We start from the raw sequence: 144,179 nt of genomic DNA on the forward strand, positions 1-144,179 counted from the left end.
TCCATTCATCCATTAATGAGCACTTAGAATGCTTCCAAGTCTTGGCTATTGTGAATAATGCAGAATTGAACATAGGAGTGAATATATACTGTTGAATTAGTGTTTTTGTATTCTTTGGATAAATACCCACAAGTGGAATAGCTAGATCAAAGGTAGTTATATTTTTAGTTTCTAAAAGAATCTCCGTCGGATATTCCATAATGGCTGCACCAATTTGCGTTCCTACCAGTGGTGTATGAGGGTTCTCTTTTCTCCACATCCCCTCCAAAACTTGTTATTATTTGTCTTTCTAGTAATAGCCTTTCTGATGGGCATCAGGTGATATCTAATTGTGGTTTTGATTTGCATTACCTTAATAATTAGTGATGTTGAACATCTATTCATGTGCCTGTTGGCTGTCTATATATCTCCTTTGGAAAAACGTCTGTTCCTATCATCTGTGCATTGATTTTACTGAAGTCATAATAGTTTATATAAGGTTGTGAAATTTCAGTTGTAGATTATTATTTTCAGTCATTGTATATATATGCCCTTTTACCACTTATGCCCACCCTGTGATCCCCTTCTTGACTGCTAACCACTAATCTTTTCTCTTTGTTGATGTGTCTGTTTATCATCCACACATGAGTGAAATCACAGTGTTTGTCTTTCTTCTTCTGGCTTATTTTGCTTTACATAATACTGTCAAGATTCATCCATGTTGTTGCAAATGGGAAAATTTTGTCCTTTTTATGACTGAGTAGCATTCCATTGTATATATATACATATACCACGTCTTCTTTATCCCTTTGTCAGTTGGCAGAAAGTTTGGTTGCTTCCACATCTTGGCTATTGTGAATAATGCCACAATGAACTTAGGGGTGCATATGTCTCCTTGGATTGTTGATTTCAAGCTTTTTGGATAAATACCCAGTAGTGGGATACCTGAGTCATATGATGTTTCTATTTTTTAATTTTTTGAGAAATCTCCATACTCTTTTCTATAGTGGCTGCACCAGTTTGCATTCCCACCAGCAGTGTCTGAGAGTTCCCTTTTCTCCACATCCTCTCCAACATTTGTTATATTTTGTCTTTTTAATTATAGCCATTCCAACAGGCATAAAGTGCTATTTCACTATAGTTTTGATTTACATTTCCTTAATGATTAGTGATATTGAACATCTTTGCCTGTGGCTGTTGGCCATCTTTATACCTCCTTTGGAGAAACGTCTCTTCATGTCCTCTGCTCATTTTTTGATTGGGTTGTTTGGCTTTTTTTGGTTGAGTTGTTTGGGTTCTCTACATATTTTGGAGATTAATCCCTTATTGGATATATAATTTACAAATATTTTCTCCCAGTTTGTGGGTTGCCTTTTCATTTTCTTCCTGGTTTCCTTTGCTTTGCAGAAGCTCTTTAGTTTGATGAAGTTCTATTTGTTTATTTTTTCTTTTGTTTCCCTTGCCTGAGTAGACATTGTATTTGAAAAGATGTTTATAATGCCAAAGAGTGGACTTCCTACATTTTCTTCTAGGAGTTTAATGCTTTCACATCTTACCTTCAAGTCTTTAATCCGGTTGAGTTAATTTTTGTGTATGGTGAAAGATAATGGCCTACTTTCATTCTTTTGCATGTGGCTGTCCAGTTTTTGCAAGAGCATTCATTGAAAAAACTTTCCTTTGTTCATTGTATGTTCTTTGCTCCTTTATCAAAGAATAGCTGTCTGTAGATATCTCGGTACATTTCTAGGCTTTCAGGATTGTTCCATTGGTTTCTGTGACTGTTTCTGTAACAGTACCATTCTGTTTTCATTACTATATCTTTGTAGTATACTTTGAAGTCAAGGATCGTGATGCCTCCAGCTTTGTTCTTTTGTCTCGATAGCTTTAGCTATTTGGGGTATTTTGCTGTCTGTATGAATTTTAGGATTCTTTGTTCTATTTCCTTGAAGAATGTCATTGGGATTCTTATTGGGATTGCATTGAATCTGTAGATTGCTTTTGGCAGTATGGTCATTTTAACCATGTTTATCATTCTAATCCATGTGCATGGAATATCATTCCATTTCTTTATGTCATCCTCAATTTACTTCAATAATGTCTTATCATTTTCATTGTATAGGCCTTTCACCTAATTACTCTTGAAAAAAACCTCAAGTACTATGTTGAATAAGAATGGTGAGCATGGACACTCTTGTCTTGTTCCTGTTCTCAGAGGGATGGCTTTCAGTTTTTCCATGTTGAGTATGATGTTGACTGTGGGTTTCTCATATATGGCCTTTATTATGTTGAAGCACTTTCTTTAAATAACCATTTTATTGAGAGTTTTGATCATAAATGGATGTTGGATCTTATAAAATGCTTGCTCTGCATCTTTTGAGGTGATCATGTGGTTTTTATTCCCCATTTTGTTAATGTGATGTATCACGTTGATTGATCTGTGGATGTTGAACCATCTCTGTGTCCCTGGTATAAATCCCACTTGATCATGCTGTATGATCCTTCTTATGTATTGCTGTATTTGGTTTGCAAATATTTTGTTGAGGATTTATGCATTTATTTTCATCAGTGATATTGGCCTGTAATTTTCCTTCTTTGTGTTGTCCTTTTCTGGCTTTGGGATCAGGGTGATGTTGGCCTTATAGAATGAGTTAGGAAGAATTCCATCTTCTTCAATTTTTTGGAAAAGTTGTAGAAAGATTTCTATGAAATCTTTGAATATTTGGTAGAATTTTCATAAGAAGTCATCTGGTCCTGGACTTTTATATTTTGTATTTATATAATATTTTATATTTTAGGTTTTTGATGACTGTTTCAATCTCTTTTCTTGTGTTTGGTCTATTCAGATTCTGTATTTCTCCACGATTCAGTTTTAGGAGGTTGTATGAGTCTAGGAATTTATCCATTTCTTCTAGATTGTCCAATTTTTGGCATAGTTTTTCATAGCTTTCTCTAATAATCTTTTGTATTTCTGGGGTATCCATTGTAACTTCTCCTCTTTCCTTTCCAATTATATTTATTGGAGATTTCTCTCTTTTTTTGTTAGAGAGTCTGGCTAAGGGCTTGTCAATTTTGTTTATCTTCTCAGAGAACCAGCTCTTAGGTTCATTGATTATTTCCACTGGTTTTTTTTTTTTTTTTTTTTTGGTTTCGAGTTCACTTGTTTCTGCTCTGATTTTTATTATTTCCCTCTGGCTGCTGACTTTGGGCTTTTTTATTATTCTTTTTCTAGTTCTCTTGGGTGTAGTTTAAGATTACTTATTTGGGATTTTTCTTTTTCGTTATTGTGGGCATATAGTGCTATGAATTTCCCTCTTAGGACTGCTTTTTCTGCTTCCCATATGATTTGGTATGGTATATTTTCATTTTCATTTGTCTCCAGGTATTTTTTGGATTTCTTTGTTAATTTCTTCATTGATCCATTGGTTATTCAGTAGCCTGTTGTTTAGTCTCCACATACCTGTCATTTCGCAGCTTTTCCTTGTGGTTGATGTCTAATTTTGTAACATTGTGGTTGGAAAAGATGCTTGATATGATTTAAATCTTCTTAAATTTATTGAGGCTTTGCTTGTTTCCCAACATATGGTCTAGATTTGAGAATGTCCCATGGGTACTTGAGAAGAATGTGTATTCTATTGCTTTCAGATGGAGAACCCTTTGCATATTTATTAAGTCCGTGTGGTCTAGGTTTTCATTTATTTCCACTATTTCCTGGTTGACTTTCTGTCTGGATGACCTATCCATTGATGTAAATGGGGGTTGAGCTCCCCTACTATTATTGTGTTGCTCTGAATTTCTCCTTTTAGGTCTGTTAATAGTTGCTTTATGTACTTTGGTGCTCCTGTGTTAGGTGCATATATATTTATAAGTGTTAAGTCCTCTTGGTGGAGTGCCCCTTTTATCATAATATACTGTCCCTCTTTGTCTCTCATTTCCTTCTTTATATTGGAGTCTACTTTGTCTGACATAAGTATAGCAACACCTGCTTTCTTTTGTTTGCCATTATCTTGGAGTACCATTTTCCATTCCTTCACTCTGAGCCTGTGTTTGTCTCAGAGCTGAGATGTGTTTCATGGAGGCAGCATACTATTGCATCTTGTTTTTCAATCCATCCAGCCACTGTGTCTTTTGATTAGAGAATATAATCCATTTGCATTTAGAGTGATTATTGATATATGAGGGTTTAATATTGCCACTTTATCACTTGTTTTCCAGTTGTTCTGTATTTCCTTTGTTTCTCATCCCATGTATTTCCAACAGCCAGTTCAATTTGGTGTTTCTCTATGATGGTTTCCTCAATTTTCTCTTTATTTATCATTTGTGTCTCTGTTCTAATTTTTTGTTTAGTGATTACCATAATATGTCTATAAAAGATCTCATAGATGAGAACGTCCATTTTCTGATAGTCTCTTATGTCCATAGTCTAACCAAATTTATCCCTTTCCTCTTCCCTGTCCAAGATATTGTTATCACAACTTATTTTGTGATGTGAATTTGTGGTTATTTTGTCATAATTCTATTTTTTGATGTGAGTTTCTGGTTAAAATGAGGTGATTATAGTTATTCTTCATGTTTTCTTTCCCTTCATATTTAATGTTATAATTAAATGTTAACCTGTTCTGATAGAGGGCTGCAATTTTCTGATTTTGTCTGTCTATTTATCTCCTTACTCAAGGCTTTATAAACTCTTTCTTTTTTTTCAGGTATTAACCACTTCTGCATCAATTATGGTAAGGAGAGTCTTGTGTCAATGAAGTCTCTCAGCTTTTGTTTATCTGGGAAAGTTTTTATTTCTCCATCATATCAGAAGTATATTTTCACTGGATAGAGTATTCTTGGCTGAAAGTTTTTGTCTTTCAAAATTTTGAATATATCATTCCACTCCCTCCTAGCTTGTGAGGTTTCTGCTGACAAATCTGCTCAAAGTGTGATAGGGGTTCCTGTGTAGATTATTTTCTCCTGCCTTTCCTCCTTAATATTTTTCTTCATCATTGACTTTTGCCAGTTTTACTAACATATCCCTTGGAGAAGGTCTTTATACCTTTATGTAGTTAGGAGTTTTATCAGCTTTATTTACGTGTAATTACAGCTCCTGTCCCATGTTTGGAAAGTTCTCAACTATTATTTCTTTGAACAAGCTCTCTGCTTCTTTCTCCCCCTGGAACATCCATAATACTTATGTTGCATTTCTTAATCGAGTCAGATATTTCTCAGAGAATTTCTTCATTTATTTTTAGACTTCATTCTCTCTCCTCCTCCATCTGCAGCATTTCTATATTTCTGTCTTCTAAATTACTGATACTGTCTTCCATAATCTCAGGTCTATTTTGTAAGGACTCTATATATTCCTCTATCTCATTCATGCTGTTTTTCATCTCCAACATATCTGATTTTTTTTTTTTATAGTTTCAATTTCTTTAGTGAAGAATTCCCTCTGTTCATTACTTCTTTTCCTGAGATCCCTGACATTGCTTAGCTGCCTTGATGTGATGCCTTTCCATATGTTGGGAGACAATTTGGAGACTGTAAGTGTTCCTGTTATCCCCTCAGTGTCACTCACCGGCCACCACAAGGTCCTGTGACCTAGATCTCTACCACTCAGAGAGGGAGAGGAAATATCCTTACCACCTTCCACTGCCTCCCGGGTGGGTCTAGCACGCCCACCTTCAGACGTATGGCTGCATGGATTGCTCAGATATCTATTGTTCTATGTCAATGGCCTCTGTTGGTTTATGAATGTTATTTTCATTATATCTTAGCAAGGAGAGACTAAGGGAAGAGCTCACTCCACCATCACACTTACGTCATTTCCACTGTCCGCTTTTTGATGAATTGTTTGTTTTTTGGTTGTTGAGTTGTATGAGTTCTTTATATGTTTTGGATAATAATGTCTTATCAGATATATGATTTGCAAATATCTTTTTCCAACTGGTAGTTTGTCTTTTCATTTGCTGATGGTTTCCTTTGCTATGAAAACCTTTTTAGTTTGATGTAGTCCTTTTTAAAATTTTTTCTCTGGTTTCCCTTGCCTGTGGAGACATGATATTCAAAAACATACTGCTAAGACTGATGTCAAGGAGTGTATTGCCTATGTTTTCATCCAGCAGTTTTATGGTTTTACGTCTTATATTCAAGTTTTTAATCCATTTTGGGTTGATTTTTGAGTATGATGTAAGATAATGGTTTATAAATTTTTTTCTGTGGCTGTTCAGTTGACCCAAAGTCATTTTTTGAAGAGACTTTCCTTTCTCCATTGTATTTTCTTGGTTCCATTGTCAAAAATTAGCTTTGTGATAGCCAGTGCTATGCTGTTTTGATTGCTATAGCTTTATACTATACTTTGAAATCAGGGACAGCTCCAGCTTTGCTCTTTTTTTCTCAGGATTCCTTTGGCTATTTGGAGTCTACAGTTGTTCCATGTAAATTTTAATACTCTTTGTTCTATATCCATGAAAAAAAGTCATTGGCTTTCTGATTGAGATTGAATTGAATCTGTAGATTGCTTTAGGTAATATGGACATTTTAACTATATTAATTCTTCCAATCCATAAACGTGGAATGGCTTTCCATTTCTTTATGTCTTCTTCAATTTCTTTCAAAATTGTCATATAGTTTTCAGAGCACGTCTTTCACCTCCTTAATTCAATTTATTCCTAAATATTTTATTCTTTTTTTGCAGTTTTAATAGGGTTCTATTCTTGAATTCTCTATCTGCTAGTTAATTGTTAGTGTATAGAAATTTGACTGATTTTTGTATGTTGATATTTTTCCCTGCAACTATACTGTACTTGTTAACTTTCTAATAGTTTTTTGGTGGATTCTGTAGGCTTTTCTGTAAATAGAATCATATCATCTGCAAATAGTGACAGTTTTACTTCTTTCTTTCCAACTTGGATAAATTTGATTTCTTTTTCTTGCCTAATTGCTCAGCTATGACTTCCAGTACTACATTGAATAAAAGCAGTGAGAGTGGGCATCTATGTCTTGTTCCTGTCCTTAAAGGAATAGCTTTCAATTTTTCACTCAAGCCTGATGTTGGCTGTGGGTTTGCTGTACACAACCTTTATTATGTTGAGGGACTTTCATTCTATATCCATTTTATTGAGAGTTTTTATCATAAATGGATGTTGAATCTTGTCAAATGATTTATCTGCATCTATTGAGATGATCATATGATTTTTATTCTTCATTTTGTTAATGGGATACATCACATTGATTGATTTGTAGATGTTGAACCATCTCACTTGATCATGGTGTATGATCCTTCTAATGTATTGTTGTGTTTTATTTGGTAATATTTTGTTGAGGATTTTTGAACCTATATTCATCAGCTAATTGGCCTGTAATTTTCCTTTTTTGTATTGTCTTTTTCTGTTCTTATCATGAGGTAATGTTAGTATCTCAAATGAGTTAGGAAATATCTCATTCTCTTCAATTTTTAGGAAGAGTTTGAGAAAGATAGATATTAAATTTTCTTTGAATGTTTGGTAGAATTCACCAGAGAAGCCATATGGACTTAGATTTTGTTTTTTGGGCAGGCTTTTTATTTTGATTCAATCGCTTTACTTGTTATTGATTTATTTATATTGTCTATTTCCTGATTAGGTTTCAGGAGGTTGTATGATTCTAAGAATTTATCCATTTCTTCTAGGTTATCTAATGGATTGTGTAAGCTTTACTTTGTATTCTCCTATATCCCTTTGTATTTCTATGGTATCCATTGACATTTTTCCTCTTTCATTTCTGATTTTATTTAAGTCTTCTCTTTTCTTCTTAGTCAGTCTAGCTAAGGACTTGTCAATTTTATTTATCTTTGCAAAGAAACAGCTGTTAGTTTCATTGATCTTTTTTACTGCCTCTTTAGTACCTATTTCATTCATTTCTGAACTTATTTTTATTATTTATTTCCTTTGCTAGTTCTTTTTTTTTTTTTTTTTTGAGGAAGATTAGCCCTGAGCTAGCTACTGCCAGTCCTCCTCTTTTTTGCTGAGGAAGCCTGGCCCTGAGCTAACATTGTGCCCATCTTCCTCTACTTTATACGTGGGATACCTACCACAGCATGGTTTGCCAATCAGTGCCATGTCCACACCCGGGATACGAACCAGTGAACCCTGGGCCACCAAGAAGCAGAATGTGTGAACTTAACCACTGCACCACTGGGCCGGACCCTTTTTAGTCCTTTTATGTGTATTACTAGACTGTTTATTTGAGATTTTTCTTGGTTCTTAGGGTAGGCCTGTGTTGCTATATACTTCCCTCTTAATATGGCTTTTGCTGCATCCCATACGTTTTGGTATTCTGTGTTTTCGTTTTCATTTCACTCAACATATTTCTTGATTTCTCCTTTCATTTCTTCACTGATCCAATTGTTAAGTGGCATATTGTGTAGGCTCCTATCTGTGACTTTTCCAGCTTTATTCTTGGAGGTTTTTTCTATTTTCATACCATTGTGTTAGAAAAAGATGCTTGGTACGTTTTCAATCTTCTTAGATTTCATGAGACTTGTTTTATTTTCCCAAGATACAGTCTATCTTTGAGAGTGTTCCATGTGCCTTTGAGAAGAATGTATATTCTGCTGCGTTTTGGATGAAGTAGTCTAAAACATCTTTTAAGTCTATCTGGTCTAGTGTTTCATTTAAGGCCAATGTTTCGTTCTTGACTCTGTCTGGATGAAGTACCCATTCATGTTAGCGAGGTATTAAAATCCCTAATATTATTGTGTTGCTGTCAATTTCCACCTTTATGTCTGTTAATAGTTGCTTTATATACTTTGGTGAGCCCATGTAAAGTGCATACAAATTAATAAATATGTCTTCTTGGTGGAATGCCCCTTTTATCATTATATAATGTCTGTCTCTGTCTCTTGTTACCATTTTTGGCTTGAAGTCTATTTTGTCTCATACAATTATGGCTACACTCACTTTCCTTTGGTTTCCATTTGCTTGGAGTATCTTCATCCATCCCTTCACTCTGAGCCTATGTTTCTCTTTAAACCTCAGATATACCTCCCGGAGGTAGCATACTTTTCAGTCTTCTTTCTTAATCCATTCAGCCGCTCTGTGCCTTTTGATTGATGAATTCAATTCATTTACACTTACAGTGATTATTGATATATGAGGGCTTAATACTGCCATTTTATCTTTTGTTTTCTTGTTCTATATTTCCGTTGCTTTTTTCCCTTTGTGTTTCTGTCTAAAATTTCAGTTTTCTGTGGTGTATTTCTCACTTTCCTCTTTTCTTGTGTTTTGTGATCTGCTTTGAGGTTTTTTTTTTTTTCTGGTTACTGCAAGTTTTGTAGAAAAGAGCTAATAAATGATATAGTCCTTTGCTTGCCCATAGCATCGTATCTCCATTTGCCTATTCAGATTCCATCCTTTTCTTCTTCCCCTAGAATATCTTGGTTGTTACAAATTATCTTTTTCTGTGTTGTGTTTGTTACCAAATTGAAGTGGTTATAGCTATTTTTGATGCTTTCTTTCCCTTTAGCCTTTATGCAATAATTGTTTACTAACCTATTCTGATATAGAGTTGTCATTTTCTGATTATGTCTACTTGTCACCTTACTCAAAGCTTTGTAAATATTTGCCTTTCTGTTTTAGGTAGGAGCGCTCTTTTCAACATTTCTTGTATGACAGGTCTAGTGGTGGTGAGCCCCCTTGGCTTTTGTTTGTCTGGAAAACTTCCTATTCTCCTTCATAGGTGAAAGATAACGTTGCTGGATGAAGTATTCTTATCTGATGGTTTTTGCATTTCAATATTTTGAATATACCTTTCCACTTTCCCCTAGCCTTTGGAGTTTCTACTGAGAAATTTGCTAATTGCCTAATGTGGATTTCTCTGTTAGTTATTTTCTTCTTTCTAGCCACCTTCAGTATTCTTCCTTTGTCATTAACTTTTGACTTTTTAAATATAATATGCCTCAGAGAATGTCTTTTTGTGTTGATGTAATTAGGTCTTCTATTAGCTTCATGAATTTGTACATCCAGTGTTTTCCCCAGCTTTGGGAAGTTCTCAGCTACTATTTCTTTAAATAAGCTCTCTTCCTTTTTTCCTCTCTTCTCCTTCTGGGATACTCATTATCTTTATGTTGCTTTTTCTAATTGAGTTGGCTATTTTTGCTAGAATTTTTCCTTTTTTAATAAAAGTTTTATGTCTCTTTCCTCTTCCACCTGAATTATTTCTAGTTTTCTATCTTTCAGCTCACTAATTATCTCTTCTATATGGTCTGCCCTGTTTCCAATGCTTTCTACTTTATCTTTCTTCTCACTTAATGTACTTCAGCACCACATTGTTTTTATGTTTTGATATGTTTGGTGAAGTACTTTTTCTATTCATTAACTTTATTCCTGAGCTCACTGAACTGTTTTTATGAGTTTTCTCGTAACTCACTGAGTTCCTTCATGGTAACTATTTTGAATTCTCTGTCACTTAGATCACAATCTTCCATGGCATTAAGTTTGGTTCCTAGAGAGTTGTAATTTCCTTTTTGTGCTATTATATTACTGTAGTTCCTCATGGTGCTTGGTGAGTTGTTTCTCTGTTGGTGCATTTGTGGTAACCAACACTTTTTTATTTGAATAAGGCTATATTTACTTTTAATCTGGTTGCATTTGTGTGCTTGTGCTTTTCACCATCCACTATCTCTGCCACAGGCATCATCAGTGCCTTCCTTATGATGTTACTGCCACCAAGGTTGCTGGTGCCTTGCTGCTTACAAAGTGGCTACAGTCATGGGTGTTGCAACTGGGGTCACCATGCTTGAGTGCCTCTGCTACTTTCAGAGTTGCCTGGGTCTTGTATTCCCCTACTGCATTGGTTGGGGACAGGGAAGTTGATGCTGGAGATGGCATCACTAGCACTCTGCCATGTTTGTGTTTGTGGGGTCTCCAGGTTCTGCTGCTATGTGTGCATGGACTGAAGTTTGGGTGCCTCTGCAGCTGGTGGGGCTGTGGCTGTGGTATCCACTATTGCTGTGACCTGGCCCTCTGAGCACTCTCCATTGGCTCAGCTGCTGCTCCCACATTTGCCACTGGCACTGCTGCTCCTATGTTATCTGGGGGTGCTGACAATGCCACTGTGGGTGGTACTGGATTCATTGGTGTCACCACCACTGCTGGGTGCTGTGGTCCTGTATGTTGCCCCTGCTGCTGGAAGGGCCTGTGTCAGATGCACTGCCATTAGGGAAGTGGGAGTGGCCTGGATCACAGGCACCTCTGCATATCCTGAAGGCTTAGGTCAAGGGCACAACTTGCAACTGCTGGGGGAGCGGGAGGGGTTGAACCATGAGTACCTCAACAAAGGACACTAGCACCACCACCACTGCCAGGGATATCCACTTCTCAGTTGTAGGCACAGCTGCTGGAAGGACTGTTGTCAGAGGTGCCACTTGGGAAGGGGAACTGGCTAGGTCTCAGCCACCTCTGCATTTCCTGAAGCTTCAGGTGATGGTTGCCACCCAACACTGCTGTGGAGGAGGAGACGCTGTGCCATGAGTGTCACTGTTTCTCTGGCAGCCTCTGGTCTCAGGCACAGGTGTGTTCTTCATAACCTCTGGTCAAGGGCAACACCACCGCTGCTGGGAGTATCCACATCATGGATGCAGCCCCTGTTGCTAGAAGGGCTGCTCTTGGAGGTGCTGCTGTGGGGGAAGGGAAAGGGAGTTGTGTCACAGGTATCATCATGGTTCCCAGAGTCTCCAGTCATGGCTTGCAGTAATTCCTGGTTCCAGGGATTCTCAGTAATTCCAGAGCATCAGCTGCCAGGGTTCTTAGGGCCTCCATTCATGGGTGTTACCTCAGATCCTGGAACCTCTGATGTCAGGAGTTGCTGCCACTGTTCCCCTGGTTCCAATGCTTCCAGGAGCTCCAGTCCACTCCACTTCACATGTACAGATAAATGGATTTCTCAGGTGTCTTAGTGTGCTGTTCAGAGAGCCCTTTATTGGTCAATGGATGTTCTACTGGTTGTAACTTACAGGGGAGAGACGAAGGGAACAACTCACTTCACTAGGATGGTGGCCCATGGAAACATTTTAACACTATTAGAAAAACTGTGTTAAAACTAAAATGATGCATTGAAATGAAATTGCACCAATTTTTCTGAAAATTATTAAATCCATTAATGATTGAAGATTGAGTGTTATAAACTTGGAGGAATTGTAGTGTTAGCGTATACAGTAATTTTATGAACTAAATTACTTTTATGTAATGACATATTCATCTATTAAAAGGGGATAGAGTGCATCGTTATTTACAAGTGTGATATCCTCTTGTTTGGTTGTTCCCTTTATCATTATGTAGTTCCCTACTTTGTCTCTTGTTACAGTTTTTGTGTTTTAAAGTCTGATTTGTCTGATATAAGTATTACTACTCCAGATTTCTTTTTATTGTCATTTACATGGAGTATCTACTTCCATCTCTTTATTTTCAGTTTGTGAATGTCTTTAGGTCTGAAGTATGTCTCTTATATAAGGCATATAGATAGGTCTTGTTTTTTGTCTAATCAGCCACCCTATGTCTTTTGATTGGAGAATTCAGTCCATTGAAATTTAAAGTAGCTATCAATAAGTATGTACTTATTGCCATTTTGTTACTCTTTTCCTGGGTGTGTTGTAGTTCTTCTCTGTTCCTTTCTTCTGTTTCTCTCTTCCCTTGTGGTTTGATGGTTTTCTTTAGTATTAGGTTTGGGTTCCTTTCTCTTAATTTGTTATGTATTTATTATAGGTTTCTGGTTTGTGATTATCATGAGGTTCATGTACAATAAGCTTCATATATAGCAATCTATATTAAGTTGATGGTCTCTTAAGTTTGACCTCTTACTCAAAGCTCTACTCTTTTACTCCCCTCCTCCCACATGTTATGTTCTCGATGTCACATTTAACCTCTTTTTTGTGCATGTGTATTCATTACGCTTTTATCATGGAGATAGATAATTTTAGTGCTTTTGTCTCTTGACCTTCATATTAGCTTCTGATACCTTCACTTTGTATTTTCCTTTACTAGTGATTTTACTGTTGGGTGGTTTTTTTTTTTTTAATAAGAAAAGTACTTATTTCTTTCTGTGGTATTTTCTTTTCCACTTAAGTAATTCCCTTCAGTATTTCTTGTAGAGCTTGTTTGTTGGTGATAAAATCCTATAGTTTGCTTATCTGGGAAGCTTTTTCCCTCTCCTTCCAATCTAAATGATAACCATTCCAGGTACAGTATTCTTGCTGCAGATTTTTTTTCCTTTCAGCACTTTAAATATTTTGGTCCACTCCAATCAAGCCTTGAAGATCTGCAGAGAAGTTAGCTGATAGCCTTATGGGGTTTCTTTTGTATGTAACTTGGTGCCTTTTCTTGCAGCTTTCAGAATTCTTTATCTTTAATACTTGACATTTTACTTATATGTGTGTTAGTGTGGCCTCTTTGGGTACATCTTGTTTGCTACTCTCTGTGCTTCCTGTACCTAGACGTCTGTTTCCTTCCTTGGGTTAGGAAAGTTTTCAGCTACTATTTCTTCAAACAGATGATCTGCCCTTTTGTCTCTCTCTTCTCCTTCTTGAATGTCAATAATATGGATGTTAATGTGCTTGATTTGTCCCAGAGGTCCCTTAGACTGTCCTCATTCTTTTTAATTCTTTTTTCTTTTATCTGTTCAGCTTGAATGATTGCCTCTAGTCTTTTGTCCAGCTCACTGATCCATTCTTCTGTACCATCTACTCTGCTATTGATTCCCTTTAGTGAATTTTCCGTTTCCATTATTGTATTCTTCAGTTCTGATTGGCTCTTTTTTATATTTTCCCCTTCTTTGTTGAAGTTCTCACTCAATTCATCCATTCTTCTCCCAAGATCAATGAGTATCCATATGACTATTAGTTTCCATTCCTTATCAGGTAGATTGTTTATCTCTGTTTTGTGTAGTTCTTTTTCTGAGGATTTGCCCTGTTCCCTTATTTGGAACATATTTCTTTGTATTCACATTTTACCTATTTGTCTGTGCTTATTTCTCTGTATTTGGTAGACCAGCTATGTCTCCTGATCTTGGAGAAGTGATCTTATTTAAGAAAGACCTTATGAGACTCAGCAATGTGATTCACTCTCATCACCCGTTCCAAGTGTTCTAGGAGTGTCCCCTGTGTGGGCTAGGTGTGTCTTTCTGTTGTGCACAGGGAGGCTAGACTGTACCCCTGACTCACTGGCTATAAGGCTCAGCTGTGTGTGGCTGCTATAGTGTGTTCATTCACTTTATCTGGAATGGAGAGCCCTGGAAAAATTGACTGCAGAGTCTAATAGCACACACCTGTTGTAGTTTTTCTAAGTGTGTAGGTCCCCAGAATGGCTGATTGCTAGGCTTATGGGTTTCAAATTTCTGTAGGCCTCTGGCTTACAAGGCTGTTGTCAGCTCTCTCATCAGTGAAGCTGGATGGGCCAGCCCCAATTTGGCAATTACTTCAAGTGTTGGAAGGTGGGGCCCATACCCCATGTGGCTGTTTGAGCAGCATAAGTCTGCCACAACTGACAAGCCCCACTACCTGCAAACCCATGCACCCCGTAAATGCAGTCCTGCCAACAGCAAGCCCTTGGGAAAATTGTGGGCCCACATAGGTGGGGTGTGTGGGATCTCTGCAGAGGAGTGAGTGGGTCCACTTCAGTGGAGCTTGCTGTTGCCTGAGACAGACCCTAGGGTGGGATGTCTGCCTTGGCTGAGCTGGATTAAATCAGTGCTCTAGTTTTTGGGACTGACCACTTCACTAACAGGCCAGGGGAAAGAGTTTAATGGTGTCTGCCAGCATCTGTGTCAGCACTCCTGTACTAGGTCACAATGCTGGCTGCCACCAATGTCTCAGTCCCTGGAGAGGTAGTCCCTTCCTGGGGAGATCTCCCCTCTTGCTGAGATGCACACAAAGCCTATCAAGTGACTCTCTTTTCACCAAAGGACTGTGCACCTTTCTTTCTGGTGATTTTAGGTTGCTTTCTGAAATGCATGAGTTTGTGCATGGGTCCTTAAGAGTAGGCTTTTTCTTTCCCTTAGGTGGAAATGTGGTTTTTTTCTCTCCAGAAAGTAATTTCTGCCTCTTACACCTCAGTCAGCACTGTCCCTTGTTGTGGGAGTTCTTTTTATTCAGCTTTAAATTCTCTGTCAGGAAATTGTTCCAAGGATTGTTGTAAAGTTATTGTGTCCATAGGATGAAGTGACTTCAAAGTCATCCTTCCCTGCCATCTTTCAAGTCTAACTGTATTTTAATAAGAATATTTGTTGTAAATGACAAAAGCTTAAGTCTGACTATGTAAGGGGGAAACAATGGTAATTTTTGAAAACTCTACTTAATAAAAATGGGGAAAACAGAAAAAGTCGACTTTTAAACAAGTTAAATGACACATGAACATAAAAAGAAATAAGACATTAAATTTAAATGATCTAGTCTCAAATGGAATCTTATCAAACAGAATTCTTTTAGTCATTCCTAATCTTGTAAAAAGAAAAGAGGGAATCTTTATCTATCATTCCTAAGGAAATTAAAAATGAAAATACCATGTGATCTAGCAATCTCACTTCTGGGTATATATCCAAAGGAAATGATACCATTAACTTGAAGAGATATTGGTACTCCCATGTTCACTGCAGCATTATTCACAACAACCAAGGTATGGAAACAACCTAAGTGTCTATCAATGGATAAAGAAAATTTCGTATATATACAATGGATTATTATCAGCTATGAGAAAGAAGAAATTCTGTCATTGTGACAAGGATGAACCTGGAGGGCATTGTGCAATGTGAGATGCTAGACAGAGAAAGCCAAATAATGCATGCATGATTTATATGTTGAAAAAATAAAGAATCAAATTCATAGAAACAGAGTGGAAAAATGGTTGCTGGTGCTGAGGAGTGGAGAAAATAGGGAGAGGTTCGTAAAAGCATACAAACTTTCAGTTATTAGATGAATAAGGTCTGAAGATATAGTGTATAACATGGTGACTATACTCAATAACACACTACTGTTTATAAATAAAATTTACCAAGATAGTAGAACTTGAATATTCTCATCTCAAGAAAAGTTAAAAAATAAGGCACTGATTTTTTTCTTTACTTTTTAAAAATTTTTTTAAGAAAGATTAGCCCTGTGCTAATCTGCAGCCAATCCTCCTCTTTTTGCTGAGGAAGACTGTCCCTCAGCTAATATCCGTGCCCTTCTTCCTCTAATTTATATGTGGGATGCCTGCCACAGCATGGCCTGATGAGCAGTGCCATCTCTGTCCTTTGGGATCCAAACTGGCGAACCCCAGGTTGCCAAAGTGGAATGTGCACCACCATGTTGGCCCATGATTTTTTTTTAATCCAATTGATATGCAATCTTACTGAATACAAAAGCTCCACTTGAAAAGTTCCATGTTTTATCTCATTCTTAAGTGCAACTTTTAAAAACTCTGTGAACAACGCCGTTATTTTTGTATTGTGAGAAATATAATTGAGGTCAGAAAATTATGTGATGAGAGTATAGAGGCTTAAAAACCTGAAATTCATCAACACAAAAGAAAACAAGTTTCCTCAAGTGAATGATGTGCTTGTTCATTAGAAAAGAGGTTAGCAAAACTTTCCTATTTTGACAAAAAAATGTTGACATTTAAAGTTATAAGCTTGACTCTCATGACATAACCTTTTAATTTTCTAAATTAATAAAATGAAGAAATGTGATTGTAGAATCAGGGATGTTATTTCCATTACATCATCGGAAAGAGAAATAATAATCTGACTGATACTATTTTTTAACCAATTGTCTTAGCTGTGTAATTAGTCTAGAATGAATTATTTAGGAAGCATTCACTAAAAAGAAAATTGTGTAGTCTCAGGTGTCATGTCTACTCATTGCATATCTTAGACATTCTCTTCCTATTTATTTTTTCTCTCCTCTGCCTTTTCAATATGTCTCTAACCTGTCAGGATAAGTAAATGCTATAGGATAATGTAAAAACGGCCTTGCAATCTCTGAAGCATAAATAGGCAAACAATCACCATTTAGTCTGGTCTCTCTGATGGTGTGAGTTCAAAAGCAACTTTTAAACAAATCTTATCATTGACAGGAGATGACCCTTATGAGGAAACTATGAAAAGAGTAGATGAGCAGCTTAAGCAGGTAGTAAAATAAACATATTGTAAACTATATAAATTATAAATCTAAGCCTTAAAAAAATGAGGTATATTACAAGTAAAATTTGTCTCTATTTCAAATTAAAATTTTGACCCTTTCTAAACTGAGATTTACTCAGGTTATGTAAATCACAGTCTGGTTAGGAAAATTCATATTATATTCTTTCATGTTAACCATAGAACAATTGGATAATCTCTATGCCGGTGAGATCCTGTAATTTTACATCGTTAGATCCTTATGTTGTGGATTTTCTCACCCATTTATGGGAGAAATTCTAGTTGACTTGTCTCTATTACTATTCATCTCTTGCTATACTCATATGTTTTCTGTGTCATTTGAACTCTATTATCCTCAGTCTTGTTGACCCCTAAAACAATGAAAGAGTTTTCTTTGAAGAAAGAACAAAAATACAATGTTAACGAAATTCAGAAATTTCTATCATACAAAATGTGATATATGTGTATATGTATATGAGGTAACCATTCCAAAAAAATTACTAATACTACCTATGAAAACCAAATACTTTATTTGTTTTTGGGTCGTTATATCTTAAAAGTGTTAAGGATATTTAATTAGAAATGCCATGGAGAGATGAATCCTAAGTGAACTCCTGCTATTTTATTTTAGCCCAGGACTTCTTTCTCTCCAGTTCTTCTGGAAACTTCACATCACTCTGACAACCTTTCACATGCACGTGATTAGAATCAAGCTTTCACAAGTACCAAATCAAATATCACTTCCAGTTACAATGACACTCAGATAAAATATTTCAAACATCGACCTGCTATTTTTAGTCATTTTTTGTTTTTCACAATTTACCCAATAGTGTCACACTACCCCTTCCCCACTGCCAAATTCATGCCCCTCTAAGGCCTGTGAATGTGACCTTATTTGGAAATAGATTCTTCACAGATGTAATCAAGTTAAGATGAGGTCATATTGGAGTAGGGCAGGCCCTTAATTAATCCATCTGATGTCCTACAAGAAGAGGGAAATTTGGACAAGGAGAAAGAGACACTGGGAGAAGACCATGTGACAACAGAGGCAGAGACTGGAATAATACATCTATAAGTCAAGGAGTACCAAGGACTGCTGGCTAACCTAAAACCAAAAGAAAGACATGAAATAAAGTCTTCAAAGTGAACATAGCCCTGTTGACACCTTGATTTCGGACGTCTAGCCTCCAGAACCATGATAGAAGAATTATTTGTTGTTTTAATCCTAAGAAAGTTAAAACATATAATATGTTATGTGAAATGAAGGAGAGTAACCTCAACTAATTTGGAGTCAGGAAGACCTGAAGGGGCAGCTCTCAAACCCTATTATATGGGCCTGCCCCATGGTACATCTGTTAAGTTCACATGTTCAGCTCTGGAGGTCCGGGGTTCACCAGTTCAGATCCTGGTTGAGGACCTATGCACCGCTTGTCAAGCCATGCTGTGGCAGGCATCCCACATATAAAGTAGAGGAAGAAGGGCACAGATATTAGCTCAGGGCCAGTCTACCTCAGCAAAAAGAGGAGGATTGGTGGCAGATGTTAGCCTGGGGCCAATCTCCTCAAAAAGACTTTTAAAAAGTCCTATTATACATGTTAATTGCTCCAAACAGGAAGAGGCCTGCTTGCATCTCTGACAAGAAGTACAACCACTTTACTACTGAAGGAAGATTTCTCTCCCCTTGGAAACAGCCCAGCCAATGAGAAAAGCTGCAGCTCAGTCAATGAGAGTCATTACCACCCTAAACTGTTACTTTCACCCAGTAGACTTTCCCTCAGATCAACCCCTCCCTAATATCCCTTTTTCTGTATAAAAGCAAGCTTCTGCTTTTGTTATCTGTGTTTTCTTATGATTCCCATAGCATGCACATTCTGAAATGCAATTCTTTTGTCTAGTCCCAAATAAACTTGTTTTGAGGGTAAAATAACATGTGTATTTGCTTTTTAAGTTGGCATTTAGAAGATGATAAGTGTTACATTAAAACACCTTTGAAAAGAGTAAGAGGAATTGGGAGTGCTGTCTATGACAGGAAGTGCCATTCACGTGGGAGTCATTGAGGAGGTAATAATAGGACAAAGACATTAAGTAGGTGAGGCAACTAGCAATGCAGATGAGTAGAGAAGAACATTTCTTGTAGAGCAAATAACTAATGAATCTTGCTGTTGAAGAAGCATGGTGGACATATCTGAGGATCAGCAAGGAGGCTGATATGCTTAGAGCAGTGTGAGTGAGGGGAATAGTTTTACAGCATGAATTCCTAACAGAGGTGGTGTCACTGACAACGGGACAAAAATTGATTCTTGAAGGTAGTGAAAAAATCCTTAATTTAACGTATAAAGCACAGATATACATAAAGTACATAAAGGGATGTGTAGTATATCTGTTGTTTTGAATTTTTATGGGGATTGGTTAAAAAAACATGTTAGCAAAGTCTTCTTAGTGGGTTGAGGTTAGGGGCGATAATGAAAAACAAAATGGAGAAACACTGTACTAGAGTTTAAGATGCAAGACGTAACAAGCTCAGATCATCCAGGCTTTTGTAAGGCTTTCGCTTCTTCTTGGAGAAGCATGGAGAGCCATTCTTAGCTTTAAATAGATAAGTAACATGATCTGACTATATTTTAATAGTCTTTTTGGCCACAGAAATGAATAGAGAGTAATGTCGGAAATAGAAAGACTCAAAATACTTCAAGCAAGAGATGATGGTGGCAAACAGAAGTGATGAGAAGTCACTGGATTTTGCCATATTTTGAAGTTAGTGTTAGGAGGACTCATGTAAATTGTGGCTTGAGAAAGAAGGAGAGAAGTCAAGGATGAACTATGTTTCTTGTTTTGAGAAAGTAGAAATATTGTAATTCCATTAAATGAATTGGTAAAGATTATACACTAACTAGATGCAGGGTAGAGAGATCAGGAGCTTGTTTTTGGGTTAGACATGTCGAGTGTGAATTATCTAATAAACATCTGAGTAAAGATGTTGAATAGGGACTCAGATATCTAAGTATTGATTTACATGGTGAGAATTGGGCTGGAAAATATAAAACTGTGCTTTTCAGCTTATATGTGGCGCTTAAAACCAAGGGATTGATAATATCACCAAGGAAATTAATGTAGATTTAAAAGAACGAAACCTGGACCGAATCCGGTGGCACTCAGAGGTTAAGATGTAAAAGTGAAGAGGTTAAATCAGCAAATAAGACTGAAAGGCAAAGCAATGAGATAGGAATAAAAATCCTAAGAAAATACATTGCTCTGGGTGCCAAGTGAAGAAAAGGATTCCACAAGGCACAAGCAATCTACTGTGTCTAATGCTGAGTCTAATTCAAATAAGATGAGAATTTATTATTGGGTTTACAAAATAGGGAATAGTTTCAGTGTGCTATTGGGACAAAAATGCAATGTGATAGACTTAAAAGAAAATAAAAAGAGAAGAATCAGAAATAGTTACTATGATGAACCCAGATGTTTTTTAATTGTATGTTTTCTGATTGCAATGAATTGTGGTTCTTGAATCTGAGTATCATATGTGTTATCAATCCCGAATACAATCGTTGTGGTCTGTTGTAATATTATTTTTCTTCATTTTTCATATCCTAGCACTTTGGAAATCTTATCCTTTACTTCATAATATCTTTTATAGTTTCTATCTCCTTTTCTCTTTTCTCAAATTGTTTTTTCAATTCACTAACTTTCTCCCTAAATGTTTCTATTCTTGTTTATTAATCACACTACAGATTTTTCATTTAAAAGGTTTGTTTTCATTTTAGAATTCTTATTGGTAACTTTTCCAAATTTCTGTGGCTTCTCCCTATCACTCAACCATCAGATGCAAACTTCAGTTTTGGTATATCCATTTCTATTTGTCTATTCATATCGATAATTAGTACTTTAAATATGAGCAATGTTTTTCTATCATGAAATGGTATGTCTATTAATTTGTTAACTAATTTAGACAATATACAAAGAAGTTTAGAAGTATTGAAATTATAGGAGGAAGCTTGAAGCTGGACAGGGTATGTGGATATCTTATATTGCGACTTCTGAGATTTCCATACCTCCTACAGGTGGTCGTACATTGTGATATGCTACTCCTCACCACACTTAGCATAAAATCTGGTATCTCCTATGCCAAAAACCACATTCTAAAATGCTTTTCTCTCAGAGCCAAAATAACAGGGAAAAATCTATTGATTTTTAATTTTTCAAGGTTCAAAGAGGCCACATAGCCTAGATCATCTTTAAAGCAAATAAAATAATTTAATTAATGTCTTTAATTTCTTGATCTGACAATGGTCTCAAGCATCCAAATATTTTTATTACTTGTTACCTTTAAGCTGATCTTGTATCTCTCATTTCCGTTTTATTTGTTATATTTTCCCTTTAAAAGGTTCAACTGAAAGTTTAATTTTTAATTTAATTTTGATGGGTAATTTAATTTGATTTATTCTAGTTTAACTTAATTTTCTGTGAATCCCATTGCATTTGTTTTATCATGTCAAATAATTTCACAAAATTCTTTTCTGTTTTCATTTGATATTGTTTTCGAGTTCTAGTAAGAAGAATTGGTTATTTTGGGGCGACTGGCCCAGTTTTACAGTGGGTAAGTTCACAAGCTCTGCTTTTGCAGCCTGGGGTTCACAGATTCAGATCCTGGGTATGGACCTACACACTTCTCATCAACTCATGCTGTGGTGGGGTCATATATACATAATGGAAGAAGGTTGACACGGATGTTAGCTCAGGGACCATCTTCCTCAAGCAAAAAGAGGAAGATTGACAACAGATGTTACTCCAGCACCAATCTTCCTCACACATACAAACGATTGGTTATTTTTAACTATTTTTTCTTATGATTTCAATGGATTTGCCACAGGAAGTGAAATAGCCATATGTGCTAAATCTGTTCATCTTGATCTAATAATATATTTAAACAGAAAAAATTTAATTAATTTATTTTTATGCTGATATTTAAATAGCCAAAAAGTGCCTGTATTATAATGTTCTCCCAGCATATCTATGCCATTGTCTCTAAAAAGCATATGGAGGTCCTTTGTGATATATATACATACATATGTATAGGGAATACTCTAGTAAAGTAAAAATGACTGCATAGAAAGCTATTGAGAAGTTCAATTACGGAAACATAGTTGTCTTTGCCAGGAATCAAAAGAAAATAGAAAGCAAATAAAGCACCCCAAACCTTTATATCCATCAAGATAGGTGAGGTTATCCTGCAGTAACAATGCCAAAATATTGGAGGTTTGCAAAAACAAAACTTTATATCTGCAGCAAGAGAGTTTTACTTTTACTTATGCTGTAGAACCCCTCACCCACATCACCCTCACTCTCGGAAAAAGTTTTATGAAGCAGCCTCTGTATGGAACATTGCGGGTCTTTGTGTCAGAGAGAAAAAAGCTACAGAGAGCCATGAACTAACTCTTAGTGTTTCATCTCAGAAGTGTGCAATTTGAATTCAACAGGGTGAAGCTATATAACCCTTTCACCAGGAACATCAATAATCCACAGCCATTAAATTGAATATAACAGTTACAAATTCAGCTAGCCTGATTAAATTGAATAGGCAAATGGAATAAATAAATCTCTAGAAGAATATAAAAAAGTAAAAAAAATATATTTTATATATATATAAACATCTAAGAAATATACTAAATATATAATAAATATATACATTTACAAATATATATATTTACAAATAATACATGTACACACATATAACATCTCTGAAATAATTGCTAATGAAGACTAGAAAATTCAGAAGCTCTGAAAAGACAGTATCAGGAAGACACAGGGGAGTTTCCATTTCTCTTGAAACAGATCACATTTTTCTGTTTTTTATATGTTCAGTTACTTTAAACGTTGAACTTCTTGCAAGGATCTGGATTCAGTTACATTTTTCTGAAGAGTGCTGATGTTATTTTTTAGGAGGCAATTAAATTAGCTGGACTAGTCTTGAAAATTATCTCTTGGCTGGCAGCTCAAATCTCATTTGAATTCTCTAATTTATCCTTAGGTTCAGTCTTTTTCACTCAAGGATTGTTTTGGTGTCAAACAGGATTTGGGGCAGAGGTAATACACCAAATTTTTTCTTCCCACTCTCTGCCTATCTCCTTTCTGGGATTCCATATTATTTTCCAGTGGCTGTCGCTGTCTTCAATTCTATCCTCCGTTTTTTTAGATAGGAAAGACTGCAAGGTTTTGTTGGAATTTTAGCCAAACTAAATGCAGTTGAATTTGGTCTGCCTTCAGGCTAAAAGTGGTAAAAACAGGTAACTCTCTGTGACATTTCCTTTGTCCAAGTCTGAACTGTTTTCCCAAATTCTTTGCCTCCCACCCGCCACAATCTTCAGGCTGATGTTTGTATGTGTGTGTGCGTGTTTGTGTGTATGTGCTTTGTTCAGACTTTATACATGTTATCAGTAGTAGAGTTCAGCAGGATCTTATTTAGCCCTATCAGAAGCAGAAGACAAATTCTTTTAGAATCAACTGTCTTTTTACCTTAATTTGAAAGAGATCTTTAATTGTTTTACCTCTGGGAACATCACGATCTCTACCGTGCTTATTAAACTTTGAAGTTCCTCTCTGTTCCTGGCATTTATTTATGTGTACATATTTATGCATTTTACTATTGTAGTACCTTTATGTTGTTATTGAATTTTTTTCTAGAATCTCTACCAGGGAATATTGGATAACATTGACATATATAATTTGGAACAGAAGGTGAAATAGAGCAGAAAAATATAAACTTGGCATACAGAAAGACATTAGGCTCACTTAACTAGTGCATGGTTTTTATCCAACTCAGAGCCTTTGGGAGGCGAAAACCTAAATTTTTCATGTTGCCATAGGAGGAGCCACAGAAAACAATGGTTGTAATTTAGGGGGGAGACTCACAAAATTAGAGCAGAATGACACTTATTAAATGATAATGTTATTTTTCCCATAACTTTACACCCATTAATGACCAGAAAATAGAATTCTTAGATTAGTAAATTTGGAACAGAAGATTGGACATACACAATCCAATCCTTCCTTCATTCTCTTTGGAACTGGCTGCCGGCAAAGAACACACATTTTGTTCTGCTCCAACATATAGTAAATTTTAAAAAGGCACCATCTTTCCTTGACATTAGTACTGGAATGATACTATTTAACTCTGGAGTCCAGAATAGCTAGCCTGTTATTTTCCACATTGAAGATAGTACATTCTCACAAAGTTAGACACAAAAAAAATGACCACTGTCCCCTTCATATCGCTGACATTTATGTGACTTGTGGTATTCTAAATTCACCTTTGTTTAGCATCCCCCTAATATTGTTCCATATATGTACATGTATATCAGGTGGTTTTGGAAGGTATGACCTAAACTCTCTCTACCAAGTAATTCCCATTGCTTATTACATACAGATACAAAAGTTTAGGCACCTTTTTTATGCCTTTCACTTGGTCTCAAATCTAGGAAGCATTAAAGGCTGTCTTGCCAAAACTTGACAATTCCTTTTAAAATTTCTCCAATTCAAAAAAAGACAGCTTTTCCATATGCATAAAAAGAACACATTGAGGAGGAGGCTGGGGTTCTTGACCAATAAGAAAAAGAACCGCAATTGAAACTTGATTTCAATAATGAGAATACATGTCCAGTAAAAAATTACTCTTGTTAATGTTTACATATGACATGTATTAAATTTGTTAAAAGTCTACACTAAAATAAAAATATGTTTGATATATATAATTGAATTGGTTGAATGAGATGTATTTTTGATGCCTGGCTAAAACCTGATTATGGGAACAATAGAGATTCTCATAGGTGAGAGAAGGAAGACAAAGTTTTAGAACTTGGATCCTCTTGGAAATCAGACTTCATTGAATAGTTAAGGAAGAAAATGTGGAAAGATCACATATAGCAAACACTTAATAGGGTTAGGCTTTATTTTAAGGCTCTTTAAGCATTACATTATTTATTCCTAAGAACAGCCCTATTTGGTGGCTACAATTATGGTCATCAAGTCACGGGTAACGGAAATGAAGCACGAAGTTTTTAAGTAAAAAGAACTGGTATTTAGTGAACACTTATGTGTCCGGAGGCATTTTTCAAGTGCTTTTCAAATGTTCTTCAAGTAACATTATAAATAAGAAATTATTTCTATCTTATTTCACAAGAGAAGAAACTGAGCCAGAACGTTTATGTAACGAAGTCACAGGGCTAATAGGGTGCATGTAGAATTTACACTCAAGTGATCTGGTTTCGTTGCCCATGTCCTAATCTTTACACCATATTGCTTACTCCCCATTTGTACATGGATCAAGGACCTTGGTGAAAGCATCTATATGATGATCTTTACCACTATACAAAACTACTTGACCAGAATTTTTGGCAGAGAGGAAACAAAAATCTAAATGGGAAGTCAAAAAAGTACTAATTTTTTTTCTATTTTTCAATATTTTTATTTTAGGAATAAACTTGTCTCATGAAATATAATGAGACAAATATTCCTATGGCTATTATGGTAGATTAGCTTATTTATCAGTGAATCTATATTTCCTCCTTCTGACTGCAATAGAAGTGTATACTTTACAGATAATTAATAAGTTGGCCATGTGACTTCTTTTGACAATGTAATGTGAATGGGAAGGGACAGATTATGAGTTCTGAGCCCAAGTATTAAGCAGCACATTTCTGCTTGCCCCTGTGAGAGCTGCTAATCTCTGCTACATAAGGTCATGTAACAAGTAACCCACTGTTTTGAGGATAAAATATAGAAAGAAGATCTGAGCTGAATGTGTGATTTAAAGCCAAACCCATATATGCCCAGCCTACACGAAATGAAACCCAGCCAAACCACAAATGGGTGAATGAGAAATAAATGCTTATTTTTAAATGTCAACGCCAGCTTGGGTTTTTGTAACACAACTTTAGCATTTAGTTACATCTACCACTTACATACTACATGAAATTAATTTTTAATATTCATGTATTTTCTCTACATGAATACAAAGAATAAATGTAGAGAATATAAAGAACATATACATAATCAAAGAGATAAATGTGTATGATGTATTAATTTATTTTCTAAATAGTAATGTGTAAGCTTTCTCCCTCTTATAAATTAATTATGGTGGAAATATTTTTGAGTTTTTGACAACTTACAAAAGTTTATCTCGAATTCTGTCAATAACCAGTTGCTTGACCCATACAAAGATTTTTATCAAGTTATTTAATGTTTTCTTGATTAACATTTTATGTTTTCCATCAAAGTATTTTCTAATCATGATAATAAAGAGTGACAGAAGGGGAGAGATATAAAATTTAGTAAAACAAGATGTGTCCTAAAATATCTGAAATCCAGTAGAGGAAAAGAACAGACATGTAAAAAATAACAAAGGACACTGTTTATTACCCCATGAAAATGCCAACCTCCACCAAAATTAAATCTAACCATTGATCATGCTGCACTAAAACAAATTCAAAAGACACAGGTTGGTTTCATTCCTTGAGGAAGTGGGGCACACCCAAATGACTCTTGTACAACAACCTTGTGGTTATTGCATATACCTTTGACTGCCAGTTAACAATTTATTACTCTCACCTCCAAATCTATCCTTCAAACCCTGTTCTGAGATAATGTAGCTAGATCCTATAAACTTTTCTCCCTTGTCAGCTCGCATGATGTTAAGTTGTGTAGTAAAAGGCACTGGACAGGCACTGCAGGACAAAGGCTCTTCTTCCTGGTTTCATGGTGTTCTCTCTTCTTTGGCTACTATGTGGCTGTGGTAGTCACTCTCCAGAAAGTTTGTGGGTCCATTCCTATTTATAGTTCCCTGTGCTCTACCCTCTGCCTGCTAACACTGGCAGGGAGGTCTTCCTGGTTGCCAGTCACAGCCTGAGATCCATCCTCACCAATTTCAGCCTACCGACTGAGGAATCAATCTGTCCCAGGGCAATCCAGTGAACATGTCTGCCATGAAGTTGTCTGCAGCCACACTGTCTTCAATGATATCCAAAACCCATCCTTAAGGAGTAGACCTGGCTACAAAGTAGATTCCTTCCTTGGGGGCTCTCCTTTAACCCTAAGGTATTCTTTGTAATTTTCTATTATCCCCTCTTCCTAGGCTATCCTCTAGAAACAGTTAATAATGTTTTACATCAGGCCTCCCCTAGTTTCCGTCTCTTGAGTTGACTCTGACTTATACACTTTACCATTCCAGGCTCTTGAATTCTCATTTTGAACAATTTCAAGGTCTAGGACAAATGAATTAATTTGAAAATATGAGTGGAATTACTCACCTCATTGAGACTTAGGAGTAACAGTTCTTGATTTTAGGTTTTGTCATTTATATATGATTATTTTAGTAAATAGTAAAAGTTTAAGAAATGTATAATATGTACCTGGGTATATATTTAAAAATAATATAAATAAAGATTTAAAAATAATTCTACAACAAGAGTGAAGCCCCAGGCAAACTATGGACTTAAGGTGATTATGATACATCAATGTGGATTCATCCTTGGTAACAAATATACCATTCTGGTGAGTGATGTTGAGAATAGGGGAGGCTGTGCATGTTCAGGGACAAGGGGCATATGGGAAATCTCTGTACATTTCTCTTGATTTTGTTGTGAACTTAACGCTACTCTAAAAAACAATATGTTAAAAAAATTCTAAGAAAACAATTGTATGCTTTTCAAGAAACTACAAATATATTCTTTACAGATGGTGACAGTAACATTACACCAAATTTAGTTAAGCTAAAGTGCCTGGTGCTTACAAACATATATTTTTGTTTCTAAACAAGATGCAGGAGAAAGTTTGCTTTCTGGAAAATCCAAGAACGCACAATTCTTATCCCTCCCTGAAGATACTGGGAACCTGAAATACACAGATATCATTTATCTTAGTAAAATATAACTATATTTTGATGAATAAATATTATATTTAGACTAATAGTTATATATCTAATTCTGAATATTTCCCATGTATTTTTTCTATGGAAAAGTTTAAAGAACTGTTTTTATATAATTCTTCATATATTGCTTCCTTTTTCTTTCTAAGATTAATCCCTTTAAGGAATAAAATATAAAATTTCTCAAGAAACTTACAGTTTGGAAGAGATAGTTGAGCCATTTGGCCACACCCATGCATTATTACTGGTGCTGTGACAGAGTCCAATCCATGAAAAAACATAGAAGGAGTTCAGAAAATTCTATAGAAAAGAAATTTTATTAGAATTCAAATAAATTTTTATACTAATTTAAATTTGGTAATAACAAACAAAGTTATTTATTTTTTTACTTTAGAGAGTCTCTCAATTTACAATATGTTACATATTGGACAATTAGGTAAATGTATTAGTATGACTAAGTAAAGAGGACAAACTGACAATGACACAATTTCAAGGCTCTGAGAACTGATCAAAGACTAACAATAATTTGTGAAGTGGAAAAAAATAGAGCAAATTTGTAGTCTTCTGGTCTAGTACTGCTCCAATGTCTACCCTCATCCACACCCCATCTCACTGAGCAAAAGAATTGTAGTATTTACAATTTGAGGAAGGCTGCAAAAACAATGCTGTAGTTGCCAAAGGTGTAGATTTGATTAGGAGAGAAGAATGGGTCACTAAACAGTCCACTACTTTTTCATTTCAAAGTGCTGAATTTTCTAGGTAACTAATGAAGAAAATATGTACTTTTTCTAGTTCAAGGTTATGGTGTCCTTTGTGTCAAGCATAGTGCCAACCATAAATATAATGGCAAGGTACTAAAAATGAACGTACAATAGAAGAGATGACGTTAGGTCTACACATCCTTGACTGATGGAAAAAAACATGCAGATCTATAGAAGAGACCAAGATGATCCTCGTAACAAGTAAAAACCAAAGTAGATGTGAGAACTAATTACAAAGTTATAAGCATTCCCCAAAACACACACACACACACACACACACACACACACAGACAAATGGTAGACAGTGGAAGCCCTACTGACTTGCAATATTTGAATACAACCGTTTACAAGAATTACTGGTTGACAACTAAGCAATGCAATCACAAGGGTAATTCCTAGGAAGTCAAGCTAAAAAATAAACAATAAGAATTTGAAAAAACTGGGCAGAACTATCACAGGCACACTTCAGAGGAAAAGATTCTGGAGAAAAGTTTATGCATGTTCTAAAAGGTAATAAATCTAAGAAACATGAAATGGAATCCATGTTTACCACACTATATTATAAAGTGTCTACTTAAAAAAGAAGAAAACTTGCAAAGAAACTGGAAAATGTCTTCCATATTCAGGGAAAAAGTCAGACAATAGAATCTTTTACCAAGATTAAATGTTAGATGTATTAGAAAAATATTAATTATTATAGACATACGCAAATTATAAAGTAAACTATGTTCAAATAACCTAATGAAAATATGATGGTAGTGACAAAACAAGTAGAAAATATCAATAGAGAAATAAAAATTTTATAAAACAATTGATTAGAAATTTTGTGTTGACAAACATATTACGTGAAATGAAAAATTCATCAAATTGAATCTACAGAAAATTTGAGACGCAGAAGAAAGAAGTGATGAAATTGAGGATGGAATAATAGAAATTATTTTTCCAAGAGGAAAAAAAGAGAAAAATTAACACAGCTCAGAGACCTTTGAGACAGTATCAAGAAAACCAAGATAGGCATAAATATAGTTTGAGAAGAAGAGAGACAGCAAGGGACAGCAAAAAAATTTTAAGCCACAATGAATGAACAACTTCTTAATTTATATTTCAAAAATATTGATAGACCCAAGGAGTCCAGCAAATACTAACATGTTGAACACATTGAAATCCATATCTGAAAACATCATAACAAATGAGTGAAGAACACTTGAAGACAAAGACAAAGAAATAATCTTGATGGAATAGATAGGATTATTAGGTGACTTGAGTCAGTGCGAAAATCAGGGAATGGGTGAGATGTCTCCCACCTCCAGCAACACTTAGACCACATTATGTTCACATTTGTCATGGATGCTATTCCAGTATGGAGGGGGATGACATTAGCAAAATGGAAGAATAAGAAGCCTCAGTCTCTTGTTCCCCCATGAAAACAGTTTAACAATATTTTCAGAAATAAACCCACGTATATTTGGTCTAATGATTTTTGGCAAGGATGTCAAGACCATTTCATGGGAAAAGGACAATGTCCTCCACAGACATGTTGGGAAAACTGGCTCTTCACATTCAAAGAATGATTTTGGATACTTACATTACACCACATACAAAAGTTAACTCAAAAAGTATTAAAGACCTAACATAAGACCTAAAACACCTAGAAAAAACCATAGAGGGAGAGTTAATGACATTGGATTTGGCAGTGATTTCTTCAAAATGACACCAAAAGTACAGGCAACAAAAGCAAAAACAGACAAACGGTACTACATCAAACTAAAATATTTTGTGCATTAAATGGCACAAGGTACAGAATAAGAGAAAATATCTGCAACTCATATCTGATAAGGGGTAAATATCCAAAATATATAAAAAAAAAAAAACCTCCTACAATTCAACAGCAACAATAAAGAACAAGTAACCTAATTTAAAAATGGGCAAAGGAATTGAATAAACACCTTTCCCAGGAAGATATCCAATGGCCAACAAGCATATGAAACGATGCTCAATATCTCTAATTATTAAAGAAATGCAAATCGAGACCTCAATGAGATATCACCTCTAACCCATTAGAAAGGCTACTATCAAAAAAAAAATAACAAGTGTTGGAAAGGATGTGGAGAAAAAAACAACTCTTGTACACTGTTGGTGGGAATGTAAATTGGCCATCCGTTATGGAAAACAGTATGGAGGTTCCTCAAAAAATGAATAACAGAATTACTACATGAATCAACAATCCCACTGATATATGTGGAAATAGATCCAAAAGAATTGAAAAAAAGATCTTGAAGAGATATTTATACATCTATGTTCGTAGCAGTCAAGAATGTTCGATGTTCAAGATAGCCAAGTGGTAAAAGCAACCCAAATGTCCATTGGTGGATGAATGGAAAAGAAAATGTGGTATATACAAACAATATGACATTATTCAGTCTTAAAAAGGAAGGAAATCCTGTCACATGCTACAACATGGATGAAACTCACTCAATATGCTAAGGGAAATAAGCCAGTCACAAAAAAGTGCATGATTCCACTTACATTAGGTTTCTAAAGTAGGGAAACTCATAAAATCAGAAAGTAGAATGGCAATTGCCAAAGGTTGCATGTTTAGGGGGATGAGGGAATTTATTGGCTATAGAGTTTCAATTTTGGAAGTTGAAAAATTTCTAGATATCTGTTGCATGACAATGCAAATATAGTCAACACTGATAAATTGTACACTTGATCTCTTTGTAGTGTATACAGATGTAGAATTATAAGGTTGTACATCTGAAACTTACATAATAAAAGAAAGATTCTCCTAATTTAAAAAAATGGTTAAGATGTATGATATAGTTAAAATGTCACAGATAATTTGTAAAATATTGTATGATTCCACTCTATGACATTCTGGAAAATGAAAAACTGTTGTAAATTTTATGCTATGTGTTTTTGAAATCAGCAAGGGGGACAAACTACCCATTACATATGGGAAAATAACAACATGATTAATAGATGAGTTCTCCTCAGAAACAATGAAGGACAGAAGGCAATGAATGACATATTCAAAGAAGTGAAAGTAGTGGAAAAAAAAACAACAAAACTCTGTCAAACAAAAATTCTAAATTCAGCAAAACAGTCCTGCAAAAAAGGTGCACTAAGGATCTTACAACATACATGGAAACAGAGAGAATTTCTTATTAGCAGAACTGTCTTCCCAAAATATTCTTCAGCTAAAAAGTAAAAGATACTAGATGGTAACTCATATCCACAAGAAGGAATGAAGATCAGCACAAATGGTAAATATGTAGGGAAATAAGAGTTTGTGTGTGTGTGTATGTGTGTTTTCTTCTCTTAATTTCTTCAAAAAATAAGGTTATTTAAGCAATAATTATAACACTGTATGGTTGGGTACTTATCATATATGGATACAACCTTGTATGGTAAGTAGGCACCTAGCGGGAGGAAAGAAAACTGTACTTTTTTAACATTTATTCATTTCTCTGGTGCAAAGACACCTAGAATGGTCATTTCAAGTTACCAGTGTGAAATCATAAATGCAGTGCTGGAAAGGATGTGCATAATTGGTGTTCACCATCCAGTGCTACCTGGCTTCAGTACATGGTTAGAAGTAATATTAAGACCACAAAGGAGCGGGGAAGGAAATGGAGCTATGTTGGTGCTAAGTTGCTGTATTTTACTGGAATTAGTCAGAATTAACTTGAAGTAGATCAGCTAAAGATATATTTGTAATACCCTCAGCAATTACTAAGAAGATAACTTAAAAAATATAGCCAAACTATCAATAGAGGGATTAAAATGGCACGCTAAAATAATGTGTGTTTAACACACAAGATGTCAGGAAAGGTGGAAGAAAAGAAGAAGAGACACAGATATAGAACACATAGTGAAACAGCAGTCTTAAATCCAACTATACCAATAGGTATATTAAATGTGAATGAATAAACATGGCAATCAAAAGATAGATGTTGTCATATTGAATAAAAAAGTAAGATTCATCTGTACGCCCTCTATAGCAACCACACTTCAGAGTCAAACACACAAATAGACAAAAGTAAAAAGATGGAAAAAGATATACCCTATAAACAAAACACATAAGTGAGCAGAAGTAGCTAATCTAATATCAAAGTAGCTGTTAAAACAAGAAATATTATTAGAAATAAAAAGAAACATTTCAGGGGCCAGCCCCGTGGCGAAGTGGTTAAGTTCGCGCGCTCTGCTTCAGTGGACCAGGGTTTCGCTGGTTCGGATCCTGGGCGGGGACATGGCATAGCTTGTGAGGCAACTCTCAGGCGGGATCCCACATGCCTCAACTAGAAGGACCCACAACTAAAAAATATACAACTAGGTACTGGCAGGATTTGGGGAGGAAAAGGAGGGGGGAAAAAGAATATTGGAACAGTTGTTAGCTCAGGTGTCAACCTTTGAAAAAAAAAAAAGAATCATTTCAAAATGTTAAAACCATCAGTATAAGAGGAACATAAAACAATGAAAACATATATTCACCTAACCAGAGAATCCTCAAAAAAATGAAATGGAAACTATTGAGTCAAAAGGAAAAATAAACAATTCAATAATTATTGTTGGAGATTTAAAAGCTCTTCCTTCAGTAGCTGATAGAACAGCCAATCAGGAAACCAGAAAGACTACAAAACCACTAGGAACCAGCTTGATATAGCTGGCATATATAGAAAGTATTCTAGTTCATACATAAGTATCAATAATTTAAAAGGATTGTAACAATTCAAGGATATTCTCTGAAGACAAAGCAATAAATTGGAAATCAGAAAAGATATATGGGGAATTCTCAAACATTTGCAAAGAAATACACTTCAGGAAAACGTATAGTTCAAAGATGAAATCAAAAGTGAAATGAGAAAATACCTTATAATAAATGATAATAAAATGAGAATATACAGAAAATTTACAGTGGAACTAAATTATTAATTTAGAGGTAATTCATAGCGTTGTCTCACATTTAAAAGGGAGAATGTTGTAAATGAGTTATCTGAGCTGCTTTCCTCTCAAGCTTAAAAGAAGAATCAACTAAAGTTGTAGAAATAAGAAATAATAAACATATATTTAGTTGAAAGTTTATGCTGAAATCTGTCCAGCAGAATAACTCTTGGTAACCCCAAATGGAACGGTATCCAAACATTCCATGAGAATCAGCAATAGAATGGATAAATACATCGTAGTATCATTAGACAATGCAACACCAAGAAGGTGTGGACCATTTCCAACTTCACCCAACAATATGGATGAATCTCACAATTTAGCTTCACCTGAAATAGCCCAAAGTAAAGAATATATATTTTGTGATTCCATTTATATAAGGTACTTTTTAATGAAGAAAAGAACATGAGATGGTCATTTTGTAGTGCAAGTAAATTTCAATTTCTCATTCCGGGTGATGGTTACACTTGATGAAAATTCAGTAAGCTGTAGGGAGATAGTATGTGCATCCTCCTGTATGTATATTATACCCCAATAAAATTATCATAAGACAATATTATGAAAATATGCAAATACATTTTGAAATGGACACAAAGTGGAAGAAATTCTAACAAATACAACTTGTGAAAACTAAAACAAAAAGCAACAAAAATACAGGAATTTTCTTATAACTTCTATTAGAAACTTATCTGTAATTCAAAAACTTCCCACACTCAGTCATAGACCATATTGATGCTGATGTAAGCGATACATGTAAAGAAAAATATAATGCCAATCTTACAAAATCTCTTGTAGGGTAGAGGAAAGAGAAAACACCTGCAGCAAGATGAAGGAGGCTAATAAAATGTATGCGTATTTTTGATGATAATACACACAAAAAAGAAATTACATGTCATTGGCAATCATAAAGTGATGTAAGGATTTCAGCAATATATAAAATTAATAGACTATGACACAAGGAGATTTATTGAAGCAATAGCATGTTGGATTTACATTTGAAATTCCATAAAATTAACCCATCACATTAACAGAGTAAAAAAGAAAAATGATGTCATCACTTTGATACAGAACATATTGATGAGATTAACAGTCATTCTTGCTTTACAAAAAAGGCAAAGTAATCTTTAAAAAAATAGGAATAAAAAGGAAAAATCCATGCAAAGACCTAGAAGAGACCATAACTTTGAAAAAGGAGAACTGATATCAACTAGTACAAATTTACCATTAAAAAAACAATGCTTAGAGTAAGGAATTGGCATAAAAACAGATGACTAGATCTTGAAAACTGTTAGAAAGTACAAAACTATACCCACACGTATATGGAATGCATATTTCAACAAAAATGCAAACTCATTAAGTGGAGAAAGTATAATGTTTTCAATAAATGTTGCAGAAAAGATTGGCTATCAATATGCAATGTAATAACAATAATTTTATCCATACCTCACACTATATGCAAAAATAAGCTCAAAATTGGTCACAAACCAAGGTGTAAGCTATAAAACCTCAAGATGTATTAGAAAAATCTACATGACCTTGGCTTAGGCAGAGATTTCTTAGATACAACACTAAAACTGTGATCCAGAAAATAACAAATTAATGAACAGTACCACATAAAATTAGAAAACGTTTGCTGTTTCAAGAGAAAAAAAGACAAATCATTGACTTGGAGAAAATATTTGCCAATTATACATACGATCAAAGAGTAATTTCCTGGAGGTAAAAGAACTCTCAAAACAAAAAACAAAAAATATGCAAAATATTTCGATGGATAGTTCACCAAAAAAAAAAAAAATACAGATGGCAAATGAGTACATGAAAAGATGGTCAATATTATTAGTTTTAGGAAAATTCAAACAAAACTACTACAGATCGGACCTCCTGTTCTGGGAAGATGGAGCGGATGTACTTTTCAGTGGTAGCACTTTTACTGTATAATACGTCTGGAAAGAAGGAGTGGATGATACTTTTCGCTATTCCTTCCACTAAACACAGCTAAAAACACTGGACACTGTATGTAAGACAAACATGAGAAGAGTCTGAAAAGTGATGAGAAAGCTGACGGAAACGGGACTTGAGACCTGAGGAGTGATATTACAGTGAGCGAACTGGGAATTTCTTTTGATCTCGTATATCCCAGGCTGGATGCTGGAGAAACAGGCAAACTAGAACTCCAATGGGTAGGGACAAAAACCCCAAGAAAAGTCTCTTCTCTCCAAAGGACCAGGAAAGGGGCAGGCTAGAGAAACAGGAAGCTTTTAGACTCTTAACTGCCTTATTCCAACCAAAACACATAGAAAAATTTGGTGAAAATATCACTCAGGAATGAAGGGGAAATCAAGACATTCTCAGATAAAGAGAAACTCAGAAAATGTGTCATCATCCAGGCCCAGTCTAAAAGAATAGATAAAAGAAATCGTCTAAGCAGAAATTAAATGGATCTTCAGGAAGGAAGAGAGAACAAAAGAAAGAATAAAAATATCATTAGATACAATAGACTTTCCTTCTCCTCTTGTGTTTTCTAAATTGATAGTTGAAGTAAAATTATCAGTTGAAGAAATATTGAACATTCTTCCATTTAATTCTCGATATACGTAAATGAAATATATAGGACGATTATAAATATACATAGTAAATCGACATAAAGGAAAGTAAACCTTCTCCATTTCACTCAAACTGCTGTAGACTACGACAGACTGTATAGACTGTGATAAAATATATATTATCATCAATACAAAGATAATATAGAGTACATATTATCCATATAAAGCAGACTAGAGCACATATGTGTATATATGTTTATAAACATAGGAAAGATATTTATGAAAAGAAAGATCATCTTTGCTATAAATTATGCTCTATCAATTAGGTAATGATGTAAAGAAGTATAAACTTCACTTCCATCTCATCTTCACATGCATCACAAATACAGCATCACAAAAAATAAATTCCCAATGGATTATAGACCCAAATGTAAAAGTTAAGAAATAATGAGAAAAGATAAAACCTAGAGAGTAATATAGAAGATTATATTCACAAACTTGGACTAATTTCTGAACGGGGTCCAAAATAATCACTAACACCAAAAAAGAAAAATTGGACTCTGATCACATTAATAAATTCTGGTCATTAAAAGACTCCAATATGAGAGTAAAACTCAAAGTCACAAAGTCAAAAAAATTTATTTGCATCTCATAAACTCAAAAAGGAGCACATATCCAAAATATAACAAGAACTCCTAGGAAGGTAATTGACAGACATCGTGTAAGAGAAATGGTGGACAAGGCAAGGACAAGACAAGACACATGAACAGGCACTTCCCATTACTGCAAAAGAGATGTCTTAATGGTTAAGAGCCCAGAAAAATATGTTCAATCCACTAGGAATCAGTAAAATGTCTACTAATGTCATAATGATACTGTAATATAACAATCAGAACTTTAAAATTTCTGAGAGTACTAAGTTTTGGATCAAGAGACTATAGGATAAAATATGTATTTACACAAAACTAGGAAAATGTTGGGACAATTTAATCAATTTGACATACACATATATTTATGAACCTGCAATTTTATTCTGATGCATAGAGGATACTATATTATAATTATACAAAGTGCAATTATAATAATATAATAGTATTTGTAAATTATCATATTTTTATAAATATAATCATGTTATATTAATATAATTTATTACATGACATATTTATATATAATATATAAATTATTTAATACATCATGTGGAAAAAGATATACACAAGAGTTTTCATAAAAAATTATCCATAATACCCGTTTTAAAAAGTAACTAAATTTTTACTCAGTAGCATAGATTAAAAAATGTCAAATCCATACAATACATAGCTGAAATTAACAAACTACAGGTAAACGCAAAAGTATGGATGAATTCCAAAAATATAAGGTAGGAGTGAAGAAGACACAAGAATGCATACTGAATCTTCCATTTATATAAATCTCAAAAACATGCAGTGATACTTTATAATGTTGAAAAACAGAACAGTGGTTAAGTGAGGAGGTAGCAGAAGTGTTGAGAGTTCACCCAGGGGCGGGCTGCCTGGGGCTGGAAACTTCTATTTCATGACCTGAATTGTAATTACGTAGGTCTTTTCAGTTTGTGATCAACTTGCACAATCATGATATGTTTAGCTTCCTTGATGCATGGTATAACTAAAGAGTAAAGTTAATTTAGGAAAAAAAGCATTTATAGAAACATGGTTTTCTATGAAAAGCAAGAAGTGGAAACTATCAAATGTGCATTAGTGACATAAAAATATAAATAAAATATAAAGTTAAACAATGGAATAACAGCAGGCTTTAAAATAAAACTCTACAGATAGGTAAAAAAACATGGCTGAATTCTACAATATAAGATTGACTGAAATAAGCTTTTAATAAAATATTAGAAACAACTTAAAATCTTACCATTTCTTCTTCATTATCTATATAAAGCAGGTTAGAGTTCTTAGAAGCACACGCCATCAAGCTCTCATTCCATGCTTTTCTTTCAATACTAATGTAATAGCAATTGTTGGAATATGTTAACCACTCATTTGGACAATGACCACAACGATATTCTGAAGAAAGATTATGTATTGTTATTCAAAGCAATTGAATTTTTGAATTCTAAAAAATGAAAATTATGTACTTGCATAGGTGTAAACATATATGTACATAACATATCTATACATCCTCCCACGTTGGTACACATAAAGAAAACAAAACACACTTACATACACACTTACAGAGAAGGGCCAGTCTCTCATCCCCTAATTTATGTGCCACTAATTTAGAATGCAAGCACACAAAGAAAAGTATCCACTCTGCACATGTCCTGCAAGTCAGCAAATGGAAGTATTTTAGATTAGTAAAATTATTTATCTCTTATCAGTAGGAAATTTGAGCCAATCCACAACAATGGGTATGGTGATTTTAAATGAAATTTCTTCATATTGTTGCATAAGAAGGAATACTCTCCTCTAATCATTATTTATGAACATTACTCAATTTTAATTCATTTCCACAAAAAAAATCTATTATCATTTTTTCTTAGCTTAAGATAGACATAAAATGTAAACTATACTAATATTAGAACTTTGAAAATCAGTATATACCTGTCTGGTTCCTTGTTATCGGGGTTGAATTGTTTTGCTCCAGAATTACAGTAGCTATAAAAATTAAAATAATGCATATAAAAATTAATATCTAAATAAATCATAGCTTCTTACTTTAAAATTTGGTGTATTGTTTAGAATTAGAATAATCTAATTTTAGAAGATGTTACCAAAGCATTAATAAAGTAATGAAGACCAAGGGAAAAATATCTCCAAAGCCTAAAGGACCAAGCCTTACCATCTCTTATAGTGTTTGGTTTAATCAATCTTCAAGAACTAATTTGTTATTTCTCAATAAGGTCTTTCAGTCTCCTCAAGTATGTCTTTGAGTTATGAAATCAGAATACATACATACGCAAGACTTTCTATATTCATTCTGTTATTTATAATTTGACAAATTCAGAATAACCATTCCACATTTACTCTAAAACCATACATTAAAATGAGAGTTCTAATCCATAATATTATGAAATGTTTGGAGGCACTGACGATCATTAAAGTAAAAAGTTCCCTTATAATCTTTCAAAAATGTACTTACAGGTAATAACAGCTATCGTTACCACTGTGGATAACAAGACAAAGCAGATGATTCCCAGGATCCCAGCAACGAGCTTCCCCGGTGGTGATGGTAAATCTGCAGAGAGAAAAATGAAAACACTGAGAAAGGAGAGATGGAGACTACATACAAGGGAACTCACATGCACAGGAATCATACATATAAACTCGGACCCCAAACTCACATCTACCATTGTAATCTCTCTCTCAGAATATTCCATGGCATTTTCTGTAAACATAATGCTCCGTGAGCTGTTAGTCAAAAACTAGAAATTTTGACAATGCCTGAATGAAATTAGTCCTCGGATGTCGTATTAGAATGCCATATTCCAACTTCAAGCTCTGATCCTCACATATAAAAATTAGGTGAGCTTATTCCCTTTTCCCACACTTCTGCACCCAGCTGCCCATCCTAGAGCAGTTATACTGTGTGTCTGTTAGATGTTTTACCTTTGCAGTGGTCGTTCTTGTCATCCCCTAGAAGATCCCGAGAGGCATCTTGAAAGTTTAATTCCGCATAAGTTATTTCCTGTTCAGTTACTGAAATGGAGCTTTTAGTGCCCTTAGGCTTCATTTGCTGTCTCCTTGAGTCCTTCACCATATTCAATTCTGCGTAGTTTTCTCTTTGGTTATTCATCTCTACAGCTGAGTAATGTCAGAGACAGTGTTCTGTGAAAGCTGCACTTAAGTGGTTAATAAATGGTGTGTATCATAAGATCCCTAGTATACCTAAAGGGGTGGAGTGTGAGATGAGTAATAGTACTCATTTTGCAGATGAACAATGTAAAAGTGTGGTTCTAATTTCCTTAGAACTTTAAACATGTGTTTCATGATAGTAGAAGTGGTTTTCAAAATAATATTATATGTTTGACACAATGCTATTGGTTGGAGAAATGTAAAGCAATAAATTAGTAAGGAATATAGAAGTTCATGAATAATAACATCCTTGTAACTTAAAGTCAGACTCCATAGAAACATTTTAATACTATTAGAATATTGGGTTAAAATTAAAATGCCGTATTAAGAAAAGAATGATGCTCCAATCATTATGACAATTTTTAAATCCATTCATGGTTAAAAATTGAGTGTTAATAAGTTGGTGGAATAGTAGTGTTAGCATATATAGTAATTTCCTGCACTAAAATTTAGTGACTTACATTTATTTATTAAAGAGGATGAGATACTATCACATCATCTTTTATTTTGAATGATTGTGCAGATGTGAAAAGTCATTAAAATTATAAGGAAACATTTTATATGTTGAAAAATGTTAGATGACACACTAAATCTATTCAAAACCTAAACAATATTGAAAACAAAAAAATTAAATATTTATTTGACATTAGAAATGGCCTATTGATTCAATGGCAAAGATGCAAAATCATAAAATGATAAATAAAAGTGTAGATCATTTATGGAAGAGCACTGTTGCTTCAAAATTCCAGAAAGATCCCATGGCTGTTAAAGTCAGTGAGAGTAGTTTAGTTGTGCAAACAGTTGTGATAAATCAGGTAATGTAATTTGATAATTCAGTCAATGAGCTCTGCAATCAGTGAGATCTGGAATTAATTCTGGTTTTAAAATTTGCAATGTACGACCTTTAAAAAGTTACTTAGTGTCTAACAACCTGGTTTACTAATCTAAAATGAGAATAAAAATATCTAATATATAATGCATGTAAAACACATATTACTCAATCTGGCTTTTATAAGATCTCAATAATATGCTTATTATTTTAATTATTATTTTAACATAATTGCTATGTTATTGTTTCTGAACTATAACAATGAGACCATGTAACATAATTCATGAGAGAGGAGTCGCTTTATCAGTGTGGTGTATCTTTTTTGAACTATTTTGTGTAACTTAAAAAAAATTTTGATTGTTTATAGTTAACTTTTAACCACCATTTTACAGAAGGTAACTCATCCTGATTTTGATTAAAAATAAAACTGCTTTTATTTAATCTAAGTACGTATACGAGGAATTATGTTTGACCTTCATGATTTGATGAATTCATTCTAAGAATCTTTTTTTAAAGGCTAGGCTAATTAAAAATAATATCTATTTATATCTATTTTGATTATAAAATCCAAAATTAAGTATTTATTGTCATGATGCTTATAAGATTTCACTTTTAGTTGTGTTGATTTACAAACCCAATTATGCATGTGTGTATGCATTTAACTAATCCTTCAAAGGCAGGAATTTGAATATTTTAAGAAATCCTCCTACATATTTTTTATTTTATTCTTCTTTTTACCCTGCATTATTCAAATAAAGATACCAATATTTTTTCTGATTTGATTGTATACTCACTGTACCTCAGTTGCATCATATCTGGCATTTGTAATCTCCCACTAAACGAGCTGGCTAGTAGAGAGACAGGAGAGTAGCCACACATACCTTCTGTTAGCCAGAAAGTGGTGCATCCTGTAGGGGGAGGCCAGGTTACTCCTGTAAACAAACAATATCTGCGGTCTTCACAGACTGCGGTCTTCACACACTGCCTGGTGAAGATGCAGAGTGAATCCATAGTAGAAAAAGTAGATTTCTCATCAATGTGTCACTTAAAGTTTGAACAGGAAATTCTTACACCTGGGCTGTTTTGAAGACAGTTCATGTCCTCGCACACCTTCAGAATACAGGAAACTTTGAGCTTGTAGTGAGTCATTCAGTTTGTACATTAGTAAGTGCCTCTGAGACATTGTTTTCATATTCTAAAAGATATCAGGGGAGAGATACTTGATCACCTCATGCTGTTAATTTGCTTCCATCTCAATCACAAAGACTGAAAACCCAGGTCTTGTTGAGAGTATCTTAGATGTTTAAATTTTACTTTCAGACAAGTTGCTAAAATGTGGCATTGCATACTCCTTTTCCTTATACCCTTGTTATGTCATTTCTATTATCATGGAAAAATTTCTTAAATCATAATCCCATTAACACTGTATATTTAATGATATTTGTCACTAATTATTCTGAAGAATTACTGTATGTTCAACCTTATTGTAACTGTTGCAAAGACATTGGTTCCCAAATGTATCTTCTCCAATTCTCTGCCCTAGTTCTTAAACTACCTACATTCAATTTTATTATTTTAAATACGTTATTTAGATTTCCCCTGATGAAAATAATTGTCTCTGGGAAGGATAAAACATTAAAAATATGGAAAAATATCACCATGCCAGAGATTGAGATATTAAATAACTACTCACTATATTATTCATTGATACATCCTACAATCATAACTAATTGTCTGTATTTTAATAAGAATATTTGTAGTAAATGACAAAAGTCTAGCCATGTAAGGGGAAGACAAAGATAATTTTTTAAAATTTCACGTAACCAAAAAATGAGAGGACCAAAAAGCAGACTTTTAAAATACAAGTTAAATGACATAAGCATCAAAAGAAATAAAACGTTAAATATAAATGATCTTGTTGGTATCAAATGGAATTCTTTTCATCATTCTTCACCTTGTATCAAGAAAAGGGAGAATGTTTGCCTATCATTTATATGGAAATCCACTTTCAATACAGTCACTAGGAGATTGAGTTCAGACAATCTCAAACTAACTTTTTAAAATCTAGAAAAATGGAATTAAATCCATAGTTATGTCCTAGTAATCTGGACTAATATTTGAGCCTTCTATAAAAATGGCTAATGATGGCTGGCTATCTGTGTATTTCTATCATATTTTATTATTTTTTCATAAACTAAATTGATAATCTCTCCTTTTCTATTAGCCACATTACAGAATTGTAACAAAGTATTCATTAATGATATCAAACAACGTAAAGTTCACTAATGTTACCTTTTTAAATTTGAGGTACTTATATCTACTATTCCTATAGTCATACACTTTGCTATTTTAGACTAAATAACGTTATATATAAAAGTATGTAGGTATACACAAAAGTAGAAGTATGTGTTCACTTCCTGGCATTTAACTTCAATGAAATTTATGTTCAGACAATATAAAGCCACAATAAAAATTACTCAAAATAATAAGATCAATTATAATGTACTTTTTATGATATAAATCTATATATATATATCATATACAATGAATATATAAATATATAAATATATATCATATATGATACATATATATAGTGACTAATTCTAATAATGGCTATACCTAGTGACCTAAGAGAGATGGATAAATTGGAAGTCAATAACAAGTGAAAATGTCCTTTTATATGATGGCAAATTCATTTTCAAGAAAATTGTTTTTTTTAATTATTATTATTATTTTTTTTGCTGAGGAAGATTAGCACCAACCTAAGATCTCTTGAGAATCTTCTTTTTTGCTAGAGGAAGATTAGCCCTGAGATAACTTATGTGTCGATCTTCCTCCACTTTGTATGTGGGTCACTGCCACAGCAGGGCTGACGAGTGGTGTCGGTCTGCACCCAGGATCTGAACCCAGGAACCTGGGCTGCCAAAGCAGAGTGCGCCAAACTTAACTACTACATCACAGGCCTGCCACAAGAGAAAATTTTTAAGCGAGAAATTAATTACTAAGGGACTGTAACTAAAGGAAATATTTAAGGATCCTCTAAATACGATCCTTTCTCTTATTCAAAGTGAAAACTTAGATATGCGGAAAGAAAGAAGAGCTGAAGAAAACGAATTATGTTGATATATCGAAATATGTATTTGTATTAGAATTCAAGGGGGCACACATTGCATAAGCAGAAAACAAAAGTAGAGGGCAGTTAGATCGTTTTGCTGTTTGAGAAGGGGTAAAAGTACTAATTTGGTAGACTTTAATGAGTAAAGAATGTAAGCTGAAAAATGTAGGGCACAAATAAAAGAATATCTAAAGCATTTAAATTAATAAATACTAAAAGAGGAAAGTGAAAACAAAATTAATTGTGAAAGATAAAACAAAGAAAAAGTAGAGTTTGAAGAAATAGTAGTGTTCACCCTAAATTAAAAAACTACATTATACTTAACAGTTAATTGCTTCTACATATTTGCACAAATAAATCAATAATATTATATTACATAATAATTTTATAATTCTATTTAATAAAAATAGAATAATATTCAATTTAAATTCCAAGAGTGTTTACATTTAAAATGTTTGTCTTGATGAGACACTCTTTTAACATAAGCATAAAGAAAGATGAAAGTAAAAGGTGAAAAAATACATGGCGCAACACAAACCAGTAGAGAACTGCTATAGTTAATGCACTGTCACAATGGAAGGCAAGAACCATTGTCAGAAATGATGACACATGTTTCATAAGGATAGATTGACTATCCAAACCATTAGTGATGTGTTTTAAATCCACATGTTCCTAATAATATAAGTTCAACATAGATTTCAAGAAATTGGGAAGTGAAAAGTCATGAATGGAGCTTTAAATCATTTTCTCTCACTGTTTATCAAACAGGTATACCAGTAAGGTAATAAAGATTTAAACCAGATAATTAACCACTATATATATGCACACACACGCACACACATTATACTAATATAGAATACACATATATTTAACTTCACATGGCAATTTTCCAAAAATACACTGTATACTCATATTTCTAAGCACTTTAATATAAAATAAACAGAACTGTGGTGTCATGGGAGGAGCTGCTAGCCAACTTTGGCACGTGTGCACTTGAAATGTGGGTATTCACATTTAATTTTTAATTCATTAAAAATAAATAAAATTTTAAGATCAGTTTCTTAGTCACACTAGCTATGTTTAAACAGAGATGGAACATTACCAGCTTCACAGAAAATTCTCTAACTAGAGTTACCCAAAAATAGATGTCAATAACCAAAACTGAAAACTCCTAACATACAGTTTGAAATTCAGTAACATTTTTCTAAATAACATATGAGCCAAATAATTAATCACAATAAATGTTTACAATTTTTATATGAATTACAGAGAGATCCGTCTTGTGAAATATTGATTGCCTTAACTGCTTATCTTACAAAAAAAGAAAAAAGAAAGGCAGAAATGAGAACATGCATCACAAGAAACTAAAAACAGGAAAGCTAAAATTAGAGGAAATTAAGTCCAAATGAAGTACAAGGAAGAAAACAATAAATAGTGACAAATTACCACGGGGAACCCTAGTGGCCTAGTGGTTAAGTTTGGCGCACTCTGCTTCAGTGGCCCAGGTTCGGTTGGTTCCCAGGCGTGGACATACACCACTCTGTGAGTGGCCATGATGTGCTGGGGGCCCATGTACTAAAACATAGAGGAAGATCATCACAGATGTTAGCTCAGGGTGATTCCTCTTCAGCAAAAGAAAAAAACTATCAAGACACAACAAAATTACAATAGAGAGGATCAACAAGGCCAAAGTTATTCTCATTGCAAACACTTAATAAAATTGATAAAAGACCGTTGAAGAAAAAAGTAGATAAAACATAAATCTTTTATATCTAGATTAAACATGAGAGTATCATTATAACATTAAACACATAATAAAACCATATAATAAATACATTTTAATATCTGTATGAAATAGAAAATACCTAGAAAATGGAAATTATTCATTGCCCTACAACAAACAGAAGCCTGAGTAAAACTAACATGCATTAAAGAAATTGGATTCCTTATATAAACCTTTTTACAAAAATATCTACAAGCTCAGATGGTATCAGTAGTGAATAATAACACTTGAAAATATAACAGTACTCTTACACAAAGTCTTCCACGTAACAGAAAAAGAGAAATGCTTCCCAAAATAGCCTTAACAACAAAATCTGTCAAGTATGTAGCTATAAATGAAAATTCAGTCTAATCCCTTTGGGAACATGAATGAAGAAAAATATGTTAATGTAAATATAACATAAGCACTGATTTTTATAAAAAAGACAATAAAGAATGATCATTGTGGTTTTATTTCTCTTTCTGTGTCTTATGGGTTTGCCTATTCTTGATATTTCATATAAGTGGACTCATAAAACATGCGAGCTTTTAAAAGGTCTGAATGCCACAAATATAATGTTGAGTAAAAAAAGCCAGACACAATATAAAGATGCTTGTACTTTTTGTTATGAATATTATATTCCAATCATTGCTTTTGAAAAAATTTTCATTAATAAAACAAATAATATAATTAATTTTAAGGCTTATGCAATCATAATATTATTTCCATTTCATGAAATTGAAAGTTATCCAACAGAATCCAAACTCAGGTGTTTCCATTATAAAGCTTATGCTTGCAATTATATATAATTGGAGATCCACAACTTTCTGCTTTGAGGCCAGATGAGTATAGGAAAGCACAGTTATGTTTACCAGATGATGATTCTGTTATGCTGTAATGGAAAAATGCATAATTCAGTTGTTATATGGTATGGAGACAATCCATAAAACAATAACATTTTCTGGGTAACTATAATAAAAGTATATTTTGAAAATGGATAATGACATTTTTCATATGACATTTAGTAAGAATTGATTATTAGGAAAACTGAGGAATCCATTTTTTAACATTTATATCAACATTTCATTAATTTTCAACATCTTTCTTCATATCTATAATTCAACTTAAACAAATGTATTACTATTATTGTTCTGAATTTTTCTTTTTTATATTTTCTTCTTCTATATAGCATTATTAAAAACAACTTACTTCATTTTGAAAGTTGAGCCATTTATTGACATCCACGCATGATCACTGCTGTTACGAAAGACTCCAATCCATGATAGAAGTGATAGGGAATTCAGAAATTTCTACCCCAAAATAAAGAACTTTTACTTAAATAATCACTAAAAAAGCTTTTATTATTTGTTAACCTGCAAATAGTTTATTCTTTCATAGGATCTTTAATTTTCAGAATGAAATGAGAGTGTTAGATTTTAATCAAATGCCAAAGATATAAGTTGAAAAGGATTTTTCATTTTGCCAAAAACTTTCGTCATTGTAGTTTTGTTTAAAATTAACACTGAAACACTTATAATTAGTAATTTCATTTTCTTCTTATGATAATAAGGAAAGTTCCAATTCATGTAATTTAATAGATACAAATGTTGACAAAAGTAACATAGCAAGGCTTTAAATAAGTTTCCAGATACTGTGATATTAATTTCTTCAAATATTGTGATTATATCAATGTTTTTTCTACTATATTTCTCAATTAGAAGAAAGTTGTTGGATTACCATTGGGGAAATAAATGACATAAAAGCCTAAAATTTGGTTTTCTGGGCTCCACATAATTCTGAGCCTCAAATCGATCTGTTTCTATATTTATACAATCTTATTGTCCAGACAAGGTGTCATAGGCTAATTTCTCCTGGCTACTCCCTGCTGAGTACAACTATAAATTCAGGAACTACTGGAAAACAAAATTAAAGAAGAAATCTGAAAGATGAAAAGAGAAAGACAAAATGGATTGAGACCTTGGGATTCAGGAACAACAGAGTGATAGGACATCTTATATCCCGCATCCAACAGAAGGAAGTGACCTAGGCCACTGCTTCCCAGCAGCCAACCCAGCAATAGGAAGCCGTTCCTCCACTGTGTTGAAACAAATCCTGTCCAGCAACACCAGCTAAGCCTTAGAAGGGTGATGGATCAGGAAACCCGCTAATAACCAGAAGCCAGAGGAAGTGCTTCTCTTCCCCCACCAAGAGACACCAGGGTGTGTGTGAGAGTGCAGAGGGGTGGAGGTGGGACCAGCAAAGGTAGTAAAGTACTCATGCTGGGAAGTCTTTTTATCCCTGTGGGCATGAGACTCATGTCCCCAGCCAGGGACATTGGATAGAACGGATTTCAAAATTTTGCATTCACATAATTCAGCAATGAAAACTAACAAACTACAGATAAATGCAATAATATGGATGAATTGCAAAAATATCATAGGAGAGTGAAAAGAGAGGAGGAAAAATGCACATTGTGTGATACGATTAACATGAAGTTGAACTAATCGAGGAGATTCTGTGATCGCAAAAGTCAGGGCAGCCGTTAAATAAGGAAAAATGAGAAGTGCTAAGAGTGCACCCCGAGGTGGGGCTGCTGAGGGCTGGAAACTTCTATTTTGAGATTTCATTTGTTATAACATGATTATATTCACCTGTGATCAATCTGTGCAATCATGATATGTTTAATTTCATTGGTGGATGGTAAAATTAAAAGGCAAAATTTATTTTAGAAAAAAACATTTATAGAAACCTGGTTTTCTATGAACAGTAAGAACTGGAAATTATCAAATGTACATTAGTAATAAAATATAAACAAAATATCATAAGGTCGAACAAAGGAGTATTGCAGAATTTAAATTAACCTACAATATGTACAAAAATATGGATGAATTCTGCAAATATAATATTGACTGAAATAAGCCTTTAATAAAGTATATGAAACATTTAAAATCTTACCATTTCTTCTTCATTGTCTATATAAAGCAGATTAGAGTTCCTGGAAGCACAGGCCATCAAACTCTCATTCCACGCTTTTTTTTCACTACCAATGTAATAGCAATTGTTGGAATATGTGATCCACTTCTTCGGATAATGACGACAATTACATGCTGAAGAAATATTATGAATTGTTATGCAAAATAATTTGAATTTTAAAAATGAAAGCTAACTTACATTCTGCATAGGTAGAAACATATATGTACATAGCATATCTATGCACCCTCACAGGCTTGTACATATAAAACAAAGCACACTCATACACACACTTACAGACATGGTCAGCCTCTCATGCTCTAATTTATAAGCTCACATAAAACAAACACACAAACAAAAATATCCACTCTATAAATGCCTTGAAATTCAATGAATGAAACCACTTTTTTAGAATATTAAAATTATTTATCTCTTATCAATAGAAAATTTGAGTCAATTGGCAACAATGTGTATGATGATTTTAAATGAATACATCTTCATATTGTGGCATAAGAAGGAATACTCTCCTATAATAACTTTTTATGAACATTTATTACCTTATTTTGTAATTCACTTTCCCCCCAAAAATCTATGATTTTTAACCAGTGTAAGACAGAGACAAAATAAAAACTATAGTAATATCAGAACTTTGAAAATCATTATATACCTTTCTGGTTCTTTGCTATCAGGGATGAATCGTTCTGCTCCAGGATTACAGTAGCTAGAAATATTAAAGTAATCATCATAAAAATTAATAGTGATCTAAATAAATCATAATTTTAGTTTCTTTCTTTGAAATTTGTTTTATAATTTAGAATTAGAATAATCTGGAAAAATATAATTACACCAAAAAATAATAAAGTAATAAAGATCGAGGGAAAAATATTTCAAAAGCTTTCAGGACCAACTTCACCATCTTTTACAATATTTGGTTTAACTAATCACAAAAATTAAATTATATTTCTCAGTAAGATCGTTCAGTCTCCTAAAACACGTCTTTGAGGTGTGAAGTCAAAATATAAGCATATATATGCATGTATAGTACTCTCTAAAATCATTCTGTTATTTATAATTTGACGAATTCAGCATAATCTTTCCACATTCAGTCTAAATTCATTCATTAAAATACGAATTCTATCCCTCAATATTGTGAAATGTATAGAGTCATTGACCATCATTAAGGTGAAAGTTCCCTTACAATCTTTCAAAAATTTACTTACAGGGAACGAAGAGCATCATTTTTACTACAATATACATCAAGATAAAGCAGATGACTCCCAGGATCAGAGCAATGAGCTTCTCCGGAGGTGATGGCAAATCTGCAGGGAGACAAATAGAAACACTGAGGAAGGAAAGATGCAGATAATTCTTCATACAGTTTACATACAAATGCTAAGGGAATCAGATATTTATACTTGGAACCCAAACCCATATCTACCATTGTAATCTCTCTCTCAGAATATATTCTATTGCATTTTCAGTGAATATAAGGCTCTACAAGTTGTTGGTCAAACACTACAAATTTTAACAATGCCTAAATAAAATTAGTTCTCAGATTTTATATTAGAATACCATATTCCAATTTCAGTCTCTGATCCTCACAAATGAAAAATATTATTTTCTACTCTTTCCTCACACCTCTGTGCCCCAGCTGCACACCCTAGAACAGTTATATTGTATGTCTACTAAATGTTTTACTTTGCAGCAGTCGTTCTTATCATTCCATTGGAGATACTGAGAAGCATTTCCAATGTTTAACTCCACATCAGTGATTTCCTGTTCAGTTACTGAAATGGAGCTTAGTGGCCTTACCTTTCATTTGACATCTTCTTGGGTCCTTAACAGAATTCAGTTCTTCGTAGTCTTCTCTTTGGTCATTCATCTCTGCTGCTGAGTAATGACAGGGACTTTGTTCTATGATAACTGATCTTAAGTAGTTAATCAATGGTGTATATAATGACAAGATTGATAGTATAGTTAAATGGGTGGAGTGTGAAGTGAGTAATAGTACTCATTTGCATTTGAACAATGTAAAAGTCTAGTTTCCTTAGAGCTCTATTTATTCACTTTCATTGAGATATAATTGACATCCAACATAATATTAATTTCAGGTGACTTAAAGCTTTAAATAAGTGTTTTATGATAGAATAGTTTTTAAACGATATTCTATGTTTCACACAATGTTATTGGTTGGAGCAATGAAAAGCAATCAGTTAGTGTGGAATAAAGAAGATGATGGATAATAATGTCCTTATTAATTTAAAGTCAGATTCTACGGACACAATTTAACACTATTGGAATAACTGTTAAAATTAAAATGCCATGTTGGAAGAAAAATGATGCAGCAATTTTTATGACAATTTTTAATTCATTAATGGTTAAAGATTGTGTTCTAAAGTTGAGGAAATAATGGTATTAGCATACACAGTAATTTCCTGCACTAAATTAATTTTATTTAGTGACTTACATTTATTTATTGAAAGGGGATGAGGCGTTACCAATTAAACTTTATTTTGAATGACCATGGAGTTCTGAGAAAATATTAAAATTTCAAAGATATATTTTATAAAGTTTACATTTATAAATTTTAGTCTCCAAAATTGCCCAAAACCTTGTAAATATTAAGAATAAAACAACATATTTTTTAAATATACACATGTAATTGGCAATTGATTTAATGACTAAGATATGAAACTATAAAAGATCGATAAAAGTGTAGATGATTTATGGAAGCACACTGTTGGTGCAAGCTTCCAGAAGGATCTTATGGCTGTGAAATCAGAGGGTAGCTTCAATTGTGTAAGCAATTGTGATTAATCAGAGAATTTAATTTAATAATTCAGACAAGGGGCTCGTTAGTCAGTAAGATCTGGAATCAATTCTGGTTTGGAAACTTACAACATGTGACCTATAAAAAGTTACTTAGTTTCTAGCAACTTCATTTACTAACCTAAAATGGGAACAAAAATATATACGATGTAATGCATGCAAAACACTTAATACTCAATCTGGCCTTTATAAGCTCTCAATAACATGCTAGTTATTTTAATTATTATTTTAACACAGTTGTCTATTATTTGTGAACCTTATCAGTTAGACAGTCTAACTTAATTCTTTAGACAGGATTCTCTTTATCAGTGTGGTATACCTTTTTCTGCAATGTTTTGTTCAAACATTTGATAGTTTACACTTAAGTTTAAATTAGCATACTATGGAAATTAGCTCACTGTGATTTTTACTAAAAGTCAAACTACTGTATTTAATCTAAGTATATGTACCGATGGGTTACATTTCACCTTCACGATTGGATGAATGCATTTTAAGAATCTATTTTTAAAGCCTGGGCTAAATATAAAAAAATGTATAAAATAATATCTATACTGATTACAAAATCCAAAATTAACTGTTCAGTGTCATGATCCTTAGGAGATTTCACTTTAAATTAATTGATTTACAAATCCAAATATGCATGTGTATACACACTTGACTAATCATTCACAGGCAAGAATTTCGATATTTAAGAAATCCTCCAACTTATTTCATGTTTTTATGTTTGTTTTTTATCCTTAATTATTCAAATAAAGACACTAATATTCTTTTTGATTTGATTATATATGAACTTTTGCATCATCTCTAGCATTGGTAATCCCCCACTAATTGAGTTGAGCTAGTAGAGAGACAGGAGAGTAGCATCACATACCTTCTGTTGCCCAGAGAGTCGTGTATCCTCTAGTCTAGGGGGGCCGGGTTACTCTTGTAACAAACGATATCTGCGGACTTCACGGACTGCTCTGAGAAGGCTCAAAGTGAAGCAATAGCAGAAAAAGTAGATTTCTCATCAGTGTGTCACTTCAAGTTTGAACAGGAAATTCTTACACGTGGGCTATTTTGAAGACAGTTTATCACCTCACCCACCATCAGAATACCGGAGACTTTGAGTTTGTAATGTGTCATTTAGTTTATACATTGGCCAGTGCCTCTGAGAAATTGTTTCCCTATTCTAAAAGATATCAGGGAGACATACTTGACCGCTTCATGCTGTTAACTTGCTTCCTCTCAATCACAAACACTAAAAACTTCGGTTTTGTTGAGAGTATCTTAGAAGTTTAAGTTCTACTTTTAGACAAGGTTGCTAAATTTTGAGATTTCACACTTCTTTTCCTCATACTTTCATATGTCATTTCTATTATAGTGGAAAAAATTCTAAAATCATAATCCCATAAACAATAGATATTTAGTAAAATTTGTCATTAATTATTCTGAAGAATGACTCCATTTTCAACTTATGGTAACTCTCACGATGATCAAGTCCCAATTTTTTTTCTCAATTCTTCTGCCTTTGTTCTTAAAATTCCTGCATTCAATTTTATTACTCATAAATAAATTATTTAGATGTCTCCTGATAAAAATAAATGTCTCTGGGAAAGAAAAAAACATTAAACAATATTGAACTAAGTCACCATGCCAGAGATTGATTTATGAAATTACTATTCATTATATTGTTCATTGACTCATCCTCCATTTGTAACTAATTCTCTATGTTTTAATAGGAATTTTTGTTGTAAACGACAAAAGCCCAAGTCTAACTATGTAGGGGGAAAACAAAGGTAATTTTTGAAAATTTCAGTACCTAAAAAATGGTGATAGCATAAAAAGTAGACTTTTAAAACACAAGTTAAATGACATATGAACATCAAAAGAAATAATTTATTAAATTTAAATGATCTAGTTTGTATAAAATGGAATTATTTTTTATCATTCTTCATTTTGTGTCGAGAACAACGGAAATGTTTAGCTATCATTCCTCAGGAAATTAAACAGTGTTAGAGCATGCACGCTCAACAAGCTGATATCACTGACAAGGGGACAAAAATGGGTTCTGGAGGACAGTGAAAAAAATCTTATTCATTTTATATATAAAGCACAAATATACATAAAGTACATAAAGAGAGGTGTAGTATATTTTTGGTTTTGAATTTTCATGGGGCAGGCTAAGAAAATATGGCTGTAATGGCTCCTTAGTGGGTTGAGGACAATAATGAAAAAAAAGGTTGAAAATATGGTACTAGATGATAAGATGCAAGAGGTAAAAGGGCTCAGATCAACCAGGCTTTTTAAGACTTTAGCTAGGTTTGAACAGATGAATAACATGATCTGATTATATTTTAATAGTGTCAATTTGGCTGCTGAAGTGAAATACAGAATAAGGTCAGAAATAGGGAGACCCTTAAAATAATCCAAGCAAGAGATGATGGTGGCTTAGACCACTGTAAAGAGTGGAAGTGGTGAGAAGTGACTGGATTCTGGCCTATTTTGAAGTTAGTGTTAATAGGACTGTAACATAGAATGTGGTCTGAGAAAGAAGGACAGAAGTCAAGGATGAAGCATGACTTTTGCTTTGACCAACAGGAAGCATTTTGTTTCCATTAAATGAGTTGGGAAAGATTATACATGAGGTAGATGTGGGGCAGAGTGGTCAGACGTTTGTTTTCTGATTGGACATGTCAAGCATGATTTATCTATTAAACATACAGCTGAAGCTGTTGCATAGGAACTCAGATATCTAAGTCCTGAGTTAAATTTTGAGATTTGGTCTGGAAAGTATAAAATTGGGGTTTTCAGCATATACGTGGTGCTTGAAACTAAGGGACTGATAATATCACCAAGGAAATTCGATGTGAAAAAGAGGAAGTCCAAGGACTGAGCCTTGTGGCACTCAGAGATAAAGAGGGAAAGGTGAATTCAGCAAACAAGACAGAAAGATATAGCAAGGAGACAGAAATAAAAACCAAGAATATGTATTGCCTTGGGTGCCAAGTGAAGAAAAGATTTCCATGAGGCCTGAGTGAACCACTGTGTCTAATGCTGCTGCTACCTTGAGTAAGATGAGAATTTATTAATGGATTTACAAAGTAGGGAATAGTTTGAGTGTTACTAGGGCAAACATCCAATGTGATTGGTTTAAAAAAAAAACAGGAGAAGAATTTGAAATAGTTTTACCATGATGAGCCAGATGTTTATTAAATGTATGTTTTCTGATGATGATGAATTGTTCTTCTTGTATCTGAGTATCATATGTGTCATCAATCCTGAGTATAATCAGTTCTGGTCTCTTCTAATATTACTTGTCCTCATTTCCCTATCTTTCCATCCCGGAAAATTTATCCTTCATGTCTTAGTATCTTTTCTAGTTTCTACAGTTTCTCTTTTCTTCAATTGTTCTTTCAACTCAATTACTTTCTCCCTAAAGGTTTCTAATCTGGTTCTTCAATCAATCCACTGACATTTCATCCAAATAATTTTGTTTTAATTTCTAGAATTCCTATTTGTGACTTTTCCAAATTTTTCTGGCTTCCTCCCATCACACAAATCTCAGGCACTAACTTCTTTTTTAATGTGTTCCTTTCTATCTCTTATATTTTATTGATTTTAATATATATAATTTATAATCTATATTCCAGAATTACATCATTTGATATCTCTTTTTTTATTGCATGACTTGAAATTTTGAATTGTGGCTTTCAAATTCTACACAAATTCTACGTGGATTGAGAATGTCTCTAGACATTTTCTATTTACACTTTTTTCTATATACCTTAATTTTATTTTATATGTATAGTTGTATGTTTATATTTTGCCCTCAATCATCACAAAATATCAATCTTCCTGATGGTTTTAAGGAGATTCCTCATCCGTCAAACCTTGCTTATATTTTTATTTCTTATTTCTCTACTTGTTTTTTATGCTGAGTATCTCTGAAGGGGAGGCAAGTTCAGATTTAAACTCTTCAATCATTACATGCTGCTTTTTCTACTTGCTGTTTTATACCAAAGTAGTAGCTGTTGAGATGAAGAGACATTTAACTATACACACAAAAGCCATCATTTTCCCAATATCATTTCAGGAAGTATCACTACTTCTGTTGGAAAGTCTTGTCTTGGATCAATTAATTTCTTGTTTAGACTTATTCCCCTGTTCTTTTGGTTGGGGATTTTCTCCTCACAAGTTTGGTGATTCTTACTTGTCTGTTCATATTGATAACTGGGACTTTAAATTTGAGCAGTGTTTTTCCTATCATGAAATAGTATTTCTATTAATTTGTTAACTAATTATTCAGATATGCAAAGAAGCTTACCTCTGGCAATAATTCAAATTGTGGGAAGAACCTTGCCGCTGGACAGGGTATGTAGATATCTTATATTCTGACTTCTGGGATTTCCATACCTCCTGCAGGTAGTCATAACTGGTGGTATGCTACTATCTTAACTACACTTAGCGTAAAATCTGGTATCTCCTATGCCAAAAATCAAACTCTACAGTGCCTTTCTCTCAGAGTCATAATAACAGGGAAAATTCTACTGCTTTTTATTTTTCACAGCTCAACAAAAAGCCACGTAGCCTTGATCATCTTTAAGTAAAATTAAAAAATTTAAGGAAGGTCTTTAATTTCTTGCTCTGACAATGGTCCTAAAAATCCAACTACTATTATTATCTGCTACCTTTAAGCTGATCTTGTATCTCTTATTTATGTTTTATTTGCTGTACTTGCCATTGAATGATTTAATTTATAATTTAATTTGATTTACTTTTAAACAATTTAAATTTTGTGAATCCCATTGCATTTGTTTTATCATGTCAAGTAATTTTGAAAAAACATTTTTGTATTTATTTTATACTTTGTATTTATTTTAAGAGTTGATTATTTTATAAATATTTTTTCCTGTGGTTTCAGTGAATTTACCACTAGAAGTAAAATAGCCACAAAGGCTAAATCTGTTCATCTTCTATTTGTTTTTAAAGATTGGCACCTGAGCTAACATCTGTTGCCAATCATTTGGTTTTTCTCTCTCCCTAAAACCCTCCAGTACATAGTTGTATATTTAAATTGTGGCTCCTTCTAGTTGTGGTGTGTGGGACGCCACCTCAGTGTCTCTTGATGAGCGGTGCCATGTCCACCCCCAGGATCTGAAATAATGAAACCCCAGGCCGCCCAGGTGGAGCATGCAAACTTAACCACTCAGCCACAGGGCCAGCCCCTAAATCTGTTCATCTTGATCCTGTAAAGGAATAATATTTTAAAATTAAAATAATATTTGCTACTTTATTTTTTATACTTATATTCAAATAGCCAAAAACTGCCAGTATTATAATATTCTCTTAGCATAGCTATGCCTTTGTCTCTAAAAAGCAGATAGAGGTTCTGTGTGAAAAGGTACATGTGAATATATATATATACATCTATATAAATTGAGGGTACCAGAGTAAAGTAAATACACTGCATGGAAAGTTATTGAGAAAGCCAACTAAGGAAACACAGTTCTGTCTTGCCAGGAATCGAAAGGAAATAAGAAGCAAATACAGCATTCAAAACCATTATATCATTCGACATAGGTGAGATTTTCCTGCAATAACAATCCCAAAATACTGGAGGCTTCCATCAACAAATATTTATATCTGCAGCAAGAGTGCTTTATTTCTTACTTATGCCATAGGACCCCTCACCCACATCACCCTCACTCCTGGACCAAGTTTTATGGAGAAGCCTGTGTATGGAATATTGCTGGTCCTCGAGTCAGAGAAAAAAAAGCTACGAAAACCATGAACTTCCTCTTAGTATTTCAGCTCAGAAATGTTCAACTTGAGATCCGCAGAGTGAAGATATATAATCCTCTCACCAGGCACATCAATACACCACAGCCATTAAGTTGAACTTAATGGTTACAGATTCAGCCAGCCTGATTAAATTGACTAGGCACGTGGAATAAATAAAACACTAGAAGTATATAACAATAGTGAAAAAACACATATATAAATATCTCAGAAATAAATATATATAAAAATAATAATATTAATAAATAATTTTATTTACATGTGTGTATATACATATACCTCAGAAATAAATGCAAGGACTAGACAATTCAAAAACTGTGAAAAGAGAATATCAGGAAGACATGGAGGAGTTGTAATGTCAAATCATGTCTCTAGTCTTATTATAAGCATTGGTATTGGTCTCAGTTTAGGAATATGATGAGACGACTTTTCCAGTTACAACAATTGTGAAAGAGGTATGAATATCTTTCTTAGGACACGCATTTCTTATGCCTAAATATTTCGAAATCCAAAAGTAATCATAACAGCGAGTCAGATAAGAATGAAATTGCCAATTCAGAGAAAATGTAGAAGTTATGTCACCAGAAATGACCCACACTCAATACACTATCAGAGTTCCAGACACATAGAGATGAAAGGGAGAAAGAAAATTCATGGATTTTGAATGTACAGGTAAAGTACTTCGAGTAACACCGGTTAAGTTAAGTTGTAAACTTTTTGCATTTCTAACTTTGCAATATAAACAACATATCTAAGAGAAGATAATCTTAGAAGTTTATTTCTGATATATAGGCATACTGTCGAATTTAACTGTATCACGAAGAATTCTCCCAACATGCATGAGCTCATATATCAAGTAAAGTGGACTATCAGCATTTAAAAAAAGCAGTCACTCAGAAAACATCAAGTCAGGATATTTTCCTTCGTTCAGATATCAAGTCTGCCGTTATATTTGCCCCAGTGATCGCTAGGCTCCGAGAAAATAATTTTGCCTATGATAAACTGTAAGGGCGGGGAATTCTGTTTTATTATGAAGATGAGGATGATGATATGGATGAGAGACTGTTGTTTGTCTCTTGTTGTTGTGGTTGTTATTCTTTTGGTGAAGAAGATTCACTCTGAGCTAAGATCTGTTGCGAATTTTCCTTTTTTTTTTTTTTTTTTGTTCAAGGAGGATGAGCCCTGACCTAACATCTGAGCGCATCTTCCTCTGCTTTGTATGTGGATGCCTCCATAGCATGGCTGATGAGCGGAGCTGTCCACACCTGGGATCTGAACCCATGAACCCAGGCCACCAAACTGGAGTGTGCGGAACTTTAACCACTCAGCCACGGTGCCAGCTCACAGACTAAAGTTTTAATAATTCTTTATGTGCTAATACATATTGGGAGATTTAAAGATAGGTGACATGAGATTTTTTAAGTCCATTTTTTTGTGGTCTGGAAAACACTACATCCACTTCAGAGGAGGCAACCTAAATTGAATTTGCCAAAGGAATACTAACTTAATCCAGGCAACGCAATCTTTATGGTGAAGAATAAATAGAATAAGAATCTGGCACAGATGAATTTTTTCCTTAATTACTCTTGGTCTTTTATATCATATAAGTGTTAATTCCAAAATTAAATACTTTTGGCTTTATAATTGGTTTCATCTTTGTGCCCTCTGTTCCTGCCTTCTTTGGGATTGCTTGAATACTTTTTAGAATTCCATTTCAATTAATATATTGGCTTCCAGACTATTCCTGTTTGCATTATAATTTTTATGGTTGTTCAAAAGATTACAGTATATACTCTTAACTTTTCACAGTCTGTGGAAACCTAGTTAATTTCATAGAACTTAAGAAATTTTGTATCATGCAGCTCTATTGACTCCTCAATCTGTTATGATATAGTTGTTATACCTATTGCATGTTACATTACATATTATTCTCTGGTTGCTTTCAATATTTTCCCTTTCTCTATTTCAGAAGTTTAGTTATTAGGTACCCCTTCATGATTTAGTTTTTTTTTTTTTTTTGAGTTCATCATAGTTTACATCAATGTGAGATTTCAGTTGTACAGTATTTCTTGACTGTCATCATATAAGTGCTCTCCTTCACCCTCTGTGGCTAATCCCCACCTCCCTTCCCCTGGTAACCACTGAACTGTTTTCTTTGTCCGTGGGTTTGTTCATATTCCACATATGAGTAAAATCTTCTGGTGTTTGTCTTTCTAAGTCTGGCTTTTTTCACTTAGCATAATTCCCTTCAGGTCATTCGATGTTGTCGCAAATGGGATGAATTTGTCTTTTTTATGGCTGAGTAGTGTTCCAATGTATATATTCCTCATCTTCTTTATCAAATCACCAGTGGATGGGCACTTGGATTGTTTCCATGTCTTGGCTATTGTGAACAGTGCTACAATGAACATAGGGGTGCATGTGTTACCATTTGGATTGTTGATTTCAAATTATTTGGGTAGATACCAAGTAGTGGGATAGCTGGGTGTATGGTGGTTCTATTTTTAGTTTTTTTAGAAATCTCCATACTGTTTTCCATAGTGCCTGCACCAGTTTGCATTCCTGCCAGCAGTGTATGAGTGTTCCTCTGTCTCCACAGTCTCTCTAACATTTGGTCTTTTTGGTCTTAGTGATTATAGCCATTTCAACAGGTGTAAGGTGGTATCTTAGTGTAGATATTTTTAAAGATTTGCACCTGACCAACAACTCTTGCCAATATTCTTTTATTTCCTGCTTTCTCTCCCCAAATCCCCACAGTACATAGTTTTATATTTTAGTTGTGAGTCTGTCTAGTTGTGACACATGGGATGCCATCTCAGTGTGGCCTGATGAGCTGTGCCATGTCCTCACCCAGGATCCGAACGAGCCAAACCCTGGGCAGCCGAAGTGGAGTGTGTGGACTTAACCACTGGGCCACAGGGCCAGCCCCTCTTAGTGTGGTTTTGATTTGTATTTCCCTGATGAGTAGTGATGTTGAACATCCTTTCATGTGTTTATTGGCCATCTGTATATCTTCTTTGGAAAAAATGTCTGTTCATATCCTCTGCCCAGTTTTTCATCAGGCTGTTTGTTTCTTTATCGTTCAGTGTATGAGTTCCTTATATATAATGGAGATTAACCCATTTTCAGATATATAATTTGCAAACATTTTCTCCCAATTAATGGGTTATTTCTTTGTTTTGATTATAGTTTCTTTTGCCTTCCAGAAGCTCTTTAGTCTGATGAACTGCCACTTGTTCATTTTTTCTTTTGTTTCCCTTGTCTTAGAATACATGGTATTCAAAAAGATCCTTTTTAGTTCGATCTCAAAGAGTGCACTAGCTATATTATCTTCCAGGATTTTTATGGTTTCAGGACATATCTTCAAGTCATTGATCCATTTTGAGTTTATTTTTGTGTATGGCATGAGATAGTGGTCTACCTTCATTCATTTGCATGTGGCTATCCAGTATTCCCAACACCATTTATTGAAGAGACTATCTTTTCTCCATTGTATGTTCTTGGACCTTTGTCAAAGATTAGCTGTCTGGAGATGTGTGGTTTTATTTCTGGGCTTTCAGTTCTGTTCCATTCATCTGTCTGCCTGTTTTTGTACCAGTTCCATGCCATTTTAATCACTATGGCTTTGTAGTACATTTTGAAGTCAGGGATTGTGATGCCTCCAGCTTTGTTCTTTTTTCTCACGATTGCCTTAGCCACTTGGGGTCATTGGTTGCCCCATGTGAATTTTAGGATTCTTTGTTCTATTTCCATGAAGAATCTCATTAGGATTCCGATTGGGATTGCATTGAAGCTGTAGATTGCTTTGGGTAGTATGGACATTTTAATTATGTTTCTTGTTTCTATCTCTTTAGGACATGTGCATGGAATCTCTTTCTATCTCTTTGGGGCATTATCAATTTGTTTCAGTAATGTATTATAGTTTTCATTGTGTAAGTCCTTCACCTCCTTGGTTAAATTTATTCCTAGGTACTTTATTCTTTTAGTTGCAATTGTAAATGGAATTGCATACTTGAGTTCTCTTTCTGTAAATTCCTTATGAGAGTGTAGAAAAGCAACTGATTTTTATAAGTTGATTTTGTACCCTGAAACTTTACCATAGTTGTTAATTATTTCTATTAGTTTTCCAGTGTATTTTTTGGAGTTTTATATATATATATATAAGATGATGTCGTCTGCCAACACTAGGAATTTCACTTCTTCACTCCCTATTTGGATTCCTTTTATTCCTTTCTCTTGCCAAATTTCTCTGGCCAAAACCTCCAGTACTATGTTGAATAAGAGTGGTGATAGTGAGCATCCTTGTCATCTTCCTGTTCTCAGGGGGATGGCATTCAGTTTTTGCCAATTGAGTATGATGTTGGCTGTGGGTTTGTCATATATGGCCTTTGTTATGTTGAAGTAATTTCCTTTTATCCCCATTTTGTTAAGAGTTTTTATCATAAATGGCTATTGGATCTTGTTAAATGCACTCTCTGCATCTTTTGAGATGATCATGTGGTATTTATTCCTCAATTTGTTGATGTGGTGTATCACATTGATTGATTTGTGGATGTTGAAGTGTCCCTGTGTCCCTGATATAAATCCTACTTGATCATGATGTATGATCCTCTTTATATATTGCTGAATTTGGGTTGTCAAAATTTTGGTGAGAATATTTGCATCTATGTTCATCAGCGATATTGGCCTGTAGTTTTCCTTTTTTGTGTCGTCCTTGTCAGGCTTGGGTATCACAGTGATTTTGGCCTTGTAGAATGTGTTAGGAAGTGTTCCATCTTCCCTGGTTTTCCTGAATAGCTTGAGAAGGAGAGGTATTAAATCCTTTCTGAAAGTTTGGTAGAATTCCCCAGGGAAGCCATCTGGTCCTGGGGTTCTATTCTTTGGGATGGTTTGGATGGCTTTTAGTCTCTTCCCTTGTGATTGGTCTATTCAGATTCTGTTTCTTTTTGATTCAGCTTTGGGAGGTTGTAAGAGTCTAAGAATTTAGCCATTTGCTCTAGATAATCCATTTTGTTGGCATATAATTTTTCTTAGTATTCTCTTATAATCCATCGTATTTCTGTGGTGTTTGTTGTTATTTCTGCTCTTTCATATCTAATTTTGTTTATCTGAGCTTTCTCTCTTTTTTTCTTTGTGAGTCTTGCTAGGAGTTTGTCAATTTTGTTTATCTTCACAAAGAACTAGCTCTTTGTTTCATTGATCCTTTCTAATGTCTTTTTTGTTTCAACAGCATTTATTTCTGCTCTGATTTTTATTATTTCTCTCCTTCTGCTGATTTGGGCTTTGTTTGTTCTTCTTTTTCTAATTTAGTTAGGTGTAATTTGAGATCCCTTATTTCGGATTTTTCTTTTTTTTAAGATGTGCCTGTATTGGGATGAATTTCCCCCTTAATACTGCTTTGTTGCATCCCATATGACTTGGTATGGTATGTTATCATTTTCATTTGTCTCCAGATATTTTTTAATTTGTCCTTTAATTTCTTCAATGATCCATTGTTTGTTCAACAACGTCTTGTTTAGTCTCCACATCTTTGTTCATTTCTCAGCTTTTTTCTTGTAATTAATTTCCAGCTTTATAGCATTAAGGTTAGAAAAGATACTTGTTATTCTTTCAATTTTCTTAAATTTGTTGAAGCTTGCCTTGTTTCCCAACATATAGTCCATCCTAGAGAATGTCCTGTGTGCACTTGATAAGAATGTGTATTCTGCTGTTTTTGGATGGAGTGTTCTATATATGTCTATTAAGTCCAACTGGTTTAGCTTTTAATTTAATTCCACTGTTTCTATGTTGATTTTCTGTCTGGATGATCTAGCCATTGATGTGAGTGGAGTGTTGAGGTCCTCTACTATTATCGTGTTATTTTTAATGTCTTCTTTTAAGTTTGTTAACAGTTGCTTTATGAACCTTGGTGTGCCTGTTTTGGGGGCACAGATATTTATGTCTTATTTCTTCTTGATAGATTGTCCATTTGATGATTATATACTGCCCCTCTTTGTCTCTTTACCTTTCTTATCTTGAAGTTGAGTTTGTCTGATATAAGTATTGCAACACTTGCTTTCATTTTCCATTAGCTTGGAGCATCATCTACCATCCCTTCACTCTGAGCCTGTGTTTGTCATTGGAGCTAAGATGTTTTTCCTCGAGGCAGCATCTTGTTGGGTCTTGTTCTTTAATCCATTTCACCACTCTGTGTTTTTATTGGAGAATTCAATCTATTTGCATTTAGGGTGATTATTGATTTATGAGGGCTTAATGTTGTCCTTTTATCACTTATCTGGTTTTCCTGCATTTCCTTTGTTTCTTGTTCTGTGTGTTTTGATCTACCCTTTGAATTACATATTTTTTCATGATGTGTTTGTTTGTTTTCTCCGTATTTATTATTTGTGTCTCTGTTCTGCTTTTTTCTTTAGCGATTATCCTCAGGTTTGTATTCAGTATCTCATGTATAAGAAAGTCCATTTTCTGATGGCCTCTTATTTCCTTAGTCTAAATTGATTCAGTCCATTTCTGCCTCCCCTCCTAAGTTGTTTTTCTCATATCTTATTCCATCTTGTGTTGGCATTTTGTGGTTAAAGTGAGAGGATTATCTTTATTTTTGGTGTTTTCCTTGCCTTTAGCTTAGTGCTATACGTGAGTATTTGCTATTCTATTCTGATTCTGTCTACCTATTTATCCCCTTACTCTGTGTTTTGTGACCTCTTTCTCCCCCTTTTTTTTCAGGTATAAGGGCCTTCTTTAGGATTTCCCGTAGCAGGGTCTCATCTCCTCCCACAAACACAACCTGGTTACAACAATTTTTGGAATTATTACCCTGAGTAGAAAACTGAAAACTGGATAAAAAGAACCCCCATAAGAAGGGACAGTCCTGACTGAGGCAGATATTCCTTCTGTAGAGAAAAACAGCCACCTCAAGGAATAGGGGAGTTTCTAAGCCAGCCAGGTGGGAGCCACCCTAATGTACACCCTCCATGGAGGAGTGAGATCTGGAGTGGGGGCCAATACTGCTATAAGCATCCTTCAGACTCAGCACGATTGAGACGAGGGTCTTACTATCTGGCTTTGCTGGCTATTAACTGCAGCAAGGACACTTCCAGAAAACCTTGCAGACAAAACCAGAAAAAACCCAGGTCTTAAATGGCCCATGCACAAACTCACCCATCTCAGCAACTTAAAATCACCAGAGAGAAGGCTAACAGTCCTTTGGTGAAAAGACACACCTCGTGGGCTCTGGGTGCTTCTTGGAGAGAGGAGAGTCCTCTCTGCAGACTGAGACATTGGTGGGGTCCATTATTGTGACCTAGTCCTTGTGTGCCAACACAGACCCCTGCAGAAGTCATTGAAATTCTTCCCCTGGGCTGTTATCCCTGGGGTTTCCACACCCACTAGAGCACAGATTTAATCCAGTTCAGCCAGGGTAGGCAGCCTGTCCTAGGGACTTTCCCAGCCCAACAGGGAACCCTCAGGTTACTTGTCAGCCTGCATTGACTGTGCCTTGATCCTCTACAGGCAGGAGAGTGTTCCTAACTCTGTTGGGAAGGACCTGTGTGAGGACCAGGTGAACTGTGGGGGGCATTGGTGGGGAGGTGGTGGTCTTTGCAGGGGGCATCAGAGTACAATCAAGGGGTTTCGGAAGTGTACACGGACCAGGAATGTGTTGACACTGTGTGTTGTCCTGTGGGGGGGGGGGTGAGGCTTATCAGCAGCAGAAGACCTGTGCTTCACAAATAGCCATAAAAAGGATCAGTCCCATGTTCCACAACCTGAAACAATTGAATGCTACCATGCCTAAGGCCAGCCCCACTCAGCTGCACTCCTAAGAGAACTGACAACAACCTTGTGGGCCTGAGGCCTATAGAAACTGTAAGCCCCTGAGCCAAGCAACCAGCTACACTGGGTACCTACACAATTAACAGGAAAACTGCAACAGGAGTGTGCTCTTAGACCTTGTAACCAGTGGTGCTGAAGCTCCCCAAGCCAGATTTACAAACAGCTGGCTAGGAAAGGAGAAACTAGACTCCTTAGGTACCTGCACTAAGTCCAACCCTGCCACAGCAGAAGGACACAAGTAGACCACAAAGGAGTCACTCCTGGCTCATTTGTACTGGTGATGAGAAGGAAGCACACTGCTGGGCCTCAAATGGCATCTCTTACAAAAGGCCACTTCTGCAAGTTATGGAGACAGAGCCGACTCACCTAATACTAGAGCTAAGCACAGAGAAAGAGGCATAATGAAGAGACAAAGGAATACATTCCAAGCAAGGGAACAGGACAAAACCCCAGAAAAATGACTAAATGAAACAGAAAGAAGTGACCTATGTAACAAAGGGTTCAAACAAAAATCTCATAAGGATGCTCACAGATATTGGGAGAAGACTGGTGAACACTGATGAACACAGTGAACTCATCAACACAGCACTGGAAAATATAAAACAGAAGTAATCAGAAATGAAGAATACAATAGTGTAAATGAAAAATTCACTAGAGGGACTCAATAGCAGAGTAGAGGATACAGAAGAATGGATCAGTTAGCTACATGAAAAACTATAAGAAATCATCCAAGCAGAACAGAAAAAAGGAAAAAGAATTAGACAGAATAAGAACAGTCTAAGGGAACTCTGGGACAATATCAAGTGCACTAACAATCCTATTATAGGTGTCCCAGAAGGAGAAGAGACAGACAAAGGGACAGAAAATTTCTTTGAAAACTAATAGATGAAAATTTTCCCAACCTAAGGAAGGAAACAGACATCCAAGTACAGGAAGCACAGAGAGCTCCAAACAAGATAAGCCCAAAGACGCCGACAACAAGACACATTATAATTAAAATGTCCAAAATTAAAGATAAAGAGAGAATACTAAAAGCAGCAAGAGAAAGGCAACAAGTGATATACAAAGGAAATCTCATAAGGCTATCAGTGGCCTTCTCAGACAAAACCCTACAGGTGAGAAGAGAATGGCATGACATATTTAAAGAGTTAAAAGGAAAAATCCTACAGCCAAGAATACTCTTTCCATCAAGGTTGTCATTCAGAATGGAAGGAGAGATAAAGAGCTGCCCAGACAAGCAAAAATTAATGGTGTTTATCACCAAGAAACCAGTTCAGAAAGACATGTTGAAGGGACTTATTTAAGTGGGAAAGCAATGACTATAGATAGAGATAAAAATTATCAACAAAACCCCCGAAAAAAACATGCAATAAAATCTCTGGTAAAGGTTTAAATATAGTAAAGGTAGCAGATCAACCACCTGTGAAGATAATACGAAAGTTAAAAGACATAAGTACTAAAATTACCTATTTCAATGATAAGAGTGTAATGGATAGAGAGACACAAAACAGGACATTAGATATTATTTCAAAAACATAAAATGGGGGAGAAGGGGAGTGAAAAAGTAGAGCTTTTAGAAAGAGCTTAAGTTAAAGAGTCTATCAACTAGGTATAGACTATTATATACATGGAATATTATATACAATCCTCATGATAATCACAAATCAGAAACCAGTAAGAAATCAGAAACAAGTAAGCAAATAAGTAATAGAAAAGAAATCAAACATATTACTAAAGAAAGCCATCAAATCACAAGAGAAAAAGAAAGGAAGAGAGAAGAACTACTAAAACACCCAGAAAAAAAGTAACAAAATGGCAATAAGTACATATTTATCAGTAGCTATTTTAAATGTCAATGGACTAAATGCTCCAATCAAAAGGCATGGGGCGGCTGAGTGAATAAAAAAACAAAAATCCATAGACATGCTGCATACAAGAGACACATTTCAGACCTAAATGCACTCACAAACTGAAAGTGAATGGATAGAAAAAGATATTCCATGCAAATGGAAAAGAAAAGAAAGCAGGGATAGTAATGCTTATATCAGACAAAATAGACTTTAAAACAAAAACTGTAACAAGAGGCAAAGAAGGACACTACATAATGATAAAGGGAACAATCCAACAAGAAGATATAACATTTGTTAATATCTATGCACCCACTATAGGAGCACCTAAATATATAAAGCAATTATTAACAGACTTACAAGGAGAAATAGACAGTAACACAATAATAGTAGGGAACTTTAACACTCCACTTACACCAATGGAAAGATCATCCAAACAGAAGATCAATAAAAAAGCACTGGCCTACCCTATGATCTACCATATGATCCAGCTATCCCACTGCTGGGTATTTATCCAAAGAACTTGAAAACACAAATGCATAAAGATACATGCACCCGTATGTTCATTGCAGTATTATTCACAATAGCCAACACTTGGAAGCAGCCTAGGTGCCCTTCAAGGGAAGACGGATAAAGAAAATGAGGTATATATACACAATGGAATACTACTCAGCCATAAGAAATGATGAAATCCAGCCATTTGTGACAACATGGATGGAACTTGAGGGTATTATGCTAAATGAAACAAGTCGGAGGGAGAAAGTCAAATACTGTAGGATCTCACTCATAAGTAGAAGATGAAAACAAGGACAAACAAACACATAGCAACGGAGACTGGATTGGTGGTTACCATAGGGGAAGGGGGAAGAAGGGAGGGCAAAAGGGGTGATTAGGCTCACATGTGAGGTGATGCATTACAATAAGTTTTGTGGTGAACATGATGTAATCTACACAGAATTTTAAGTATATTACAATGTACATCTGAAAGCTATATAATGTTATAATCTAATGTCACTGCAATGAGAAAGAAAGGAAGGAAGGAAGGAAGGAAGGAAGAAATGAAGGAAGGAAGAAAAAGAGAGTTCTCATTACGAGAAAAACATTTTTGTTTGTAACTCATTTGGTGACGGATGTTAACTGGATTTTTTGTGGTGATCATTTTGCAATAGATACAAATATCAAATTATTACATTCTACACATGAAACTAATATAACATTACGTCAATTATATATATATTAAAAATAGATAATATTTAATAATGTTATTCTTTGTGATTTTCTTTTATCCTTTCTTAGTGGACTATTCTCAACAAATAGTTAATAATTCTTTGCATCAAATGTACCCTGATTCTGTCTTCTGACGACTCTGACTTATATACCTCGTCCCCCAAGGTTGTTACTTCCTTATTTTCAATGTCTTCAAAGATGAAGACATATCTTTTAATTTGAAAATATGAGTGGAATGATTCAACTTACTGTGGCTAGCAATAACAATTCTCGATATTAGGATTTGCAATTTATACATGATTTATTTTAATACATAGCAAAAGCTTAAGAAATGTATAATATGGACTTGGTATATACTTTTAAAATTAATATCGATAAAGATTAAAAAATAGTTCTACAACACAGGAGTGAAGACTCAGGCTGACTATGCACTTTAGGTGGTTATGATGCATTAATATAGATTCATCCTAGGTAACAAGTGTACATTCTGGTGAGTGATGTTGATAAAGAAGGAGGCTACACATGTGTTGAGACGGGGAGATATAGAAATCTTTGTACCTCCCTCTTAAATTTGTTGTGAAACTGAAACTTCACCAAAAAATAATATCTTAAAAAATAATTCTCAGCAAATAATTTATGGCTTTTGAGGAAACTACAAATATGTTATTTATAGATGGTGATAGTAGCATTATATCAAATTTATGTAAGCTAAAATGCCTGCTGCTTACAAATATATATTCTTCTTTCCAAACAGGATGTAGAAAAAGGTGACTTCATTGGAAAATAGAAAAGTGCACAATTTTTGCCTCTCTCTGAAGATCTTGAGAACCTGAAATACAGAGAATCTTATATCATTATTTGTATAACTTCTTATTTTGATGAATTAACAATGTATTTAGACTAGTAGTTATAACCTAAAGTTGCATATTTTCCATACAATTTTTCTATGGAAACATTTGAATAATTGTGTTTATATGACTACTCGTATATTTTTTTTCTTTCTAAGATTAATTCCTTCAAGGCATAAAATATTAAGAGTTCTCAAACAACTTACAATTTTGAGGAGAAACTTGAGCCACTTGGCCACATCCATGAATTACTGTTGTTTCTATCAGAGGGTGTAAGCCATGAGTAAACACGCAAGGAGACCAAAAAATTCTATGAGTAAAGAAATTTGAAGACAAGTCAAAAAAGTATTTTTATACTAATTTGAATTTTCTAACAGCAAATAAAGTTAATTCTTTTTAATTTATAGTCTTTCAATTTACATTACACTGTTACACACTGGACACATTAGGAAAACATAGTAGTATGGCTAAGTGAAGAGGACACACTGACAAAGACACGGTTTCAGGACTCTGAGAACTGATCAAAGATTAATAATAATTTGTGAAGTATTTCTTATTGGAAAAACTGCTGCATATTCAAGTAAGAATGGAACAAATTTGCGGTCTTCTTGCCTAGAACTGTTCCCATGCCTGCTCTCCTCCCCAGCCCAGCTCAATGAGCAAGAATAATTGTAGTTTTTACAGTTTCAGTAAGACTGAAAAACTCAGTGGTGTTGTTACCACAGAGGCAGACTTGATTAGCAGAGGGTAATGAGTCACTAAATAGCCCACTACTTTTTCAGCTCAAAGTGCTATATTTGCCTGGTACTGAATGAGGGAAATCCATACTTTTTCTATTCCAAGGTTGTGATCTCTTTTGTGCCACACATAGTGCCAACCATAAATATAATGGGAAGGTACAAAAAATGAGAGTACAATAGAAGAGATGAGATTAGCTCTACACATTCTTGGATGATGGATAATGTGTACGTGTGTAGAAGAGACAAGGTGATTCCAGACTAGCTAAAATACCAAAATAACATATGTTTAACACAAAAGATGTAAGGAAAGGTGGAAGAAAAGATCAAAAGACACAAACTGAACAAATAGCAAATGGCAGACCTAAATTCACTATATTAGTTATTACATTAAATGTAAATGAATAAACATTCCAATCAAAAGATAATACAATATCTGAATAAAAATATTGAATGAAAAAAGTAAGATCCATCTATATGCTCTCCATAGCAAACCACACTTTAGATTCAATGGCATAAATAAGTGAAAGTAACAGGGATGGAAAAAATACACCTTATCACCAGTAACCATAGTGTGCAGAAATGGTTATTCTAATATCAGACAAAATAGCTGTTAAAACAGGAAATAAGAAATAAAAAGGAACATTTAAAAACATTAAAGCAATCAGAACAAGAGGAAGATAAAACAATAAAAACATATAGTGACATAACAACAGAACCCACAAACCCATGAAGTGGAAACATAGAATTAAAAAGAAAGATAAACAATTTAATAAAGATGAAAATTTAAGAGCTCTTTCCTCAGTAATTGATAGAACAGCTAGTCATAAAATCAGTAAGAATATGAAAGAGTGTAAAACCACTATGAACCAGCTTGATATTACTGGCATATATAGAAAATATTCTAGTTCATAAATAGGTATCTCTAAATTCAAAGGATTAAAACATTTCAAATTATATTCTTCGAAGACAAAGAAATGAAGTGGAAGTCATAACAGAAAGAAATATGGGAACTTCCAAAACATTTGGAAAGTGACACATTTCTGCAAAATCTATAGTTAAAAGTTGAAACCAAAAGCAAAATTAGCAAATACCTGATAATAAAATGAGAATATGTAAAAATTTTTAGGATGGAACTAAAGTAGTGCTTAGATAAAAACACATTGTGTGAAGTTTTAAAAAGGAAGCATGTTCTAAAATGAAGGTTCTGAGCAGCTTCCCTCTCAAGAAGCTACACAAAGAAGAGTCAATTAAAAGTTATAGAAGGGAGAAGTGATAAACATATTTTGTTGAAAGTTTATGCTGAAATTCGTATGGCAGAATAACTCATGGAAGCCCCAAATAGAACAATACGCAAATATCCAAGAGCATCAGCAATAGAATGGATAAATACATTACAACATAATCAGACAATGGAACAGGAAAGAGGCATGGACCATCTACAACTTCATGCAACAATGTAGATGAATTTCACAAGTTTAGCTTTACCTGAAAAAGCCAAAAATAAAGAACACATATTGTATGATTCCATTGATATAAAGTATTTTTTAATGCAGAAAAGAATATGAAACTGCCCTTTCGTAGTGTAGGTAAATTTCAATTTCTCATTCTGGGTGATGGTTACACTTGATGAAAATTCAGTAAGCTGTTGGGATATAGTATTTGCATCCACTTGCGTGTATATTATACCTCAATAAAATTATCGTAAGACAATGTTATGAAAATATGCAAATACATTTTAAAATAGACACAGAGTTGAAGAAATTCTAACTATTACAACTTGTGAAAACTAAAACAAAAAGAACTGAAATTACTAGAATTGTCTTAAAACTTCTATTAGAATGTTATCTATAATTCAAAAAACTTTCCACGCTCAGTTGCAGATCATTTCATGTTGATGTGAGCAATATGTACCAAAAACATATAATGTCAATCTTATAAAATCTCTTGTAGGATAAAGAAAATAGAAAACACTTGCAACAAGATGAATGAGGCTAATAAAATATGTTATGTATTTTTGATGAGAATGTCACAAAAAGAGAAATTACATATCGATTGCAATTATAAAGTGATATAAAGATTCCAGTGATATGTAAAAATAATGCACGATGAGAAAAATAGATTTATTGAAGCAATGCCATGTTGGATTTACATAAGAAACTCCATAATATTGATCTGTTACGTTAACCAAGTAAAGAAGATAAAAGATGTGATCACTCTGATGCAGAAGGCATTGATAATATTAAGATTCACACTTGCTTAAAAAAAGGAAAAGCAAAATAATCTTTAAAAAGATAGACATAATGAGGAAATATCCATACAAAGTCCTAGAACAAACAAGAAATCTTTGAAAAAAACTAATGTAACTAATATAAACTTACTGTAAAACAAAAAGAATGCTTAAAGTACAGACTTCGTATGAAAATAGATAACTAGATCAATAAAACAGGTTAGAAAGTGCAAAGGTATACCCATGCGCATGTGGAATGCATATTTCAACAAAGATGCAAGCTCATAAAGTAGACATAGCATAGTCTTTTCAACAAATGTTGTGAAAACAATTGGATATTGTTATGCAAAATAAAAATAATATAGTTATTATTATTTTATACATACCTCAAATTATATACAAAAATAAGCTCAAAATTGGTCATAAACCTAGGTGTTAACTGTAAAACTTCAAGAAGATAAATTATCTATATAAAGCTGATTAGAGCATACATATGCGTATGTATTATATATCTATAAAGTTACATATGAAGAAAAGATCACCTTCGCTATAAATTACGTTCCATCATTTAGATAGTGATGTAGAACAGCATAAACTTCACTTCCACCTCACAGCATCACAAAAAAATAAATTCCTAATGGATTATAGACCTAAGTGTAAAAGTTATAAAATAAAGGAAAAAAATAAAACTTAGAGTGTAATGTGTGAGACTATTGTCATGAATTTCGACCAAGTTCTGAAATTGGTCCCAAATAATCACTAACACCCAAAATGATAAATTGGATTCTGATAACATGAGTAAATTCTGATCATTGAAAGACTCCCATATCAGAGTATAAAAGGTAAGCCACAAAGTCAAAAAAGCTATTTGCATCTCATGAAATCAAAAACAACCTCAAATTCAAAATGGAACCACTTCTAGGGAGGAAGAAGAAAGGCAACACAGGAGAAGTGGGCAAGAGACAGGAACAGACGCTTCTCATTATCATGAAAAAGAATATTCTAATGATTAAGAGCCCAGAAAAATGTGTTTAATAGTATCAGAAAAACGCCTGTTAATATTAATGTTATAATGAAACTATTATATAACAATCAGACATAATACTAAAATTCTTGATAATATTAAGTTTTGGTTCAAGGGACTAATTGCTAAAATGTGTATTTGCACTACAAACTAAAAAACTGTGATAACAAAATAAATTTGACATACGCATATTTATGACCCCACAATTTCATTCTAATGCAAAGAAGACACTAAACTATAATTATACAGAAATACAATTATACTTATAAATTAATATTATTATAAATATAATATTTATATTACATGAAAATAATTTATTGTATATGAAATATTATTTATAATATGTAACTTATTATAAATACAATATATGTGGGAAAAGACATACACAAGGACTTTCATAAAATAATTATTCATAATACCAACATCTTCAAAAGCAGCCACATTTCTCTCAGTAGAATAGATTAAAAAATGTCATAATCATATTATACAGAAGTGAAAAATTAAAAAAATACAGATGAATGTAATAATATGAATGAATTGTTAAATATCATATGGAGGTAACAGAAAAAACACATAAAATGTATACTGAATGTTCCATTTATATAGTGTTTAAAAATAAGCAAAGATAATTTATAATATTAAAAATCAGAATAGTAGTTAAGAGAGGAGACAAGAGAAGTGACAAGAGTACACTCAGGGGCTGCTGGGGGCTGGAAACTTCTATTTTGTGACCTCATATGTAATCATACGGGTTTTTTCACTTGCGATCAATGTGCACTTTAAAATAAAAACTACCAATAAGTACAAAAATTTGGATGATTTTCACAAATATAGTATTGACTGGAATAAGCTTTTAGTAAAATGTTGGAAACATTTGAAATCTTACCAGTTCATCTTCGTTATCTATATAAAGCAGGGTAGAGTTCTTAGCTGCACAGGCCAGCAAGCTCTCATTCCATGCTTTTCTTTCAATACTAATGTAATAGCAATTGTTGGAATATGTTAACCACTCCTTCGGACAATGACCACAATGATACGCTGGAAAAAGTTTATGAATTACTATCCCCGAATAATTTTAGTTTAAAAAATGAAAATTAGCTTACATATTTGCATATATTACATATATGGACATATCTATGCACCCTCACAGGCTGGTACATATAAAACAAAACGTACTCATACACACAGTCACAGAGAGAGTTAGCCTCTAATCTCCTAATTTATGTGCTCATATAAAGCAAGAAAAACAAGAGAGTGGATATTTAAACTCTATACATGTCTTGAAATTCAATGAACAATACCACCATTTTAGAATAATAAAATTGTTTGTCTCTTATCAGTAGAAAATTCGAGCCAGTCAGCAACAATGGGTATGGTGATTTTAAATGAATTTTCTTCATATTGTTGCACAAAAAGGGAGACTGTCCTATAACTATCATGTATGAACATGTATTACTTGATTTTGTAATTCATTCTCCCTCCAAAAATCTATTATTTTTAATTAGCTTAAGATAGAGACAAAATAAAAATATACTAATATTAGAACTTTAGAAATCAACATACCTTTCTGGTTCCTTGTTACCAGGGATGAATTGTTCTGTGCCAGGCTTCCAGAAGCTAGAAAAATGAAAGTAATTTTTATAAAAAAATAATATTGATCTAAATAAATCATACAAATATTAGTTTCTTACGTGGAAATTTAGTGTATTGTTTAGAATTAGAATAATCGAAAAAAAATATGATTTTACCAAAAAATAATAAAGTAGTGAAGATTAGAGGAAAAATATTAAAAACCTAAACTTCACCATCTCTTACAGAGTTTGGTTTAACTAATCTCAAAAATTAATTTAAATTTCTCCAAAAGTTCTTTCAATCTCCTAAATATGTCTTTGAGTTATGAAATCAGAATATATATATATATATATAATATTCTCTATAATCACTCTGGTATTCTTTTGAAAAATTCCACATTTACTCTAAATGCATACATTAAAATGAGAGTTCTAATACATAATACTGGAAATATTTAGAGACACTGATGATCATTAAAGTGAAAAGTTCTCGTATAATCTTTAAAAAATTTACTTACAAGGAATAACAAGTGCGATTGTTACCACAGTGGACAGCAAGACGAGGCAGATGATTCCCAGGATCCCACCAATGAGCTTCTCTCGAGGTGATGGTAAATCTGCAGGGAAACAGAGAAATGGAAACACTGAGAAAGGAGAGATGGAGACAATTGTTTAGACAGTTTACATTCAAGAGAACTCACATGCACAGGGAATCATATGTATAAACTTGGAACCCAAACCCACATCTACTACTCTAATCTTACTCTCAGAATATACTATTTCGTTGTCAGTAAATATAATGCTCCGTGAGTTGTTGGTCAAAGACTACAAATTTTAACAATGCCTGAAAGAAATTAGTCTTCAGATTTTGTTAGAATATCGTATTCCAACTGCAACTGCAAGCTCTGATCCTCACAAATAAAAAATATGTGAGCTTTTTCCCTACTCTTCCCCACGTCTGCATCCCCAGCTGCACATCCTAGAACAGTTACTGTGTGTCTATTAAATGTCTTACCTTTGCAGTGGTCCTTCTTGCCATTCTCTTGAAGATCCTGAGAAGGATTTCGAAGATTTAATTCAACATAGGTTGTTTCCTGCTCAATTACTGAAATGGAGCTTTTAACACCCTTAGGTTTCATTTGCTGTTTCTTTGAGTCCTTAACCAGATTCAGTTCTGCATAGGTTACTGTTTGGTTATTCATCTCTGCAGCTGATGTCAAGGGCTGTGCTGTATGGAAACTGTCCTTGAGTGTGTGATAGACGGCATGTATAACAACAAGATGCCTAGTATAGGTAAATGGGTGGAGTGTGAGGTGAGTAACAGTACTCATTTGGCAGTTAGTGTCAAAGTGTGGTTCTAATTTCCTTAGAGCTGTAAACGTGTTTCATGATGGAATAAGTAGTTTTTAAAATGATTTTCCACATTTGATGCAAGATTATTGGCTAGAGAAACGTAAAGCAATAAATTAGTGAGGAATAAAGTAGTTCATAAATAATGTTGTTATACTTTTAGTCATATTCCTCAGAAACATTTTAAGACTATTAGAATAACTGGGTTAAAGTTAAAATATCACATTAGAAAAAGATGATGCACCAAGTTTTATGACAACTTTTAAATCCATTCCCGGTTAAAGATGAGTGTTCTAAAGTTGGGAGAATAGTAGTGTTAGCATATATAGTAATTTCCTGCACTAAATTAGTTTGTTTAGAGACTTACATTTATTTATGAAGCAGGATGAGGTGTTACCAAATGATCTTTTATTTTGAATGATTGTGGAGATTTGAAAAGTCATTAGAATTTTAAAGAAATATTTTGTATATTGAAAAATGTTACATGACACACTAAACTTATCCAGCACCTACTAAATAGTGAAAATTAAACAATATAAATCATTCTTTAAAATACTTATTTAACACGAGTAATGGGCATTTGATTCAATGGCAAAGATATGAGAGCATAAGATGATAAACAGAAGTGTAGATAATCTATGGAAGGACACCGTAATTTCAAATTTCTGGAAAAATCCTCTGGCTGTCAAAGTCGGTGAGGGCAGCTTTAGTTGTGCAACCAATTGTAATAAATCATGTAATTTATTAATTCAGTCAATGAGCTCTGCAGTCAGTCATTTTGGAATTAATTCTGGCTTTGAAACTTACAGTGTGTGACTTTTAAACAATTACTTATTGTGAACTAAGAGTGGCTTGCAAAAATACATAAAATATAGCAAGATAGCAGAAATTTAAAGATTTTAAGAAAAATGTGGGAAAAGTACAGTTAGTTCAGGAATGTCAGAAGGAACCAAGCATAAGGGAAATGAAGAGAAGGAAGAAAAGTCTAAGTATGCTAAGGTCATTCATGGCCGAGTGGTTAAGTTTGCCAGTCTTTAGTCATAGCTGAAAATCAGTAGCTACTCTCTAATGTTGAAAAAAATGCAGTTTAAAAATGTAATGACCCAATCTCTTAAGGTTTTTTGAATTTTTTTTTAATTCGAGAGAGATACTCCAAGGCCTAACATGACTTTGTAATTAAAAACAAGTATTTAGTCTAAAGTTAAGAAATTACTTCTGTTTCAGGTTTATAATTAATGCATGTTAAATGTTATAATTTAACTAAAAAATGCATTTAGAGTATTATCCCATCTGCTCCAAAATTATTTTCACTTAGCTATCTACCTTTATGTTTATATATACAAGGACACATTGTATCTTAAATGCTAATTCAGCAAATATTTAAAGTGATTATTCCATCATATAGATTTTGGCTGATTTTTTACTTTCTTTGTAATTTTTTATATTTAGTTCTTTATACATAGTGACACTGTTCCATTCTTATGAAAATAATGAATATACTCTTCTTTTTTTTAAAGTTAGTGTCTAGCAACCTAGCTTTACTAGTCTAAAGTGAGAAAAAATATGTAAAACACTTAATACTCAATCTGCCTTTTATAAATTCTCGATAATATGTTAGTTATTTTAATTATTATACTAACACAATTTTCATGTCATTATTTACAATTTCTATTTGTTAAACCACGTAAAGTAATTCGTTAGACAGATGTCTCTTTATCAGTGTGTTATATCTTTGTTGCAATGTTTTACTCATTTTTTTAGTTTTTTTATTGTTTATAGTTGTTTAAATCAGCATTTTATGAAACTCACCTCAAGCTGATTTTTTATTAAGAATCAAACTTCCTTTATTTCATTTAAGTACATGTGTGAGAAATTACCTTCGACCTTCATGATTTGATAAATTCATTTTGAATCAATTTTTAAAGGCGGAACTAAATATAAAATATACATAACTTTATCTATATTGATTACAAAATCCAAAATTAACTGTTCATTGTCATGATGCTTTTGGTATTTCACTTTAAATTTTATCATTTTACAAAGCCAATTATGCATTTGTATGCACTTCACTATTTCTGCATAGACAATAATTTGAATAATTTAAGTACTCCTCCAACATGTTTCATGATTTATGCCTTTTTATACCCTGAAATAAAGATACTAATGTTCTCTTTGGTTTGATTGTGTATTAACTGTACCTCTGTCACATACCTAGCATTTGTAATCTTCCACTAAATGAGATGGGCTAGCAGAAGAGTAGCCACACATACCTTCTGTTGTCCAGAAAGTGGTGCATCGTCCAGAAAGTGGTGCATCGTCTAGTGGGAGGCTGGGTTACTCTTGTACACAAACAATATCTGTGGTCTTTACAGACTGCCCTGTGAAGGCTCAGAGTGAAACAATAGTGGAAAAAGCTGATTTCTCATCAATGTGTCACAGGAAATTATTACACTTGGGCTATTTTGAAGACAGTTTTTCTATCACACACCTCCAAAATATAGGAGACTTGGGTTTGTAGTGTGTCACTTAGTTTGTCAATCAGAAGTGCCTCTGAGATATTGTTTTCATATTCCAAAAAATATATGGGGACAGAGACTTGACTACCCTATGCTATTAACTTGCTTCCATCTCAATCATAAACACTGGAAACTTAGTCCTTGTGTAGTTGTTCAAATTTTACTTTCAGACAAGTTGCTAGATTCTGGCATTACATATTTCTTTCGCTTATCCTCTTACTATGCCATTTCTATTATCATGGAAAAAATTCTGAATTTTAAATGTCTCTGAGAATGATAAACCATTAAACAATGTTGAACTATATCATCATGCCGGAGATTGAAACATTAAATAACCACTTATTATATTATCATTTATTCATCCACCAACTATAACTGTCTGTGTTTTAATACGAATATTTGTTGTAATGACTAAAGCCCATGTCTCACTATGTAGATGGTAAAAGAACATATTTTTAAAAATTTTCATTTAACCAAAAAATTGAGAGGGGAGAGTAGACTTTTAGAACCCCAAATGATACATGAACATCACCCAGGTATAGCAAAAGAAATTCTTTTCATCATTTTTCATCTTGTATGAAGAAAGGGGAAAATGTTTATCATTCCTAAGGATATTCACTTCTAATGATGTCTCTAGGAGATTGAATTTACACAAACTCAAATTAACTTTCTAAAATTTAGAAAAATGGTAACTAAATCCACAGTTATGTCCTTGTAATCTGGGCTAATATTTGAGACTTCTATAACAATGGCTAATGTGGGCTCACTATATGTGTATTTCTTTCAATTATATTTTAGTATATTTTCATAAATTGTTATTAATTTCCCTTCTATTAGCCCCATTATAGAATTATAATGCTCAAGTCATTTATTACTGATGTCAAATAATGTAACATTCACTAACATTGTCTTTTAAAATGTTGTCTTTTTAAAGTTAAGGTACTTATATCTACCATTCTTACAGTTATCCAATTTGGTGTTTTCACTGAAATGATATTATATATATCATTGCTTTTAATTATACATAAAAAAATGGGTTTATTCTACTGACATTTAACTTTAATGGAATGTATGTTCAGACAATATAAAGCCAAAGGGAAATTACTGAAAATAATAAGTAATTAGAATTTATTCATTATTGTATAAAAATTATATATATATATATTTGTGACTATTTCTAATAGTAGTAATATCTACTATTGACTTAAGAGAGATGCATAAATTAGAAGGCAATAACAAGTGAAAATATGATTTTAATATCATGGCAGTATGTATTCATTTTGAAAGATTATTTTTTTTAAAGGGGGAATTAATTATCAATTCACTTTAAAGAAAATATTTAAGGATTTTCTAAAGACAAATACTCTTATTCTAAGTGAAAACCTGGATATGCAGAAAGAAAAGAAGAGTTGAAGAAAAGAGATGATGTGGATACATCTATATGGATATTGAATGAATAAAATATTAATGACAAGGTTTCAAATAGAAAAATATATATTTATATCAGAATTCAAGGGAGCAAATACTGCTCAAGCAGTAAATAAATGTAAGGGATTGTTAGGTCTTTTCATTGCTTGAGAAGGGGTATAAGTACTAGTTTGTTAGACGTTAATGAGTAAAGAAAGTATGCTATAAAATGTAAGGCACTAATAAAGAATATTTAAAGCATATTAAATTAACAAGTTCTTATAGAGGAAAGTGAAAATAAAAATATTTATTGTGAAACATAATAAAACAAAGGAAAAGTAGAGTTCAAATAAATGGCAATGTTCATCTCAAATTAAAAAGTAACTATATTATGCTTAACAATTAATTACATCTACACATTTACACATATAAATAAAATATATAATTAACACTGTATTGTATAATAATCAAAATTATATTAAATATAAATAGAATAATTTTCAATTTAAATTCCAAGAATATTGATATTTAAAATAACTGTCTGCTGTCCTAATGAGACACTCCTTTAACATAGGCATAAAGAAAGATAAAAGGAAAAAGATGAAAAAATACACCACACAACGCAAACCAGTAGAATACTACTATATTTAATGTATAGTCACAATATAACGCAAGAACCATTGTTGGAAATGATGAAGCATGTTTCGCAATGAAAGGCTGAATATCAACACCATTAGCAATGATTTTCTTGAATCTGTGTGTACTCAATAATGCAAGTTCAACATGCATTTGAAAAAAGTGAAGAAGTAAACAATCAGAAGTGGAGATTTAAAGAATTCTCTGTCACTGCTTATCAAACAAACAGATATATCAGTAAGGGTATAGAAAGATTTAAACAAGACAATTAACCAATCCATACACACACACATTACAAGTAACATAGAACATTCCTTTTTAAGTTCACATACAAATTTCCCATAACTACACTATTTACCCATATTTTCAAGCCTATTAATAGAAAATATATAGAACTGTGGTGTCATTGCAGTAGCTGCTAGCCAAGTTCGACAAGTGGAACTTGAAATTTGGGTATTTATTTTTAATTTGTAATTAATTAAAGCTAAATAAAATTTTAAAATTGCTTTCTCAGTCACCCTAGCCACATTTAAACAAATATGGAACACTTCCATCTACATAAAAAATTCTCTAACTACAGTTTACCAAAAACAGATGGTAATAACCAAAAATTTGAAAATCTTTATATGGTTTTAAATTCAGTGATAAATTTATAAATAGCATATGGGCCAAAGTAATGATCTTAATGAATTTTTCTCATTTTTATTTGAATTATAATGAAAATATAACAGCAAAATTCTGTCTTGTGAAATATTGATTGCATTAAATGCATGTCTTACAAAAGAAAAAAAAGCAGAAATCAAAGCATGCTTTACAAGAAACTAAAAATGGAAAACTTAAAATTGGAGGAAATTAAATTGAAATGAAGTAGAAGGAAGAAAACAATAATGGTAAAAACTGAAAACAAAGAACAAAATTACGGTAGAGAGGATCAACAAGACCAAAGTCATTCTCATTGAAAACACTTAATAAAATTGCTAAAAGACTGTTGAAGGAAAAAATTAACACAAATCTTTTATATCTAGATTAAACAAGGGAATATCACTATGGTTTTTACATGTATTAAACAGATCATAAAACCACATTATGAATACATCTTAAGATCTATATGAAATAGGAAATTCCAAAAAGTGCAAATTACCAAAATGCAGTACAACAAAGATAAACCTAGGTAAACCTAACATATACTAAAGAAATTGAGTTTATTATATAAACCTGTGTACAAAAATACTCTACAAGCTCTAATGCTATCAGTAGAGAATAATAACGCTTGAAAATATGACAGTACTCCTACACAAAGTCTTGGAGGTAATAAAAAAGAGAAGTGCTTCCCAATATAGCCTTGATAACAAATTCTGTCAAGTACACAACATAAATGAAAATTCAAGTCTAATGTCTTTGTGAGCATGGATGATGAAAAACTACTTAATCTAAATATAATTTGCATTGATTTTTTCAAAGAATAATACAGAATGATTATTGTGGTTTTATTTCAGAAACACGATTGGTTTAAAAATTGAGGAATAAAGGTAGTTTACTTCATAAACATTATACCGAGAAAACATTTATCATTCTATTTGATGCAAAAATAATAAAAAGATGACATCAATTGATTATAAAATCTACTAGAAAAATAAGAATACTTTGGAATTATTTTAATATGAGAAAGGTATTATTAAACAAAAACCTTTAAACAAACCTCATACTTAAGGATGAAATATTGAAATCTTTTCCCCTGAAATAGGAAAGGATATATATAGAACCTTTTACTGTACCTTCTATTAAACATCGGAAATAAAACCTTAACCAGTAAAAATAAGCAAGGAATAAACAGTATTTGCACCTGGAAAGAAGAAACAAAAGCGTGATTATTTAAAGATGAAATAGTTGTTTATATACAAAATCCAGAAGTATATATATGTATATATGAAATGATAGCATTATTACACAAAAGCAGGGAAGTCATTAGATATAAGATCAGCATACAAACCTCAAATGCATTTCTACTCAAAGCAGCAAAAATTAATAAAGGAAATTTAGAAATAATGAAGTCATTTATAAAAGCATGACTGTGAAATACCCATATTTGTGTAAGACTTCAGTATAGAAAAATACAAAATATAATAGAGAAATTAAAGAAAACCTAATACATAGAAGTATAAAGTATGATATTGATTAGAAGAGTCAATATTGTAAAGATGACTAATCTGTACACATTACTTTAAAGGTTAAATGCAGTCCCAAACATTATCCCAAGAGTTGTATGAAAAACTTTGTTAAGGTATAATTTATACAACATCAAATCGATCCATTTAGAGTGTAAAAATGACTGACTTTTAGTACATTCACAGAGTTTGTAACCATCACCACTATCAAAATTTAGGAAGTTTTCATCAATCCAAAACGAAACACTGTATGGATTATCAGTCATTTCCTGCTGCCCTTTCCATCAGCCCTTGGAAACTACTAATCCACTTTCTGTCTCTTATGGGCTTGCCTGTTCTTAATATTTCATATAAATGGACTCACACAACATGCAATCTTTTAAAAAGGTTAAATGCCACTAGCATAGTTTTGAGCAAAAAAAGCCAGACGCAAAAGTAAAGGCATCTGTACTTTTTGGCGTGTATATTTCAATAATTGTTTTTGAGAAAACTCATTATTAAAATAAATAATACAATTCATTTTAAGACATGCAATCATAATACTATTTCCATGTTATGAAACGGAATGTTACCCAGCAAAATTTAACCTCAAATGTTTCTATTCTAATGCTTCTCCTTGCAATTTTATCCATTTGGAGATCCACGATTACCTGCTTTGAGGCCAGATCTGTGTAGCATGGCACAGTTATGTTTATCAGATGATGATTCTGTTATCCTGTAATGGAGAAAAATGCATAATTCTGTTGTTATATTCTATGGAGGCAATCCATGAAACAATAGCATTTTCCATGTAACTGTAATAAAAAATATGCTGAAAATGGATCTTGACATTTTTCATATAATGTTAGCAAGAGTTGGTTATTAGGAAAACTGTATAGTCTATTTTTTAATATTTATATTAACATTTCATTAATTTTCAACATCGTTCTTCATGTCTATAATTCAACTAAAACAAATTTATTAATATTATTATTCTGAATTTTTCAATTTTATATCTTCTTTCAATCTTATATCTTCTATGCAGCATTATTTTTAAAATCTTACTTTATTTTGGAAGTTGAGCCATTGGGTTGCATGTATGAATGGTCACTGATGTTAAAAAAGACTCCAATCCATGATAGGAGTGATAGGAATTCAGAAATTTTTACTGTAAAATAAACAGTATTCATTTAAATAATCATTAAGAAAGTGTTCGTCATTTTAAAAAATACAAGTAGTGTATTCTTTCACAGGATCCTTAATTTTCAGAATGAAATGAAGTGTTAGATGTTTATCTAACACTAGGATATATTAACGTTGAAAACCACCTTTTCATAGTATCAAAAACTTTCATCAATATTTGTAGTTTTGATTAAAATTCACTCAAACATTTGTACTTAGTAGTTTCATTCTTCTTCTTATGTTAATAAGGAAAATTCTGATTCATGTAATTTAATAGTTATCCACGTTGACAAAACTATCATAGCAACGATTTAATTAGGCTTCCAGATACTGTTATAATCATGTCTTCAGATACTGTGACTATATCAATGTATTTTTCTATTATGTCTCTCAGAGGTGGGGTTTTAGAAAGGAATTAACAGATTGCCTTTGAGGATTAAATGACAAGGCAGCCAAAAATTTGAATTTCTGGACTCCACACCATTCTTTCACTAGGTAAGCCCCAATCTGTTTCTAAATTCGTGGAATCCGGTGGTCAAGAGAGGGTGTCATAGACTTATTTCTTTCTGCTGCCCTTTGTTAAGTACTACTATAAATGCTGGAACAGATGAAAGATACAAGTGAAAGAGAATTTTGAAAGATGGAAAGAGAAAGACAACATGGCTTGGGACACTAGGATTAGGGGACAAGAGTGACAGGGCATCTTATATCTCCCACCAAACAGAAGAAAGCGACCTAGACTGCTGCATCCCAACATCCAACCTACCAATACGAGGTGCCTCAGGAAAGCCATTCCTCCTCTGTGTTGAAAGGAATCTGTTCAGCCACACCTGGTAAGCCTTACAAGGGTGATCCTTTATGAAACCTGCTAACAATCAGAATCCAGAGGAAGTGCATAGTGAAGGGTGTGAAGGGGGAAGTAGGGAGTAGAGGTGGGACCAGCAAAGGACCTCCCTTGACTAAAAGTACTCAATCCAGGAAGCTTCTTTATCCCTGAGCACATGAGTCTCATGTCATCGACCAGAGACATCGCATACAATGGATTTTAAAATGTTACATTTCCATAATTCAGCGAGGAAAATTAACAAACTATAGATAAATATAATAATATGGATGAATTGCAAAAATATCATATGGGAGTGTAAAGAGACAGGAAGAAAAATGCATATTATATGATTCCATTAATATGAAGTTCAAAAATAAACAATGATAATTTATAATATTAAAAATCAGAATAATGGCTAAATGACAAGCAAGGAGAAGTGATGAGAGTATATCCAGAGGTGGGGCTAATGATGGCTGGGGATTTCTATTCTGTGAATTGATTTGTAATTACTTGGTTCTACTCACTTGTGAGCGACATGCACAATCATGATATGTTTCGTTTTCTTGCTGTATGGTAAAATTAAATGGCAAAGTTTATTCTAGGAAAAAAGCACTTACAGAAATATGGTTTTCTATGAAAAGCAAGAACTGGATATTATCATGTGCACTGGTGGTATAAAAATATAAATAAAATACTATAAGGTCAAACAATGGAATAGTAACAAAGTTTTAAATAAACTATAAATATGTACAAAATATGGATGAAGTCTATAAATATGATATTGACTAAAACAAGTCTTTAATAAAAATGTATGAAACTTTTAATATCTTACAATTTCTTCTTCATTATCTATTTAAAGCAGGTTAGAGTTCTTAGAAGCACAGGCCATCAGACTCTCATTCCATGCTTTTCTTTCAATACTAATGCAACATCAATTGTTGGAATATGTTAACCACTCTTTCAGACAATCGCTACAATGATATGCTGAAGGAAAGATTAAGAATTATTATCCAAAATCAATTTGAATTTTAAAAAATTGAAATTAATTTACATATTTGCAAAAATATAAACATATATGTACATAACATATGTATGCACCCTTATAGGTTGGTATATATAAACAAAACAGACTCATGCACATTTACAGAGAAGGGTCAGCCTCTCATCCTCTAATTAATGTGCTGACAGAATGCAAACACACATGGAAAAATATCCACTCTATATATGTCCTGAAAGTCAACGAATCAAAGTAGTTTTTTAGAATAGCAATGTTATCTATCTCTTATTACAGCAGTAGGAAATTTGAGCCAATTGGCAACAACGGGTATGGAGATTTTAAACGAATATTTCATCACATTGTTGCGTAAAAAACACCACTTTCTTATGATCATTACTTATGAACATTTATTACCTGATTTTATAAGTTATGTCCTGCCAAAAAAAAATCTGTTATCATTTTTGCCAACCCTAAGATAGAGACAAAATAAAAATTGCACTAATGTAGGAACGTTGAAAATCATAATATACCTTTCTGGATCCTTGTTATCAGGAAGGGATTGTTCTGCTCTTGCATTATATATAGTTCCTAGAAAAATTTAAAGTAATCCATATAAAAATTAATATAAATAAATCATAATGATTTTAGTTTCCAACTTTGAAATTTGGTGTATTGTTTAAGATTAGAATAATCTCAAACAAAATTGATTTACCAATAAAACTTAATAAAGTAATAAAGATTTGGGGGGGAAATATTTAAAACAGTAAAGGACCAAACTTCAACATCAGAGTAATTAGTTTAACTGATATTAAGAATTAATTTGTATTTCTTAATAAAGTCTTTCAGTCACCTAAAGCATGTCTTTGAGTTATGAAATCTGAGTATGTATATAACATTATCTATACTCATTATTTTTACTTTTGAAAAATTCAGAATAACCATTCCATATTTAGTCCAAATGTGCACATTAAAATGAGAGTTGTATTCTACAATACTATGAAATGTTTAGAGGCACTGTCACCGTGTAATCTTTCAAAAATTTACTTACAGGGACTAATGGTTTCATTTTTACTATGATGTACATCCAGACAAGGCAGATGATTCCCAGAATTTCAGCAATGAGCCTCCCTGTAGGTGGTGGTGAACCTGCAGGGAGAGAAATGGCAATAATGAGAAAGGAGAGATGGAGACAATTGTTTAGACAGTTTGCATACAAGGGAACCCACACGCACAGGGACTCATACATATAAACTTGAACTCCACAACCATATCTACCATTGTAATCTTTCTCTCAGAACATGCTATTGTATTTTCCTCAAATTCAATACTCCATAATTTGTTGGTTAAATAATACAAAATACAAAAGTGTCTGAATGAAATTACTACTTAGATTTCATATTAGAGTACTTTATTTCAACTTGAAGCTCTGATCCTCACAAATGAAAAATATGTGAGCTTATTTCCTACTCTTTCCCCATACTTCTGAAACCCAAGTGCACATCCTGGAACAGTTATTTGGTGTGCCTATTAAATGTTTTACATTTATAATGTTAGTTCTTGTCATTCTGTTAGAGATCCTGAGAAGCATTTTTGAAGTTTAATTTCGCCTAAGTTATTTCTTGTTCAATTACTGAAATGGAACTTTAGTGTCCTTAAGTTTCATTTGCTGTTTTCTTGAGTCCTAAACATATTTAGTTCTGCATAGGTTACTCTTTTGTTCTTCATCTCTGCAGCTAAATAATGTCAGGGATGGTGCTCTATGAAAACTAAGTAGTTATATGTAGCACTATAATAATTAAGCAGTTAATAAGTGGTGCATTTAATGATAAGATCCCTAGTATAGTCAAACTGGGTGAAGTGTGAGAGAAGAAATAGTACTCATTTTGCAAATAAACAATGTAAAAGTCTGCTTCTAATTTCCTTAGAGCCTTATATAAATGTTTCAGAATAGAATAAGTAGGTTTTAAAATTATATTCTATGATTGATACAATATTGGTTGGAGCAATAAAAAGCAATAAATTAATGGAGAATAAATAAATTCAAGAATAATAATATTCTTGAGCCAGCTCTGATGGCCTGGTGGATAAAGGTCTACACTCACGTTTGCTGGCCTGGGTTCACTTCCTGGTCATAGAACCATACCACCAGTCTGTCAGTTGCCATGCTATGGAGCAGCTCACACAGAAGAACTAGAATGACTTACAACTAAGGTATACCACTATTCACTGGGATTTGGGGGAGGAGAATAAAAACAGGAGATTGGCAATAGATGTTAGGTCAGAGAAAATCTTTCCCTTCAAAAAACAAAAAGAGTAATAACATTCTTATTAACTCAAAGTCAGATTCCAGAGAATTTTTTTCTTTTCTGTCTTTTTTGAATTTTGAAGTTTCATTTGTAAAAATTGTCTACACTCAATTCTAAGTCTGAGAATTGCTCAATTACTTTAGTAATTTACAAGTAATATCTATGATTTCTTTATTTTCTTTTAAAAATTAATTAAATTTGTTGAGATTACATTGGTTTGCAACATTATATAAATTTCAGGTATATGTCACTATATTTTGACTTCTGTGTAGACCACATCATGGTCATCACCAACCAAAAGTTTAGTTGTCATCTGTCACCATACACATATGCCCCTTTACCACTTTTGCCATCCCCCAACCCCTTGCCCTATGGTAACCACCAATCTGGTCTCAGTATCTATGTGTTTCTTTATCTTGCACATATGAGTGAAGTAATACAGTAATTGTCTTCCTCTATCTGACTTATTTCGCCTAGGATAATACCCTTAAGGTCCATCCATGTTGTCACAAATAGAAAAATTTTATCTTTTTGATGGGTGAGTACTATTCCATTGGGGGTGTGTGTATGTGTATATACCACATCTTCTTTATCCATTCATCCACTAATGGGCACTTAGAATGCTTCCAAGTCTTGGCTATTATGAATAACGCAGCAATGAACATAGGGATGAATATATCTTTATGAATTAGTGTGTTTGTATTCTTTGGATAAATGCCAAGAATTGAAATAGCCGGATCATATGGTAGTTATATTTTTAGTTTCTTAAAGAATTTCCATACTATTTTCCATAATGGCTGCACAAATTTGCATTCCTACCAGTGATGTATGAGTGTTCTCTTTTCTCCACATCGTCTCCAACACTTGTTATTGTCTTTTTAATAATAGCCTTTCTGATGGGCATGAGGTGATATTTAATTGTCGTTTTGATTTGCATCACCCTAATAATTAGTGATGTTGAACGTCTATTCATGTGCCAGTTGGCCATCTATATATCACCTTTGGAAAAATGTCTGTTCATATCGTCTGCCCATTCTTTTTTATTGAAGTCATAATAGTTTAAAACATTGTGAAATTTCACTTGTACATTATTATTTGCAGTCATTGTATATATATATATATATATATATACCCTTTTACCCCTTATGCCCACCCTCTGACCCCTTCTTGAATGGTAACCACTAACCTTTTCTCTTTGTTGATGGTCTGTTTATCATCCACACATGAGTGAGATCAGACAGTGCTTGTCTTCGTCCTTTTGGCTTATTTTGCTTTACATAATACCCTCAAGGTTCATCTATGTTGTTGCAAATGGAAAAATTTTGTGTTTGTTATGACTGAGTAGTATTCCATTGTATATATATACACCATGTCTTCTTTATCCATTTGTCAGTTGGTAGAAACTTTTGTTGCTTCCATGTCTTGGCTATTGTGAATAATGCCACAATGAACTTAGGGGTGCATATGCCTCCTTTGATTGTTGATTTCAAGTTTTTTGAATAAATACCCAGTAGTGGGATAGCTGGGTCACATGATGTTTCTGTTTTTTAAGTTTTTGAGAAATCTCCATACTCTTTTTCTGTAGTGGCTGCACCAGTTTGCATTCCCACCATCAGTGTATGAGAGTTCCCTTTTCTCCACATCCTCTCCAACATTTGTTATTTTTCGTCTTGTTAATTATTGCCATTCTAACAGGTGTAAGGTGCTATTTCACTATAGTTTTCATTTACATTTCCTTAATCATTAGTGATGTTGAACATATTTTCATGTGACTGTTGGTCATCTTTATATCTCCTTTGGAGAAATGTCTGTTCACGTCCTCAGCTCATTTTTTGATTGGGCTGTTTTTTTGTTGTTGTTGAGTTGTGTGGGTTCTCTATATATTTTGGAGATTAATCCCTTATTGGATATATGATTTACAAATATTTTCTCCCAGTTGGTGGGTTTCCTTTTCATTTTCTTCCTGGTTTCCTTTGCATTGCAGAAGCTCTTTAGTTTGATGAAGTCCAATTTGTTTATTTTTTTTTTTGTTTCCCTTGACAGAGTAGACATGGTATTTGAAAAGATGTTTCTAATGCCAAAATCAAGGAGTGGACATCCTACATTTTCTTCTAGGAGTTCAATGGTTTCACATCTTACTCTCAAGTCTTTAATCCAGTTGAGTTAATTTTTGTGTATGGTGAAAGATAATGGTCTACTTTCATTGTTTTGCATGTGGCCGTCCAACTTTTGCAACAGCATTTATTGGAAAAATTTTCCTTTGTCCATTGTATGTTCTTGGCTCCTTTATCAAAGAAAAGCTGTCTGTAGATATCTGGGTATATTTCTAGGCCTTGAAGCTTGTTCCATTGGTTTCTGTGACTGTTTCTGCAACAGTATCATTCTGATTTGATTACTATAACTTTGTAGTACATTTTGAAGTCAAGGATTGTGATGCATCCAGCTTTGTTCTTTTGTCTCGATTGCTTAAGCTATTTGGGGTATTTTGTCATCTGTATGAATTTTAGGATTCTTTGTTCTATTGCCGTGAAGAATGCCATTGGTATTCTTATTGGGATTGCATTGAATCTATAGATTGCTTTTGGTTGTATGGTCATTTTAACTATGTATATTCTTCTAATCCATGTGCATGGAATATCATTCCATTTCTTTATGTCATCCTCAATTTATTTCCATAATGTCTTATCATTTTCATTGTATAGGTCTTTCACCTAATTACTCTTGAAAAAACCTCCTGTACTATGTTGAATAAGAGTGGTGAGCGTGGGCACTCTTGTCTTGTTCCTGTTCTCAGAGGGATGGCTTTCAGTTTTTCCCTGTTCAGTTTGGTGTCGACTGTGAGTTTGTCATATATGGCCTTTATTATGTTGAGGTACTTTCCTTCAACAACTATTTTATTGAGAGTTTTGATCATAAATGGATGTTGGATCTTATCAAATGTTTTCTCTGAATCTATTGAGGTGATCATGTGGTTTTTAGTCCTCATTTTGTTAATGTGGTGTATCACATTGATTGATTTGTGGATGTTGAACCATCACTGTCTCCCTGGTATAAATCCCACTTGATCATGGTGTGTGATCCTTCTTATATTGCTGTATTTGGTTTGAAAATATTTTGTTGAGGATTTTTGCATTTATTTTCATCAGTGATATTGGCCTGTAATTTTCCTTCTTTGTGTTGTCCTTTTCTGGCTTTGGGATCAGGGTGATCTCAGCCTCATAGAATGAGTTCGGAAGCATTCCATCTTCTCCAAATTTTTGGAAAAGTTTCAGAAGGATTGCTATCAAGTCTTCTTTGAATATGTGCTTGAATTCTCCTAAGAAGTCACCTGGTCCTGGACTTTTATATTTTAGGAGGGTTTTGTTGACTGTTTCAATTGCTTTTCTTGTGTTTGGCCTATTCAGATTCTGTATTTCTCTTTGATTCCATTTTAGGAGGTTGTGCGAGTCTAGGAATTTATCCATTTCTTCTAGCTTGTCCAAAATTTTGGCATAGTTTTTCATAGTATTCTCTAATAATCGTGTGTATTCCTGTGGTATGCATTGTAACTTCTCTTTCCTTTCCACTTATATTTATGTGAGCTTTCTCTCTTTTTTTCTTAAAGATTTTGGCTAAGGGTTTGTCAATTTTGTTTATCTTCTCAAAGAACCAGCTCTTAGGTTCATTGATTGTTTCTACCGTTCTTTTTGGTTTCTAGTTCACTTATTTTTGCTCTGATTTTTATTATTTCCCTTGGGCTGCTGACTTTGGGCTGTTTTATGATGCTTTTTCTAGTTCTCTTGGGTGTAGTTTAAGATTACTTATTTTGGAATTTTATTGTTTGTTAATGTGGGCCTGTATTGCTATGAATTTCCCTCTTAGGACTGCTTTTGCTGCTTCCCATATGAGTTCGTATGGTGTATTTTCATTTTCATTTGTCTCCAGGTATTTTTTAATTTCTTCATTAATTTATTCATTGATCCATTGGTTGTTCAGTACCATGTTGTTTAGTCTCCACAAACTTCTCATTTTCCCAGCTTTTCCTTGTGGTTGATTTCCAGTTTCACAGCATTGTGGTTGGAAAAGATGCTTGACTTAATTTCAATCTTCTTAAATTTGTTCAGGCTTTCCTCATTTCCCAACATATGGTCTGGATTTGAGAATATCCCATGTGTGCTTAAAAGAATGTGTATTCTGTTGATTTCAGTTGGAGTGCTCTATACATATCTATTAAATCCATCTGGTCTACTTTTTCATTTATTTTCACTATTTCCTTGTTGACCTTCTGTCTGGATGATCTATCCACTGATGTAAATGGGGTGTTGAGGTCCCCTACTATTATTGTGTTGCTCTGAATTTCTCCTTGTAGGTCTGTTAATAATTGCTTTATGTATTTTGGTGCTCCTGTTTTAGGTGCATATATATTTATAAGTGTTATATCCTCTTGGTGGAGTGCCCATTTTTTCATAATATACTTCCCCTCTTTGTCTCTCACTGCCTTGCTTTTATTGAGGTCTACTTTGTCTGATGTAAGTATAGCAACACCTGCTTTCTTTTGTTTGCCATTATCTTGGAGTATCATCTTCCATTCCTTCACTCTTAGCCTGTGTTTGTCTTGGAGCTGAGATGTGTTTCATGGAGGCAGCATACTATTGAATCGTGTTTTTTAATCCATCCGCCCACTCTGTGTCTTTTGATTAGAGAATATAATCCATTTATATTTAGAGTGATTATTGATATATGAAGGTTTAATACTGCCACTTTATCACTTGTTTTCTAGTTCTTCTGTATTTCTTTTGTTTCTTATCCCGTGTACTTACAACAGCCAGTTCACTTTGGTGTTTCTCTATGATGATTTCCTCAATTTTCTCTTTACTTATCATTTGTGTCTCTGTTCTGGTCTTTTGTTTAGTTGTTACCATAAAATTTGTATAAAAGATGAGATAGCCCATTTTCTGATAGTCTCTTATTTCCATAGTTTAACCAGGTTCCATCACTTTTCTCTTTCCAGTCCAAGATATTGTTATCACAACTTCTTTTGTGATGTGAGTGTGGTTAAAATGAGGTGATTATAGTTATTTTTGATGCTTTCTTTCCCTTCAAATTTAATGTTATAGTTAAGTGCTTGTTAACATGTTCTGATAGAGGGCTTCACAGATACGGCTACATGCATTGTTCAGATATCTATTGTATTATATTGATGTCCTCTGTTGATTTATGAATGTTATTTTCATTGTATCTTAGCAGAGAGAGACTCAGGGAAGAGCTCACTCCACCATCATACTGACGTCACTCCTACTGTCCATTTTTTGATGAACTGTTTATTTTTTGTTGTTGAGTTGTCTGAGTTCTTTATATGTTTTGGATAATAATGTCTTATCAGATATATGATTTGCAAATATCTTTTTTCCATTTGGTAGTTTGTCTTTTCATTTGCTCATGGTTTCCTTTGCCATGCAAACCTTTTTAGTTTGATGTAGTGCTTTTTAATTTTTTTTCTCTGGTTTCCCTTGCCTGTGGAGAAATGATATTCAAAAAGATACTGCTAAGACTGATGTCAAGGAGTGTAATGCCTATGTCTTCATCCAGCAGTTTTATGATTTTAGGTCTTACATTCAAGTCTTTAATCCATTTTGGGTTGATTTTTGAGAATAATGTAAGATAATGGGTTATAATTTTTTTTCTGTGGCTGTTCAGTTTACCTGACATCATTTTTTGAAGAGATTTTCCTTTCTCCATTGTATCATCATGGTTCCTTTGTCAAAAATTGTTTTTTTGACAGCCAGTACTATGCTTTTTTTTATTACTATAGCTTTGTACTATACTTTGAAATCAGGGAGTGTGATACCTCCAGCTCTGTTCTTTTTTCTCAGGATTCCTTTAGCTATTTGAAGTCTATGGTTGTTCCATATAAATTTTAATACTCTTTGTTCTATTTCTGTGAAAAAAAGTCATTGGCATTCTGATTGAGATTGAATTGAATCTGTAGATTGCTTTAGGTAATATGGACATTTTAACTATGTTAATTCTTTCTATCCATAAACATGGAATGTCTTTCCATTTCTTTATGTCTTCTTCAATTTCTTTCAACAGTGTCTCATAGTTTTCAGAGTACATGTCTTTCACTTCCTTAGTTAAATTTATTCCTAAATATTTTATTATTTTTATTGCAATTTTTAATGGGATTGTATTCTTGAATTCTCTTTTTGATAGTTAATTGTTAGTGTATAGAAATGTGACTGATTTTTGTATGTTGATTTTTTTACCCTGCAATTATACTGTACTTGTTAATTTTCTAATAGATTTTTGGTGGGTTCTGTAAGCTTTTCTCTATGTAGAATAATATCATCTTCAAATAGTGATAGTTTCCCTTCTTTCCTTCCAACCTGGATAAATTTCTTTTCTATTTCTTGCCTAATTTCTCAGCTAGGACATCCAATACCATGTTGAACAAGAGCAGTGAGAGTGGGTATGCATGTCTTGTTCCTGTTCTTAGAGGAATGGCTTTCAGATTTTCACTGTTGAGTATGATGTTGGCTGTGGCTTTGCTGTATACAACCTTTATTGTGTTGAGGGGCTTTCATTTTATATCCGTTTTATTGAGAGTTTTTATCATAAATGATGTTGATTGTTGTCAAATGATTTCTCTGTATCTATTGAGATGATCATGTGATTTTTATTCTTCATTTTGTTAATGTAATGTATCACATTCATAGATTTGTCGATGTTGAACCATCCCACTTGACCATGGAATATGACCCTTTTAATGTATTGCTGTGTTTCATTTTGTAATATTTTGTTGAGGTTTTTTGAACCTATATTCATCTGCTAATTTGCCTGTTATTTTTCTTTTTTGTATTGTCTTTTTCTGTTTTTTGTATCAGGTAATGTTAGCCTCTTAAATGAGTTAGGTAGCATCCCATTCTCTTTAATTTTTCTGAAGAGTTTGAGAAAGATAGGTATTACATTTTCTTTAAATGTTTGGTAGAATTGACCAGAGAAGCTATCTGGTCTTAGATTTTGTTTTCAGGGAGGCTTTTTATTTTGATTCAATCTCTATGCTTGTTATTGGTTTATTTATATTGTCTGTTTCCTGATTCAGTTTCAGGAGGTTTTATGATTCTAAGAATTTATCCATTTCTTCTAGGCTATCTAATGGATTGTGCAAGCTTTACTTTCTATTCTCTTATGATCCTTTGTATTTCTATGGTATCCATCATCATTTCTCCTCTTTCATTTCTGATTTTATTTAAGCATTCTCTTTTCTTCTTAGTCAGTCTAGCTAAGCACTTGTCAATTTCATTTACCTTTTCAAAGAAACAGCTCTTAGTTTCACTGATCTTTTTTATTGCCTCTTTAGTACCTATTTCATTTATTTGTGATCTTATTTTTATTATTTCCTTCCTTATTTTAGTTCTTTTATGTGTATTATTAGACTATTCATTTGAGATTTTTTCTTGTTTCTTAAGTTAGGCCTATCTTACTATACACTTCCCCCTTAATATGGCTTTTGTGCATCTCATAAGTTTTGGTATATTGTGTTTTCCTTTTCATTTCACTCCACACATTTCTTGATTTCTCCTTTCATTTCTTCATTGACCCAATTGTTAAGTAGCATATTGTGTAGGCTCCTATTTGTGACATTTCAAGCTTTCTTCTTGCACTTGTTTTCTAATTTCACACCATTGTGTTAGAAAAAGATGCTTGATATGTTTTCAATCTTCTTAGATTTCATGAGACTTGGTTAATTTTCACAAGATATAGTCTATCTTTGAGAGTGTTCCATGTGCCTTTGAGAAGACTGTGTATTCTGCTACTTTTTGGATGAAGCATTTGAAAGCATCTTTTAAGTCTATCTGGTCCAATGTTTCATTTAAGGCCAATGTTTCCTTCCTTACTCTGTCTGGACGAATTACCCATTCATGATAGTGAGGTATTAAAATCCCTAATATTATTGTGTTGCTGTCAATTTCCACCTTCAGGTCTATTAATAGTTTCTTTATATACTCTGGTGAGCCCATATTAAGTGCATACATATTAATAAATATGATGTCTTCTTGGTGGAATGCCCCCTTTATCATATAATGTCCGTCTATGTCTCTTGTTACATTTTTGGCTTGAAGTCTATTTTGTCTCATGCAATTATGGCTACACTCACTTTCTTTTGGTTTCCATTTGCTTGGAGTATCTTCAGCCATCCCTTCACTCTGAGCCTATGTTTGTCTTTAAAGCTCAAATGTGTCTCCTGGAGGTAGCATACTTTTGAGTCTTGTTTCTTAATCCATTCAGCCACTCTGTGCCTTTTGATTGATGAATTCAATCCATTTACATTTACAGTGATTATTGATATATGAGGGCTTAATACTGACATTTTATCTTCTGTTTTCCTGTTCTATATTTCCATTGTTTCTTTTCCTTTGTGTTTCTGTCTACCATTTCGGTTTTCTGTGGTATATTTCTCAGTTTCCTCTTTTTTGTGTGTTTTGTGATGTGCTCTGAGGGTTTTTTTTGTGGTTACCATGAGATTGGTATAAAAGAGCTCATAGATGATATAGTCCTTTGCCTGCTCATAGCATCTTATCTCCATTTGTCTATGCAGATTCCATCCTTTTCCTCTTCCCCTAGAATGTTTTAGTTGTTACAAATTATCTTTTTCTGTGTTGTGAGTTTGTTACCAAATTGAAGTCGTTATAGCTATTTTTGATGCTTTCTTTCCCTTTAGCCTTTATGCAACAGTTGTTTACTAACCTATTCTGATATAGAGTTGCAATTTTCTGATTCTGTCTATTTATCACCTTGCTCAAAGCTTTGTAAATCTTTGCCTTTTTGTTTTAGGTAGGAGGGCTCCTTTCAACATTTCTTCTAAGATAAGTCTAGTGGCAGTGAACTCCCTTGGCTTTTGTTTGTCTGAAAGTTTCTTACTCTCCTTCATATGTGAGGGATAACTTTTCTGGATGAAGTATTCTTATCTGATGGATTTTGCCTTTCAATATTTTGAATATATCATCCACTTTCCCCTAGCCTCTGGAGTTTCTGCTGAAAAATCTGCTAGTTGCGCAATGTGGATTTCTCTGTTAGTTATTTTCTTCTTTCTAGCCACCTTTCATATTCTTCCTTTGTCATTAACTTTTGACTTTTTTAATATAATGTGCCTCAGAGAAGGTCTTTTTGTGTTGAAGTAATTAGGTTTTCTATTGACTTCATGAATTTGTACATCCAGTGTTTTCCCCAGGTTTGGGAAGTTCTCGGCTGCTATTTCTTTGAATAAGCTCTCTGTTCCTTTTTCACTTTCTTTCCCTTCTGGGATACTCATGATCTTTATGTTACTTTGCCTAATTGAGTTGGCTATTTCTGCTAGAAGTTTTCCTTTTTTTAATAAAAATTTTATGTCTCTTTCCTCTTCCACCTAAATTATTTCTAGTTTTCCATCTTTGAGCTCACTAATTATCTCTTCTATATGGTCTGCCCTATTTCCACTGCTTTTTACTTTATTTTTCTTCTCACTTAGTGTATTCAGGACCACATTTTCTGGGGTTTTTTGTAAGTTTCAATATCTTTGGTAAAGTTCTTTTTCTTTTCATTACCTTTATTCCTGAGCTCATTGAACTGTTTTTATGAGTTTTCTCATAACTCATTGCATTCCTTCATGGCAACTATTTTGAATTCTCTGTCACTTAGATCACACTCTTCCATGGCATCAAGTTTTGTTTCTAGAGAGTTGTCATTTCCTTTATGTGCTATTATATTACTGTAGTTCTTCACAGTGCTTGATGAGTTGTTTCTCTGTTGGTGCATTTGTGGTCACCAACACTTTCTTTTTCTTTTTTTTAGGAAGATTAGCCCTGAGCTAACTACTGCCAGTCCTCCTCTATTTGCAGAGGAAGACTGGCCCTGAGCTAACATCCGTGGCCATCTTCCTCTACTTTATATGTGGGATGCCTACTAAAGCACGGTGTGCCAAGTGGTGCCACGTCCGTACCTGAGATCTGAACCAGTGAACCCTGGGCCACCAAGAAGTGGAACATGCGAACTTAACCACTGTGCCACGGGGCTGGCCCCTAACCAACATTTCTGTATTTGGATAAAGCTTTGTTTACTTTTATTCTGGTTGCATTTATGTGCTTGTGCTTTTCCCCACCCGCTGTCTCTGCCAGAGGCACCATCAATGCCTTCCTTATACTGTTACTGCCTCCAAGGTTGCTGGTACCTTGCTGCTTACAAAGCTGAAGCAGTCATGGGAGTTGCCACTGGGTCACCATGCTGGAGCACCTATGCTACTTTCAGAGTTGCCTGGGTCATGTGTTCCCCTACTGCAGTGGTTGGGGACAGGGAAATTGATGCAGGAGCTGGAGTCACTAACACTCTGCCATGTTTGAGTTTGTGGGGTCTCCAGGTTCTGCTGCTATGTGTGCATGGTCTGAATTTTTGGCACCTCTGCAGCTGGTGGGGCTGTGGCTGTGGTATCCACTATTGCTGTGATCTGGCTCTCTGAGCATTCTCCTTTGGTTCAGGCACTGCCGCCACATTTGCCACTGGCACTAGGCTCACACTAGGGGTGCTGGCATTGCCACTGTGGTTGGTGCTGGATTCATTGGTGTCGCCACCACTGCTGGGGGCTGGTGTCCTGTATGTAGCCCCTACTACGGGAAGGACCTGTGTCAGATTCAGTGCAATCAGGGAAGTGGGAGTGGCCTGGATCACAGATGCCTCTGCATTTCCTGAAGGCTTAGGTCAAGGGCATGACTCACCATTGCTGGGGGATGGGGAGGGGTTCAGCCATGTGTGCCTCCACAAAGCACACCAGCACCATCACCACTGCGAGGGATATCCTCTTCTCAGTTGCAGGCACAGCTTCTGGAAGGACTGTTGTCAGAGGTGCTGTGAGGGGAGGGAACGGGCTAGGTCTCAGGCACGTCTGCATTTCCTGGAGCTTCAGGTCTTGGGTGCCACCCACCACTGCTGTGGGAGGATGATAGGCTGAGCCATGGGTGCCAATGTGGTTCCTGCAGCCTCTGGCCTATGGCACCAGTATGCTCTTCATAACCTCTGATCAAGGGCAACACCACCACTGCTGGGAGTGTCCACATCATGGATGCAGCCTCTGCTGCTGGAAGGGCTGGTCTTGGGGTGCTGCTGCTGGGGAAGGGAAAAGGGGCTGTGTCACAGGTATCATCATGGCTCCCAGAGTCTCCAGTCATGGCCTGCAGTAACTCCTGGTTCATGGAATTCTCAGTAATTCCAGAGCGTGGGCTTCCAGGATTCTTAGGGCCTCCATTCATGGGTATTACCTCTGATGTCAGGAGCTGGTGCTACTGCTCCCCTGGTTCCAATGCTTCCTGGAGGTCCATTGCACTCCACTTCAGATGTACAGATAGATGGATTTCTCAGGTGTTTAGTGTGCTGTTCAGAGAGCCCTTTGTTAGTCAATGGATGTTCTCCTGGTTGTAACTTACAGGGGAGAGACAAATAGAATAACTCACTTCACCATGATGGTGACCAATGGAAACATTTTAACACTATTAAAACAACTGGATTAAAACTAAAGTGATGCATTGGGATGAAAATGCACCAAGTTTTCTAAAAATTCTTAAATCTGTTAACGATTGAAGATTGAATGCTATAAAGTTGGGGGAATAGAAGTGTTAGCATATACAGTAATTTTCTGAACTAAATTACTTTTAGTTAGTGACACATTTATCTATTAAAAGAGGATAGCTTGCATCAATATTTACAAGTGTTATATCCTCTTGTTTGATTGTTCCCTTTATCATTATGTGGTGTCCTACTTTGTCTCTTATTACAGTTTTGGTGTTTTAAATTCTATTTTGTCTGATATAAGTATTGCTTCTGCAGGTTTCTTTTCATTGTCATTTGCATGGAGTATCTATTTCTATCACTTCATTTTCAGTTTGTGAGTGTATTTAGGTCTGAATGGTGTCTCTTGTATGCAGCATATATATGGGTCTTGTTTTTTTGTCCAATCAGCCACCCTATGTTTTTTGATTGGAGAATTTAGTGCATTGACATTTAAAGCAGCTATCAGTAAGTATGTACTTGGGGCCAGCCCAGTGGCGCAATGGTTAAGTGCGCATGTTACACTTTGGTGGCCCGGGGTTCACTGGTTCAGATCAAGGGTGTAGACATGGCATGGCTTGGCAAGCCATGCTGTGATACGCATCCCACATATAAAGTAGAGGAAGATGGGCACGGATGTTAGCTCAGGGCCAGTCTTCCTCAAAAAAAATAAGTAAATAAATAAGTATGTACTTATTGTCATTTTGTTACTTTTTTTCTGTGTGTGTTGTAGTTCTTCTCTGTTCCTTTCTTCTGTTTCTCTCTTCCCTTGTGGTTTGATGGCTTTCTTTAGTATTAGGTTTGGGTTCCTTTCTCTTAATTTGTTATGTATTTATTATAGGTTTCTGGTTTGTGATTATCATGAGGTTCATGTACAATAAGCTTCATAAATAGCAATCTATATTAAGTTGATGGTCTCTTAAGTTTGACCTCTCACTCAAAGCTCTACTCTTTTACTCCCCTCCTCCCATGTGTTATGTTCTTGATGTTACATTTAACCTATTTTTTGTGCATCTGTATCCATTACTCTCCTATCATGGAGATAGATAATTTTAGTGCTTTTGTCTTTTGACCTGCATACTAGCTTCTGATACCTTCACTTTGTATTTTCCTTTACTAGTGATTTTACTGTTGGGTGGTTTTTTTTTTTTTTTTGTAATTTTCTTATTTCTTTCTGTGGTATTTTCTTTTCCTCTTAAATCATTCCCTTTAGTAGTTCTTGTAGAGCTTGTTTCTTGGTGATAAAATCCTTTAGTTTTTCCTTATCTGGGAAACTATTTCACTTTCCTTCCAATCTGAATGAATGATAACTATTCCAGGTACAGTATTCTTTGCTGCAGTTTTTTTTTTTTCTTTCAGCACTTTAAATATTTTGTTCCACTCCAATCTAGACTTGAAGGTCTGCAGAGAAGTCAGCTGATAGCTTTATGGGATTTACTTGCTATGTAACTTGTTGCCTTTTCTTGCAGCTTTCAGAATTCTCTATCTTTAATTCTTGACATTTTACTTATATGTGTGTTAGTGTGGCCTCTTTGGGTTTATCTTATTTGGTGCTGTCTGTGCTTCCTGTATCCAGATGTCTGTTTCCTTCTTTGGCTTAGGAAAGTTTTCAGCTACTATTTCTTCAAACAGATTATCTGCCCCTTTGTCTCTCTCTTCTCCTTCTTGAATGTCTGTAATATGGATGTTTAGTGTGCTTGATTTGTCCCAGAGGTCCCTTAGACTGTCCTCATTCTTTTTAATTCTTTTTTCTTTTATCTGTTCAGCTTGAATGATTGCCTCTAGTCATTTGTCCAGCTCACTGATCCATTCTTCTGTACCATCTTCTCTGCTATTGATTCCTTTTAAGTGAATTTTCCATTTCCATTATTGTATTCTTTGGTTCTGATTGGTTCTTTCTTATTTTTTCCGTTCCTTGGTTGAAGTTTTCACTGAATTCATCCATTCTCCTCCCAAGATGAGTGAGTGTCCATTTGACTATTAGTTTCCATTCTTTATCAGGCAGATTGTTTATCTCTGTTTTGTTTAGTTCTTTTTCTGAGGATTTGCCCTGTTCCCTTATGTGGAACATATTTCTTTGTCTCCTCATTTTACCTATTTCTTTGTGCTAATATCTTTGTATTTGGTAGACCAGCTATGTCTCCAAATCCCAGAGGAGTGGCCTTATTTAAGAAACACCTTATGAGACCCAGCAATGTGATTACCTCTCATCACCAGTTCCAAACATTCCAGGAGTGTCCCCTGTGTGGGCTACATGTGTCCTTCTGTTGTGGCAGGGTGTATCTTACTGCAGGTGCACAGGGAGGGTAGGCTGTCCCCCTGACTCCCTAGCTATAAGGCTCAGCTGTGTGCAGCTGCTATCGTGTGATCATTCACTTTATCTGGCATGGAGAGTCCTGGCAAAATTGACTGCAGTATCTAATAGCACATTCCTGTTGTAATTTTTCTAAGTGTGTAGGGACCCAGAAAGGCTGATTGCTAGGCTTATGGGTTTCAAATTTCTGTAGGCCTCTGGCTTACAAGGCTATTGTCAGCCATCTCAGCAATGAAGCTGGCTGGGCCAGCCCCAGTGTGGAAGCACACAATTATTTCAAGTGTGGGAAGGTGGGGCCCATTCCCCATGTGGCTTTTTGAGAAGCATAAGTCTTCCACAACTGACAAGCCCCACTACCTGCAAGCCCATGCACCCCATCAATGCAGTTCTGCTCCATGCAGATAGCCTGACCCACTGAAGTGGACCCACTCACCCAATTGCAGAGATGCCACACACCTCACCTATGTGGGCCCACACACAGCCCAAGGGCTTGCTGTTGGCTGGGCCAGAACCTAGGGTGGGATGTCTGCCTTGGCTGAGCTGAATTAAATCAGTGCTCTAGTTTGTGGGATTGACCACTTCACTAACAGGCCAGGAGAAGGACTCTAATGGTGTCTGCCAGCATCTGTGTCAGCACTCCTATACTAGATCACAATAATGGCTGCCACCAATGTCTCAGTCCCTGGAGAGGTGGTCCCAGCCTGGCAAGATCTGCCCTCTTGCTGAGATGCACCCAAAACCTATCAAGTGAGTCCCTTTTCACCAAAGGACTGTGCACTTTTCTTTCTGGTGATTTTAGGCTGCTTTCTGAAATGCATGAATTTGTGCATGGGTCCTTAAGAGCAGACTTTTTCTTTCCCTTAGGTGGAAATGTGGCTTTTTTCTCTCCAGAAAGGAATTTCTTCCTCTTCTACCTCGGTCAGCATTGTTCCTTGTTGTGGGAGTTCTTTTTATCCAGCTTTCAGTTCTCTGTCAGGGGTAAGTGTTCCAAGGGTAGTTGTAAACTTATTGTGTCCATAGGATGAGGTGACTTCAAGGTCCTCCTGCTCTGCCATCTTCTGAGCCTAACTGTATTTTAATAAGAATATTTGTTGTAAATGACAAAAGCTCAAGTCTAACTATGTAGGGGGAAAACAAAGGTAATTTTTGAAAACTCTACGTAACAAAAAGTGGGGAAAACAGAAAAATTAGCCTTTTAAAACACAAATCAAATGACACATGAACATCAAAAGAAGTAAAACATTAAACCTAAACGATCTAGTCTCAAATGGAATCTTATGAAATGGAATTATTTAAATCATTCCTAATCTTGTAACAAGAAGAGAGGGAATGTTTATCTATCATTCCTAAGTAAATTAAAAATGGAAATACCATGTGATCTAGCAATCTCACTTCTGGGTACATATCCAAAGGAATTGACACCATTAAATTGAAGAGATATTGGTATTCCCATGTTCATTGCAGCATTATTCACAATAACCAAGGTATGGAAACAACCTAAATGTCTGTCAGTGTAAAAATGGATAAAGAAAATTTGGTATATATACAATGGATTATTATCAGCTATGAGAAAGAAGAAATCTTGTCATTGTGACAAAGATGAACCTGGAGGGCATTATGCAATGTAAGATGCTGGAGAGAGAATGACAAATAATGCGTGCATCATTCATATATGGAATAAAAATGGATTAAATTCATAGAAACAGAGAGTAGAAAAATGGTTGCTGGTGCTGAGAAGTGGAGAAAGTAGGGAGAGGTTCATAAAAGGGTACAAGCTTTCAGTTATTAGATGAATAAGGTCTGAAGATATTGTGTATAACATGGTGACTATAGTCAATAACACTCTATTGTTTATACATAAAATTTACCAAGACAGTAGAGTTGAATATTCTCATCCCAAGAAAAGGTAAAAAGTAAGGCACTGATTTTTTTCTTTTCTTGTATTTTGAAGAAGATTAGCCCTGAGCTAATCTGTTGCCAATCCTCCTCTTTTTGCTGAGGAAGACTGCCCCTGAGCTAACATCTGTGCCCATCTTCCTCCACTTTATTTGTGGGATGCCTACCACAGCACGGCTTGATGAGCAGTGCCACGGCTGCACCCGGGATCCAAACCAGCTAACATCAGGCCGCCAAAGTGGAACGTGCACCACCAGGCAGGCCCATGATTTTTTAAAAATCCAATTGATATGCAATCTTAATGAGTACAAAAGCTCTAGTTGAAAAGTTCCATGTATTATCTCATTCTTAACTGCAACTTTTAACAACTCTGTGAACATGGCCATTATTTTTGTATTGTGAGAAATATAATCGAGGTCAGAAAATTATGTGATGAGAGTATAGAGTCTTAAAAACCTGAAATTCATCAACACAAAAGAAAACAACTTTCCCAAATTGAATGATATGCTTGTTCGTTAGCAAAGTTTTCCTATTTTGATAGAAAAATGCTGACATTTAAAGTTATAAGCTTGACTTTCATGACATAACCTTTTAATTTTTTAAATTAATAAAATGAAGAAATGTGTTTGTGGCATCAGGGAGATTATTGATATATTTCCATTATATCATTGGAGAGAGAAATAATAATCTGACTGATACCATTTTTTTTTAAAGATTTTATTTTTCCTTTTTCTCCCCCAAAGCCCCCCGGTACATAGTTGTGTATTCTTTGTTGTGGGCCCTTCCAGCTGTGGCATGTGGGATGCTGCCTCAGCGTGGTTTGATGAGCAGTGCCATGTCCGCGCCCAGGATTCGAACCAACGAAGCACTGGGCCACCTGCAGCGGAGCGCGCGAACTTAACCACTCGGCCACAGGGCCAGTCCCCAGACTGATACCATTTTTTAACCAATTGGCTTAGCTGTGCAATTAGTCTAAAATGAGTTATTTAGGAAGAATTCACTAAAAAGACAATTATGTAGTCTCGGGTGTCATGTTTAGTCATTGCATATCTTAGCCATTCTTTTCCTAGTTATTTTTTCTCTCCTCTGCCTTTTCAAACTGTCTCTAACCTATCAGAATCAGTAAATGCTATAGGATAATGTAAACATGGCCTTGTAAACTCTGAAGCATAAATAGGCAAACAATCACCATTTGGTCTGGTATCTCTGGTTCTGATGGGGTGAGTTCACAAGCAACTTTTAAACAAATCTTATCATTGACAAGAGATGACCCTTATGAGGAAACTGTGAAAAGAGTAGATGAGCAGCTTAAGCAAGTAATAAAATAAACACATTTTAAACTATATAAATTATAAATCTAATCCTTAAAAAAGTGATGTATATTACAAATAAGATTTGTCTGTATTTCAAATTAAAATTTTGACCCTTTCTAAACTGAGACTGATTCAGGTTAAATAAATCACAGTCTGGTTAAGGAAATTTGTATTACATTCTTTCATGTTAACAGTAGAACAACGGGATAATCTCTATGCAGATGAAAGCCTGTAATTTTACATCGTTAGATCCTTACCTTGTAGATTTTCTCACCCATTTATGGGAGAAATTCTAGTTGACTGGGCTCTATTACTATTCATCTCTTGCTATACTCACATGTTTTCTGTGTCATTTGAATTTTATCATCCTCAGTTTTGTTGACCCCTAAAAGAATGAAAGAGTTTGCCTTTAAGAACAAAAATACTATGTTAATGAAATTCAGAAATTTCTATCATACAAAATGTGATATATGTCTACATGTACATGAGTTAACCATTCCAAAAAAATTACTAATACTATCTGTTAAGACCAAATACTTTATTTGTTTTGGTTGTTATATCTTAAAAGTGTTGAGAATATTTAATTGCAATGCCATGGAGAGATGAATCTTAAGTGAACTGCTGCTTCTGATTTTATTTTAGCCCAGGACTTTTTTCTCTCCTGTTCTTCTGAGAAACTTCACATCACTCTGACAACCTTTAATGTGTACATGATTGGACTCAATGTTTCACAAATGCCACATCAAATATCGCTTCCAGTCACAATGACACTCAGATAAAAGATTTCAAACACCGATCTGCTATTTTTAACCATTTTCTGTTTTTCACAATTTACCCAGTAGTGTCACACTACCCCTGCCCCACCACCAAAGTCATGCCCCTCTAAGGCCTGTGACTATGACCTTATTTGGAAATAGAGTCTTTACAAATGTAATCAAGTTAAGAGGAGGCCATATTGGAGTAGGGCAGGCCTCTAATTAATACATCCGATGTCCTACAAGAAGAGGGAAATTTGGACAAGGATACAGAGACACTGGGATAACACCATGTGATGACAGAGGCAGAGATTGGAATAATACATCTATAAGTCAAGGAGTACCAAGGATTGTTGGCTAAACTAAAACCAAAAGAAAGACATGAAATAGAGTCTTCAAAGTGAACATAGCCCTGTTGACACCTTGATTTCAGACTTCTAGCCTCCAGAACCATGATAGAAGAATTGTTTGTTGTTTTAATCCCAAGAAGGTTAAAATATATAATATGTTATGTGAAATGAAGGAGAGTAACCTCAACTAAATTGGAGTCAAGTAACCTCAACTAAATTGGAGTCAGGAAGTAGGGGCAGCTTTCAAACCCTATTATAGGGGCCTGCCCCATGGCACGTCAGTTAAGTTCACATGTTCCTCTTTGGAGGCCCAGGGTTCACTGGTTCAGATCCTGGTGCTGTGGCAGGTGTCCCACATATAAAGTAGAGGAAGATGGGCACAGATGTTAGCTCAGGGCCAATCTTCCTCAGCAAAAAGAGGAGGATTGGTGGCAGATGTTAGCCCAGGGCTAATCTTCCTCGAAAAAATTTTTTAAAAATCCTATTATACATGCTGATTGCTCCAAACAAGAAAAGGCCGGCTTGCATCTCTGACAAGAAGTACAACCACTTTACTACTGAAGGAAGATTTCTCTCCTCCTGGAAACAGACCAGCCAATGAGAAAAGCTGCAGCTCAGCCAATGAGAAACCATTGCCACCCTGAACTGTTACTTTCACCCAGTGGACTTTCCCTCATAACAGCCCCTCGCTACTTTCCCTTTTTCTGTATGAAAGCAAGCTCCTGCTTTTGTTCTCTGGGTTTGCTTATGGTTCCCAACGCATGCACATTCTGAAATGCAATTCTTTTGTCTAGTCACAAGTAAACTTGTTTTGAGGGTAAAATAACACGTATTTGCTTTTTAAGTTGACAGTTAGAAGATGATAAATGTTACATGAATATGCTTTTGAAAAGTGTAAGAGGTATGGGGATTGCCATCTATGACAGGAAGTGCCATTCACGTGAGTGTCATTGAGGAGGTAATAATAGCACAAAGACTTGAAGTAGGTGAGGCAACTAGCAATGCAGATGAGTAGAGAAGAACATTTCTCATAGAGCAAATAACTAATAAAACTTGCTGTTGAAGAAGCAAGGTGGACATATCTGAGGATCAGAAAGGAGGCTGATAGGGTTAGAGCAGTGTGAGTGAGGCTAATAGTGTTAGAGCATGCATTTCTAACAGAGGTGATGTCGCTGACAACGGGACAAAAACTGATTCTTGAAGGTAGTGAAAAAATCCTTAATTTAATGTATAAAGCACTGATATACATAAAGTACATGAAGAGATGTGTAGTATATCTGTGGTTTTGAATTTTTATGGGGACAGGTTGGGAAAACATGTTTGTAAAGGCTCTTTAGCGGTTGTGTTTGGGCGTGATAATGAAAAAAAGATGGCGAAATACTGTACTAGAGCTCAAGATACAAGAGGTAACAACGCTCAGATCATCCAGGCTTTTGTAAGGCTTTTGCTTCTTCATGGAGAAGCATGGAGAGCCACTCCTAGCTTTAAACAGATAAGTAACAGGATATGACTATATTTTAATAGTCTTTTTGGCCGCAGAAATGAATAGAGAGTAATATCGGAAATAGACTCAAAATAACTCAAGCAAGGGATGATGGTGGCAAACAGAAATGATGAGAAGTTATTGGATTTTGGCATATTTTGAAGTTACTGTTAAGAGGACTCATGTAAATTGTGGCTTGAGAAACAAAGAAGTCAAGGATGAACTATGGTTCTTGCTTTGGGAAACTAGAAATATTGTAGTTCCATCAAATGAATTGGGAAATATTATACATGAAGTTGACGTGGGGTAGAGAGATCAGGAGTTTGTTTTTGGATTAGACATGTCGAGTATGAATTATCTAATAAACATCTGAGTAAAGATGTTGAACAGGAACTCAGATATCTTAAGTATTGATTTAAATGTTGAGAAGTGGGCTGGAAAATATAAAATTGGGCTTTTCAGCTTATATGTGGTGCTTAAAACAAAGCGATTGATAACATCACCAAGGAAATTAATGTACATTTACAAAAGGGAAACCTAAGGACTGAGTCCCGTAGCACTCAAAGGTTAAGAGGTGAAGGTGAAGAGGTGAAATTAGCAAATAAGACTGAAAGGCATAGCAATGAGACAGGAATAAAAATCCTAAGAAAACACATTGCTCTGCGTGCTAATTGAAGAAAAGGATTCCACAAGGCACGAGCAATCTATTGTGTCTAATGCTGAGTCTAATTCAAATAAGATGAGAATTTATTATTGAGTTTACAAAATAGGCAACAGTTTCAGTGTGCTATTGGGACAAAAGTTCAATGTGACAGATTTAAAGGAAAATAAAAAGAGAAGAATCAGAAATACTGTTACTATGATGAACCCAGATGTTTTTTAAATGTATGGTTTTTTTTTTTTAATTTTTTTTTTTTAAAGATTTTTTTTATTTTTTCCTTTTTCTCCCCAAAGCCCCCCGGTACATAGTTGTATATTCTTCTTTGTGGGTCCTTCCAGTTGTGGCATGTGGGACGCTGCCTCAGCGTGGTCTGATGAGCAGTGCCATGTCCGCGCCCAGGATTCGAACCAACGAAACACTGGGCCGCCTGCAGCGGAGTGCAAGAACTTAACCACTCAGCCACGGGGCCAGCCCCTAAATGTATGTTTTCTGAGTGCGATGGCTTGTGGTTCTTGAATCTGAGTATCATATGTGTTATCAACCTCAAACACAATCAGTTGTGGTCTCTTGTAATATTACTTTTCTTCATTTTCCATATCTTCCCACTTTGGAAATTTTATCATTTACTTCATAATATCATTCATAGTTCCTATCTCCTTTTCTCTTTTCTCCAATTGTTTTTTCACTTCACTAACTTTCTCCCTAAATGTTCCCATTCTTGTTTTTTAATCACACTACAGATTTTTCATTTAAAAGGTTTTCTTTTCATTTTTAGAATTCCTGTTGATGACGTTTCCAAATTTCTGTGGCTTCTCCTCATCACTCAACCATCAGATGCAAACTTCAGTTTTGGTGTATCCATTTCTATTTCTTATACTTTTATTGACTTTGAGTTTTTATACCTTATCTATAATCAAGAATTCCAAAATTTGGTGTTTTTTTTTTTTGCCTGAGTTGCCATTTAGGCTTGAGGCTTCCAAATGCTATGTGGCCTAGATTGAGAATACTTCTAGACGTTTTCTATTTTATTCCATTTTCTATTTATATTTTATAATTGCATTTTATATTTATAGTTTCATATTAAATTTTGCCCCCAATCATCACAAAATATCAGTCTTTCTGAAGGTTTCAAGGAGATGCCTCATCTCTCATACCTTGTTTCTTATTTCTCTATTTGTTATTTATGCTGAATATCTCCAAAGTGGAGAGGGGTTCATATTCAAACTCTTCAATCATACATGCTGCTTATTCTACTTGTTATTTTTACCAGAGTAGTAGCTGTTGAGATGAAGAGAGATTTAATTCTATATACAGAAACCATCATTTTTCCAAAATCATTCCAGGAAGTCTGATTACTTTTATGTGGAAATCTTGTCTTTGATCAATTAATTTCCTGTTCAGATTTTCTCCTATTATTTTAATTGGTGATTTCTCTTCTCAAAAGTTTGGTGATTATTTGTCTATTCATATCGATAATTAGTACTTTAAATACGAGCAATGTTTTTCTGTCATGAAATGGTATGTCTATTAATTTGCTAACTAATTTAGAGAATATACAAAGAAGTTTAGCAATATTGAAATTGTTGGAGGAATCTTGAAGCTGCACAGGGTATGTGGATATCTTATATTCTGACTTCTGAGATTTCCATATCTCCTGCAGGTGGTCGTAACTTGTGATATGCTACTCTTCACCACACTTCGCATAAAATCTGGGATCTCCTATGCCAAAAACCACATTCTAGAGTGCTTTTCTCTCAGAGCCAAAATAACAGGGAAAAATCTATTGCTTTTTAATTTTTCAAATTTCAAAGAGGCCACATAGCCTAGATCATCTTTAAAGCAAATAAAATAATTTAATTAATGTCTTTAATTTCTTGCTCTGACAATGATCCCAAGCACCCAAATATTTTTATTACCTTTTATCTTGAAGCTGGTCTTGTATCTTGTATTTCTGTTTTATTTGCTATATTTGCCCTTTAAAAAGTTCAACTGAAAATTTAAATTTTAATTTAATTTTGATGGGTAATTTAATTTGATTTATTTTAGTTTAACTTAATTTTCTGTGAATCCTACTGCATTTGCTTTATCATGTCAAATAATTTCACAAATTTTTCTCTGTGTTCATTTGATATTGTTTTCAAGGTCTAGTAAGAATAATTGGTTATTTTGGGGGGGCTGGCCCGGTTTCACAGTGGGTAAGTTTGCAAGCTCTGCTTTTGCAGCCTGGGATTCACAGATTCAGATCCTGAGTATGGACATACACACCACTCATCAAGTCATGCTGTGGTGGGGTCACATATACAAAATGAAACAAGATTGACATAGATGTTAGCTCAGGGACCATGTTCATCAAGCAAAAAGAGAAAGATTGCCAACAGATGTTAGCCCAGCACCAGTCTTCCTCACATACACATAAATGGTTATTTTTAAGTATTTTTTTCTTAGGATTTCAATGGATTTGCCACAGGAAGTGAAATTGCCATATGTGCTAAATTTATTAATCTTGATCCAACAATATTTTTAAATGGAAAAAAGTTATTTAATTTATTTTTCATTCTTATATTTAAATAGCCAAAAAGTGCCTGTATTATAATGTTCTCCAAGCATATCTATGCCTTTGTCTCTAAAAAGCATATGGAGGTCCTTTGTGATATATATACATATATATATAGGGAATACTCTAGTAAAGTAAAAATGACTGCATAGAAAGCTATTGAGAAGTTCAATTACGGAAACATAGTTGTCTTTGCCAGGAATCAAAAGGAAATACAAAGCAAATAAAGCACCCCAGACCTTTATATCCATCAACATAGGTAAGGTTATCCTGCAGTAACAATGCCAAAATATTGGAGGTTTGCAAAAACAAAACTTTATATCTGCAGCAAGAGAGTTTTATTTTTACTTATGCTGTAGAACCCCTCACCTGCATCAGCCTCACTCTTGGAAAAAGTTTTATGAAGCAGCCTCTGTATGGAACATTGCGGGTCTTTGTGTCAGAGAGAAAAAAGCTACAGAGAGCCATGAACTATCTCTTAATGTTTCATCTCAGAAGTGTCCAATTTGAATTCAACAGGGTGGAGCTATATAATCCTCTCACGAGGAACATCAATAAACCACAGCCATTAAATTGAATATAACAGTTACAAATTCAGCTAGCCTGATTAAATTGAATAGGCAGATGGAGTAAATAAAATGCTAGAAGAATATAGCAAAAGTGAAAAAAATATATTTTATATATATAAAGATCTAAGAAATATAAATAAATATATAATATATACATTTACAAATACATATATTTACAAATAATATATGTACACACATAATATCTCTGAAATAAATGCTAACGAAGACTAGACAATTCAAAAGCTCTGAAAAGACAATATCAGGAAGACACAGGGGAGTTTCCATTTCTCTTGAGACAGATCACATTTTTCTGCTTTTCATGTTCAGTTACTTTAAATGTTGAACTTCTTGTGAGGATCTGGATTCAGTTACATTTTTCTGAAGAGCGCTGATGTTATTTTTTTAGGAGGCAATTAAATTAGCTAGACTAGTCCTGAAAACTATCTCTTGGCTAGCAGCTCAAATCTCATTTTAATTCTCTAATTTATCCTTAGATTCATTCTTTTTTACTGAAGGATTGTTTTGGTGTCAACCGGGATTTGGGGCAGAGGTAATACACTAAATATTTTATTCCCACTCTCTGCCTCTCTCCTTTCTGCGATTCCTCCATTCTTTTCCAGCTGTGGTTGTCTTGAATTCTATCCTCTGTGTTTTTAGATAGGAAAGACTGCATGGTTTTATTGGAAATTTAGCCAAACTAAATGCCGTTGAAATTGGTCTGCTCTCAGGCTACAAGTGGTAAAACCAGGTAACTCTCTGTGACATTTCCTCTGTCTAAGTCTGAACTGTTTTTCCAAACTCATTGCCTTTTTTCCCCCAGCCTTCAGGGTGATGTTTGTATGTGTGTGTGTGTTTGTGTGTGTGTCTGTGTATGTGATTGTTCAGATTTTATACAGGTTATCAGTAGTAGAGTCCAGGAGGATCATATTTAGCCCTATCAGAAGCAGAAGACAAATTCTTTTAGTATCAAATGTGTTTTTATCTTAATTTGAAAGAGATTTTTAATTGTTTTACTTCTGAGAACATCATGATCTCTACAGTGCTTATTAAATTTTGAGGTTCCTCTCTGTTGCTGGCATTTATTTATATGTATGTATTTATGCATTTTTCTATTGTAGTACCTTTATGTTGTTATTGAATTTTATTCCAGAATCTCTAATAGGGAATCTTGGATAACATTGACACATATAATTTGGAACAAAAGGTGAAATAGAGCAGAAAAATATAAACTTGGCATACAGAAAGACATTGGGCTCATTTAATTAGTGCATGGTTTTTATCCAACTCAGAGCCTTTGGGAGGCGAAAACCTAAATTTTTCATGTTGCCATAGGAGGAGCCACAGAAAACAATGGTTGTAATTTAGGGGGGAGACTCACAAAATTAGAGCAGAATGACACTTATTAAATGATAATATTATTTTATCCATAACTTTACACTCATTAATTGGCAGAAAATAGAATTTTCAGAATAGTAAATTGGGAACAGAAGATTGGACATACACAATCTAACCCTTCCTTCATTCTCTTTGGAACTGGCTGCCTGCAAAGAACACACATTTTGTTTTTCTTCAACATATAGTAAATTTTAAAAAGGCACCATCTTTCCTTGACATTAGTACTGAAATGATACTGTTCAACTCTGGAGTCCAGAATAGCAAGCCTGTTATTTTCCACACTGAAGGTAGTACATTCTCACAAAGTTAGACATAGAAAAAACTACCATGGTCATCTTTATATCACTGACTTCTTTGTGACTGTTCCATTCTAAATTCACCTTTGTTTAGCATCCCCCTAATATTGTTCCACATATATTTATATATACCCAGTATTTTGGAGGTATGACCTAAACTCACTCCACCAAGTAATTTCCATGGCTTATTACATACACGTACAAAACTTTAGGCACCTTCTTTATGCCTTTCACTTGGTCTCAAATCTAGGAACCATTAAAAGCTATCTTGCCAACATTTGGCAATTCCTTTAAAATTTATTCAATTCAAAAGAAGATAGCATTTCCATATGTATAAAAAGAACACATCGGGGAGGAGGCTAGGGTTCTTGACCAATAAGAAAAAGAACTGCAATTGAAACTTGATTTCAATAATGGGAATACATGTCCAGTAAATCATTAGTCTCGTTAATGTTTACATACGACATATATTGAATTTGTTAAAAGTCTACTTTAAAATAAAAATATCTTTGATATATATAATTGAATTGTTAAATGAGATGTACTTTTGGTGCCTGGCTAAAATCAGCTTATTGGAACAATAGAGATTTTCATAGGTGAGAGAAGGAAGACAAAGTTTTAGAACTTGGATCCTCTTGCAAATCAGACTTCATTGAATAGTTAAGGAAGTAAAATGTGAAAAGATCACATATAGCAAACACTTAATATAGTTAGATTTTATTTTAAGGCTTTTTAGGCATTATATTATTTATTCCTAAGAGCAGCCTTATTTGGTGGCTACAATTATGGTCGTCAAGTGACAGGTAATAGAACTGAAGCATAAAGCTTTTAAGTAAAAATAACTGGTATTTAGTGAATATTTATTTGCCAGGAGGCGTTTTCCAAGTGCTTTTCAAATATTCTTCAAGTAACGTTATGAGTAAGAAATTATTTCTATCATATTTCACAAGAGAAGAAACTGTGCCAGCACGTTTATGTAACTAAGTCACAGGGCTGATAGGGTGCATGTAGAATTTACACTCAAGTGATCTAGTTTCATTGCCTATGTCCTTAAACTTTACACCATATTGCTCACTCCCCATTTGTACATGGATCAAAGACCTTGGTGAAAAAATCTATATGATGATCTTTACCACTATACAAAACTATTTGACCAGAATTTTTGGCAGAGAGGAAACAAAAATCTAGATGGGAAGTCAAAAAAGTACTAATTTTTTTCTGCTTTCCAATATTTTTCTTTTAGGAATAAACTTGTCTCATGAGATATAATGAGACAAATATTCCTATGGCTATTACGGTAGATGAGCTTATTTATCAGTGAATCTATATTTCCTCCTTCTGACTGCTATAGAAGTGTATACTTTACAGATAATTGACAAGTTGGCCATGTGACTTCTTTTGACAATGTAATGTGAATGGGAAATGACAGCTTATGAGTTCTGAGCTCAAGTATTAAGCAGCACATTTCTGCTTGCCCCTCTGAGAGCTGCTAATCTCTGCTACATAAGGTCATGTAACAAGTAACCCACTGTTTTCAGGATAAAATATAGAAAGAAGATCTGAGCTGAATGTGTGATTTAAAGCCAAACCCATATATGCCCAGCCTACACGAACTGAAACCCAGCCAAACCACAAATGGGTGAATGAGAAATAAATGCTTATTTTTAAATGTCAATGCCAGCTTGGGTTTTTGTAACACAACTGTAGCATTTAGTTACACCTACCATTTGCAGTTTACATGAAATTAATTTTTAATATTCATGTATTTTCTCTATATGAATACAAGGAATAAACATAGAGAATATAAAGAATATGTGTATAATCAGAGATAAATGTGTATGAAATATTAATTTATTTTGTAAATAGTAATCATATGTAAGCTTTCTCTCTCTTATAATTGAATTATGGTAGAAATAGTTCTGAGTTTTTGTCAACTTACTAAAGTTTATCTCAAATTCTGTCGATAACCAGCTGCTTGACCCACACAAAGATTTTCATCAACTTATTTACTGTTTTATTCATTAACATTTTATTGTTTCCATCAAAATATTTTATATTCATGATAATAAAGAGCGACAGAAGGGAAGAGATAGAAAATTTAGTAAAACAAGACACCTTCTAAAATATCTGAAATCCAGTAGAGGAAATGAACAGACATGTAAAAAATACCAAAGGGCACTGTTTATTACCCAATGAAAATGCCAACCTCTGCCAAAAATAAATGTAACCATTGATCATGCTGCACTAAAACAAATTCTAAAGGTACAGGTTGGTTCCATTCTTTGAGGAAGTGGGGTTCATCCAAACGACTCTTGTACACAGCCTTGTGGTTGTTGCATATACCTTTGACTGCCAATTAACAATTTGTTTACTCTCACCTCCAAATCTATCCTTCAAACCCTGTTCTGAGATAATGGAGCTAGATCCTATAAACTTTTCTCCCTTGTCAGCTCGCATTATGCTAAGTTGTGTAGTTAAAGGCACTGGACAGGCACTGCAGGAGAAAGGCTCTTCTTCCTGGTTTCATGATGTTCTCTCTCCTTTGGCTACTATAAGGTGGTGGCACGCTGTATGCATGCAGCTGTGGTATTCACTCTACAGAAAGTTTTTGTGTCCAGTCCTATTTATAGTTTCCTACCCTCTACCCTCTGCCTACTAACACTGGCAGGGATGTCTTTCTGGTTGCCAGTCACAGCCTGAGATCCATCCTCACCAATTTCAGCCTGCTGACTGAGGAACCAATCTGTCCCAGGGCAATCCAGTGAACATGTCTGCCATGAAGTTGTCTGCAGCCACACTGTCTTCAATGATGTCTAAAACCCATCCTTAAGGAGTAGACCTGGCTACAAAGTAGATTCCTTCCTTGGGGGCTCTCCTTTAACCCTAAGGTGTTCTTCGTAATTTTCTATTATCCCCTCTTCCTAGGCTATCCTCTAAAAACATTTAATAATTCTTTCCATCAGGCCTCCCCTAGTTTCTGTCTCTTGAGTTGACTCTGACTTACACACCTTACCACTCCAGGCTCTTGAATTCTCATTTTGAACAACTTCACGGTCTAGGACAAATGGAGTAATTTGAAAATATGAGTGGAATTACTCACCTTTTTGAGACTTAGAAATAATAGTTCTTGATATTAGGTTTTGATGTTTATATATGATTATTTTAGTAAATAGTAAAAGTTTAAGAAACATATAATATGTACCTGGATATATATTTAAAAAGTAATATAAATAAAGATTTAAAAATAATTCTACAACAACAAGAGTGAAGCCCCAGGCAAACTATGGACTTAAGGTGATTATGATACATCGATGTGGATTCATCCTTGGTAACAAATATACCATTCTGGTGAGTGATGTTGAGAGTTGAGGAGGCTGTGCATGTGCAGGGACAAGGGGCATATGGGAAATCTCTGTATCTTCCTCTTGATTTTGTTATGAAATTAAAGCTACTCTAAAAAAAATACAAAAAATAATTCTAAGAAAATAATTTTATGGCTTTTCAAGAAACTACAAATATATTCTCTACAGATGGTGACAGTAACATTACACCAAATTTAGTTAAGCTAAAGTGCCTGGTGCTTACAAACATATATTTTTGTTTCTAAACAAGATCCAGGAGAAAGTTTGTTTTCGGGAAAATCCAAGAATACACAATTCTTATCCCTCCCTGAAGATACTGGGAACCTGAAATACACAGATATCATTTATCTTAGTAAAATATGACAATATTTTGATGAATAAATATTATATTTAGACTAATAGTTATATATCTAAATCTGAATATTTCCAATATATTTTTTCTATGGAAAAGTTTAAATGACTGTGTTTACATAATTCTTCATATATTGCTTCTTTTTTCTTTCTAAGATTAATTCCTTCAAGGCATAAAATATAAAACTGCTCAAGAAACTTACAGTTTGGAAGAGAAAGTTGAGCCATTTGGCCACAGCCATGCATTTTTACTGGTGCTGTGAGAGAGTCCAATCCACAAAAAAACATTCAAGGTGTTCAAAACATTCTATAGAAAAGAAATCTTATTATGTAAATAAATTTAAAATAAAATAAATAAATTTTTATACTAATTTTAATTTGGTGATAACAAATAAAGTTATTTTTTTTTTTACTTTAGAGAGTCTCTCCATTTAAAATACAATGTTACAAATTGGACAGTTAGGTAAATGTATTAGTGTGACTAAGTGAAGACGAAAAACTGACAATATTTCAAGGCTCTGAGAATTGATCAAAGACTAACAATAATTTGTGAAGTGGAAAAAAAATAGAGCAAATTTGTAGTCTTCTGGCCTAGTACTGCTTTAATGTCTACCCTCATCCCCACCCCAGCTCACTGAGCAAGAAAAATTTTAGTTTTTACGATTTGGGGAAGGCTGCAAAACCAATACTGTAGTTGCCAAAGGGGTAGATTTGATTAGGAGAGAACAATGGGTCACTAAATAGTCCACGACTTTTTCATTTCAAAGTGCTGAATTTGCTAAGTAACTAATGAGGAAACACGTACTTTTTCTAGTTCAAGGTTATGGTGTCCTTTGTGTCAAGCAGAGTGCCAACCATAAACATAATGGGAAGGTACTAAAAATGAAAGTACAATATAAGAGACGACATTAGCTCTACACATCCTTGACTGATGGAAAAAACGTGCAGATCTATAGAAGACACCAAGATGATCCTCGTAAGAAGTAAAAACCAAAGCACATGTGAGAACTAATTACAAAGTTATAAGCCCTCCCCAAAACACACACACACACAAACAAATGGTAGATGGTGGAAGCCCTACTGACTTGCATTATTTCAATACAACCTTTTAAAAAGATTACTGGCTGACAACTAAGCAATGCAATCACAAGCATAATTCCTAGGAAGTCAAGCTAAAAAACAAACAATAAGAATTTGAAAAAACTTGGCAGAAATATCACAGGCACACTTCAGAGGAAAAGATTCTGGAGAAAAGTTTGTGCATGTTACAAAAAGTAATAAACCTAAGAAACATGAAATAGAATCCATGTTTACCACACTATATTATAAAGTGTCTACTTAAACACGTAGAAAACTTGCAAAGAAATTGGAAAATGTCTTCCATACTCAGGGAAAAAGTCAGACAATAGAATCTTTTACTGAGATTAAATGTTAGATGTATTAGAAAAATATTTTAAAGTAATTATTATAAATATATGCAAATTATAAAGTAAACTATGTTCAAATAACTAAATGAAAATATGATGGTAGTGACAAAACAAGTAGAAAATATCAATAGAGAAATAAAAATTATATAAAACAACTGAATAGAAATTCTGAGTTGACAAATATATTACGTGAAATGAAAAAGTCATCAGATTGATTCTACAGAAAGTTTTAGATGCAGAAGAAAGAAGTGATGAAATTGAGGATGGAATAATAGAAATTATTTTTCCGAGAAGATGAGAGAGGAAAAAGAGAGAAAAATTAACACAGCTCAGAGGCCTTTGAGACAGTATCAAGAAAACCAAGATAGGCATAAATATAGTTTGAGAAGAGAGACAGAAAGGGACAGGAAAACAATTTTAAGCCACAATGAATGAACAACTTCTTAATTTATTTCCCGGAGGTATAAAGAACTCTCAAAACAAATAACAAAAAATATGCAAAATATTTTAATGGATAATTCACCAAAAAAAAAATACAGATGGCAAATGAGTACATGAAAAGATGATCAATATCATCAATCTCAGGAACATTCAAATTAAAACTACTACAGATCGGACCTCCTGTTCTGGGAAGATGGAGCGGATGTACTTTTCAGTGGTAGCACTTTTACTGTATAATACGTCTGGAAAGAAGGAGTGGATGATACTTTTCGCTATTCCTTCCACTAAACACAGCTAAAAACACTGGACACTGTATGTAAGACAAACATGAGAAGAGTCTGAAAAGTGATGAGAAAGCTGACGGAAACGGGACTTGAGACCTGAGGAGTGATATTACAGTGAGCGAACTGGGAATTTCTTTTGATCTCGTATATCCCAGGCTGGATGCTGGAGAAACAGGCAAACTAGAACTCCAATGGGTAGGGACAAAAACCCCAAGAAAAGTCTCTTCTCTCCAAAGGACCAGGAAAGGGGCAGGCTAGAGAAACAGGAAGCTTTTAGACTCTTAACTGCCTTATTCCAACCAAAACACATAGAAAAATTTGGTGAAAATATCACTCAGGAATGAAGGGGAAATCAAGACATTCTCAGATAAAGAGAAACTCAGAAAATGTGTCATCATCCAGGCCCAGTCTAAAAGAATAGATAAAAGAAATCGTCTAAGCAGAAATTAAATGGATCTTCAGGAAGGAAGAGAGAACAAAAGAAAGAATAAAAATATCATTAGATACAATAGACTTTCCTTCTCCTCTTGTGTTTTCTAAATTGATAGTTGAAGTAAAATTATCAGTTGAAGAAATATTGAACATTCTTCCATTTAATTCTCGATATACGTAAATGAAATATATAGGACGATTATAAATATACATAGTAAATCGACATAAAGGAAAGTAAACCTTCTCCATTTCACTCAAACTGCTGTAGACTACGACAGACTGTATAGACTGTGATAAAATATATATTATCATCAATACAAAGATAATATAGAGTACATATTATCCATATAAAGCAGACTAGAGCACATATGTGTATATATAAGTTCATAAATATAGGAAAGATATTTATGAAGGAAAAGATCATCTTTGTATAAATTATGCTCCATCAATTATGTAATGATGTAGAAAAGCATAAACTTCACTTCCATCTCATCTTCACATGCATCACAAATACAGCATCACAAAAAATAAATTCCCAATGGATTATAGACCTAAATGTAAAAGTTAAAAAATAAAGAAAAAAGATAAAACCTAGAGAGCAATATAGATTATATTCACAAACTTGGACTAATTTCTGAAATGGATTCAAAATAATCACTAACACCAAAAAGGAAAAATTGGACTCTGATAACATTAATAAATTCTGGTCATTAAAAGACTCCAATATGAGTGTAAAAATGTAAGTCACAAAGTCAAAAAAAGTTATTTGCGTCTCATAAAATCAAAAAAGAGTAGATATCCAAAATATAACAAGAACTTCTAGGAAGGTAAATGACAGACATCATGTAAGAGAAATGGTGGACAAGACAAGGACAAGACAAGACACATGAACAGGCACTTCCCATTATTGCAAAAGAGAATGTCTTAATAATTAAGAGCCCAGAAAAATATGTTCAATCCACTAGGAATCAGTAAAATGTCTATTAATGTCATAATGATACTGTTATATAACAATCAGAACTTTAAAATTCCTGAGAGACTAAGTTTTGGATCAAGAGACTATTGGATAAAATATGTATTTACGGAAAATTAGGAAAATATTGGGACAATTTAATCAATTTGACTTACACTATATTTATGACCCTGCAATTTCGTTCTGATGCATAGAGAACAATATATTATAAATATGCAAAATGCAATTATAATAATATAATAGTATTTATAAATTATCATATTTTTATAAATATAATGGTATATTAATATAATTTATTATATGACATATTTATATATAATATACAAATTTTTAATACATATGGAAAAAGGTATACACAAGGGTTTTCATAAAAAATTATCCGTAATACCCATGTATTAAAAAGTAACTAAATTTTTTACTCAGTTGCATAGATTAAAAAATGTCAAATCCATACAATACATAGGTGAAATTAACAAACTACAGATAAATGCAAAAGTATGGATGAATTGCAAAAATATAAGGTAGGAGTGAAGAAGACACAGGAATGCATACTGAATCTTCCATTTATATAAATCTCAAAAACATGCAGTGATACTTTATAATGTTGAAAAACAGAACAGTGGTTAAGTGAGGAGGTAGCAGAAGTGTTGAGAGTTCACCCAGGGGCGGGCTGCCTGGGGCTGGAAACTTCTATTTCATGACCTGAACAGTAATTACGTAGGTCTTTTCAGTTTGTGATCAACTTGCACAATCATGATATGTTTAGTTTCCTTGATACATGATATAACTAAATAGTAAAGTTAATTTAGGAAAAAAAGCATTTATAGAAACATGGTTTTCTATGAAAAGCAAGAACTGGAAACTATCAAATGTACATTAGTGACATAAAAATATAAATAAAATATAAACTCAAACAAGAATAACAACAGGCTGTAAAATTAAAAACTACAGATAGGTACAAAAACATGGATGAATTCTACAAATATAATATTGACTGAAATAAGCTTTTAATAAAATATTAGAAACACTTAAAATCTTACCATTTCTTCTTCATTATCTATATAAAGCAGGTTAGAGTTCTTAGAAGCACAGGCCATCAAGCTCTCATTCCATGCTTTTCTTTCAATACTAATGTAATAGCAATTGTTGGAATATGTTAACCACTCCTTCGGGCAATGACCACAATGATATTCTGAAAAAAGATTATGAATTGTTATTCAAAGCAATTGAATTTTTGAATTCTAAAAAATGAAAATTAACTTTCCCACAACTAGAAGGACCTGCAACTAAGATACACACCTATGTATGGGGGGGTTGGGGAGATAAAGCAAAAAAAAGAAAATTAACTTACGTACTTGCATAGGTATAAACATATATGTACATAACATATCTATACATCCTCCCACGTTGGTACACATAAAGAAAACAAAACACACTTACATACACACTTACAGAGAAGGGCCAGTCTCTCATCCCCTAATTTATGTGCCATTAATTTAGAATGCAAGCACACAAAGAAAAGTATCCACTCTGCATATGGCCTGAAAGTCAGCAAATTTCAGAATAGTAAAATTATTTATCTCTTATCAGTAGGAAATTTGAGCCCATCCACAACAATGTGTATGGTGATTTTAAATGAAATTTCTTCATATTGTTGCATAAGAAGGAATACTCTCCTCTAATCATTATTTATGAACATTACTCAATTTTAATTCATTTTCACCAAAAAAGTCTATTATCATTTTTTCCTAGCTTAAGATAGAGACAAAGTATAAACTATACTAATATTACAACTTTGAAAATCATTATGTACCTTTCCGGTTCCTGGTTATCAGGGTTGAAGTGTTCTGTTCCAGAATTAAAGTAGCTATAAAAATTAAAGTAATGAATATATAAAAATTACTATTATCTAAATAAGTCATAGTTTCTTACTTTGAAATTTGGTGTATTGTTTAGAATTAGAATAATCTAATTTTATAAGATTTTACCAAAACATTAATAAAGTAATGAAGACCGAAGGAAAAATATTTCAAAAGTCTAAAGGACCAAGCCTTACCTTCTCTTAGAGTATTTAGTTTAATCAATCTCAAGAACTAATTTATTTCTCAATAAGGTCTTTCAGTCTCCTGAATTATGTCTTTGAGTTATGAAATCAGAAAACATATATATGCAATACTTTCTATATTCATTTTGTTATTTATAATTTGACAAATTCCAGAATTACCATTCCACATTTAGTTTAAAATCATACATTAAAATGAGAGTTCTAGTCCATAATATTACGAAATGTTTAGAGGCACTGACGATCATAAAAGTAAAAAGTTCCCTTATAATCTTTCAAAAATTTACTTACATTTGGTAACAACTATCATTGTTACCACTGTGGATAATAAAACAAAGCAGATGATTCCCAGGATCCCAGCAACGAGCTTCCCTGGAGGTGACGGTAAATCTGCAGAAAGAAAAATGAAAACACTGAGAAAGGAGAGATGGAGACTACATACAAGGGAACTCACATGCACAGGAATCATACATATAAACTCGGACCCCAAACTCATATCTACCATTGTAATCTCTCTCTCAGAATATTCCATGGCATTTTCTGTAAACATAATGCTCCATGAGCTGTTAGTCAAAACTAGAAATTTTAACAATTCCTGAATGAAATTAGTCCTCAGATGTCATATTAGAATGCCATATTCCAACTTCAAGCTCTGATCCTCACATATAAAAATTAGGTGAGCTTATTCCCTTTTCCCACACCTCTGCACCCAGCTGCCCATCCTAGAGCAGTTACACTGTGTGTCTGTTAGATGTTTTACCTTTGCAGTGGTCATTCTTGTCATCCCCTAGAAGATCCCGAGAGGCATCTTGAAGGTTTAATTCCACATAAGTTATTTCCTGTTCAGTTACTGAAATGGAGCTTTTAGTGCCCTTAGGCTTCATTTGCTGTCTCCTTGAGTCCTTCACCAGATTCAATTCTGTGAAAACAGTTGTAATAAATCAGGTAATGTAATTTGATAATTCAGTCAATGAGCTCCGCAATCAGCGAGATCTGGAATTAATTCTGGTTTTGAAATTTGCAATGTACGACCTTTAAAAAGGTACTTAGTGTCTAACAACCTGGTTTACTAATCTAAAATGAGAATAAAAATATGTAAGATATATGTATCTAAAACACAAAATACTCAATCTGGCTTTTATAAGATCTCAGTAATATGTGTATTATTTTAATTATTATTTTAACCTAATTGCTATGTTATTGTTTCTGAACTATAACAATCAGACCATGTAACATAATTCATGAGACAGGAGTCTCTTTATCAGTGTGGTATATCTTTTTTGAACCTTTTTGTTTAACTTAAAAAAATCTTTTGATTGTTTATAGTTAACTTTTAAACAGCATTTTACAGAAGGTAACTCATCCTGATTTTAATTAAAAATAAAACTGCTTTTATTTAATCTAAGTACGTATACGAATAATTACGTTTGACCTTCATGATTTGATGAATTCATTTTAAGAATCTTTTTTTAAAGGCTATGCTAATTAAAAATAATATATATTTATATCTATGTTGATTATAAAACCAAAGTTAACTGTTTATTGTCATGATGCTTATAAGATTTCCCTTTAAGTTGTGTTGATTTACAAACCCAATTATGCATGTGGGTATGCACTTAACTAATCCTTCAAAGGCAGGAATTTGAATGTTTTAAGAAATCCTCCTACGTATCTTTTATTTTATTCTTGTTTTTACCTGCATTATTCAAATAAAGATACCAATGTTTTTTTCTGATTTGATTGTATACTCACTGTACCTCAGTTGCATCATATCTGGCATTTGTAATCTCCCACTAAACGAGCTGGCTAGTAGAGAGACAGAAGAGTAGCCACACATACCTTCTGTTAGCCAGAAAGTAGTGCATCCTGTGGGGGAGGCCAGGTTACTCCTGTAAACAAACAATATCTGCGGTCTTCACAGACTGCGGTCTTCACACACTGCCTGGTGAAGATGCAGAGTGAAGCAATAGGAGAGAAAGTAGATTTCTCATCAATGTGTCACTTAAAGTTTGAACAGGAAATTCTTACACCTGAGCTATTTTGAAGACAGTTTATGTCCTCGCACACCTTCAGAATACAGGAAACTTTGAGCTTGTAGTGTGTCATTCACTTTGTACATGAGCAAGTGCCTCTGAGATATTGTTTCCCTATTCTAAAAGATATCAGGGGAGAGATACTTGATCACCTCATGCTGTTAATTTGCTTCCATCTCAATCACAAACACTGAAAACTTAGGTCTTGTTGAGAGTATCTTAGATGTTTAAATTTTACTTTCAGACAAGTTGTTAAAATATGGCATTGCATACTTCTTTTCCTTATACCCTTGTTATGTCATTTCTATTATCATGGAAAAACGTCTTAAATCATAATCCCATTAACAGTGGATATTTAATGATATTTGTCACTAATTATTCTGAAGAATTACTATATGTTCAACCTTATTGTAACTGTTGCAGACATTGGTTCCCAAATGTATCTTCTCCAATTCTCTGCCCTAGTTCTTAAACTACCTACATTCAATTTTATTATTTTAAATACGTTATTTAGATTTCTCCGATGAAAATAATTGTCTCTGGGAAGGATAAAACATTAAAAATATGGAAAAATATCACCATGTCAGAGATTAAGATATTAAATAACCACTCATTATATTATTCATTGATGCACCCTACAATCATAACTAATTGTCTGGATTTTAATAAGAACATTTGTAGTAAATGACAAAACCCAAGTCTAGCCATGTAAGGGGAAGGCAGAGATAATTTTTTAAAATTTCACGTAACCAAAAAATGAGAGGACCAAAAAGCCGACTTTTAAAATACAAGTTAAAGGTGACATGAGCATCAAAAGAAATAGAACATTAAATCTAAATGATCTAGTTTGTATCAAATGGAATCCTTTTCATCATTCTTCATCTTGTATCAAGGAAAGGGAGAATGTTTACCTACCATGTCTATGGAAATCCACTTTCAATACAGTCACTAGGAGATTGAGTTCAGACAATCTCAAACTGTTAACTTTTTAAAATCTAGAAAAATGGAATTAAATCCATAGTTATGTCCTTGTAACCTGGACTAATATTTGAGCCTTCTATAAAAATGGCTAATGATGGCTGGCTATCTGTGTATTTCTATTATATTTTATTATGTTTTCATAAACTAAATTGATAATCTCTCCTTTTCTATTCGCCACATTGCAGAATTGTAACAAAGTATTCATTAATGATGTCAAACAATGTAAAGTTCACTAATGTTACCTTTTTCAATTTGAAGCACTTATATCTACTATTCCTATAGTCATACACTTTGCTATTTTCGACTAAATAATGTTATATATAAAAGTATGTAGGTATACACAAAAGTAGAAGTATGTGTTCACTTTCCGGCATTTAACTTTAGTGAAATCTATGCTCAGACATTATAAAGCCCCAATAAAAATTATTCAAAATAATAAGATCAATTCTAATATACTTTTTATGATATAAATATTCACATTTATGTATATCATATACAATAAATATATAAATATATATCATATATCATAAATATATAAATATATATAGTGACTATTTCTAATAATGGCTATACCTAGTGACCTAAGAGAGATGGATAAATTGGAAGTCAATAAGTGAAAATGCCCTTTTATATGATGGCAAATTCGTTTTCAAGAAAATTGTCTTTTTGTAATTACTTTTTTTGTTTTTTTTTTTTTTTTGCTGAGGAATATTAGCCCCAACTTAAGATCTGTTGACAATCTTCTTTCTTGCTTGAGGAAGATTAGCCCTGAGATAACATATGTGTCAATCTTCCTCCACTTTGTATGTGGGTCACTGCCACAGCAGGGTTGACAAGTGGTGTCTGTCTGCACCCAGGATCCGAACCCAGGAACCCAGGCTGCCAAAGCAGAGTGCGCCAAACTTAACCACTACATCACAGGGCTAGCCACAAGAAAAATTTTTTAAGCGAGAAATTAATTACCGAGGGACTATAACTAAAGGAAATATTGAAGGATCCTCTAAATAAGATCCTTTCACTTATTCAAGGTGAAAACTTAGATATGCAGAAAGAAAGAAGAGCTGAAGAAAACAAATTATGTTGATATATCAAAATATATATTTTTATTAGAATTCAAGGGGGCAAACATTGCATAAGCAGCAAACAAAAGTAGAGGGCAGTTAGGTCTTTTTGCTATTTGAGAAGGGGTAAAAGTACTAGTTTGGTAGACTTTAGTGAGTAAAGAATGTAAGCTGAAAAATGTAGGGCACAAATAAAAGAATATCTAAAGCATTTAAATTAATAAATTCTAAAAGAGGAAAGTGAAAATAAAATTAATAGTGAAAGATACGAAAACAAAGAAAGGGTAGAGTTTGAAGAAATAGTAGTGTTTACCCTAAATTAAAAAGCAACATTATACTTAACAGTTAACTGCTTCTTCTATTTGCACAAATAAATCAATAATATTATATTACATAATAATTTCATAATTATATTTAATAAAAATAGAATAATAGTCAATTTAAATTCCAAGAGTGTTTACATTTAAAATGTTTGTCTTGATGAGACACTCTTTTAACATAAACATAAAGAAAGATGAAAGTAAAAGATGAAAAAATACATGATGCAACACAAACCAGTAGAGAACTGCTATAGTTAATGCACTGTCACAATAGAAGGCAAGAACCATTGTCAGAAATGATGACACATGTTTCATAAGGATAGATTGACTATCCAAACCATTAGTGATGTGTTTTAAATCCATATGTACCTAATAATACAAGTTCAACATAGATTTCAAGAAAGTGGAAAGTAAAAAATCATGAATGGAGCTTTAAACCATTTTTTCTCACTGTTTACCAAACAAACAGGTATATCAGTAAGGTTATAAAGATTTAAACCAGACAATTAACCACGATATATATGCACACACACACACACACACACATTATACTAATATAGAATACACATATATTTAAGTTCACATGGCAATTTTCCAAAAATACACTGTATACTCATATTTCTAAGCACTTTAATATAAAATAAACAGAACTGTGGTGTCATGGCAGGAGCTGCTAGTCAAGTTTGGCAAGTGTGCACTTGAAATGTGGGGATTCACATTTAATTTTTAATTAATTAAAAATAAATAAAATTTTAATATCAGTTTCTCAGTCACACTAGATATGTTGAAACAGAGATGGAACATTACCAGCTTCACAGAAAATTCTCTAGCTAGAGTTTACCAAAAATAGATGTCAATAACCAAAACTTTGAAAACTCCTAACATACAGTTTGAAATTCAGTAACATTTTTCTAAATAACATATGAGCCAAATAATTAATCACAATAAATGTTTACAATGTTTATATGAATTATAGGGAAATTATAACAACAAAATCTGTCTTGTGAAATATTGATTGCCTTAACTGCATATCTTACAAAAAAGATAAAAGAAAGGCAGAAATGAGAGCATGTATCACAAGAAACTATAAACGAGAAAGCTAAAATTAGAGGAAATTAAATCCAAATGAAGTACAAGGAAGAAAACAATAAATAGTGAAAAATCATGATGGGGAACAGCCCTGGTGCCCTACTGGTTAAGTTCAGCACACTCTGCTTCAGTGGCCCAGGTTCAGGTCCCAGGCATGGACATACACTACTCTGTGATTGGCCATGATGTGCTGGTGGCCCACGTACTAAAAAAGTAGAGGAAGATCATCACAGATGTTAGCTCAGGGTGAATCTTCTTCAGCAAAAGAAAAAACTATCAAGACACAGAACAAAATTACAGAAGATAGGATCAACCAGGCCAAAGTTATTCTCATTGCAAACACTTAATAAAATTGATAAAAGACTGTTGAAGAAAAAAGTTAAGACATAAATCTTTTATATCTAGATTAAACATGAAAGTATCATTATAATATTAAACAGATAATAAAGCCATATAATGAATACATTTTAATATGTATATGAAATAGAAAATACCTAGAATATGGAAATTATTCATTGCCCTACAACAAACAGAAGGCTGAGTAAAACTAACATGCGTTAAAGAAATCGGATTCCTTATGTAAACCTTTTTACAAAAAAATTCTACAAGCTCAGATGGTATCAGTAGTGAATAATAACACTGAAAATATAACAGTACTCTTACACAAAGGCTTCCTGGTATTAGAAAAAGAGAAATGCTTCCCAAAAGAGCCTTAACAACAAAACCTGTCAAGTATGTAGCTATAAATGAATATTCAGCCTAATCCCTTTGGGAACATGAATGAAGAAAAATATGTTAATCTAAATATAACATAAGCAGTGATTTTTTAAAAAGACAATAAAGAATGAGCATTGTGATTTTATTTTGCTTTCTGTCTCTTATGGGTTTGCCTATTCTTGATATTTCATATAAGTGGACTCATAAAACATGCGAGCTTTTAAAAAGTTTGAATGCCACAAATATAATGTTGAGTAAAAAAAGCCAGACACAATATAAAGATGCTTGTACATTTTGTTGTGAATTTTATATTCCAATCATTGCTTTTGAAAAAATTTTCATTAATAAAACAAATAATATAATTAATTTTAAGGCTTATGCAATCATAATATTATTTCCATTTCATGAAATTGAAAGTTATCCAACAGAATCCAAACTCAGGTGTTTCAATTATAAAACTTATGCTTGCAATTATATATAATTGGAGATCCACAACTTTCTGCTTTGAGGCCAGATGAGTATAGGAAAGCACAGTTATATTTACCAGATGATGATTCTGTTATGCTGTAATGGAAAAAAAATGCATAATTCAGTTGTTATATTGTATGGAGACAATTCGTAAAACAATAACATTTTCTGGGTAACTATAATAAAAGTATATTTTGAAAATGGATAATGACATTTTTCATGTGACATTTAGTAAGAATTGGTTATTAGGAAAACTGAGGAATCCATTTTTTAACATTTGTATCAACATTTCATTAATTTTCAACATCTCTCTTCATATTTATAATTCGACTTAAAGAAATGCATTACTATTATTGTTCTGAATTTTTCTTTTCTATATTTTATTCTTCTATATAGCATTATTAAAAACAACTTACTTCATTTTGAAAGTTGAGCCATTTATTGACATCCACGCATGATCACTGCTGTTACGAAAGACTCCAATCCATGATAGAAGTGATAAGGAATTCAGAAATTTCTACCCCAAAATAAAGAACTTTTACTTAAATAATCACTAAAAAAGCTTTTATTATTTGTTAGCATGCAAGTAGTTTATTCTTTCATAGGATCTTTAATTTTCAGAATGAAATGAGAGTGTTAGATTTTAATCAAATACCAAAGATATAAGTTGAAAAGCATTTTCCATATTGTCAAAAACTTTCATCATTGTAGTTTTGATTAAAATTAACACTTAAACACTTACAATTAGTAGGTTCATTTTCTTCTTATGATAATAAGGAAAGTTCCGATTCATGTAATTTAATAGATACAAATGTTGACAAAGCTAACATAGCAAGGCTTTAAATAAGTTTCCAGATACTGTGATATTAATTTCTTCAAATATTGTGATTAAATCAATGTTTTTTTCTACTATATTTCTTGATTAGAAGAAAGTTAATGGATTGCCATTGGAGAAATAAATGACATGAAAGCCAAAAATTTGGTTTTCTGGGCCCCACATAATTCTGAGCCTCAAATCGATCTGTTTCTATATTCATAAAATCTTATTGCCCAGACAAGGTGTCATAGGCTAATTTCTCCTGGCTACTCCCTGCTAAGTACAACTATAAATTCAGGAACTACTGGAAGACAAAATTAAAGAAGAAATCTGAAAGTTGGAAAGAGAAAGACAAAATGGATTGAGACCCTGGGATTCAGGAACAACAGAGTGATAGGACATCTTATATCCCGCATCCAACAGAAGGAAGTGACCTAGGCCACTGCTTCCCAGCACCCAACCCAGCAATAGGAAGCCATTCCTCCACTGTGTTGAAACAAATCCTGTCCAGCAACACCAGCTAAGCCTTAGAAGGATGATGGATCAGGAAACCCGCTAATAACCAGAAGCCAGAGGAAGTGCTTCTCTTCCCCCACCAAGAGACACCAGGGTGTGTGTGTGAGTGCAGAGGGGTGGAGGTGGGACCAGCAAAGGTACTAAAGTACTCATCCCAGGAAGTCTTTTTATCCCTGTGGGCGTGAGACTCATGTCCCCAGCCAGGGGACATTGGATAAAATGGATTTCAAGATGTTACATTCACATAATTCAGCAATGAAAATTAACAAACTACAGATAAATGCAATAATATGGACGAATTGCAAAAATATCATAGGGGAGTGAAAAGAGAGGAGGAAAAATGCACATTGTGTGATACGATTAATACGAAGTTCAACTAATGGAGGCGATTCTGTGACAGTAAAAGTCAGGGCAGTTGTTAAATAAGGAGAAATGAGAAGTGCTAAGAGTGCACCCCGAGGTGGGGCTGCTGAGGGCTGGAAACTTCTCTTTTGTGATTTGATTTGTAATTACACGATTCTATTCACCTGTGATCAATCTGTGCCCTCATGATATGTTTAATTTCCTTGGTGGGTGGTAAAATTAAATGGCAAAATTTATTTTAGAAAAAAACATTTATAGAAACCTGGTTTTCTATGAACAGTAAGAACTGGAAATTATCAAATGTGCATTAGTAATACAAAAATATAAGTAAAATATCATAAGGTCAAACAAAGGAAGATTGTAGAATTTAAATTAACCTACGATATGCACAAAAATATGGATGAATTCTACAAATAAAATATTGACTGAAATAAGCCTTTAATAAAGTATATGAAACATTTAAAATCTTACCATTTCTTCTTCATTGTCTATATAAAGCAGACTAGAGTTCTTAGAAGCACAAGCCATCAAACTCTCATTCCACACTTTTTTTTCACTACCAATGTAATAGCAATTGTTGGAATATGTGAACCACTTCTTCGGACAATGACAATTATATGCTGAAGAAATATTATGAATCGTTATCCAAAAATAATTTAATTTTTAAAACAGAAAATTAATTTACATACTCACATAGGTATAAACATATATGTGCATAACATAGCCACGCACCCTCACAGGCTGGTATATGTAAAACAAAACACACACGCACACTCTCACAGAGAAGGGTCAGCTTCTCATCTCCTAATTTATGTGCCCATGGAAAGCAAATGCAAAAGCAAATCACCCACTGTATACATGTCCTGACATTCAGTGAATTAAAATAATTTTTAGAATGATAAAATTATTAATCTCATATTATAGCAGCAGGAAATTTGAGCAATTGACAACAAAGGGTCTGATGATTTTAAATGAATATATGTTCTTATTGTTGTATAATAAGAAATACTCTCCTATAATCACTATTTATGAACCCTTCATTGCTCGATTTTGTATTTATCAACCCCTAAAAAAACCTGTCATTTTTGCCTAGACTAAGGTAGACACAAAATACAAACTATACTAATATCAGAACTTTGAAAATTGTCACATACCTTTCTCGATCCTTGTTATCAGGGATGAATTGTTCTGCCCCACTACTTTACTAACTAGAAAAATTAAAGCAATCCTTTTAAAAAATTAATATTGATCTAAATGAATCAGAATAATTTCATTTTCTTAGATTGTAATATGGTGTATTGTCTAAGATTAGAATAATTCAGAATAAAATTGATTTTATCAGGAAAAATAATAAAGTAATGAAGATTTGTGGGAAAATATTTCAAAGCCTAAAGAACCAAACTTCACCATCTCTGATAGTATTTGGTTTAACTGATCAGAAAAATAAATTTGTACCCCTTAATAAGGTTTTTCAATCTCCTAAAATCTATCTTTGACTTATGAAATCAGAATACATGTATATGTAGTATTTTCTGCAATCATTCTGTTATTCATACTTTTGATAAATTCAGAGTAACCATTCTACATTTAGCCTGAATGTATACATTCAAATGAGAATTCTAGTCTATAATACTATGAAATGTTTAGAGTAAGAAGTTCTCTTATAATCTTTCAAAAAGTAACTCACAGGGAATAACAACTATCGTTAACACAGTGGATAACATGACAAGGCAGATGATTCCCAGGATCCCAGCAATGAGCTTCTCTCGAGGTGATGGTAAATCTGCAGGGAAACAGAGAAATGGAAACACTGAGAAAGGAGCGATGGAGACAATTGTTTAGATAGTTTACATTCAAGGGAACTCACATGCACAGGGAATCATATATATATAAACTTGGACACCAAACCCATACCTACCAATGTAATCTTTCTCTCAGAATATTCCATTGCATTTTCAGTAAATATAATGCTCCATGAGATGTTTGTCAAAGACTAGAAATTTAGCAATGCCTGAATGAAATTAGTCCTCAGATTTCATATTAGAATACCATGTTCCAACTGCAAGCTCTGATCCTCACTAACAAAAAATATGTAAGCTTATACTCTACTCTTTCGCCGTACATCTGCACCCCAGCTGTACATTCTACAACAGTTATACTGTATGTTTATTAAATGCTTTACCTTTGCAGTGGTCGTTCCTGTCATTCCCTTGAAGATCCTGAGAAGCATTTTGAAGATTTAATTCAGCATATGTTATTTCCTGCTCAACTACTGAAATGGAGCCTTTAGTGACCTTAGGTTTCCTTTGCTGCCTCTTTGCATACTTGGCCACATTCAGTTCTGCATAGGTTACTCTTTGGTTATTCATCTCTGCAGCTGAGCGATGTCTGGACTGTGCTCTAAGATAAATGTACTTAAGAATAAATGGTATATGAAATGACGAAGTCCCTAGTTCTGTAAATCTGGGCGGGGTTGAGGGTGATTATTAGTGCTCATCTCGCAGCTGAAGCATTTAAAGTCCTGCTTTAAAATTGCTCAGAGATTTAAACAAGTGTCTCATGGCAGAATATACTTTTATAAAGATGTTCTACATTTAACAATATATTATCAGTTGGAACAATGAAAAGTGATAAATTAGTGAGGAATAAAGAAGTTTACAAATAATAATATCCTTATTAAAGTCACATTCCACAAAAATATTGTAACACCATCAGAATGCCTGTATTAAAAATTAAAATGCTATGCTAGAAAAAAGATATTCACCAATATTTATGATGATTTTTAAATTCAATAATGATTAAATACTGGTTGTTCTAAAAATGGAAGAATATGAAAGTATATAGATTAATTTCTTACACTAAATTATATTTATTTAGTGACTTACATGTATTTATTAAAGGTGTTATCAAATGGTCTTTTATTTTGAATGGTTGAAAAGTTCTGAGAAATCCTTAAAAGTTTAAAGAAGTACTTTATATGTTGAAAAATGTTACATTATACACTAAACTTAGCCATAACCTGAGCAGTATTGAAAATAAAACAACAAAATAAGATTAAAAATTACTTTACAATTAATTGATAATTGATTTAATAGCTAAGATATGGACATATAAAATGGTAAACTGTTGGTTATTTATGTAAGAGCACTGTTGTTTTAAACTTCCAGAAAGATTTCATGGTTGTTAAAGTCAGTGAAGGTTGTTATGGTTGTATAAGTAATTGTAATATTCCAGATAATATAATGTAATAATTCAGTCAATGGGTTCTGTAGTCAGAGAGATCTGGAATTAATCTGGCTTTGAAATTTACAGTGGGTGACCTTTAAAAAGTTACTTAGTGCCTAGTGACCTAGTATACTAATCTAAAATGGACATAAGTGTATGTAAGTTATAATGCATGTAATACTTAGTACTGGACCTGTCACTTATATACCTTCAATAAATGTTTTTTTAATTATACTTTAGTCACAATTTCCATGTTATTATTTCTGATTCTTATCAGTTAGACCTTGTAAAATAATTTAAGCAGGAGTCTCTAATGAGTACAGTACATTTTTCTGCTGTTTGTTCAATTTTTTAAAAATCCTTTTGATGGTTTATAATTAAGTTTAAATTAGCAATTTACAGATGCTATCTAATGCTTAGTTTTATTAGAAATTAAGCTGCTTTTATTCAATCCAAGTAAGTGTGTGAGTAATTATGTTTGGCCTTCGTCATGCAATGAATTCCTTTTTAAGAATCTATTTATAAAGCTTAAGCAAAATATAAATTAACATATCTTGCACTCATTATAAAATACAAAATTCGTTGTTCCTTGTGATGTTTATGTGTTTACTTTAAATTATATTGATTTACAAACCCAGATACCCATGTGTGTATGTAACTTGACAAATTTTCTACAGGCAATAATTTGAATTCTTTAAGAAATCTTCCAACATGTTTTATATTTTATGGTCGCTTTTTACTCTAAATTATTTAAATAAAAACACCAATGTTCTACTTTGATTTTGTTGTATACTAATTGTAACTCAGTTGCATCACATCCAGCATTTGTTATCTCCCACTAAACGAGGTGGACTGGTGGAAAGACAGGAGAGTAGTGACACATACCTTCTGTTGGCCAGAAAGTGGTGCATCCTCTAGTGGGAGGCCAGTTTACCCTCATAATAGAGGACTGATATAGCTGGGTAATAAAAGGAGAAATTTAAAAATGCAGATCCAGGACAGGAGTAAACAATATCTGTGGTCTTCACAGATTGCCCTTTGAAGACTCAGAATGAAGCAATAGTGGAAAAAGTAGGTCTCTCATAAATGTGTCAGTTAAGGTTTTGAACAGGAAATTCTTACACTTAGAGTTTTGAAATCAGTTTATCTCACCACACATCTCCAGAATATAGGAGACTTTGGGCTCCAATTGAAAGGACAAATGGACCTCTAAGTGTATTGTTTAGATGGCCATTTTCAAATGCCTCTGAGAAATTGTCTTCATATTCTACAGGATATAGGAGGACAGACACTTGACCACCCATGCAGTTAACTTGTTTCCATTGCAATCACAAACACTGCAAACTTGGAGGATCTCAAGTTTTACTTTTAGAATAAGGTTGCTAAATCTTGGCATTGTATACATCTTTTCCTTATTTCCATACTATTTCACTTATATTCTCATGGAAAAGTTCTGAAAATCATAATCCGATTATCAACATATATTTAATAGTATTTGTCACTAATTGTTCTGAGGAATTACTACATTCTCAACCATATTGACCTGGTATACAAAGTCCATCATTCCCAAAATAGCATCTTTATTTCTCTGCCTTTGTTCTTACATTCAATTTTTATTCCTTATAAATAAATAATTTACTATGCATATTTCCTCTGATACACATAAATGTCCCTTGGAAGGATAAATATAAACAATATTGAGCTATATATATATGCTAGAGGTTGAAATATTAAATAACTACTTATTATATTGTTCATTAATTCATCGTCCAGTCATGACTAGCTGTTTATATTTTACTGGAAATATTTGGTGTAAATAACAAAAACCCAAGTCAAACTATGTGGCACAAGAGAAGTTAATTTTTAAAAATATCATCTAACCAAACAATGGGTAGGAGAGTGAAAGAAGACTTTTAAATCATCAGTTAGATGACATAGGAATATCAAAGAAACAAATGTTAAATTCCAATTGTCTCCATCATATCAAATGGAATTTTTTAATCATTTAATCATTATCTTGTGTCAAGAAAGGGGAGAATGTTTATTACCCATCATTCCTAAGGATATTCACTTCCATGCAGCCTCTAAGAAATTGAGTTCAGATTCAAACCCATATCTTAAGTTTTCCTAAATCTAGAAAAATGGCATTTACACCGTAGTTATGTCTCTGCAATCAGCACTAATAGTTGAGCTTTTCATAAAAATTGCTGATCTTGACTAGTTGTATAAAACTTTCTTTTTTTTTTTCCTTTTTTTTCCCCCCAAAGATTGGCACCTGAGCGAACAACTGTTGCCAATCTTTTTTTTTTTCCTGCTTTGTTTATCTCCCCAAACCCCCCCGTAAACAGTTGTATATTTTAGTTGCACGTTCTTCTAGTTGTGGGATGTGGGACGCCTCCTCAATGTGGCCTGACGAGCGGTGCCATGTCCACGCCCAGGATCCAAACCCTGGGCCGCAGCAGCGGAGCATGTGAACTTAACCACTCGGCCACTGAGCCGGCCCCTTAAGTATTTCTAATAATTATATTTTATTTTATAAATATAAATTATATTTATATTTTAAATAAATAATCTTATGTATGTGTGCATGCATTTATATTTATTAGAAATAAATTTATTTCCATTTATTCCATTTTATTATATTTTCATGAAGTAAATTAATAACATTCTTCCTCTAATTTTTCTATTACACAAGTTAGAGAATTAAAACAATGAAATCATTTCTTGACAATGCCAAATAATGTGAGGCTCACTATTGCTCTCTTTTTAAATTGAAAACACTTATGTCTAATATTCCTACAGACATCCACTTTGACGTTTTCATTTAAATAATGGTATACATCATATACTTTGTTATATGTAATAATATGGGTTGATTCTTCTGGCATTTGTGTTTTAGTGAAATCTATTCTTAGATAATATAAAGACAATAAAAATAGCTCAAAATAAACTTGAAATCATATAAAGAATTTCCTTTAAATATATGTATATATGAACTCTGAAGATATAAACTACCAAAAATGTGGGAATTGTTGAAATTTATTTTATGTGAAATAACTCTCTGTATATAACTCTCTCTATATATAACATATATTTGTATGTTATATGAATATAATAATATAGAAATATATTAATATTAAAATATTAAGAATATACTTATGATATACATGTAGCATAAATACATATGACTGTGACTATTCCTGATAATAGCAGAATCTAATGTCTTGGCTAAAAAAGAATTCAATATTTCGTCAAAATTGCCTAATATAATGGGAAAATGAAGTCATTTTTAAGGAGCAAATTAAAAAAGAGAGAATTTGTTACTAACTGCGTCTCATTAAAGGAAATATTAAAGGATCTTCTTCTAACAGAAGAAAACCATGTCAAATCAAAGCTTAGATATGCACAAAGGAAAGAAGAGTTAAAAGAAATAAAATTGGGTGTATGCGTCAAAAAATGTATATAACTGGATAAAATATTAGTGATATAGATTCTAGTTGAAAAATATACGTTTGTAAAGATGTGAATGTGGCAACAAGCAGTAAGTAGAGAGGGTAATAAGATTGTGAGAAAGGATAAAAATACAAATTTGTTAGAATTTTAATGAAAAAGAATATATGCTGTGAAATGTAGAGCACTATTGAAAGTATAATTAAGGCATTTTGAACTAAAAAGATTTGATAGACGGAAGCAGAGAAATAAAAACTATATTTAATCCTAAAGAAGATTGAAAATAATGCCTATTTGTACTTGCAAATGGGAAGAAAATAGTAAATGATAGATTTTGACCCAACAAATGATAATTATATTAAATATAAATAGAATAATTTTCAAGTCAAATCTGAAATATGTCCTATAAGTTCATCCATGTTGTTAAAAATGACAGGATTTTCTTCTTTTTTAAGAGTGTGCATTATTCCATTGTATAGACGTATATTCATGCATATGTATTACATTTTCTTTAGCTATTCATCTGTCTGAGACACATCTTTAATGTAAGCAAAAAGGAAAGATGAAAGTAAGAAGAGAAAAATGTATTCTGTCTAACACAGTTCAGTAGAAAATCGCTATATAAAGGTATTGTCACATAATAAGGCAAGACCATTTTTGGAAATGAACAAGTATGTTTCATAATGATTGACTATCTAAATAATTTGGATTACAATTTTTCAAAAATTTCTATGTATCTAAAAATACAAGTTCAATACAGATTTGAAAGAAGAAAGAAACAAATAACCACAACTGGAGATTTAAGCACTTCCCTCTCATTAGTTATCAAACAAGTTGGTATAACAGTAAGGCTATAAACATTCAAATTTAAATGAAAATTAGGAAAATTTACCAATACACACACACACCTACATACTCACATGCACACATAAGCACACAAGACTTACTAGTACAGAGTACATTTTTTTCAAGGTCACATGGAACTTTTCCCTAAATATACTGTCTGCTCACATTTCTAAGAAAATAAATTAAAAAAATATATAACTGCGCTGTCAATGCGTTAACCAGGAGCCAAGTTTGAGAGGTGGGTGCTTGAAATGTGGCTATTCGAACTTAAATTTTAATTTATTAAAAATAAATAAAATTTAAAAATTGATTCTTCGGTTCCACTAGTCATTTTTTAACAATGGATGTAGAAAATTCCATCATCACGACAAATTCTCTAACCATAGTGTACCCTAAATAGAAATCACTAAAAAAGTGGAAGATCTTATATAATTTTAATTCAGTAATATATTGATAAAAACAAATGGCAGGTTGGGGATCATAATTCATGTTCATAATTTTATATTAAGTACAATGAAACTATATTAAATGTCTTTTATTGTAAAATTGATTGTCCTAAATACATATGTTAGAAAAAAATAAAGTAGAATATCAATAACTGAGCATCAGCACAAGAAGTTAAAACTGAAAAGCAAATTAAAACAAAATTAAGTATATGGACAAAAACAATAAAGAGTAGTATTAGAGCAAAAGAACAAAAATTATGACAAAGAGGACCAATAAAGTCATAGGGTTTTTTATTGAAAAAGTTTAATAAAATTGATATACCCACAAAAAACTGTTGAATAAAAAAATAGAAGGCACAGAAAATGTATATCTAGAATAAAATAAGAGCAGTTTTATAGTTCTTAAAGATATTAAATACACAATTAAATTATGAGTAAATTTTACTACCTATATGAAATAGAAAATTCTTAGAAAATATAACTTAACAAAATACAGTACAACAAACAGAAAAATCTGAGAAACCCTGCATGTATTAAAAAACTTAGTTGTTTTTTTATAAACCACTTTATTGAGACATGATTGATATACAAAGAGCTGGACATATTTAACGTATACAAATTGAAGCGTTTGGAGATAAGTATATATCCATGAGACAATCACCACAAAACTATCCATAAAACTGTCCATCACCTCCAAAAGTTCCACCAACTTTATATTTTTTCAGTATTTTCTTCTTTTGTGGTAAAAGCAGTTAACATAAAATTTACCGTCCTAGCAAATTTTAAGTATACAAAACAGTAATGTCAACTATAAGCTCTATGTTCTACAGTGGACCCCAAGAATTCACTCATCTTGCATAACTGAAACTTTGTACCCTTTGATCAATACCTTCCCATATGCCCTACCATCAGTCCCTAGTAACCACTATTCTACACTCTGGTTCTATGAGTTTGACTATTTTAGATGGCTCACGATTCCGGGATCATGCAGTATTTGTCCATTTGTGTCTGGCTTCTTTCATTTAGTATAATGTCCTCTAGGTTCATTCATTTTGTCACAAATGGCAGTATTTCCTTCTTCCTCAAGGCTAAATAATATTCCATTAAATTTACATACCACATTGTCTTTCTGTGTTGATGGACATTTAGGTTGTTTCCACATCTTGGCTATTGTAAATAATGCTGCAATTGACATACATGTGCAAATATCTCTCTGAGAGCCTAACTTCAATTCATTCTGATATAGCCTCAGAAATGGAATGGCTGGGACAAATGGTTATTCTGTTTTGAATTTAAAGAGGAGCCTCCATACTGTTTTCAGCAATGGCTGTACCAATTTACATTCCCACCAACAGTGTATAAGTATAGTTCCCATTCTCAATATCCTTGGCAATATTACTTATCTTTTGGCTCTTTTTTAAAAAAAATATAGCCAGATAAAGAGGTGTGAAGTGTTATCTCATTCTGGTTTTGAGCTGCATTTCCCTGATGATTAGAGATGTTGAGCATTTTTTCGTATACACGTTGTCCATTTGTATTTAGTGAAATGTCTATTCATGTCCTTTGACCATTTTATAAAAGGATTTTTTGGGTTGCTATTGAGTTGTATGAATTCCTTATATGTCTTACATATTAACCCCTTATCATACATACAGTTTCCAAATATTTTCTCCCATTTTTAGGTTGATTTTTCATTTTGTTTATTGTTTCATTTGCTGTCTAGAAGCTTTTTAGCTTGATGGAATCCCATTTCTCTATTTTTGCCCTTGCTGCCTATGCTTTGGGGTTCATATCCAAGAGATCATTGATAGGTTTTTTTGCTATGATTTCTCTTAGTAATTTTATGGTTTCAGGTCTTATGTTTAAGTTTTTAAGCCATTTTCAGTTGATTTTTTGTGCATGGTGTGAGATAAGGGCTCACTTCCACATTCTTTTGCATGTGGATACATAATTTTTCCAGCACCATTTATTGAAGGAATTATCCTTCCCTCATTGTGTATTTTTGGCCTCTTGTCAAAGATCAGTTGAATGTATACACATGGCTTTATTTTTAGGACCAGATGGCTTCACAGGTGAATTCTACCAAACATTAAATTCTCTTCTATTAGTCTATGTGTCTGTTTTTTATGCCAGTACCATACTGGTTTGATTACTGTAGCTTTAAAATATATTATGAAATTAAGAATTGGAGTACCTCCAGCTTGCTCAAAATTGCTGTGAAAAATGACATTGGGATTTTGATAGGGATTACATTAGGGTGGTATGGACATCTTAACAATATTAATTCTTTCAATCTATGAACATGAGATGTGCTTACATTTATTTGTGTCTTCTTCAATTTCTTTCATCAATGTTTTATAGTTTTCAGTGTAAAAGTTTTTAATGACCTTGGTTCAATTTATTCCTAGGTATTTTATTCCTCTTTGGTGCTATTTTAAATGGGATTGTTTTCCAGTTTCTTTTTTGGATAAGTCATTATTAGTGTATAGAAAAACGATTGATTTTTGTATGTTCATTTTGTATTATGAAAGTTCAAAGAATTTGTTTATTAGTTCTAATAGGTTTTTTTGCATATGTGTTTGGAATCCTTGGAGATTTTTACATATGAGATCACACCATCTGCTAACAGAGATAATTTATTGCTTCATTTCCAATTTGGATGTCTTTATTTCTTCTTGCCCAATTGCTCTGGCTAGGACTTTCAATGTTATATTGCATAGAAGTGAGAGTGAGCCTCCTTGCCTTGTTCTGTATCTTAGAGGGAAAGCTTTTAGCTTTTTTCACCATTGGGTATCATATTAGCTATAGGCATTCCATAAAATACTTTTATTGTATTGAGGTAAGTTCCTTCTGTACCTAATTTTTTGAGAGGTTTTATCATGAAAATGTGCTCAATTTTGCCAAATACTTTTTGGCATCTATTGAGATGAACATGTATTTTTTACCTTTCATTCTTAATGTGATGTGTCATACTGATTGATTGTTGAACATATATACCAGGGATAAATCTTGCTTGAGCATGGTGCATCATCCTTTTTATGTGCTGTTAAAGTGATTTGCAAGTATTTTATTGAGAATTTTTGCATATATTTTCATCAGGGGTATTGACCTGTAGTGTTTGGGTTTTTTTTTTTTTTTTTTTTTTTAAATTCTTGTGGTGTCTTTGTCTGGCTTTTGGATCAGGATGATGCTGATATGATAAAATGAGTTTGGAAGCATTCCCTCTTCTTCTATAATTTGGAAGCACTTAAGTGTGTATACATGCTTAAAAGTTTTAATTTCTCTTTGAATATTTGTAGAATTCACCTGTGAAGCCAGCTGGTTCTGAGCTTTTCTTTGTTGGGTAGTTTTTGATTACTGATTAAATCTTCCTGTTTGTTATTAGCCTGTTCAGGTTTTTTATTTCCTTTTGATTCTGTTTCAGTAGGTTTTACGTTTCTAGGAATTTATCTATTTTGTCTAGGTTTTCCAATTTGCTTGTAATGTTCAGAACACTCTCTTATGATCCATTTTATTTCTGTAGCATCCTTTGTAATGTCTCCTCTTTCATTTCTGAATTTACTTGAGATTTTTCTCTTTTTCTTAGTCTAGATAAGGGTTTGTTGATTTTGTTTACCTTTTGAATAAATAATTCAGTTTCTTGGTATTTTCTATTGTTTTCTTATTCTCTATGTATTTCTTCTGTAATATTTCTTACCTTTTCCTTCTGCTAACAATTTCTTTTTCTTTTTCTAGTTTCTTAAGGTGTAAAGTTACTGTGTTTATTTGAGACAATTCTTCGTTTTTAATATAGCTGTTTATTGCTATAAGCTTCCCTCGTAGACCTACTTTTGCTACATCCCATAAGTTTTGGTATGTGGTGTTTCCATTTTTGTTTGCCTTGAGGTAATTTTAAAATTCCCTCTGATGTCCTCTTTTACTCAATGATTGCTCAAGAGTCTGTTATTAAGTTTCCAGATATTTGTAATTTTTCCCATTTTCTCACTGTTATTTATTTTTCAATCTGTTGTGACCAGAAAAGATATTTGGAATTATTTCAATCTTCTTACATTTGTAAGACTTGTTTTGTTACCTAGATGTGATCTATCCTACAGAACGTTCCATGTGCACTTAAGCAGAAAGAGTATTTTACTGCTGTTGAGTGAATTGTTCTGTATATGTCTCTTAGGTCCTCCTGGTCTATAATCTCTTTCACTTCTGCAGTTGCCTTATTGATTTTCAGTCTGGTTGATCTATTCATTATTGACAGTGGATATTGTAGGTTCTTACTATTAACGTATTGCTGTGTATTTCTCTGTTTAGTTCTATGTTTGCTTTATATATTTAAGTGCTTTTTTAAAAGGTTGACAGCTGAGCTAACATCTGTTGCCAATCTTTTTTTTTTCTTCTTCTTCTCCTCCCACAAAGGCCTCTGGAACTTAGTTGTATATTCTAGTTGTGAGTACCTCTGGTTGTGCTATATAGGATTCCACCTCAGCATGACCTGATGATTGGTGCCACGTCTGCCCACAGGATCTGAACCCATGCAACCCTGGGTCGCTGAAGCAGAGCACTCAAACTTAACTACTTGGCCATGGGGCTGGCCCCATAAATCTTTTTCAGTCTTTCCTTGAGCCTGGGAAAGGACTCATAGGAACAATATTCCCTGAGTTTGTGCATATTTTAGTAGTATTTAGGTAGCCTTTATGTGTAAAGGTCAGTTTGGCTGGCTAAAAAGTCTTTCACTAGCAGTTTCTTTCTCTGAGTATATTAAATATACTAATTCATTATCTTCTGGCATAAAATGTTTCTGTCAAAAAAATTTAAAGCCAGCCTGATATTTTCTTTAATAATTGACTTAATATTTTTGCCTAGATACTGAAAATATTTTTTCTTTAAAATCCAATGTTTTTATAGTGTGTACTTTTAATATGTATGTTTAAATCTTCATTTATTTGAGAAAATTTTTCTTGAATTATGGTTTTTAATATTTGTTTTGTTCAATTGCTTGTTTCCCTCCTGTATTTTTGGGGGGATCTTTCTTGACCCTCATTATACAACTGTCACTTTCAAATTCTTTCTATTCTCTTCTTATTTGTTTGTTTTTTTTTCACTTTTTAAATTTTCATCCTGTTTCCTTGATAATTTCCATATTATATCGTTTTGAAATATTTTCTTTCTTTGATTCCTAATTTTCTCCAGAGTTTTGAAATATTTTTGTTTGTCTATTTCTAGCCATCTCATTTCTGAGCTTTAATTCTGATTTACACATTTCTTTCATAGGTCATATGCTTTTAAATTTCCTATAGCTCATTTTGAAATACTAGA

General features: G+C 33.6%; 4 protein-coding genes across 13 annotated transcripts; all 4 read right to left on the minus strand.

Moving 5' to 3' along the window:
• Positions 1–22,834: 22,834 nt before the first annotated feature.
• Positions 22,835–42,795, minus strand: LOC106834144 (NKG2-A/NKG2-B type II integral membrane protein-like). 3 transcript variants are annotated; one of them, XM_070494396.1, is made up of 7 exons: positions 41,819–42,795; positions 39,863–40,021; positions 39,396–39,491; positions 38,858–38,911; positions 38,169–38,320; positions 28,221–28,324; positions 22,835–27,990 (listed from the first exon to the last, which is right to left on the minus strand). In XM_070494396.1, the coding sequence occupies exons 1-7, from the start codon at positions 41,946–41,948 to the stop codon at positions 27,870–27,872; spliced, it is 816 nt and encodes a 271-aa protein (XP_070350497.1). In that variant the 5' UTR covers positions 41,949–42,795; the 3' UTR covers positions 22,835–27,869. The 3 variants fall into 3 exon arrangements, with proteins under 3 accessions (XP_070350497.1, XP_014701104.3, XP_070350498.1); XM_014845618.3 differs by having other exon boundaries at positions 39,863–40,057; positions 41,819–42,685; XM_070494397.1 differs by lacking the exons at positions 22,835–27,990; positions 28,221–28,324 and adding an exon at positions 28,334–37,913 and having other exon boundaries at positions 39,863–40,057.
• A 708-nt stretch (positions 42,796–43,503) lies between these two features.
• Positions 43,504–78,465, minus strand: LOC106834100 (NKG2-A/NKG2-B type II integral membrane protein-like). Of its 4 annotated transcripts, none has more exons than XM_070494400.1 (7): positions 52,485–52,605; positions 50,597–50,674; positions 50,005–50,103; positions 49,452–49,505; positions 48,770–48,921; positions 47,024–47,124; positions 43,504–46,706 (listed from the first exon to the last, which is right to left on the minus strand). In XM_070494400.1, the coding sequence occupies exons 2-7, from the start codon at positions 50,664–50,666 to the stop codon at positions 46,580–46,582; spliced, it is 603 nt and encodes a 200-aa protein (XP_070350501.1). In that variant the 5' UTR covers positions 50,667–50,674; positions 52,485–52,605; the 3' UTR covers positions 43,504–46,579. The 4 variants fall into 4 exon arrangements, with proteins under 4 accessions (XP_070350501.1, XP_070350502.1, XP_070350499.1 ...); XM_070494398.1 differs by lacking the exons at positions 43,504–46,706; positions 47,024–47,124; positions 48,770–48,921; ... (2 more) ...; positions 50,597–50,674; positions 52,485–52,605 and adding exons at positions 68,385–69,124; positions 69,350–69,453; positions 74,021–74,172; ... (2 more) ...; positions 75,721–75,757; positions 78,326–78,465; XM_070494401.1 differs by lacking the exons at positions 48,770–48,921; positions 49,452–49,505; positions 50,005–50,103; positions 50,597–50,674; positions 52,485–52,605 and adding exons at positions 74,021–74,172; positions 74,698–74,751; positions 75,224–75,322; positions 75,721–76,264 and having other exon boundaries at positions 43,511–46,706.
• A 33,261-nt stretch (positions 78,466–111,726) lies between these two features.
• Positions 111,727–124,518, minus strand: LOC106834123 (NKG2-A/NKG2-B type II integral membrane protein-like). Its single transcript, XM_070494305.1, has 7 exons — positions 124,380–124,518; positions 123,301–123,459; positions 122,832–122,930; positions 122,292–122,345; positions 121,519–121,670; positions 117,125–117,228; positions 111,727–116,894 (listed from the first exon to the last, which is right to left on the minus strand). The coding sequence occupies exons 2-7, from the start codon at positions 123,422–123,424 to the stop codon at positions 116,774–116,776; spliced, it is 654 nt and encodes a 217-aa protein (XP_070350406.1). The 5' UTR covers positions 123,425–123,459; positions 124,380–124,518; the 3' UTR covers positions 111,727–116,773.
• On the minus strand, positions 124,380–133,365 carry LOC106834099 (NKG2-A/NKG2-B type II integral membrane protein-like). Of its 5 annotated transcripts, XR_011496925.1 has the most exons (8): positions 133,088–133,328; positions 132,593–132,688; positions 132,060–132,113; positions 131,377–131,525; positions 129,626–129,726; positions 129,286–129,305; positions 125,489–125,568; positions 124,380–124,482 (listed from the first exon to the last, which is right to left on the minus strand). XR_011496925.1 is itself a non-coding variant. In XM_070494304.1 (7 exons), exons 1-7 carry the CDS (start codon positions 133,272–133,274, stop codon positions 124,472–124,474), a joined length of 618 nt encoding a protein of 205 aa, XP_070350405.1. In that variant the 5' UTR covers positions 133,275–133,328; the 3' UTR covers positions 124,380–124,471. The 5 variants fall into 5 exon arrangements, 4 of the variants coding, with proteins under 4 accessions (XP_070350405.1, XP_070350404.1, XP_014701053.2 ...); XM_070494304.1 differs by lacking the exon at positions 125,489–125,568; XM_070494303.1 differs by lacking the exon at positions 124,380–124,482 and having other exon boundaries at positions 125,474–125,568.
• Positions 133,366–144,179: the final 10,814 nt, after the last annotated feature.

This window comes from Equus asinus, chromosome 22, assembly GCF_041296235.1.
Source record: "Equus asinus isolate D_3611 breed Donkey chromosome 22, EquAss-T2T_v2, whole genome shotgun sequence".
NCBI lineage: Eukaryota > Metazoa > Chordata > Mammalia > Perissodactyla > Equidae > Equus > Equus asinus.

Excerpts from the sequence above, each read along its gene's own strand:
- LOC106834144 (XM_014845618.3), bottom strand. The coding sequence starts at position 41,948 with ATGGATTCACTCTGCATCTTCACCAGGCAGTGTGTGAAGACCGCAGTC. Across the intron at positions 39,492-39,862 it reads CAAGAACGACCACTGCAAAG|ATTTACCATCACCACCGGGG; the intron begins GTAAAACATCTA and ends TTCTCTCTGCAG. Across the intron at positions 38,321-38,857 it reads GATAACAAGGAACCAGACAG|AATATCGTTGTGGTCATTGT; the intron begins GTATATACTGAT and ends ATCTTTCTTCAG.
- LOC106834100 (XM_070494401.1), bottom strand. The coding sequence starts at position 76,036 with ATGAGTACTGTTACTCACCTCACACTCCACCCATTTACCTATACTAGG. Across the intron at positions 74,752-75,223 it reads AATCGCACTTGTTATTCCTT|CTTCTGGAAGCCTGGCACAG; the intron begins GTAAGTAAATTT and ends TCATTTTTCTAG. Across the intron at positions 47,125-74,020 it reads TAGATAACGAAGATGAACTG|AAATTTCTGAATTCCCTATC; the intron begins GTAAGATTTCAA and ends ATTTTGGGGTAG.
- LOC106834123 (XM_070494305.1), bottom strand. The coding sequence starts at position 123,424 with ATGAAGCCTAAGGGCACTAAAAGCTCCATTTCAGTAACTGAACAGGAA. Across the intron at positions 122,931-123,300 it reads CAAGAATGACCACTGCAAAG|ATTTACCGTCACCTCCAGGG; the intron begins GTAAAACATCTA and ends TTCTTTCTGCAG. Across the intron at positions 116,895-117,124 it reads TCAACTTTCTCTTCCAAACT|GTTCCCAGTATCTTCAGGGA; the intron begins GTAAGTTTCTTG and ends TGTGTATTTCAG.
- LOC106834099 (XM_014845567.3), bottom strand. The coding sequence starts at position 133,274 with ATGAATAACCAAAGAGTAACCTATGCAGAACTGAATGTGGCCAAGTAT. Across the intron at positions 132,114-132,592 it reads AACGATAGTTGTTATTCCCT|TTAGTAAAGTAGTGGGGCAG; the intron begins GTGAGTTACTTT and ends TAATTTTTCTAG. Across the intron at positions 129,306-129,625 it reads GGCTCAACTTTCAAAATGAA|CATAACAGAATCATCATCTG; the intron begins GTAAGTTGTTTT and ends TTTCCATTACAG.